The 142,564-nt window shown below is 36.9% G+C and overlaps 14 protein-coding genes across 15 annotated transcripts; 7 read left to right on the top strand and 7 right to left on the bottom strand.

The window, feature by feature from the left end:
* The first annotated feature begins 25,397 nt into the window (after positions 1-25,397).
* LOC137741133 (trans-cinnamate:CoA ligase, peroxisomal-like) lies at positions 25,398-27,524 on the top strand. The gene is made up of 2 exons (XM_068480937.1): positions 25,398-25,652; positions 25,819-27,524. Exons 1-2 carry the CDS (start codon positions 25,440-25,442, stop codon positions 27,328-27,330), a joined length of 1,725 nt encoding a protein of 574 aa, XP_068337038.1. The 5' UTR covers positions 25,398-25,439; the 3' UTR covers positions 27,331-27,524.
* A 7,598-nt stretch (positions 27,525-35,122) lies between these two features.
* Positions 35,123-42,227, bottom strand: LOC137740836 (polyamine oxidase 5-like). The gene is made up of 10 exons (XM_068480642.1): positions 41,713-42,227; positions 41,484-41,599; positions 41,239-41,327; positions 40,165-40,278; positions 39,700-39,787; positions 39,514-39,599; positions 39,316-39,418; positions 38,868-38,965; positions 36,312-36,741; positions 35,123-36,136 (listed from the first exon to the last, which is right to left on the bottom strand). The coding sequence occupies exons 1-10, from the start codon at positions 41,750-41,752 to the stop codon at positions 35,822-35,824; spliced, it is 1,479 nt and encodes a 492-aa protein (XP_068336743.1). The 5' UTR covers positions 41,753-42,227; the 3' UTR covers positions 35,123-35,821.
* A 4,161-nt stretch (positions 42,228-46,388) lies between these two features.
* Positions 46,389-50,515, top strand: LOC137741018 (sucrose synthase 5-like). Its single transcript, XM_068480827.1, has 14 exons — positions 46,389-46,622; positions 46,770-46,924; positions 47,094-47,286; positions 47,401-47,519; positions 47,599-47,815; positions 47,912-48,007; positions 48,097-48,270; positions 48,374-48,490; positions 48,577-48,743; positions 48,840-49,064; positions 49,159-49,725; positions 49,845-49,983; positions 50,088-50,170; positions 50,488-50,515. Exons 1-14 carry the CDS (start codon positions 46,389-46,391, stop codon positions 50,513-50,515), a joined length of 2,514 nt encoding a protein of 837 aa, XP_068336928.1.
* A 2,346-nt stretch (positions 50,516-52,861) lies between these two features.
* LOC137741017 (putative ALA-interacting subunit 4) lies at positions 52,862-56,573 on the top strand. Its single transcript, XM_068480825.1, has 8 exons — positions 52,862-53,024; positions 53,448-53,506; positions 53,612-53,686; positions 53,793-53,909; positions 54,026-54,096; positions 55,220-55,517; positions 55,619-55,908; positions 56,298-56,573. Exons 1-8 carry the CDS (start codon positions 52,958-52,960, stop codon positions 56,359-56,361), a joined length of 1,041 nt encoding a protein of 346 aa, XP_068336926.1. The 5' UTR covers positions 52,862-52,957; the 3' UTR covers positions 56,362-56,573.
* A 6,959-nt stretch (positions 56,574-63,532) lies between these two features.
* Positions 63,533-68,117, bottom strand: LOC137738706 (NAC domain-containing protein 54-like). The gene is made up of 6 exons (XM_068478180.1): positions 67,961-68,117; positions 65,925-66,208; positions 65,452-65,808; positions 64,730-65,191; positions 64,434-64,521; positions 63,533-64,316 (listed from the first exon to the last, which is right to left on the bottom strand). The coding sequence occupies exons 1-6, from the start codon at positions 68,115-68,117 to the stop codon at positions 63,580-63,582; spliced, it is 2,085 nt and encodes a 694-aa protein (XP_068334281.1). The 3' UTR covers positions 63,533-63,579.
* Positions 68,118-72,091: 3,974 nt separating this feature from the next.
* Positions 72,092-78,568, bottom strand: LOC137740772 (PH, RCC1 and FYVE domains-containing protein 1). Its single transcript, XM_068480581.1, has 9 exons — positions 78,518-78,568; positions 77,853-77,939; positions 77,069-77,158; positions 76,866-76,952; positions 76,569-76,763; positions 74,354-76,411; positions 73,941-74,087; positions 73,071-73,277; positions 72,092-72,223 (listed from the first exon to the last, which is right to left on the bottom strand). Exons 1-9 carry the CDS (start codon positions 78,566-78,568, stop codon positions 72,092-72,094), a joined length of 3,054 nt encoding a protein of 1,017 aa, XP_068336682.1.
* Positions 78,569-80,392: 1,824 nt separating this feature from the next.
* On the bottom strand, positions 80,393-81,398 carry LOC137738838 (probable glutathione S-transferase). The gene is made up of 2 exons (XM_068478309.1): positions 81,081-81,398; positions 80,393-80,737 (listed from the first exon to the last, which is right to left on the bottom strand). The coding sequence occupies exons 1-2, from the start codon at positions 81,396-81,398 to the stop codon at positions 80,393-80,395; spliced, it is 663 nt and encodes a 220-aa protein (XP_068334410.1).
* A 3,879-nt stretch (positions 81,399-85,277) lies between these two features.
* Positions 85,278-85,610, bottom strand: LOC137740771 (uncharacterized). The gene has a single exon (XM_068480580.1). The coding sequence runs from the start codon at positions 85,608-85,610 to the stop codon at positions 85,278-85,280; it is 333 nt and encodes a 110-aa protein (XP_068336681.1).
* A 1,461-nt stretch (positions 85,611-87,071) lies between these two features.
* Positions 87,072-88,666, top strand: LOC137739042 (protein ALTERED XYLOGLUCAN 9-like). Its single transcript, XM_068478516.1, has one exon. It carries the CDS (start codon positions 87,265-87,267, stop codon positions 88,372-88,374), a length of 1,110 nt encoding a protein of 369 aa, XP_068334617.1. The 5' UTR covers positions 87,072-87,264; the 3' UTR covers positions 88,375-88,666.
* A 1,809-nt stretch (positions 88,667-90,475) lies between these two features.
* Positions 90,476-92,845, bottom strand: LOC137739043 (expansin-A13-like). Its single transcript, XM_068478517.1, has 2 exons — positions 92,219-92,845; positions 90,476-91,216 (listed from the first exon to the last, which is right to left on the bottom strand). The coding sequence occupies exons 1-2, from the start codon at positions 92,704-92,706 to the stop codon at positions 90,907-90,909; spliced, it is 798 nt and encodes a 265-aa protein (XP_068334618.1). The 5' UTR covers positions 92,707-92,845; the 3' UTR covers positions 90,476-90,906.
* A 2,615-nt stretch (positions 92,846-95,460) lies between these two features.
* Positions 95,461-98,688, bottom strand: LOC137739041 (protein REVEILLE 1-like). Of its 2 annotated transcripts, XM_068478514.1 has the most exons (6): positions 98,252-98,688; positions 97,809-97,931; positions 97,461-97,572; positions 97,218-97,279; positions 96,647-97,045; positions 95,461-96,545 (listed from the first exon to the last, which is right to left on the bottom strand). In XM_068478514.1, exons 1-6 carry the CDS (start codon positions 98,276-98,278, stop codon positions 95,748-95,750), a joined length of 1,521 nt encoding a protein of 506 aa, XP_068334615.1. In that variant the 5' UTR covers positions 98,279-98,688; the 3' UTR covers positions 95,461-95,747. The 2 variants fall into 2 exon arrangements, with proteins under 2 accessions (XP_068334615.1, XP_068334616.1); XM_068478515.1 differs by lacking the exons at positions 97,809-97,931; positions 98,252-98,688 and having other exon boundaries at positions 97,154-97,279; positions 97,461-97,571.
* A 15,535-nt stretch (positions 98,689-114,223) lies between these two features.
* LOC137738814 (UTP--glucose-1-phosphate uridylyltransferase) lies at positions 114,224-120,330 on the top strand. The gene is made up of 21 exons (XM_068478286.1): positions 114,224-114,424; positions 114,526-114,573; positions 114,723-114,817; positions 114,920-115,010; positions 115,596-115,656; positions 115,781-115,858; positions 115,937-115,987; positions 116,101-116,174; positions 116,632-116,704; positions 116,793-116,850; positions 116,985-117,031; positions 117,112-117,177; positions 117,840-117,872; positions 118,070-118,122; positions 118,195-118,270; positions 118,340-118,396; positions 118,518-118,601; positions 118,684-118,782; positions 119,359-119,463; positions 119,942-120,013; positions 120,108-120,330. Exons 1-21 carry the CDS (start codon positions 114,357-114,359, stop codon positions 120,132-120,134), a joined length of 1,416 nt encoding a protein of 471 aa, XP_068334387.1. The 5' UTR covers positions 114,224-114,356; the 3' UTR covers positions 120,135-120,330.
* Positions 120,331-121,194: 864 nt separating this feature from the next.
* On the top strand, positions 121,195-124,051 carry LOC137740272 (transcription elongation factor SPT4 homolog 1-like). Its single transcript, XM_068480123.1, has 5 exons — positions 121,195-121,351; positions 121,460-121,551; positions 121,672-121,727; positions 122,064-122,125; positions 123,639-124,051. Exons 1-5 carry the CDS (start codon positions 121,253-121,255, stop codon positions 123,687-123,689), a joined length of 360 nt encoding a protein of 119 aa, XP_068336224.1. The 5' UTR covers positions 121,195-121,252; the 3' UTR covers positions 123,690-124,051.
* Positions 124,052-133,355: 9,304 nt separating this feature from the next.
* On the top strand, positions 133,356-135,046 carry LOC137740770 (uclacyanin 1-like). The gene is made up of 2 exons (XM_068480579.1): positions 133,356-133,557; positions 134,130-135,046. Exons 1-2 carry the CDS (start codon positions 133,356-133,358, stop codon positions 135,044-135,046), a joined length of 1,119 nt encoding a protein of 372 aa, XP_068336680.1.
* The last annotated feature ends 7,518 nt before the right edge of the window (positions 135,047-142,564 follow it).

Raw genomic sequence — 142,564 nt, 5'->3', positions numbered from 1 at the left:
CAACATTCATTTAAAAGAGAAAAATTGTACAAAACAAAAATTGTGTTAACAAATAATTTTTTACAAATCAACTTAATTAATGTTGCACAAATGATTAGCCGAATAAGCTGATTTAAGCAAGGAATTAACCATTCTAACAAAACGAATTATGACTCAACGGAATTGTTGAACAGTCTAACTAGAACTATTCTAACTTTCCTTCTCTTTTTTTTTTTTTGTTCAATAATCTAACTTTCCTAAGCTTATCAAATTCGGAAAGAATAATATTGTTCAAGTGGAGAAGTTGTTTCCCACCAACAAAGTTCCTGGAAAATTCTCATCCAAATTCCAAACTAAATACAACTACTACACTTTTTTTTTGGAAAGTTGAACAAAAGTTGGCGGAAAGTCCAACACTAGTTTCTTTCTTGGAAAGTCTCACGCATGTGTAAAAACTCAACACCCTATCTATTAGGATATTGAATTACATACAAACTAATTTCTACCAAACTACATGACCCTGAAAATATTCTCAGGTCATGACAGTATTAGTACTTAATTGGAATAAAACTATATTACCACTCAGACCATCTAAGTATCTTGCGATTCTTTTCCCAAGTGGCATAAACTAGCTTTTATTTTAAAAACAATTTAGCTAGGCAGAGTAACATGTCTAGATCGTAAACTGTCAAAACTAATTGGTTATAGTATTAGATGCTATGATTGACTTTTGGTTAGTGAGTTCAATACCTATTTGGTTGGTCTCATTCAATCGCTATGGCTTTTACTGTGAATTAAAAAACAATAATGCTATTTTTACCACAATTTTATACTATATTTCTTTATCATCTTAGATGGCAGATGAGTTGGACAACCACATCATCTAAATTAAATAGCATTTAATCAAAATATTAATCAATAATTAATAAAAAGATTGTTGATTAAATGATGATTGTGGTATACGAGGAGTCTCCATCTTCCACCTAAGATTATTTAAGTGTTTTAACTAATAAAAAGATTGAAATTAAATGATGTAGCTTGTCCAACTCATCTGCCACCTAAGATGGTAAAGAAATGTGGTATAAAATTGTGGTAAGAATAACATTACTCATTAAAAAAATTATACAGTTACAGTCTTACAGATACAATTTTATACCCTTACAAAATTGATGTTAAAAAAAAAAAGTTACATTTTAGAAGCGCCAATCAATTTCATTGAAATTTCGGGTTGTATTTTGCCGGTTGATTGCGCTTCTATAATGTCATGAGTCCACACTCCAGTGAGAACGGACCTAACCCACATCGACTGTGCTGTTTCTTTTTTCTTGTTTATTACTCCTCTTAACAACCTTAATTAATCATCTTAATAATCGTATTATCTGTTTCACCAAGACATACGGAAGGAACTGAATCCAAGTCAAGGTCAACGAGGCTTTATAAATGCAGGTCAATCTGTCTGTAACTGGGGACTTCTTTCAACAACCAAGCGTATGTCCTGTTTAGGTTAAATCCGCATGTGTTTCTCTGATCAGCTTCGTACTTGGCCATTTTATTTTTATAACAAGTGCTGCTAGTTGTTTTTTTTTCTTTTTGGTTCTTCAGCTGATGGTTGTTGTAGTCCTTTTTTAATATATATATATATATATATTAATGTGAAAAATAAGATTGCAAATAAATTCAAGGCGATCCATTGAAAGAGATTCCTTGAATTGAGTCTTTAATTAATGCGACACACGTTCATATATATAAGATTGGTATACTCTTTAGAAATTAGGCAAAGTGTGTTCCGACTTCCCACGTGATAGTTCAGTTTTTTGTTTTTCGAAAATGTTTGCTTTCAGTTAAAATATATGAATGCTAACATTAAAGAAGAGGAAAAAAAGAAAAAGAAAAAAGAAGATAATTATTAATTTGGTGGTATTTCGTTTTACTAGTGCTAGAGTAAGCATCATGTTCCCAATCATTCTCCCCTCGATCTGAAGGGAAAATGCAATAAATTTTTTAGGAGTGTAATAACCGCACACTATTTTTTACTTCTGACACACTTTTCTAATTTTCGGCCGTTGGATCAAGTGAATTGAAGAAGATCAGAGGGTATAAATTAACAAAGGATGTGTGAGAAGTAAAAAATGGTGTGTGAATAGCACACTCCATTTTTTAATGTGGTCGCTCTTTCGATTTGACGAGAAGAGTTTACATGATTTTGTTTGCTTTCTCGCTCTGTCGAGGAGATCGAGCCATTGTGGCATCTTTGACTTAGGGCTCAAACTGAGATCTTTGAGCAAAAACTGTCGATCAAACTGTGTTCCAATAATTCTCCCCTCGATCTGAAGGAAAAATGTAAAAAAAAAAAAAAAAAAAAAAAAAAATCTAATGTGGTCGATCTTTCGATTTGATGAGAAGATTCATTGTGGTTGTATTTGATGTCGCTCTGTCGAGGATATCGAGCCACTATAACATCTATAGCTTACGACTCAAATTGAGATCCTTGAAAGCAAAAACTGTTGTTCAAAGTTGAGGTGTTGATTTTTTGTGTTAACATGACAAATGACCAGCTATTAGGAGGAAGCTTGATATTTATTGAAGGTGTCTCATAATCGTACTTTTTCTGAGGTAGTTTTACAACCTACTGTTGAGTATCAATAAACGATAGCTCAACATTGATTAGTTAGTGAGGCTGCTATGTCATACTAAAATTGTTAAGTTGTTAAAAAGATTAGCTAGTCTCTTAGAAGTGTAAGAATGAAGCTTTAAGCTAGATACATGTGTGTATAAAAGCTCTGTAATTGTAAGGTTCAATTCATTAAGTCTGAAATACAATTCATGTAGTTTAATCTTTATCTTTCTCTAAATTGTTTCTCTCTCCAGTTCTTCATTTTCCTCCATCCTTTATTGTTCTTTGATTATTTCTCAATACTTACAAGGTTTATACGTCGTGAGTGTTATTGTTTTTGTTTTTAGATGTGGATTGTCTATATATTGCTGAGGAATTGTATTGTATTTTTTATGACCACTTGATTAGATTTGCCATGCTTGTTCTGTGTATGTTCTTGATTGTTCTTAATAAATTGTTATTTAAATTTTATTTTCAAAACAATCTACATATATAAATCATTTCTTCTTTTTTTTTCTTACAAATACAAAACTTTACTTGGTTGAATGTTATGGAGACATATATTAATATTTACTAGGAAAATACGTGTGTCCACTTACATGTCTACTTGCTTATAATTAACGTATTTTCACCGAAATAATTTTATAACCGAAGCCATTTATTCTCTTTATTTCCACCTATAAATTATCTCTACAAAACTCATTCAATTTGGAGACCATAATTAGCTGCCTATATGTGTTGAATAAATTGACAGTTCGGATTATAAGCACTGTTAGTATGACAAACTGCTAATTTATCTAAGGGTGAACTTCCAATTTAGTCTCTAAATTATCACCTTAGTGAAAATTAGGTCCCTAAACTATTATTATTATTATTATTTTTTAAGAAAAATCACTCCTTGAATTAAAAATCTGCCAATTACGTCCCTAATTATATTATATTCGAAGCTACTATATTCGATTTTTCATCAATTTAAGTCAAGTTACTTGCATGTGATACACATTGGAAGGTAGATTTGTAATTTTACATAAAGAAATAGTGTATGGAGTTAACTTTGGAGGGTAAAGTAGACGTTAGATTAGCAACCAATTTGAAATGTTAAGGGCTTATATGTGAGAAAAGAACAGTTTACACTCTAAAGTGTGTCAAGTGACTAAATTGAAAAAAATTTGGACAAATTAGCTTTGAATATAATAGTAGGGATGAAATTAGCAATTTTTAATGAATTTAGGGACTTATTTTACCCAAAAAAAAATAATTCAAGGACCTAATTTTCACTGAGGTGATAGTTCATAAACTAAATCGGCACTTCACCCTTTATCTAATGCATATAGCTTATAAATGGTCTCTCAACTGAATGACTTTTTATAGAGATGATCTTTAGATGATAAAAGAATAATTAGAACACATTTGGAGATGATGTTTATATAAGTCTCCATACTATATGTGTTGAATAAATCGACCTTTTTAATAATAAGTAGTGTTTTCACTATGAATTGTCAATTTATTTGATCCATATTGCTTATATAAAAGTCTCCAAACTGAATGGCTTTGTATTTTTTTAAATATGTATTTAAAAAACAAATAGTTATAATTATGATTTTGCAGAGTAAAAATATTTGTTAATCACAAATTGATAGACAAGTGTGTTCACCCATAAGGCGTACAAATTAAAAGTATTGTCCATAATGTTACTACCATTTTGAATGACTAGAAGTATTGTCCATAATGTTCACTTTATGCAAGAAATTAATATCAAAAGGGGCTTTGTGCTTGGTTGGTTACTTTCTAGTGAATTGGATGGGATTTCACACATCCCACTATCGACAACACACAACTACACAAGAGTGCCAGAAGAGGTGAAGAAAGCTTACAAAAGTTACTTCATGGATTATTTGGGATCTTGAAATCACTCAAACGTGATTGACTGGGATGGCTGCTCTTTGATCTGTTTTGTGATGTGACCAAAGCACTCAAACGTGATTGACTGGGATGGCTGCCCTTTTAACTGTTTTGTGATGTTAATAAGAGTCATCATGGTTGCTGGATGGCTGCTCTTCGATCTGTTTTGTGATGTTACTAAAGTAACTAAACCACTCGAACGTGATTGACTGGGATGGTGCTCTTTTATCTGTTTTGTGATGTTAATAAGAGCCATCATGGTCTTTCAAATGCGTGTTATTTCTTAATAAGGATAACGGTAATGCTAGGGAGATCAAATATGAAATAAGCACGTTAATTGACACTTAATTAATAGTCCAATCATCCATAAACACACATTTGGCTTTTGGTTTACACAATTTAGTTTAAAATTTTGGTCTCCCTAGCATTACCTAATAAATACAATACCATTATTTTAATTTACACAGTGGAAAATGGAGGATTTGACCTAGAGATCACAATTTAACCTGTCAAACCCGATCCTTGTAGGTAACCAATTCCAAACGATTCAATTCTGGGGATTGAATTTTTGAGTATTTTACAATTATGAATAAACGTCGGTTAAATTTTTCGGTTTCGAGTTCTGTTATTGGGAATCCGCCCCAAACACATACCCAAAACCGAACTATTTCATTTTTAATGAAAAAAAAATATAAATATTTATTGTATAAGAAACAAGTTATGAATACTCATGCATTATTAAATATGGAAGTCCATGCTATTAATTATATGCATTATATCATTGATAGTTAAATTATAGAGAAAATTAGTATCCAGTCCCTAGTTTCTAATGTTCAGTGACTAAGACCTTATTAGTTTTTAGATTTTGATCAAATGCTCTAACATTAATATGTTAATGAATTACATGGAAGTTACATAATTTTTATAATAAAAATTAGTAATTGATTTAATGTTTTAATACTCACACCCTTATCAAACTCCTAATTGATTTTCAATTTCCCGATAAATTTATAAAAAAAAAAATTCAATTTTTTAATCGTATATGTACCCATTCTTAAATATACTAATTTGTTATATGAAAAGTGTACCCTTTTTTTAATATAAAATGTACCCATTTTTTATATAAAATTTATTGAATCTTATGTCTAATCCATTTTTTAAACTCATATGGGTACATTCTATTTCGTTGATTTGAGAATGTATCAATGTCAAGTTTAATAGAATAAATTTAATAATGTTATTAAGCTTAATTTCTTTTTTTTTTTTTTTTTTTTTTTAGTGTTTTTGAAAAATGTACCCATGTTTTGGTGCAATAATTTTTTGGTTAGTTTTGATCAACGTACCCATGTACACACACACACACACACAATATATTGGAGAGTATGATTTATCTTTAATATTTTCAATCACATAAATTATGGGTTTTATTTATAATCTCATTATTATAAATAACAACAAATTTTATTTTTAATTTAAAAATATAATAACTTACATAGAAATACATTATTACATTAATGTTAGGGACTTTGATAAAAACCTAAAAACTACAAAGATTTCAGTAAAAAAAAACATTGGTAATTAGGGACCGCATCCAAAGTGTTATATGTTTATCAATTATGAATAATATAAATATTTATATTATGCTATCAATTATGAATAATATAAATATTTTTTTATAGGTAATTTTTATTGGCATTTCAAAAATCTCATTTTGCACTCCAAACTTTCTATAATTAGAAAGAAAAGTACATTTATGAGGAGTAAGAATAAGATTTTTGGGGTGCTAATAACAATTCTTTTTTAATAATATAAATATTTAATATTATTTATTATATGCAATGTATCAGTTTTATTAAAAATGCACTATTTAAATATCATTTTTCCTGTTTTTAATATTATTTATTATATACATTGTATCAGTTGCGTGCACTATTTAATATTTAATATGTGCATTGTATCAGTAATCTATTTAATCTCGTTTTTATTTAAAATCTACTTCTTAATTAATAATATAAATAAATGTAAAAATATATACATATCATAATGGGAAAAATCATTATCCAATGAGAAATCTATTATCTGATGAGTTCGATTACAAGGAAAATCTGTTCGAGGATTGTAACATCCCACATCACCTAGGGAAGTGGATCTTGTAAGCCTTATATGTATATTCCCGACTTCATCGTAGCACGATTCCCAGTGGGTCACCCATCATGGGATTGCTCTCGCGCGCTACTCGCTTAACTTCGGAGTTCCCATGGAACCCGAAGCCAGTGAGCTCCCAAAAGGCCTCGTTCTAGGTAGAGATGAGAATATACATATAAGGTTTACAAGATCCACTCCCCTGGGCGCTTAGGGGCCAGACGTCCTCGTCGGCACACTTCCGGCCAGGGATTGGCTCTGATACCAAATTATCAGATCCCAACCCAGGCCCCCACCACATCCCGAGTCCGACTCCACCATAGCACGTATTCTCCGCTTTGGGCCCCTACCACACCCTCATAGTTTTGTTTCTGAGAACTTACACAAGAACTTCCCGGTGGGTCACCCATCATGGGATTGCTCTCGCGCGCTACTCGCTTAACTTCGGAGTTCCCATGAAACTCAAAGCCAGTGAGCTCCCAAAAAGCCTTGTGCTAGGTAGAGATGGGAATATACATATAAGGCTTACAAAATCCACTCCCCTATGCGATGTGGGATGTTACAATGCCCAGGGGAGTGGATCTTGTAAGCCTTATATGTATATTCCCATCTCTACCTAGCACGGGAACTTCCCAGTGGATCACCCATCATGCGATTGCTCTCGCACGCTACTTGCTTAACTTCGGAGTTCCCATGGAACCCGAAGCCAGTGAGCTCCCAAAATTTCTCATGCTAGGTAGAGATGGGAATATGTATATAAGGCTTACAAGATCCACTCCCCTAGGCGATGTGGGATGTTACAAGGATTCTACAGTTTCGAGTTTGGGAAAAAAGAAAAGAAAAAAAGAGTTTAGTTATGAGGATGGCACATCCAACCCGATACATCCCATTGCCATCCCTAATTTGACCCTACGCCATAGTGGTGAAAGAAGATTCTAACCACCAAGACAATATACCATTTGTAAATATATATTTTTAATTTATGCTCTATAATTAAATATCATCTCTTCAAATGCTAATCTAAATTAAATAACTTTAATTTCATATCTAACTAGCATATGCCTACTTTGTGTGTGTGAACATTTTTTATTATTGTTTTTAAAATGGGAAGGGGGGAGAGAAAGAGAACGTGAGAGTAGGGAGAAATATTTTTGTTTTTTTATTTTTTTAATATTAAATATATGTTAAAATCACATGTAGGTGAGACTTAATAAAAAAAAACAAAATTTGATTTTGTGAAATTACATTACTGTCCATAATTTTTTTTTTCTGTGACTAAATAATCTTTTCACCTTCTTTTAATTGACAAATTTTTTTTGTTAATATTAAGTTTAAATTAAAAATAGCCAACATCGTAATATGCATCATAGTACCATGTACAAATCATGATCAGCACGTTTGTTTTCCGTTAAGGCAAGAGTAGGTACTTTTTTTATTTTTTATAAAAGACTGTTCAGAGTATGAATTCTATGTCAAGAAGGGAATAGTCTTAGGGGTGTGCTATCCACAATCTTTTTTTACTTTTCACATACCTCATATTAATTTTTGTCATTTGATTTTCTTTAATTCAGTCAATCTAGCAACCGTAAAATAAGAGAATGTGTATGAAGTAAAAAAAAGTATGTAAATATCATACTCCTAGACCTTATATACTTATTAGGAGTATGCTACAGTTTTTAACCTCAACTTTCTTCCAAGACTATTCCCATTTCAGACAAAGCCCACAGATCAAGAGCAAGATACAAAAGATGAGATTTTGGAAAAGAAGAATCAACCCTCATGCAAAGGTTGGTGTGCACGGTCAGTGCTACCCTGGCTAAACCGATAAGGAATAAAAATGTACGAAGGATTACAAAAGATAAACAAATAAAAATGATAAAAGAATTCATGCAAAGGTTGGTGTACACGGTCAGTACTCAGTGCTACCCTGGCTAAACCGATAAGGGAAAAAATCCAAGAAGGATTACAAAAGATAAACCAATATAAATGATAAAAGAATTCAAGAAAAGTTCTCATCTTTCCAATTTTACTTTTTAAGAAACCTCAACGGTGGTTTAATTACAAGGGAAATTTTATGGTTAGAGAATAAAAGTTACATTTGGTCAATGTGACATAAACCCCATTCCTCATGAAATTGTAAAATAATAAATAAAAGAAAAGACTAAGGGATATCGAGCCTAACCCCTCCCAGACAAAATCTAAAAGATATAAACTGCAAAGCATACACTGCAAAACAATAAAAGCAAATGATTCTGGAGAAAATGAAAATCACGCATCTCATGGGAGGAGAGACAAGTTTGTAGAACAGGATGCTCAAAAAATCCGACTGCAAAAATGAACGAATCCGTAAGGGCATGTATCATGCCAAACAATTGTTAGTGGAAATTAAATTAGGATGGAGTGTCTTTAACTTTTCATCTAATGCAACTCTTGTAACTCATCTTTGTTAATTTGTGTTTATTATCATTTTAACTAAGGGGTGACAATAAACATGTATTTAGTTGCATTTTCTTCATCATGCATCATTCCACTTCCTCCTACAATCTTCCTTTCCACTCCTTCATATTTTGTATTTTTCTTACCGGTCAAAGAAGGTGTTTGTGTGGTGGAGTTTTGGACTCTTTTTTTTTTGTTTTTTGTGTAGATAGATTTGAGTACACAACAATTTAGTTGAGCTTTTGTATTCTATAGTGGATATGTCAAGAGATATGCTGAAGGATCGGTTTATGGACTTTGTCCAACTGCAATGAGCTTGATTCTATTTAATTAATGAGAGCGAGAAATCTGCATCTCATTCTAATTGTCAATATACTTCTTAAAAGAATATTTATTTTATTGTAATTATTTTATATTTTCGTTCTAATTTTCCAAACATAAATAGTATTTATATAGAAAAATGATCTAAGGCCAACAACCACCATATTCAAGCCGTCAGTTTTGTTTTTGTTAAAGTTTTAATGTTATATGCATGGCTGTGAAACAAGTTGAAAGGAACAAAGAAGGCCCACAACCCCCGGTACGGCTGTTTTTTTTGTAGTGCCATAGTTGTCACGTTTTGTTATAGTAGGGATCCATGAAAAATCCTAAAGTCATATTTTGGCTACAATTTGTCAACCCTTAAATTTATAACTTATTTCGTACTCCTTGAGTTATGCATCTCTTATATATAAAGCTAGAGGCTCAATTATGGTGTCACCTGCTTCGACAAAAATAATTGGATCAAACTGGCTCTCAACCAAAAAAATTCAAAACCTGTCTAAAATAATATATCAAATTATGCAAGGGTAAGTTGGTAATTTGGTCATCATAAAATATAATATAAATATAAATGGGGAGAGAGAAAAGAATAAGAAAATGAAAAGGAAGAGAGAAAAGAATAAATAAATAACAAAGTTGATGGAGCCCACATGATGGGAAAGAAAAATATAATAAAAAATAAGAACAATCATAAATGTTGTGTTCAAAACATCTTAAAAGACGTGTAGTGCCGATAATAAAAAAAGCAAATAACGAAATAAAAAAATATTGAAGCAATTACGCATATAAATATATTTAAAATGCCTAAATCGAGCGTAGTGCATTGTGATTCAAAAAATGCCTTTTGCACGCAGTTGTTTATTAAATATTATTTCTCAATTTTTAATCACTTAAGAGGTACGTAGTGCCAATTATAAAAAAAGCTCTCGCACGCGCATAATAATGTGATTCAATTAGTTGTCAAATGATCATTTTTTTAACAAATGATGTTATTTACACTAAGGGGAGGGAGTGGACTTAGCCTCACAATGGGCTCGCAATCGGTTGTTTATTAAATTTTTTTTTTCTAATCTTAATGTAAATTAAATAAAATGTAGATGAAAATTGAAATATCGTTTTTTTAATATGGATTCAGCTGCTTTGATTAGTTAAAAAACCGCTTTTATTAAATGTATTTATTATTCATTTCCATCTACATTAATAAATTCATTTAAAACATGTAAATCATACATAGGACATCATGATTCAAAAAATATTTTCTACACATACGTGAACGCCTCCATAAAAACTAATCCTACTGAATTGACAGGTTCAGAACCTCTTAGATGTCACCAATATTCAGATGTGGACAACAACAAATAGTTTTAAGCTTTGCACTTGACTTGTAGCTAGACAGGGAGGACCCAGAAACAACAAAATACAATAGAAAACAATTTGTTAATAGCAAGCTGATAGCATTCAAAAATATTTTATTGGGAGAAACCTTAAACAACAAAATACAATAGAAAACAATTAGTTAATAAAAATTGCTAAGAAGATTCTCTTAAAAGTGAAAACTCTCTAAAGACTCTGTATTACATAATCTTTTTGGCACAATTTCTGTGCCAACATTGTAAAATAATGTGTCAAAAAATAAGGCGATAGAGAGTTTATAAAAAATCTCTCTTAGAGAGTCTATTTAGCATTTCTCGTTAATTAATAACAAGCTGATAGTATTCAAAATTTTCGTGGGAACTAAACTTGTGCAATCTTAACTTTTTGTATTTCTTTATTCATCTTGCTTACTTCTTTTTTTTTTCATAAATATATAATCCCGTTTTGTTAATAACAAGGAACAACGGATTATCAAAATTAAACAAAAACAACAACCAGAATTAAACTTAATTAAATAATGCGTTTTACAAGATTTCACACTCGTATTAAATTTTCACTCTCCTCTTTATATTTTGCCAATGGATTGTCAAAATCAAATGAAAACAACAACTATAATTAAATATGGGCATGTGAGAGACTAAAAATGGTGTATGTTTATTATTTCGCTATATAAAATAGATTTCTTTTCGAAAATAAAATTGCAAAGAAGTTCGTTTTATTTGAGAGAATAGCGTGAATAAGATAACTCATTAGATTTATTAAGAGTTGTTGAAAGAAAAAAAAATAAAAAACACATTCTAAATATAATTCGCCATATAATTCATTCGATAATGGATTAGTTATGAAGAAGCTCTCCCAGAAGAAACTTCTTAGAAAAGTACTCCCTTTTAATTGTAAAATGTAGAGCTTATGAGGAATATAACTTTCTTTCGTGACTACTTCATTTTCTACATTCAACTTGTCCTATATTTAATATTTTTCTTTCATGTGCTTTATACAATTATACCTTAAATATATAGTGAGTTACAATTATATATTTTGTCCAAAACCAATTCTCTTTATCAACCGCAGCTATGATGTAAGATTTATTTTGCTTCAGTTCATGTTCAGGCAAGAAAAAAAATACGGAATACAACACTATATCTATATGGGTCATCAGTCCTAGCATGTGAGTTGATTAGTCCTAGCAACCACTTCCCCATGACTGGTATTTCTGATTTAGTCCAAGCATGCCTTTTAGGACGAAATCGAGATTGTTGTTCAAGTTAAGCTCAAGTTGGATAGTTTTCTTTTCCTGCTTGCCAAATGAGAAAAACAAAAGAATTGTAATGTCAGGCTGCTTTTGGTTGCCTTTTTGGCTTTTAGGTGGTAATGCCTTAATTGGATGGGAATCTGGCATTTCTTGTATATTGACTGTTAGGTTGTACTTCCTTAATTGGATGGGAATCTGGCATATTCCCATTTCTTGTATGTTGACTGTTACGTTGTACTTCCTTAATTGGATGGGAATCTGGCATTTCTTGTATATTGAGGTTGTATGCATTTCTTCGCAGTTGGGGATTGGGTTGGCCTCTAATGGCCCCACATTTGTACTTTCTTTGTCAATGAAATTCGGTCTACCAAAAAGAAAAGACTGCGCCTTGCCAGTGGTGGTTTGCATGTTCAAATTGCTGTTAAAGTTTTCCACATACTGTTCAAGACAAATGGTTGTTACGTGTGAAAAGGAATGTATACTCTCAGTTTATGTGTTTATCATAATTTATTCTTTTATTTAGATAGGGGTGTGATATTTATATACATTTTTTTTTATTTCTCACATTTTTATAATTTTTTATCATCGGATCAGATGAATTGAAGAAGATTAATAGACAGAAATTAACAAATGGTGTGTGAGAAGTAAAAAGAATCCACACACCCCTTTACAAATCACTTTCAATTTTCAGTTTTTGGTGTTTAGTTTTTATGTTGTTGTAGATATTGATAGATAACAATTACTAAATAAGTTTTCAATTTAAAAAAAAAAAATGGAAACTAAAACTAAACAATAAAAGTAAAAAACTAAAATACATAATCAGATATCAATTATTTTCGGGTAATACTAGAAGACTAAATTTGTAGACTAAATTTGCAACTAAATAAATTGTCACCAACAAAAAACTAGCACGTTAATCAACACATAAATAATAATCATATTATCAACTTCCATGTCATTTAGTTTACAAATTCTCTAGCATTACCCATGATTTTCAAGTTTTATTTTTGCAGTTTATAATTTTTTTTTAATTTTTAAATTTTTTTGTTTGCAGTAGGTTGATAGATTTTTTAGTGCTTAAGACCAAATTATCAATTGTTTTACCATGTTAACTACATCTTGCCACTTAGTACTATGATCTAGTGGTATTCCTCTTCACTTGTAAAATGAGAAGTCTTAGGTTCGATTCTCACTAAATGTGAATTTAACCACATTATTGCTAGCCTATTATGAGGCTTAACCCACTCTCCCACCCATTTCGTATAGATAATATCTTTGTTAAAAAAATAAAAATAAATAAAAAAAACTGAATTGGTTTCTCAAATTTTACCTAATTGGTGATTTAATGCTTGAAATTGAAATCCGTAAATATTGGTTTCCAAATTATTTTACAACGTGGAGTAATGATCCATTTGGGTACATTGTTACAATTTTCATCCAAAATAAAGAGGCTTAACGGGCAAATAAGTGACAAAATTTTGACATAGTTTGTTGGCTCATTTTTAATATAAATTAAATTAATTATAATTGTCATTATTTGGTTGTTAGTGGAAAGTAAGTTTATTTGTCATTATTTGTGGTTAGTGGGAAAATAAGATGAAGTCTTTAGCCTTTCATCTTTCGTAACTTTTGTAACCTTTTTTTCTTTGTTAATTTGTGCTTATTACCCTAATCACTAAGAGAGTGAGATACCACGCCTCAACCTAATTGTTTACGTGCTTCTTAGAATAATATTACAATTTTCTTGTAATTTTCGCAACAATTTTAAGGAGATTCAAGTCATGGAGTCTATACCCGAGAAACCATTCGACAATGTTGGAGATCTCAACAAGCCATTCTGTTTCAAATGAGCTTAGTGAAAGAGGTGGAAGGGGAAAGTCCTTTTCTATCTCAATCTTCTCAAAATTGCCTACGTTCTCACTGATAAAAATCCAAACAAAGAGAGCATGAAGAACATGAATGACGATGAGCTCTATGACCATGAAGACAAAATCCAACAGTACGAAAAGATGAGTACAATTGCCAGTATTATTATATCTTGAATTGTCTTGCTAATCATTTTTATGATAATTATGATACTACTTACTCTTCTGCCAAAAAATATAGAAAGCTTTGCAAAGTAAATATGACACCAAGGAGGCAGATGCAAAGAAATATACAACAAGCCGTTTTTTCTGTTACTAAATGGTGGATGGGAAATCAGTTGCCGAGCAAGTCCAAGATTTCCAAATGATTGTAGCAGAAGTCACATCCGAATGTGTCAAAAATTGGTGATCCTTCTAATCTTTGGAGTGAAGCTGTTTTAACTAATTGTTAGGTGTTGGACAGGGTGCCACACAAGAAAAACATGAATTACACCTTTTGAGCTTTTTTTAATGGAGATTTAGATGATGAAATCTTTATGGACCAACCCAAAGGTTTTGTTGAATCTGCCAAGAGAACAAAGTAAGTAAGTTGACTAAATCTCTTTATGGTTAAACCAGGCACCTAAGCAGTGGCATGAAAAATTTGATTCATGCACGATTAAGAATGGTTATAAAACTAATGAGAGTGACAAGTGCATATATTAAACATCATGGAATGATTCACATGTTATTATTAGCCTTTATGTTGATGATTTATTAATTTTTGGCCCAAATATATTTGTGATTAATGAAACAAAAAATATGTTTAAGAGCCACCTCGACATGAAAGATCTTGGTGAGGCTAATTTTATTTTAGGCATGAAAATTACAAAAAAACATGTGATGCTATTGTTCTTGATCAATCGCATTATATGAGAAAAAATAATTTTATTGACTGCAAGCATGTTTTCACTCCTTTTGATTCAAGTGTTCACTTACTTCCAGTTGAAAAGGAAAATTATGGGATTAATCAAAAGAAATATGCTAGTGTAATTGGTAGTTTGAGATATGCGACTGATTGTTTTAGACCTGACATTGCATATATAGTTGGAGTGCTTAGCAGGTTTACTAGTAAGTCAGGTAAAGAGCATTGGCATGCCATAGAAAGAGTAATGAAATATTTACTTGGCACTAAGAATTATGGTTTTATTTTATATATAAAAAAAATCCTGCAATACTTGAAGGTTTCAATGATGCTGATTAGAACACTATGTCAAGTGATTCTCTTTATATTATTGGTTATACTTTTCCATTAGGTGATTGTATTTTTTGTTGGAAATCAAAGAAACAAACTATTATTGCTAATTCAACCATGGAGGTTGAACTTATTGCTTTGACATTAGCCACTCAAGAAGTAGAATGGTTGAGAGATTTTTTATATGACATCCCACTTTGGGAAAAACCAATAACACCTATTGTAATTCATTGTGATAGCATTGCTGTTATCGACATGGAGAAAAACCGTTATTATAACGGTAAATCCAGACCTATAAGAAGAAAACGTAGTGTTATGAGATCTCATTTGAGCAATGGTACCATTATAGTGAATTATACTAAATCTGGTGATAATCTTGGAGATCCATTGACCAAGGCCTTGGCAAGAGAAAAGGTTTGGAGTACATCAAGGGGATGAGATTAAAGCCCGTAAAATCATGAGCCATGAATGAGGACACCTAATCTGGTAATTAGAGATCCTAAGAACTAGGTTCAATGGGAAAAACGAATTATATGATGACCGTAAGAGATGCACTATTATTTTTACTCATCCCTATGGGGTAAGTGCATTTATCCTAGAATGTTTTTGGAGGTTGAGTTTATTTAAACTCTTAATGAAATATGTAGCTCGTTTTGAGTGAGATGTTATAATTACAGGAGCATCCTTGATAGATTTTACCTATATGAGTGTGAGAGTGGGGCCACTTTCTATGAGAATTGGGCTTGTTCTTAAATACATTTATGAAAACTGGGATTACCACAAGCCGTAACGTGCTAGCTATTAAAGCTCAAATTAACACCTGGATTATTAAGTGTGAGCAGTAATTCTTATTTTTCCTTAAGCGGTTGTAGTTCAAGTTTGAGACCACTATTAACTCTGGAGTAGGAATTATTGTTTCACAAATGGAGGTTCAATGCATAGTCACACCTTCACGATGCATAATGATTCGTCTTTGGCCATTATTATTTTTCTTCTTTTCCTCATATATAATTAATATTAAAAATGACTGGGGGAATGTTGGTTTATTTTTAATATTAAATAAATTAAACTAATTATAATTGTTATTATTTGGTTGTTAGTGGGAAAGTAAGTTTATTGTCATTATTGTGGTTAGCGGGTAATTAAGATGGAGTCTTTAACCCTTCATCTTATGTAACTCTTGTAATATTTTTTTTCTTTGTTAATTTGTGTTTCTTATAATTATTAATTAGCATGTTTCCATTGTGTTTTTATTTATGATCCCACTACTAATTTCCTAACAACTTCAATCTTTATTTCTCTATACTTTTTATCTTTTATTTATATTGGCCAAATAAGGGTAGAATGTGCTTTATTAGGAAATGGATGAAAATGAGAGCGGCAAAAGAAGAAGATCGAGTTAGCTCCCTCTGCCGAATACTTACTATTCTTTTTTTCTTTTCTTTTTTTCGTATGTAAGTTTGAAATAATTATTTTTTTTTAAAAGTAGTATTAATACTCCATTGTTTTTCCTTAACTTGCATGATAAGACAAGAGCTTTTAATCTATTGTTTTTCATGGAAACAAATAGCAACCGCCCCAAACTACCTATTTCATACAAAATGTTCCAAGCCTTGAATCCCAAGTCTGGCCGCCAATTGGAACATTTGTCCAACAAGCAAATCATTAAACAATCACTAATCGAATAGGCCATGCAGAATAGTATATGTGCTGCTCCTTTATATACGTATTATCTTTTGTTAATGTGTTCAAGTATATTGTTCAAGTATATTATCTTTTGTTAAACTTATTAAAATGACATATAATTATCGAAAAATTCTATTTTAATTCTTGTCTAAGATTACTTTTTTAATAAAACTTTGTCAAAGATTAAAAAATAGAGAAAATTAAAATCCCCCACTCTTTTTTCACATAATTTTTATTAAACATTTGTTTCTTTTAAAATTTTGATTAAGACGCTTTAACTAATATCCACCTAATCATTTTTAAATTTATTTTATTTACATGTCATTAGTTTATTTTTTAAAATAAAAATGCTATATGTTGATTTCCCACTTTATCCTTTTAGTTGATAAGGGGCATTTTTTTGGCTTGTCAGGATTTATACCTTTTTTTAGGGATATTATTAATGGCTATTAACTAAATCACCAATATTATCAATAAACTTTGAATTTTGAAATTTTTTTTTTGGTGTCAGGGTTTATACCCCTTTTGTTGGCTTGTTCACATCATAAAATTATTATTGAAATATAAAAGTTGTTGATAAAAAGGATGAGGTTGGAGTCTTTGGACTGAGATTAGTGCTATTCGGTATGAGATATATAAATGTGAATTTTAAATTGAAATCAACTTGAAATGTACTTAGGTCAATTTGAAATGTACCAATAACAACTTGAAACGTACCGATGCTAAATTGAAACGTACCCATTCTAACTTAAAATGTACCAATATATTGGTTTGAAATGTATACCAATGCTAAATCGAACCTACCCAATGCAAACTATCCTTTAAAAGAAATGTACCACTAAATTTTATTTCCCCAATGTACCATGATACATGAAAAAGATGGAAAGATAGGTAAAAAGTATGCTAAAACAAAAATCATACCCTTTGATATGGATACTCAGATCAAGAGGTGTGCATAAATTGAAATATGAAGGAAATGAATATGATCGACAAAGGAGAACGAAAGAGGGTTTGATCGGCCGATCGTGGAAAGCAATGACATGAAAAAACTGCTAATGGTTGTAGAAGAAGATAGCATGTTAGTTACTTGTATGGTGTGGAGTTAGGAATAAAATGCACGTTAGAAGCATAATTAGATCAAGTTTGATGTGTTAAGATTTTTAAAACTAATCTACTACATTTTAGGAGATTTGGGATATTAACATGATAATTATTAATTAATTAAAGGTACATCATATGGCAAATCATGTAATATGGCATTAAAAAGATGTCACCTATAAAATAAGTGGCACCTTAAATGTAAGAATAATGTTTAATCAAAATTTTAAAAGCAGATGTTTAATTCAAGAAATTAAAAAAATATGCGCCTATATCAAAACTCCTCTAAATTAAATAGGTGGTGATAATTATTGAGTTTTTTTTTTAATTTTTTTAATTTTTATTTTTATTTTTTGGGTAGGTTATATATTGATTCCCATAAATAATCAAAATATTATTTATCCTTGATAGTTATTATTCAGCGCGGTGCAGGTACACCGATGCACCATCTGCAGGCTAGGATCGCGTGCATGCGGGAACACAAATGCACCAACATGAGGCTGGGATCCAGTGCAACACGTGCATGTGGGACACCATAGTCCTCGGGCTAGTGTCACTTGTTGGGCCGCTTTAGGCGAGCCCAATTAAAAGAAAACAATTTTTTTTTTAGTCTGAGTCAATGCCAAGCCCAAAAACTGGCCTCAAGCTTAGACCAATAAGTCATAGTAGAGCTAAGGGGTTTTCGTCGGAAAAGATGACTGGTGTCGCCATTGCAGGTGGCCAAATCTTGGACGGGGAGACTCGGGGGTACCCTTTTTAGGTGTTTTCAACCATGGTTATGAACGAAGAATTGGAAATCTCAACGATTCAACCAAAAACCCTAGAAACTAAAATCGAGATTTCAAAAAATCCGATGAGATTCGAAGGAATCTCAGCTAATTGACGTCGGTGGACAATCTTTAGGTCGTTGGGGAGGGAGCCATGGTGGTGGGGCATGGCTGCAGGTCAAACGTCACGATGGTTCAAAGGGCGACGCCGTCTAGGCATCAAGTTTTAGGGTTTGGGCCTGGAGCCGTGGCTTCAGGTTTGGGTTCTTGGCTCAGGGAAGGAAGCCCATCGTCATGGATGGGTTTTCAACAAAACCCTAAAAATTATTATTATTTTTTAATTCCAGATTAATTCAATGCGTATTCATATAAATAATTTAATGCATGGATATATAATTTGATTCAATTCATTGGCAATATCAATTCACATAATTTGACAATTATGGATATAATGCATACGCAATTTATGTAGAATCTAAAATTCGAAAAATGTAAAGTTGGGTCATGCATTATGGTGAATGTTTGTCACATCCCGGCCCGAGGCGAATCACTTCCCCGGCCTGCTCCACCATCGTAGCACGATATTGTCCGCTTTGGGCTTACCATTCCCTCACGGTTTTGTTTTTGGGAACTCACGAGCAACTTCCCATTGGGTCACCTGTCATGGGATTGCTCAAGCCTCATTCTCGCTTAACTTCAGAGTTCCTACGGAACCCGAAGCCAGTGAACTCCCAAAAGGCCTCGTGCTAGGTAGGGATGGGAATATATATTTAAGGATCACTCCCCTGGGCGATGTGGGATGTCACAATCCACCCCTCTTAGGGGCCCGACGTCCTCGTCGGCACACCACGGCCAGGGTTAGGCTCTGATACCAAATGTCACATCCCGCCCCGGGGCGGATCACTTCCCGGGCCCGCTCCACCACTGTAGCACGATATTGTCCGCTTTGGGCTTACCATTCCCTCACGGTTTTGTTTTTGGGAACTCACGAGCAACTTCCCAGTGGGTCACCCATCATGGGATTACTCAAGCCTCCTTCTCGCTTAACTTCGGAGTTCCTACGACACCCGAAGCCAGTGAGCTCCCAAAAGGCCTCGTGCTAGGTAGGGATGAGAATATATATTTAAGGATCACTCCCCTGGGCGATGTGGGATGTCACAATGTTCATGCTATCAGGCTGCAAAAATATTGAGATATAAACCATTGTTTTGGAAGAACCTGATTGCGTGATGATATTGGTGAACTGGTTTGATGCGGAAAACTTCCACGTCAAATTTCTAAGTATAACATAGGAGTGTGCTGATAACGTGTTATGGCCTATATTAACCTGACAGTGGAAGGGGGCCGACGGCATAGAGAGAAAATATAGAGAGAGATATGTTTGTAGGGTTGTGTAGAGGATGTTGTTATTCCCCTTACACAGTGCCTTTATTTATAGTAATAAGAGAGAGAAGAAATCATTCTTCTCCAAGGAATACAAGTCTTAATAAGGAAGAATAACTAGAATCAAATCTAATATAGGATTTACACAATCACACTTAAACAAGAAGTTTATAACATTTAGGAGGTAAATAGGCAAGATAAGTAATTAAAGAAAGGATTTTACTTTACATGTCAATTTTTAAAGCTAAAATGAAGCATACATGTGATGAATTCTCTCTGTGGTGAGAGTCCTCCCTCCCAGTAAAGGGTTTTCTCTCTGTGGTGAGAGTCTTTCTTCCTTTCCTTTGCTGGCTTTATTGTCAACCAACCATCCTTTCACCAACCCTTGAAGCATTCACAGTGGAATCTCTCTCTCACCAAACCTTGAAGAATTTATGAAGGTCAAACCTCTTTCTCACCAAACCTTAAAACATTAATGAAGGTGTAATGGCAAAAGATAGCCTTCAGCTATCTGATGGGATGTCTACCCTGATGGAAACAGTATCTATCAGCAGTGCAGTTATTGCCAACCAAACCAGCATTTACTTCCCATATCAACCTAGGCAAACTACCGCGAATTGTTCTCTTAAGTCCTTGAGGTATCTTTTTCTTATATCTGCTCTTTGTGTTTGGATTATATTGGGTTACAAAACCTTTCACCATCTGGACAAGGTCAAAACCAACAGAGTATAAGTATTCATAAGGTCGAAACAAATCATATGGCCTGAAAACAAAATATTCTCATATTTCATTCAACCTCATATGTCTCAGCCAAAAATGGAAGACCTTGTCGTACGACTAGAGGAATCTCTCGACTTGTCAAGTATGGAGCAGATGGTGAAATTAATTGGAGCCGAGTTGAATGACAAACCTTTCAACAAGTGAGGGGGAGAGAGGGAGGTGAAAAACATCTTGCCTAGTTCCTGGCATGACTTCAGAGAAATAAAGGTGATTTGGGTCAAAGATAACATCTTTATCATTATCGTGAGGGATGAAGAGACAGCTAACAAGGTCCCTGACCAAGTTCTTTGGGAGTCATGAACTGGTGTTTCTCGGTGAAGAAATGGCCAGACAACTTAGCACTTGAAGATGTGATATCGGAGCTAGTTCCATTTTGGGTCCAGATGAAAGAAGTTCTGTTAAACCTTAATACTGAGACAGGTGTTAGGCGTCTAGTAAAGGATGTGGGGGAAGTTCTGGAAGTCGAAGATTTGGCACATGCTAGAGGGTTCCTAAGGATTAAGATTCTAGTTAACACCATAACCCTCTGGTAATGGGATGTTGGCTAGCACGAGCGGGAGATGTAGACTTATGGACTGAGTTCAAATATGAACGCCTTTAGGACTTCTGCTATTGATGTGGGAGAATTATGCATTCTAACATCAATTGCATAAAACAACCTAATCGCCGCGGTGCGGGTGGGTATGGCAAATGGACAAAAACTAGGCAACCTCGAGATCTGGCAGATACTTCTTGCCCAACGGCGGCCCTGCTCAGTGAGCGGTGGCCAACGAGGGCAACCAGAAAACGTAGTGGGTGGGAGGTCCCGGAAAGCAATGATCTAGCCGGTCTGGTAGTAAGGGTGATAGCTATGACATGGGTGTTTAAATGTGTTCCAAGACTCATTACCAAAAAACTTCTTTCCTACAACCCAATATGTTGGCAACGCTAGCATCAGAAGTCATTATGACTTTTACCAAGTCATCATTGGCAGACCCTTCTCTTTGGGGCTGCAGCAAGGAATGGGTAATTAGCCACCTAACCCGGGCCATAGTAGGGGGTAACTATTGAAGAATTTGAGGACTTGTTGCCTTATCTCTCTTTATTCCCCTTATTTTTCTCGTTCTTTCTACTTTGTTTGTTGGTTAGCCTGCGTTAGGCTCTCTGTTTTCCCCTGTGGCTTCTACCCTGGTTATGAATTATCCAGTTTCTCAAAAAAAAAAAAAAAAAAGGTAATTAAAGAAAGAAATTGACAAGAAAAATATTTCAAGAGGTAAATTGACAATATAGAGATAATTTAAGGGATACATGGCAGTTTAGACAAAACAAAAATGTCATTAAACAATATCCTAGTGTAGTTTCTGTAGAAGTAGTGAAATATTTTTCTTGTTGACACATGGGATAAAGAGAGCGAGGCATCAAACCTACGACTTCAAGTACAGGAGTAATTGCATACTCGTAATCACTTAAGCTCCAACTCCAATACAATAAAAGTGAAATTAGCCTTACATATATGTTAACGCTTAAAACTTGGAGGTCAACAAAGACAAGTACGGTCAACTCTTGGTGGGCTCAGGATTTATGACACGAAATTTAATCACCCTAAAAAGGGGCTATGTTCACTGCAGTGGTAGAATATATATATTTGACATGGATTCAAATAGCTCTCTAAACAAAGTGATGTAATTTCACTCTTCAAGGTCCAACCACTTACGAGGGGTAATCGGCCCCTTTATTTAGGCACTACGTGAGCCTAAAAGTCTTGGACTATTAATTCTACGACCTCCCTATCATTCAATGGGTTGAACACGTAAGCACAACTTGTAAGCTACTTCTCTATTGTTTTCTCAGGTCAACACATACCGATCACAACGCTTGTCCCAAAAGTGATTTAAAACCATTTTAGTCGAATGTTAGGCCTAACAACATTTACGTCCCTTTATAGACTTATGTTCTCGTCGATGGTAAACACGTGGTTCGGAGTAAATGTCTCAGCAAACCTGCCCTTGGAGCTCTGTGCCATAAAGTTATCAGGCTTGGTTGAAAAGTACTTTAAGTTATGTTATTGTCCCTTCTTGTTGACAGAAAACCCAAGGCTCAAAAGGGTCGTGTGGCGGTGGTCGTTTGCATTGTTGTGGTAGTGCTCTATCTACTGAGGTTTTTGGGCTGGCTTGAAGATGTAATGTATTAATCTTTCTTATCCTGTAGTGGGCTCTTTTCAAGCCAATTTGGCCTAACAGGGGCTTTTAGATGTTAGGGTTTTAATAAGATTGTTTTTAAATTTTAACCTGAATGATTTCAAAATCTAATATAAGTCCTTATTTTTAAAACTTACCATATTTAAGTAACTATAGCACATTTATTATTTATAAACTTACCATTCGAAATTCTTTACCCAACATCTCCTTCGCTGTTAATCTTTTAGCAAGATACAGCAATGCACCAACACGCAAACATTGGACTGGTGTTAAAGACATATTCCACTACCTTAAGAGTACTATGGATCTGGGCTTTTTCTATCCCTACGGATCCTCGAGTGATGCCGCACCCCCTTATCTCGAGTCGATTATCGCCTTGTTGGTTATGCCGACGCAGGATACTTATCTGATTCGCACAAGGCGCCGCAATCTCTTGGAGGTTAACTAAACAGACCTTAGTTGCCACTTCGTCTAACCATGCTAAAATTCTTGCCTTATAGAAGCAACTCGGGAATGCTTTTGGTTAAGAATAGTTATACGCTATATTCGAAGCTCCTGCGATGTTTACCCCGTCGTTGATGCCCCGACGACGATCTATGAAGACAACGCATCATGCGTTAAACAACTCAAGAAGGGTTACATCAAAGGAGACAACACCAAACACATTGCGTCGAAATTCTTCTTCTCATATCAACAACAAGAGCATTAGAAGATTGAAGTCATGAAAATCCATTCACAAGACAATTTGGCCAACCTCTTCACCAAATCACTATCGAAGGCAACGTTTCAGAAGCTTGTTTAAGGAATTGGTATGCGTAAATTTTTTGAGTTGTAACATTGCTAGTTCTCTTTGGAATTGCGTCAAACTCAGGAAGAGTATCCTGAAGTATACTTGTTTGATCGTAAAGTACTCTTTTTCTTTACGATTAAGAGTATTTTTCCCACTGGATTTTTACTACCTAAAGAGGTTTTTACGAGGCACCTACCTTGGGTTGATCATATCCCTGATGACATCCCGTAGACGTTTCATTTGGCTTTGCATTACTCACTCATTTTTCCTTAGACTATGGGTTTTGTCCCTACTCGGGTTTTTACCATAGCCATAGGGTTTTTTGTGAGATTTACTTCCTTATGCAAGTTCCTACCTTATTGAGAATAGAGTGTTCCGAGAATCAGTGCCGAGGAGTCGACTTCCTCAACCTCTACACGATGTCGAATCTACTTGAGTATTTGCACACTCAAGGGGGGGTATTATAAACTTCTTGTTTAAGTGTGATTGTGTAAATCCTAGATTAGATTTTATTCTAATTATTCTTCCCTATTAGGACTTGTATTCCTTGGAGGAGAAGGATTTCTTCTCTCTTATTACTATAAATAAAGGCACTGCGTAGAGGGAATAATAACATCCTCTATACAACCCTACAAACACATCTCTCTCTATATTTTCTCTCTGTGCCGCCCACCCCCCCTTCCCTTGTTAGTTAAATATAGGCCACAACACTAAAGTTATATTTAAACCAATTTTGTCCAGTGTATAAAAATTGACATCATTTAAAAGGCATATGAATCAGTATTGAGCAAATGAAGTTTCACTAATTGGGGGCTCCTTAATATTTGCCTCTTCAACTCTCTAAAGTGGTGGCAAATATATGTTGCTCTTCAATGTTCTCTTATGAAAGAGGTGAAAAGATGATTTTGTTCTTGAAAGTGAGTCACGTGCGACGTGCCTATCATACTACGCAAATTGTTAAAAAAAAAGAAAAAAAAAGGGATGAAATCGTCTAATTCCTGCTAAATTAACGGATAGATTGACAAGAAAAATTGTTAAGGGAGAGTTGAAGTGGTTAGCAACATTTTCCTCTTTCGTTTTCTATTTTATATATATATATATATATATATATATATATATTTTAAGAGAGAGAAAGTACATGCATGAGAAATATAGTTAAAAAAAAATGTCACCACGCAACATGGCAACTGTAGCGGACAAGTCAAGCAGCCGATGGAGTAATAGATAGCGTGGAAAGCCCTTAGTTTTTAGTTCCTGGAAATTCAGAAGACAAATCAAAAAGAAGAGGTCAATGAATTTCTTGTATTCAAACTAATGAAGTCTAGTTGTAATAACTTAGTAATTTCCACACAAGCATCAAGCAGCCTCGTGATCCGCTCCCACCATTCCCACGGCAAGTATCGTGGACCCTCCCACCCTGACAATTCACTATATATTGCACCATACATCCCCTCCCACTTACGTCCTTCACACAGACAGTTTCAACAATCCCATCTCTCTCTCTCTCTCTCTCTCTTTCTCCCACTTACGTCCTTCACACAGACAGTTTCAACAATCCCATCTCTCTCTCTCTCTCTCTCTCTCTCTCTCTCATTAACCAAATTAAGCAGCTTAGTATTACCCAAAAATCGACCGAAAAATGGCCCTTGAATCTATGAATATGCTTCCGAAATGTGATGCCAATTACGCAGCTCTCTCTCCCACAACCTTTCTCAAGAGAGCTGCTGCTTTTTATGCCGACCGTACCTCAGTCGTCTATGAAGGCACTCGCTTCACTTGGGCCCAAACCTACGACCGTTGCTGCCGTCTCGCTTCCTCCCTCGTTTCCCTCAACATCGTCAAACACGATGTGGTTAGTCTCGTTTATTCGCAATTAACGATATACACTCAAAAGTAGTTAAAAACATTTACTTATAGTGCATTATCGCAAGAGTTTTAATTAATTTATTTTCTCCAATATTGGTTGATTGATATTAAACAGTAAGATTAATTTTTGGTGCTTTTCTTTTCTGCGGCAGGTTTCAGTATTGGCTCCTAACATTCCGGCAATGTACGAAATGCATTTCGGAGTGCCCATGGCCGGGGCCGTGCTCAACACCGTCAACACCCGCCTGGACGCCAAAACCATAGCCTCCATTCTCCGGCACTCAGGAGCCAAAGTCTTCTTTGTCGACTACCAATTTGTCCCCCTGGCACGTGACATCCTGAGGATTCTCACCACCGGAACTGCCGGCACATCCATGCCGTTGGTCATCGTGATCGACGATATCGACTCCCCCACTGGTATTCGACTCGGCGAGTTGGAGTACGAGCAACTCATCAAAAGGGGCAATCCCGGATTTATCTCCGTTCCAGTCGATGACGAGTGGGACCCCGTCGCTTTGAATTACACCTCCGGAACGACATCGGAGCCCAAAGGCGTTGTGTACAGCCACAGAGGCGCATTCTTGAGCACCCTGAGCCTAATTTTGGGCTGGGAAATGGGGGGCGAGCCTGTTTATTTGTGGACCCTCCCCATGTTTCATTGCAACGGCTGGACCTTCACGTGGGGCGTCGCAGCACGCGGCGGCACCAACGTCTGCCTCCGCAACACCACTGCCTACGACATCTACCGCAACATTCACCGCCACAAGGTGACGCACATGTGCTGCGCCCCCATCATCTTCAACATCCTCCTCGAGGCCAAAACCCACGAGCGCTGCGAGATCTCAACGCCCGTCCAGATACTCACTGGCGGAGCCCCTCCTCCGGCCCCTCTCCTAAAGAAGATCGAGCCGCTAGGGTTTAAAGTAACCCACGCGTACGGCCTGACAGAGGCAACAGGCCCCGCTTTGGTCTGCGAATGGCAGGCCAAGTGGAACAAGCTGTCTCAGGATGGTCAGGCCAAACTCAAGGCAAGGCAAGGCATAAGCATATTGACTCTTGCTGACGTGGATGTAAAAAACAAGGACACAATGGAGAGTGTCCCCCATGACGGGAAGACCATGGGGGAGATTGTTTTGCGTGGGAGTAGCATCATGAAAGGGTATTTCAAGGATCCCAAGGCGACCAAGAAGGCGTTCCAGAACGGATGGTTCTGGACTGGAGACGTCGGGGTTGTACACCCAGACGGCTACATGGAGATAAAGGACAGGTCGAAAGATGTGATCATATCAGGAGGAGAAAATATTAGCAGTGTGGAAGTTGAAAATATGTTACATGGGCATCCAAAGGTGTTAGAGGCAGCAGTTGTGGCAATGCCACACTCTCGATGGGGAGAGAGCCCGTGTGCTTTTGTGGCTCTCCGAAGCAACGCCGAGGGGGCAGCCACCGAGTCCGAAATCATTGCTTACTGCCGCAAAAACTTGCCGCATTTTATGGTGCCCAAGAAGGTGGAGTTTCTGCCCCAGCTGCCCAGAAATCCAATGGGCAAGGTTCTCAAAAACGTTTTGAGGGATCAGGCAAAGACATTCATCTCATCGGAAAGTCAACAGACCGCCGTTGATTCCCACAGCAATGATCAGCAGATTCTTGCTTTGTCGCGTCTTTGAATGGTTTATCAATATTTAACCTCAAAACTCTTTTTTTTAATGTGTTATTATTTCAGGATTTAATTTACATGGAATAACCATTTGTACAGTGGATTTATATCCATGAGTTACAGAATCCAGTATGTTGTTTAATCTTTTCTGTGAGGTTGTGAGGTCGGCTGCAGCTTCATTTTTAATCACAATTGTTTTCACAAGTCCAATTTATTTAGTCACCCATTCTCTAATTAAATTATTTGCTTGTCACCTAGCCAATTCGTATAAAGACAGAAATGATTCCATTCTCATCACCGTCTAATTAAATCTCATACTGCAAGTAACCTTTTACGACAGTGGTAAAAAGATGTTAAGCATTGCATGACGGCGTAAGTTCAAACTCATAACTAATCTAAATATATAATCTGACAAAATCTATCATTTAACATAAATAAATAAATAAATAAATCACACACTAAAATTTATAACTAAGGGACAGCCTAGCAGAGAATCAAGCTTTTGGTGCAAATAGCAATCCTATGTACAACCTTCCAATAGCTCAGTGAAGCCAGAAGCTCTTCTCTTTTGGAAATAAAAATAGAGTGAACTTGACGTAAGTCCGAAGTTGAAGAGATTTTTCAGTGTGATCGGTACACTGGATGGTACATCACATGTCACTAAACAAATTGTGAGATATATGTGCTAAAAAGTTAATAACTTAAAAATAAAATTTCCCACCATTCTTATTAAAGCACGTGGTGTACCATTTATGTTCCCATTACAACTAAAAATTTCTCCCGATTTTGAGGGAAGATTTTTCAATGTGACAGGTACACGGGCTAATACACAATGTGTCACTATACAAATGGTGAGATATGTGTGCTAAAAAGTTAATAACTTAAAAAATAAAATTTCTCATCATTCCTACATGATGTACCATTTATGTTCCCGTCACAACTAAAAATTTCTGATTTTTGAGAGCAATTATCTGATATGGTCCAATCCTAATTATTGAGTTAAGTTCGCTGACTTATTGTCCACATCATCTTATTTTCATTTTCTTGTCAAATTTACTCCTTAATTAAGGATAAAACTTAGGCACGAATTCTTTTATATTTTGCCCAATAATATCCGAACACCTGTTTTTTATTGTTTTAAATAGTGTATGTGTTATTTTTGTGGGGCTTTAAAAAAAAAAAAAAATACACACGTATCATCCTTTAATTGGACAACAAAAAAAGTTTAGAATGTACGGTACTCATCCTCCTTTTTCTTCCATTTTTTTGTGTGTCTTCTTGTCCCTTTTCTTCCGGAGAATACTTAGGTACTGAACAGTCAGTATCCAAATTTTACTGACCACCTACATGGCCCAATAGTATTCTAACATCTGTCATATAACCCAGCAACCAAACACCCAGATTCATTCACGCCTCCATCGCTCTGACCTTCCGACTGCCCCTTTTCCACTGTCAACCCATCTCTCACGGATCCAGAGCAGCCCATCCTCTCACCGGCGACCCCCCTCCAATCCCTCTCATCTCCGGCGATCCCACTCCTAATTGTTCTCTTCTCCAGTGACCCACCCCGAATCCCTCCCTTATACTGCGAATTGGGTGCATGTACGCGAGGAAGATAACAAATTGGGTGAACGGAGCACCAAAATCCATCTTCCATATATTTTAATGACCCAATTAGGTGCACGTATGCTAGTATCCATTATCTATGATGTCTTTTCGAGATATTTCAGACTATTATCAACTTATTTTGTGGTGAGAAGTGGGGGATTGGGGTGGGGTCACCGGAGGTCCCGAAGAAGTGACTGGAGTGTTTTCGCACGCTACTTGCTTAACTTCGGAGTTTCCATGGAACCCGAAGCCAGTGAGCTCCTAAAAAGTCTCGTGCTAGGTAAGGATGGAAATATACATATAAGGATCACTTCCTTAGACGATGTGGAAGGATCACTTCCTTAGACGATATGGAATGTCACAATCCACCCCCCCTTAGGGGCCCAACGTCCTCGTCGGCACACACGAGACCAGGGTTAGGCTCTGATACCAAATTGTCACATTCCGGCCCAGGGCGGATCACTTCCCGGGCCCGCTCCACCACCGTAGCATGATATTGTCCGCTTTAGGCCCCGAGGCCCTCACGGTTTTGTTTTTGAGAACTCACGAGCAACTTCCTGGTGGGTCACCCATCATGGGAGTGCTCTCGCACGCTACTCGCTTAACTTCAGAGTTCCCATGTAACCCGAAGTCAGTGAGCTCTCAAAAGTCCTCGTGCTAGGTAGGGATGAAAATATACATATAAGGATCACTCCCCTGAACGATGTGGGATGTTACATTTAAGGAACAAAACGTACATACTAACAAATCAAATGAAATTGGACCTGATTTTACAGTAGGGGATTTTTTTTGTCTTAGATCAAAATGCCCCAATAAAATATAGGTTTAAATACATTTAACACTGTACAAGTTTAGTAGGATGTTCCTCGTCAAAATGGATCATCAAGTTTCAAAATGTAATTTTTATTGTAGGTTTAAATGTAAAAATGGTCTATGTGTTATAGCTTTGGCTAATTTAGTTTCTATGTTTTCATTTTGACCAATTTAGTAATCATGTTTATCTTTATTACCAACCATCCAATTTTTGTTAAAAAATTCATAAAAATATTATACCCTATTAAAGAAAAATTCAATTTTTTATTAGCAAAACAGTATTCCTTCAATCATGAAAATTTTGATTAAGTGCCATATATATGTAGCAAAATAGTATAAAAAATTCGAGCAAGTGAATATAGCCAATGTATAAGATGTTGGGTTTCTATCATGCATCCAGGGTCGAAAAGCCTCCATCCCTTAAATTACTGTAATAGATTCAAACGCTTTTGTTAACAATAATAATATTTTAAAAAATTTGCTTTAACTAAGTAAAAGAAACCAACCGCATTGAACTGTTCAAAACTTAATGTACTAATTAATTTCTTAGACGGCAAAAAGAAAATAGAAATTTAACACACGTTTTTAGTACTATTTTCCTATATTTATAATTATTTTCAATTTGCTAAAACTCATTTCTAGTACAAGGACTTTATATTTTCAATCATGAGATAACCTAACAGCGGGCCTTGCTGAGAAATTATACTGTGATATAGTACCACCAGCTAGCATTGCTGCCAGGGATAATACATTTCCACTCAAATTTCCCCATGTGTACAACTAATATACATATATAAGTTTATACCGTTAATTCTGTCGTTACAAACCAAAAACAAGATTAATCACTATGTGCCCGGCGCCAACCAAAAGCTTGACTGACGGACTAACGATGGCAATGATGGAAGCCAAGCCACTGCTTCAGTTTAAGGAAAACAGCCAGGATGCGCCTCCATTCATCGTTATTGTATCATTTTCCTGCACTTTCATTTTTATCCAATGTCATGCCACAGGAAGGAGGTGGTCAAATCTCGATGAGGCGACGACGTAGCCACAAAGATTAATAAAAGGGGAATTCTTTAACGTAGTGTTAGCTGCTAAACGACAGGATTTTAAGTTTGTTGATGATTTGTATTAGTAGTACAATGGAGAACTATAAGTGGAGATGTACTACCACTCAGCAATACCACCTAATAATTTCTCCTCAAGTTATTGCATTGTATTTTGTAGTTCAAGTTAATTAATTTAACAAAAACAGCTAGCAACTTTTTGTATTAACTTTGTATTTGAATCTTTCACTTTAATAAATGTCACGTATTATTTTTTACACAAAAAATAACATGTGGCATTTAATGCCTTTAAAATTATATTGTGTGTTTTTCATCTTTAATTTTTAGCCAAAATCATTAAAAGGTTTTCTTTCGTGCCTTTTCTTTCTCACTTATCAAATACTTGTATTATTTACATTAGAGTGCGAAGAATACGTGAAACAAGAAATAATATTTGGGTCAGAAGAAAAAAAATAAAAATAAATATAAGATTGAGTTTACAGCACATTGATAGAGGCTTCAGCGAAAAAAGAAGAAGCTATTTTGGATTAAAGTTTATCTTCAACGCACGCTAAAAGCTAAAGTTAAAAACAATTTCTAACTTTAAATTGACTCAATCTTTCTCCGACATATTAGAAAAGTAGAAGCCATATGTGACCTTAGAGTTAAGTGTAAAGTCATATTTGGTTTTGTATTCAACTCGAATAGTCATATATAACTAGGTATTTGAATTTAAACGCTATATTTGAATCTTATTTAATATGTATTGAGTATGATATTTAACATCGAGAATAGTTTTTTAAATTTAACTTTATAACTTTTAATTTTTAACTATTAGGTTGCAGCCTACAGAGAACGAATGAGTTGTTGATAGGACTTCTCCACTTGACTGGGGTTCATATCTTTGATTTTTCCCTGACTGATGGATTCTGAAACGTTTAAATTAACGACTTCGCACGTTTGTTCTTAACCGGCATCTGCTTCATTGGAAAAAAACAAAAAAAAAAAAAAAAAAAAAAAAAAAATTAGAATCGGACCAAAAACAATATCTAATCGACATGCATGGCATGCATGTGCAAATTAATTCAAAAGAGTGAGCAAAGATTAAAATTAAGTACTGAAAACCCTAGAAAATTCCACGTTTGAACTTTTGAAAGTAAGCACAATTAGTTTTATACATGGAGTTTATGTACCGGTGACGTAATCATGGTTTTTAAATAATTGGGGTGTAATATCAACAACAAAACTTCATTAGGCCATTTCGTGGTGCACTTAGCAGGTACTTGTCCTTTCCTGCCAACATATGCAGAAAACTTATGCCAACATATGTCAACAATTACTATTATTTGTAGATGCTTATCGAGGGTGGATACATGATATTGTGGAATAGTGTTGCAGACTGTCAAGGCTTGTCAACAAGGTATTTTATCGAGCACATGCTGCACATGGTAGAATCGTACACAAGAAGGGAGAAAATGAGGACAAATATGATAGAAGAAAATAAAAATAGGATGAAGTTGTAATTTAGTCTGCCTTAATTTTTTATAGAGATCAAATACAATACACAAACAAATATACATAAGGTTCTTAAAATTGTTGGAATCAAGGGCAACCAATAACCCATGCTGACTCCGCCACCATTATGCATGCATATTATGTTTATTATTATTTGATGGTTTCTTCAATAATAATATCTTTTTTTTTGTTTTTTTGGTGAAATAATAATTTCATTTTGAATGGTGAAAGGTTGATAGAAGAGACGTGAAAGCAATTCATATGGGATTTATATAAAGAATAAATAAAAGTGTTGTTTAACTTTCAAGTTTTCGTTTCATGCATTGTCCATTTATTTCTCGTCTAACGCCCTCATGACTCTTTACATCTCGGCAAACTCTGCTCTCTGTTTACTGTTTTCCTTCCTCGTCAATATTGTCGGATCGGCGCATCGATAGGCGACTAGATTTAGCGACATATGGGTGGGGTTTTGCACATTCAGTGGTTGGGCTAAGTAGATCGCCTTGATTGCACGTAGCGGTGCATGCCCATAGACGCCAAGCTATAACAACATCCCCATAGTCGTTGTCGGAGTTTTTATATTAGGTTCAGTGTCTCTAGACGCCGGTTAAATGAACTTAGTTTTTGACCAAGTTTTCTTGTTACGTGACTTTGGCGGCTGAATCAGGATTTTCTCATGTTTGTTTTGAGTACAATTTTCTATATTCTGTACAAATATTTCTCTACTAGTCATTGTACATTTCGTTCAAGATAGGACAGTGATATTTTATTTTAGGTTAAGATTCAAAGCTCAATTAATAGTTTAACAGTTAGTCTTCACGTAAATCACTGTTCGAATCAAAAGTTATTGTTGTCGGTTCAATGGTTCTGACTACAGAAGGGGACAAGTGAGTGAAGTTCTAAGAAATCAATCAAAGACAGTTTCATGTTCTTTCTCTGTTGTTAACGTGGAATCAAAGATCTACTAAGACTTCGACATTTAAAATAGAAATATTCATTGCCAGGAAGGCGTAAATTCAACAACGGCATCGCGCCGCTATTTGATTCACAGGCCAAAATCTTTAAGCCCCTGTTGAATTTAATCTAGGATAGTAATTTTTACACGTCTCTTTTTACCTTTCACACAGTAAAAAACATTATAGCAATGAATATCAGGATGATACTAGGAAATATGGTCCGAAAGTGGAGGCTTTTGATCCTTTTGTTCCAGGGGTAATAGCCCCTCACTATTTTCTATTAATTTTCTTCAATTTATTTCATCGATGGCCGAAAATTGAGAGTAAGTGAGAAGTAAAAATGATTTTGGAGATAGCACCACCCCTTAATCTACTTCTTATTTTTAACCTTTAGATTCTATAACATCTAAGGGTCCTGATTACGATTGATGTGGAGAATTTCAATCTATAAATGACATGGATTATAAATACCCGATAAAATAAAATTGAGACTTGGAAAGATTAAAATAAATAAATAAATCTAACGTAAAATCTGGAAGTGTGGGAGTGAACGTGAGAGGGAGGCACATAGGCTTGTTTCTTTACAGTTTTCACAACATGACTACCTTTTGGTTTAAAGTTCTCATGCCATCAGAACCTACTGCCCTTTTCGATCAATTGATATAAATATCAACAGAAACGAATATAAATGATATATTGCAAATTCAAAGGTAATAAGTGCTGGAATCTTATATATTCTAATCTATCACAAAATGATACGAAATAACGAAAATTATATTTTGGCAGAAAATTGAGGGTTTAGCGAATCAAAGTTTAAGAAAATTTGGAGTTTAGTGATGTGGAGGCTTTCAAACAAGATTTTAACGAAATTTTAGAGAACCGAAGTTTTGCACTCCAAAGATGTGAAGAATGAACATTTAGGGTTTACAGTTTTGTTTTGTTTACTTATTGAAGATTTAAAAGGCTGATAACTTGATTAATTGTTGTGAATTTTGGAAGATTGTGATTGACTGATTCTGTACAATATATACTACTATAAATAGCTATGTGTTTACAACCAATTCCTACTAACTAGGTACTTATTTACAGCACATAATACAAGTTAGGACTGTAATCAATTACAATATATATTGTCCTGATATCGTTGATTGATTCATAATATATCTTGGTGATTATCCTTGACTTTCTCAACAATTGTTGCGTGTCGAAGTTTTATATGAAGAAATTTTTTAAAGAGATTGTCTCAAAAGTTTGACTATTTATAAATTCTCCATCATTTTATATTTTTGACATAATATTTAATAATGTTAATACGAAAATTGCCTTTAGGTTACGAGGAAGCAGAGAGTAAGAATAGAATCATCATGAAGTTGCTGCTTTGTCAATTCATTCACATTCTCGATTGGTATTGTTTTAAGAAACTGCTTTGATTTCGTAAGAGAATGGTTGAAGGGCACATTGCCATGATTTTCATTGGCTATGGGTTGAGGTGGATAAAGGGTGGGATGTGTTTCCCCCCTCCCAGACGACTACGGATTGTTTTTTTTTAATATTCTTCTACTTTTATTTTATTTCAGTTTTATTCTTTATTGGCTTTCTTATTAATTAATTGTAATTTCATATTGATACCATGTCATCTATTAATTAATTGTAACTTCGCAACTATTAGTTATTGTCTATTATGTAATTGATAGTGTAGTATTCCTAGTTTATTAAAGGACTTGGTTTTAAGGGGAACATCTACAGTGAAGGGTTACGTAGGGGTTCGATTTTATCGCAAACAGCTAGGCTCCGTTTGGTAGGCCGGATAAGATAGGTTGTGGTCAATTAAAATGGACTTGAGTTCAAACCGTTGTTTATTGTGTCAAAATATGAGATGGACAAGACTATACATAATAGGTTATAAATTCACAATAAAGTGGGTTATCTAATCTATTCTTATACATAAATTACAAGTCCTATCTTACAAGTCTCTACCTATTCAATCATATCCTGAAAGTACAATCTCATCTAACCTACCAAACGACCACAATGATGCAAACAATTGCTAACGACGATATTTGACATTAGTGTATTTGTATTGAATATTAATGTCATATCAACAATATCTACAAAATATCAACGCCAGCACAATTGTGGTTCAACGTTGACCTTGTAAACCGCTCTTTGTCCTCCACCACCCGAACCTTCACATCCATTGAAACAATAACGCCAAAACACACAATACTAAACAATTAACCACAAACTCATTAATCACGATCGGAATGAGCTGCCCCTTCTTAATTTGCTTCAATTTGTCGAACTTGTACTCGCACTTCCATGGGATGTCAAACTCGACATGCATGGGTTTGTTGAGAGTTGCTGGAACAAAGGTTATAGAGAAAGGAGGAGAAAAGGTAGAGGAAGAGGCTCAGGCCTTCGAGTTTTCTTTGCCACAGTTGTAACATAAAGGTGTTTTCTCAAAACATTGCTAATGAGGGTTCCTTGATAAATCTAAAAGATTAAATTAGATCAACAACTTTGAAATTGTAAATCCTATCATTCATTCATGTACCAGAATGATTCACATCCTTGAGATTTGGATGGGAACTGTTCCTTCAAGCACTTCATCCCTAAAGTAAGCGTGCTGAAGGGTCTCCAAATTTCCGAGTTTCTGTAACAGATGCCGCTGACAGTTCTCAGCAGCCATAACTCCTGCGGAGTAAGCTCCGTGTACAGATCCTTGGTGGTCCATGCTAACAGCCTCCCCACCAAAAAAAAGATTACCCAAAGGTGCCCGAAGCCTCTCGTATATATCTCCTGGCTTTCCAACCAAATCCAACGCGTAACATCCAAGGGAATTCACATCTGTTCCCCATCGTGATACCAGATATTGAACCTGTAACAGAGAGACCAACCAAAGTTAAGTCCACAGTTTTTGTATCCATCGACTCCTGAACACCTACTTGAGACGAAAATTTTATCCAATTGGTTGATAGTATCAGGACCTTGTCACTATTTTAGTTACTGAGATTGACTGAAAACTGAGAAACATCTGGAAATAATGAACTTACTGGTTCAGTGGCATCAGACATCATCTTCTTAAGCTGCAACATCACAAAATTAACAGCAGCGTCATCTGTTAGGCTTTCAAGGTCATATGCAAACCTTCCAGCAGCCATATATATGAGGACCGGATGGCCTGTGACCTTGTGAAGATTGAGAAAATAACCACATCCATAAGAATTTGGCGCAACAATACCCAAGAGCTCTACATTTGGCCAGAAAACTTTCTCAAATCGCAAGGCAATTTTGTTTTCATTGCCCACACCAAGATCAGAAATTGCAGCAACCTTCCACTCAGGCAACTGAGGTTCGAACTCAATCAAATTGGCTTTAAGAATCCCATGGGGTACTGTTATTATAGCCGCATCAGCAATGAATTTTCTTCCGTCTTCAATTGTGACCATCACCTTATTAGACCCATGCAATATCTTCGTCACCCTGCTTATCAGGAATCACAAAAATTTAAAATGTATCCTAACCAAAGAATGTGAGAATTTCATAACTTCATTATCTTACTTTTGGGAACTCAAAAAGCATAAGTTTTTGTAAGAGGTTGCACCCTAAGTCACAAAAAGGATACGTTCACAAAAGGATTGGTAATACTGACTAGAAGAAATCTGAATTTGTCTTTAAATAAACCATTACAATAATCAAAGTAGTCTCGAACTCATTAAAAACTTAATCCAAGCGAAGATAATTTCATAGATTATTTACGGTGTGAAGGAAACTGTCAGCTCAACCAAAGCTGATATAAAGTTCATATATATTACAGCACAGCTATGGATAACTGAGTACAAATAATAACTTCAAAATTTAGCCAAAATGTATAATCATCCTTGTCATCATAGGTTTTGTCTTAATGCGTGCCATGTGATGAAAATGTTGTTAATCATACCCTAGTCTTTTGCACGCGACACTCACATGTAGGGGCGAAAAATACACATTAAGTGACCTTTTGGACCATGAAATGACATTTTTTTTTAACCAAGCGTGTTAGCCCAATATGCACATGGATATAAATTAACACAGCTTGAGACAACCCTGTGACCACATGGAAGATCTGTGCAATTCTGCCTTACAACTTTGCTTCTTAGCAAACCATTTTTAATATCATGACCCATCTGGCTACCTCCTACCACCTCTCTCTCTCTCTCTCTCTCACACACACACACACACACACACAAAAACTAATACCTAATAGTTATAATCCATTAATATATATAACACTACTAATGTATTATCAATTATCACACAAGTTTAAAACCAAACTAGAAACTTAATTACACAATGTAACCAAAGCATTGATAATTTGAGATAATAAAGAGCAGATTCCAACAGTGGGCCATAATATATGCAAAAGGGTAGTGCTATTCACACACACCTCTTTACCTCCCACCAAGTACGGACAATAGCAGAAGTGATGTTTCGAATGGAGAATGTATTAGGAATTGCATGCGGCATGAGTCCTTGCTTGATAAACAAACCAAGTGTTATTGGTTTCTAACTGTTAAAATCTAATGGTTCAGCCAGAGATGCTTCTTTGCCCTTTGAGGGCACTCTTGGTTCGGTTTGGGTAGTTGAGGCTTGAGTGTATGAATGTGAGGTTGATAGGCATGTGGTTTTGTCAAGGTAAGCCAAATTGGGGAGATTGTTAGTCTAGGACTTATAAATTGGCTTACTTGACTATAAAACCACACAACTTCACTTGTAATTGTCACTTAGAATAAGCAGTGACAATTCAAGTTCAAGTGAAGAGAGAAGAAAGTACAACCTTTCGTGTTATACATCCACCCAGACCTAAAACTGTCATAACCAACATAGACACCATCTGAGCCTTGAGGATGAGGCACTCATACTGATATGCCATAGGCTTTTGTTTCGACTGTTTTAAAAGAGACTTGTACCAGCTCTCTTCTTAGAGATTCGAGTTGTATTTATCATGATTGGTTGAATAAAAAAATCTAAGAAACTGTCTTACATAGAGGACTCTAGTGTCAAATATCTCTTTGGAGAGCCAATACTGTAATAATATAGATTGCATATTTCAAAATTATATCCTATCATTAAAAGTCAAATTTAGGATTAGATATATGAATCTGTTAGGACTGAAGATGGAGTAGAATTTTGCAAAACCAGTAAGCCAGCCACCATATTCCAGTTATCACCCAGTAAATATGAACAAAGTAAAAGTACAACCCAAACTCGAAGAGGCCCCCATTGTTTGGAACTTGCAGGCCCTAACGAAACTATATTCAAAATCTAATATAAACAAGCTCGATCCCACTTAGAGGGATAAGGCTTTGTTGTTGTAAAATAAACAAGCTGATCCATGCAACAAAGCTTGTCAAGGACTGAACAAACTAAATTTATAATTTGAGGGAATCACAGCAAAGATGTAAGCTCAGAATCGGATTTAATGTCTTTGACCTCAACAAAATGTATATATGTTGCTAGCACAAGGGAATTATGTCAATTTTTTGTTTGCGTAGCTCACAAATCACAATACACCCACACCACACCAACTTAAGCAAAAGCATTTGTCAATTATGGTATGAGACACATACCTGTGATTCAAGTGTACATCAATATCTTTTGCAAGAGCCCTTATTATTGGGTCATAGCCTTGCACCATAAGTCCATGACCACCAGATAGAACATGCTCCTGTATAACAAGTACCCTCAACTTGTAAGCCTTCATTAATAGATAACTCAAAGGTAGCTAGACTAAAATGCATCCAAGCATCAATTATCTGGCTCAATACAATTCATTCCCAATTAGAGAACTCTCTCCCAATTCCCAAGGTATTTAACAAAGAGGAAACAATTGTAAGGAGACAAGCCCAAAAGAGTGAAAATTCGTGTAAAAGTTGGTAATTCTACTTTCAAATAGAGTCGTTAGTTCCGCAGCTCTGTTATAGAATTCCATAATTCAATTTAAGATCGAGTCAAGGGGGAATTGCGCCTATGGTTTTTGGCCCGCAATAAAGCTAAAAGTTTAGGTATTGAACTAACCTGATCCCAGTTTTTTAGCGATATTACATCTGCATCAGCAGCAAACCATGCTTCCATTCGACATATGTACCATTGTAACACTTCGTGAGCAAGTCCTTTTTGTCTAGATAAGGTGGGAGTTAAATCAGTTAGACTAACAGATCAAAGAATGAAGCATAATACAATAAAAGGTGTCCTAATTTACTTTGTTTCTAATACCTTAATTCAGGATGCCTATCCATCACTACAGAAATTGCTTGACAGACAGACATGTCATCAGAATTCTCAATCCTTACTTTCTCAGTCTAGAGAAATAAAATAAGAAAAGTTAGTTTGCAGATTGCAGCAGAGCTGGATTCATAATTACCCAAAAAAATCAAAGAACCCAGATTGCAGTCTTCTTACCCCTTTGAGAATCTTCTTGAAAGTATCACCAACTTCAACAACCATCTTTTGAGGAACTTGACGGCCATCCATATCAAAAAGTGCAAAGCTGGAAAGTAAAAACAATAGTTCAGACCGAATACTGATTACAAATAAAAATGTCACTACTTCAAAATTTGAAGAATGCAAAAGTTAAGGCCTGAATTCAATATGTTCTGCTACCTCAATGATGAAAATTGTAAAATATAATAAATACATATGGAACTTAATGGGGTTATGTGAAGCAGTGAAAGTGATACTAATCTCACTTCCAATGACATTAAATGGAACATTCCCAGTAAATAAGACATCCCAAGATTAAATTAATTTATATCAATTAGATAAAAGGAAGACATGTCTACCTTTTCAAACTTGTGCTCAACACATTTAGGAGTATAAATCTCAAGTCCATTCAGAAGAAAAGTAAATAATCAAGGATGTGCTTACCTTTCCAAATCATGGTCATACAAGACAGAGTCGTCACCACTTGTACGGTATAAAGTAAGTCCTAGTCGGCGTATCAGTGGAGCCAAAGGATTCTCATTGCAAACACCATGCAGCCTGAAATAAAATTGAAACAATATTGGACCATTAGTTAATAAGCCATCAACCTAATTTAAACTGCTTCGGTTCTTCAACTAGAAGTGACGGCAGCTTTTGAAAACCTCTAGTTTAACTTTTAGTAGAACGGATTTCATTCAACAATAAGACAAGCGTACATACTCCAAGACCCAATTTATAATAAAAGAAGCAGAGTTCATGTTGACGAATAAAATAGACGAGAGAAGAAAACAAACATAAAATTTTGATAAATCGCATTTGGCTATCGAAATCATCAAAGTCATTTCATTTTCTGTAATCACATCTACAATTTACAGTTTCTTGCCTTTGTGATTGCTTGCGAGTGTGCATGCAGATTCTTGAATGCATTTGCAAGTAAATAGTCAATAGGATTCAAATACAGAACATAGAGCATACTTGTTAACATATCCAAAAAATGTTCTACTTTTATATAATAGTGGCTAGGATTTTATCTTATGGGTGGCTCAGCAAGCAAATCCAAATTTTTCTACTTGCTTCCATATAATAGTGGCTAGAGAAAGAATGGTTCTTTCTTTGTTTAGTCCACATTGAACAAGCTTCTATGTTTAAAGAGTAAGCGATGGCTTGGGGTAATGACCAGTTGTAGGCTATATGGAACAAGTAGAACATAGGACAGAAGAACTGTGGCAAGCACAGGGTATCATCACCTAGGAATTTCCAAGAGTAACGCTCATAACCTAGGAAATTCACATTAATGAAATTCTTTTATTTCTTAACGTTTTCATGTTTACATGAATCTATGTAATGAGACAGGGGTTCATCTTAATCAAGCAGCAGCATGGATAGATCAAACAAAAAGAATAAGATAGATCACACAAATTAAACAAAGAATAGATCAATGCCACGGGAACCAAAGCACTGCGTACGTGCAAAAAAATGAGGTATTAAATTCCCCAAAGTTCAAAAGAGTGAATTTACCATGATGCTCCCATATCGACTGGACAACCAAATGAGTAGTCGGTATGAATCCGGCCACCAAGTCTGTCCCGTGATTCGAGCAAAACCACCTGACAAAATTATGACAATAACGTTAAGGCATTGCTGAAATCAAGCAAGATACAATTTTTCGATAATTTTTTAGGGGTCTAAACATATTCACACACACACACACACACACACACATATACATAGAGGGATAATACTAATTGTTGCCGACCACTGACCTTAAAAGATGCATCATGGAGAATACGGGCAGCAGCAATCCCTGATATACCGCCACCAATAACAATAACAGAAGGGCATACATTCTGTTGCCTCTCAATGTGAGACAAAACAGAGCCTACTCAACACAAATATCACAATTGTCAGACCAAAAAGCAACAAACTTTATAAAAATAACCACCACCCAAATTTGAAATGCAGCTTCAAATTATTCAAAGGCAGAAAACATACCATCAAATAAATCAGCAGATAATGGATCCTTCGGGTCCATTGGAACTTCCAAGAAAATGGGGATTTGAAAAGAATTGAATTGAATTGAATGATTAATTCAAATAAAATTTGGAATTCTGAATGGTGGGTTTTTATTTTTCAGGGTGTATAGGAATCTTGGAGATTAACTGGAAAGAATGATAAAGAATGAAGATTAAAAGGCCTGCAATTATGCGGCTGAGATTGGAAGAAGAACAACAACAACGCAGCTTCTCATACCAACTCATGTCATTTATCATGTCACATATGCTCTCTCTCCTCTCCCTCTCTACCACAAATCGAAACGGAAAGAAGAAGAAGAATCCTCTCTGTCTCTCTCTCTCTCTCTTCTCTGCAACAATGGCAAGTAAAATTTTTCAGAATTCCCTTTTGGGTCGGGGGGCAATGAAGGCGACGAAAGAAGACAACCCAGATCGCCGACGGCCAACTGGGGGAATATTTTAGGAATCTTCGAGCTCGGATCCAGCAGTGTACAACTTGGACGCAAACTGTTCAACGTTTATCAGCCGCAAGGATTCTAAATTTGTTATTAATTTCTTCTTTATTAAATTATTAATTTTTTTTCTGTCCGGTTTTTCTTAAATTATAAGTAACGGCCCGCTCACTGCGCTCCACTCGTGAAACTCGTTTCCTCATGGAATTTTTTTTCTTCTTTTTTTGCCCTTTTTGCGGGAAACATATTGGCCAAGGCCGCCAAAATTGTAGTACAAGTTGGTTGGAAGAGAAAAAGGAGGGAGGAGATATTAAAAGTAGGCAAACAGATAGTTAGGTTTGATTGATGACAATATTGATTTTGATATCATATGATGTTTTATTATAATGACAGAAAATAATCATGTTTATATATAATTTGATAATTTAAATTGTATGGTTAATAAATAATGTGTTTATACCGTATTACTTAATACTCATTTATTTTAATTTCCAACCATAATTTTCTCACATTACTCATGGTCTCAAGTCAAACCATCTTGTCATATCAATGCATTTTTGCTCATGGTACATCACTTTAATGATGGTGGCAACAATTATGACATTAATTGTGAAGGTGACAAATAGGATTTGCAAATCTAAACAATTTAGGTTGCTACTCCGTAAACCGATAAATCTTTATTAATTAATAAAATATTTTTTGTCAATTAAAAGATGGTGAAAAGATTACTTAGTCTTATATCACACAAAAAAAATTGATGGGCAATAATATAATTTCACAAGTCTAAATTTTACTGTTTTTTATTGAAGCCTCACTTACATATGATATTAAAATACCTTCAATATTTATATAATAAAAAATAAGAAAAAAACAAAAACAAAAACCTCTCACTCCCCCCACTTTCTCTCTCTCTCCCTTTCTCATTCTTATTTTCTAAAAAATGTGTTCATACACACAAAGTGTATAGACAAATGCTAGTATGAATTCAAATAACACGTTTCAACATTTGAATCTCAAATCCTCCCAAAACATACAAAATAAGAGAGAAAACAATAAGAATGCGTTTGTGGCACCAAAATATCTCGAATTAGACTAACTTTTAGGGACTAAGTTGAGTTGGTTTGACATGGATTAAGCAATACTAGAATTGTTAAATGTTTAGTACAGTGCTATACTAGCTAAGACTAAATTTTTTTTTTAATTAAAAAAACTTCCACTTTCTTGTCTAGAAAATCAAAATGCAGTCTATAAATGAAAATTGTAATGAGAAATTAATCCTTTCTTTTTCAGAATTTATAAGTGTGAAAAAAAAAGATTGAAATAGTTATTTGCTGTTTTTTGCATTCTGCTGTACCTCCATCTTTTGTCCTGGTTTGCAGACGAGCTTGAGCCTTGAGAGGGAAATATTTCCATGGTTTGGGGAACTTTGTAACTTGCTGTTGATGTAATATGCTGGACATAAATTTTGTTGTTGCTGCTTAATTTGTTGTTTCTGCTGTTATTTTGTTGGTGTAATTTGCTGGAGCAGCTGGACATAAAAAAAAAATGGCAAAGCTAATTTTGTTGGTTTAACTTGCTGGAGCAGCTATTTTGTTGGTGCTGCTGAACAACAATTTCAGAAAAAAAAAAAAAAAAAAAAAAAAAAAAAAAAAAAAAAACCGTCAACCCGTAAGAATCGGCTTGTTAAAATGAATCGGGGTTAGGTCCGGTTTTATTTTTAAAAGAAAAGGACCCACCCGTCCCATTTCATTTGCAAAAGGGTTCAATCCGGTCCCTCTAATTTTGAGCCCGATATGGCCCGCACCCACCCCTTTGATAATCTATATCGAAATATGGGATGAGTATTCAAACATGAGACCTCAAGTACAAAGATAAATATTTTTAATAATCTGATCTATAAGCAACTTGCCGTAGAAATTTACCCATACTTGGCTCTAAGAATTTGAGGGCTTTAGACCAGCCTTTGTAGTGGACCCTACATGAAAAATATATTTCTACATTAAATATCATTAAAAATTAATATCAGAGGAGTGAAGATAAACACATTACTTTAATATTACACGTCTCGCATTTTAAGATGCAAATGTACAAATTGAGAAACAAACAAAAAATCGAATTCCACCCATTACACTATGTGAAATATTAATATAAGCAAATTAAGCAGAAGCAATCAGGCAAGCGATCAAATATTCAGATTCATCAAAATAAAGAATCAAACCACGTTAACCAACCTATTCATGGTGTTTTTATGGTTCCTTTTGTAAAACATCAAGATAATTAATCTGCGAATGGATGATGACATCGATAATCATGGGATTTTTTATTGTTTCGTTTTAATAATATTGAAAGCAAACTTTACACACACTCTATGGGGGTGTATTCAATTGAAATTTTAAGGGATTTTAATTCTTTTAATGAATTTAAGGGTATTCAATCAGGATTTTAAGTGATTCTCTGAAATTTAAGGTGTATTCAATTAGAATTTTAAGATAGTTTATTAAAATACTTAGAAATCCGGATGTATTCAATTAGGATTTTAAAGGAGTTTATAACATTTCAGGTGTATTCAATTAGAAATTGATTTTAAAGAATTTAAGAAAGTTGAGGAATTAGATGGACTTGGAGAGATTTTATAGTGTATTTAAAGCATCCACAAATCTCACATTTCCCCATGAGATTTTGAGGGAATTGAATCAAAATTTTATATGAAATCTCTATAAATCAATTAAACTTCATAAAAATCCATGGATTTATAAATCCATTAAAGTCTATAAAATTCTCAATTGAATACACCCCTTAAAATTCTCAATTTACATCCTCACATATGTATTTTTTTTTCTAATTATAGAAAGTTTAAATTGCAAAATAAGATTTTTAGACTACCAATAACAATTCCCTATTTTAAAAGCAAATCAAACTCAGTATGTTTCTCAGGATTGTGCTGCCTTGCAGGCTTTTCTTTGCTCCTTTTTTTATCTAAAAAAATTGTAGTATGTTTCATTTGTCTGTCATGGTGGAAGATATTTTAGCCGTTAGATTTGATTTTCACAACTATTTTGTATCTTCTATTTTCAATCTCAGTCATTCTCCCTTTATTTTGTATGTCATATTTAAAAAGTCCGCCAGTCAATCATTATTAGTATGACATATATCCATAATTTATTTTGTAAATTTGTAATGTTAAATTTGAAAAAGTCATTGGTCAGTCATTACAAACTAGTACGGCACTCGCTGCATAAGATTTGAATCTTAAACCTTCCCTCATTTTATGCCCGACATTTCACAAGTTAATTTAGGAGAGGTTATGTGTTACAAGCCTGTTTATTTCCACGTACAGTTTTGACATCCTTGACATATTGTAGTCTTCGTGATTCCAACCAAATCAAACCCCATCAAAAAGTACAACCGCGTGAAGATTAACGTGCATATTTCTTATTAATGACACATCATTTGGTTTGTAAATTTGATTTAATAATTTATCCCTAACATTATTCATATGTTAATGTAGGAGAATCCAGTTAGAATTTTGTTTGACTAAATTTTTTTAAAATTTATATGCGCCTAGGTTTACTTGTACTCCAAGTCAAAAGATTAATATATATTTGTATCAATACAATTACAACTCCACATGGTATCAAGGCGTGAATAAAAAGATGCTACCAAAGTATTATCCTTTTACAAATACTACACACAGACTAACAAATTTTATTAGTTATATATCGTGAAGATACCATCTTTCGATATTCTTTCTTATGCCAACCAATGCAACAAGACAGAAAGAGGGAAAGAAGGTTACCAGTAACTTGGGTTAGAAAGAAACACCTACTTTAAACACCAGAATATTTTCACTTACAGTGATCACATTCTTTTTTTTTGGTTCTTTCCTTTATATATATTGTAATGAATTTTGAAGTGAATAATTCTTTTCTTTTCCTTCTCCTCACTTGGTGGTGAATCTTTCTTCTTCCACTCTTCTTTTTGGACACATTTCATCACCAAAACAAGCTCACATTTCTAAAGCTCTTGACGAAACCAAAAGCAATCTGCAACATAAGCAAGTCAGCCGCATCACAGACATTGTACATAATGGAGTCCGAAAGCCACCTATAAATGAAGAAATATAAGCTGAGAAACCTCGAACTGCTTCATCTTTTAAGCATTTGAAACCTTTGTCTCTTTAAAAAGAAAAATATTTACACAAAAAATGGCTTCTGGAGCAGCTATCAAACGCTCCGAGTCCATAGCTGATAACATGCCGGACGCCCTGAGGCAGAGCCGGTACCACATGAAGAGGTGCTTCGCTAAGTACATCGAGAAAGGAAGAAGGATAATAAAGCTTCACCATTTGTTGAGTGAAATGGAGACAGTCATAGATGACAAAGCTGAAAGAACCCAAGTTTTGGAGGGTGTTCTTGGCTATATATTATGTTCAACTCAGGTTTCTAATTCAACACTTCTTTTTTATATATATGTTCTTCCTTTTTGGGCGACTGACTAAAATTTTGAACCGTTAGACCATTATATGACTAGAATCTAACGGGTTTACTTCTGACTAAATGAGATGTTTACCTAATATAATCCACAGGAAGCTGTTGTTATTCCTCCACATGTTGTCTTTTCAATAAGACCAAATCCAGGATATTGGGAATTTGTTAAGGTCAGCTCTGAGGACCTCTCGGTTGAGGGCATCACTCTCAGAGACTTCTTGAAATACAAAGAAACTTTATATGATGAGAACTGGTAAATCTTTTTTACTTTTTTTTTTTATTTTTTTTAAGTTTTTCTTTTTTGGACATAGTGATATTCTAAACTACTCAAATCTATGGGATGGGGATTTGGGTGCAAGCGATGAGCACACTGCCATGGCCAACCGCCAACTGGCCTAACCCACATATGCTTTCCATTGCAGGTCAAATGATGAAAATGCACTGGAGGTAGATTTTAGAGCAATTGATTTCTCTACTCCTCACTTAACTCTATCTTCCTCGATCGGAAATGGAATCAATTATGTTACCAAGTTCGCCACTTCAAGGCTAGCTGGAAAACTGGAGAATGCACAACCCCTTGTGGATTACTTACTTTCACTAAATCATCAAGGAGAAGTAAGGGAATCACAGTAATTTAATTCTACAAAAAATAAAATTTGATGCAGACGATTCAAATTTCATTCTAAAGATAAGGTCTCAAACATAGTTTATGTGATTTTGAATTTACAGCAACTTATTCTAAATGAGACCCTCAACACAGCTTCAAAGCTTCAGGCGACACTGATTGTAACAGAAGTGTACCTCTCAGCGCTTCCTAAGGACACACCATTCCAAAATTTTGAACTAAGGTGACTCTTCCTCTCATTTTCTATCCGTCGGCAGATCCTGTAATGTAACTTTCAATCTGAAACCGAACGTCATTTACAGGTTTAAGGAGTGGGGCTTTGAGAAGGGTTGGGGAGACACTGCAGAAAGAACAAAGGAGACAATGAGAATACTTTCGGAAGTACTACAGGCTCCAGACCCGTTGATCATGGACAGATTTTTCAGTAGGCTTCCCACAATATTCAATGTTGTAATATTCTCTCCTCATGGCTACTTTGGTCAAGCAGATGTTCTTGGCTTGCCAGACACTGGTGGGCAGGTAAAAGTTTAAATACTGTATCTGTTAAGCTAAGTCTCCACGCAATTGGCATTAGCTGGTGAGCCGAATGTTTGTGAACTCTACTGTTGAAAACAGGTAGTTTACATTCTTGATCAAGTGAAAGCTTTGGAGGAAGAATTGCTTGTGAGAATTAAGCAACAAGGACTTACTGTGAAGCCTCAAATTCTTGTGGTGAGTTTCATCGACAACTATGGACGATTTGCTTGTTAAGGTAGTTTGGTTATTTAGAATTATCTAACTACAATTGTTCACTACAATAGGTGACACGACTCATACCAGAAGCAAGGGGAACTAAGTGCAACCAGGAGTTGGAACCAATCAACGGCACAAAATACTCTAAGATTCTTAGGGTGCCATTTAGGACAGAGAAGGGAATCCTACGCCGTTGGGTTTCTCGTTTTGACATCTATCCCTATCTTGAATTGTTTACACAGGCATGTTTTTGTTGCTTTTTAAATCCATGCTTGAGAGTGTTCACTAATTGATTTTTGTGCTTTATGTTCTTAATAATTTGTTGCATCTCTTTCAAACTACTAGGATGCTACTGCCAAAATCCTCGACCTGATGGAAGGAAAGCCAGATCTTATTATTGGAAACTACACAGATGGGAATTTGGTGGCGTCTCTCATGGCTAATAAACTTGGGATAACTCAGGTCACTGTTCATTTATCTCATAAATACAACCATAACACATTTTTCTCCCACTTCATATTTACTAACCCATAGCGCACTAAAACCAGGCAACTATTGCTCATGCATTGGAGAAGACCAAGTACGAAGATTCAGACATCAACTGGAAGGAGTTAGATCCTAAGTATCACTTCTCATGCCAATTTCTTGCTGACACAATATCCATGAATGCTACAGATTTTGTCATTGCAAGCACATACCAGGAAATTGCAGGAAGGTTACCAAAATTAATCAGCATACATATATACGAAACCCTTACCAAATGATTGCATTACAGTTTACACCATAATGTACTTGGATGTTGTCTTTGCAGCAAAGACAGACCGGGACAATATGAAAGCCACACGGCGTTTACGCTTCCGGGGCTCTGCAGAGTTGTTTCAGGCATCAGTGTATTTGATCCCAAATTCAACATTGCCGCTCCTGGGGCTGATCAGTCTGTCTATTTCCCCTACGCAGAGAAGCAGAAACGGCTCACTTCATTCCATCCTGCCATTGAAGAACTACTGTTTAGTAAAGAGGATAACAATGAACATATGTAAGTTCTGGACTAGCAAATCATTCTTTTGGAATTCAAATGCTGATTACTATTCACTAGTAGTCTAACATCAACCCAAACTGTTTTTGAACAGCGGATTTCTAGAGGACAGAAGGAAACCTATCATCTTCTCAATGGCAAGGCTGGACATAGTTAAAAACATTACTGGGTTGGTTGAGTGGTATGGGAAGAACAAGAGGCTGAGAAATTTGGTTAACCTTGTTGTAGTTGGGGGCTTCTTTGACCCTTCCAAATCAAAAGACAGAGAAGAAATTGCAGAAATAAAAAAGATGCATACACTGATAGAGAAGTACCAACTTAGGGATCAGATCAGATGGATAGCAGCGCAGACTGATAGGAACCGAAATGGAGAGCTCTACCGTTGTATTGCTGACACAAGGGGAGCTTTTGTGCAACCTGCTTTGTATGAAGCTTTCGGCCTGACTGTCATAGAGGCAATGAACTGTGGATTGCCCACCTTTGCAACCAACCAAGGAGGCCCGGCTGAAATCATTGTTGATGGGATCTCTGGTTTCCATATTGATCCCAACAATGGTGACGAAGCAAGCAACAAAATCGCTGATTTCTTCGAGAAGTCTAAGACTGATGCTGCATACTGGGACAGATTTTCAAAAGCAGGCTTGCAGCGCATATACGAATGGTAAGTACACGACCTCTAAATCCCTGCTTGTTTTCTTAAAGTTCATTCTCATTCTAACAAAGTTACAAAACCAACATCTTCTCACGTGGAATATAAAACAAGTTATTGGAATTTTGTAGCTACACTTGGAAGATATATGCAAACAAGGTGTTGAACATGGGGAGCACTTATACTTTCTGGAGGCAGTTGAACAAAGAGCAGAAACAGGCGAAGCAAAGATACATTCATATGTTCTTCAATCTCCAATATAGAAACTTGGTATGTTATAAATTATTCTTATATAATTGAATGCATCCCTTACTTTATTGTCATTTTAATTAAGTTCGAGATTTAGACGCTGATTTTCATCGGCTTTGTTGCAGGTGAAGAATGTGCCTATCCCAAGTGATGAACCTGAACAACCAGTAGTGCCAAAGCCAACTGCCAAACCAAAGACCACATTAAGGCATGTTCAGCTAAGTTAGCAATTTTCTGAGTTGATAACAATAAGTTTGTCCTCATGGATAAGAATTGAAAATTTAAATAAGAGGTGTCAAATCCATGATTATACTTTCCTAGTGTTATGCAGAATTTATGATCAATCTCAACATATTTTATTCGAACAAACTGAGCGATGAAGTTTATAAACACATGTCAAATGCATACATATCGTTGTAAAACTCACATAATATATCATTCTGCATTTGTTAATATAACCTCTCTTATTTCTCTAATCACATTGTATCATTCATTCAAAACTAATAACAAATCATTGATGTGCAGCACAAGACGCTCACAGCCTCGAGTATAAAGGTAAAGAATAAGATCCCCCACAAACGGCTTGTTTTCAATCCTTCCACTAAAGCCAACAAAACAACTGAAAATTTCTTCCCTGTATAATTTCAGGTTGTTTGGAGCCTAAGTTGAGGTCATATAAAGGGAGCTTGATTGAGGATTGCCATTTGAGCTTCCAACTGCAATGCTACCTCTTCTGTTTCCTAAACATCAATTCCCTATTAATCATTTGCAAAGAAGAACTGTTGTTGTGTAAACATTGAAGCATGAGAGTTTGTTTCTGTGCAATAAAATTATACCAAATTTACAGCTTGTACTGTTTTCAATTCAATATTTTCAATCTAAAGGTTTGGTGTTTGGTTCAATGGCACTTAGAATTTTATGCACGATAAACTCTGTAACATTTTCTTTTTTGACAAGATGATATTCTCTACTATATACTTTAATTTAGGGGAAGGGGGATTTGAACTTGGGTGTATAGAATGAACACCTTGCTCTACCTAACTAGCATAACCGACGTATGCGATGAACTCAACAATATTACTTGGTAATTAAACTTTCTAACTAAATTATTATACCCTTTTCAGTTCTTCAATTCATCTTCCATAACAAATTAATCCAATTCAACCGACTACGAATTTTAAATCCACAGCAACCCTAAATAAATAAACCAACTAGAAGAAGAAACTCACCAATAGAAAATAGTGGAACAGTGACTTGCCTAATCGGCATTTTCCACCCTCTTTATTTACTTTTTATCCAAGAGAAGAAGGAAAATGTCTTTCCCTCCTGCAACTCATCTTCTTTCCTGTGAAAGGATCTCCCATTGGTTTAAAATTGTGTTCTCTGTCAAGAGACTCAAACTGTATTAACAAAGTTGGGAATTAGAACAATTTTGATTTTAAATATTAAAATTTGTAATTAAAGATATATTTTTACAATGTTACTTGGAACACCGTTGAATTATTCAATCAAATGGATAGAAACTCTACTTGACTGTGGTCACGAGTAGGGTGAAATTCCCCATAACCTTTTCGGGCCCGAAATGAGTAAATAACTGTGGCTTATCACTAGTTGTTCCCCTTTTGTGAAGCAAGAAATCATATGGCTACAAACAATCACATAAGTACAAAGAGATTAAAAAAAAGTGTGTGACAATAATGATTTTTTCGCCATTAGGTAACCAATGAGTGTATGGTTACATAACATTTGATTTGATATCAAGAGTAGACACTAAACAATGAGTAAACATATAAATCCTCTGTTACTTAGTTTTGTGAAGAACAATATTATTCTAATATTTATTTTCGAGTATTTATTATATTTTAAAAATTTTATTTGATTTTGTTTAAATTTCATAATTTGTGGGACATCAAATGCATAAATGCATGAGTTAAATATCTTAAATAATGTTAAAGACCTCGATCAAAATATTTAAACAAATAAAGTTTCAATCTAACAATTAAGTTGATTAGGGACCAAAATCAAAATGACCCTTAAAAAGAATAGGATAAAAAGAAGAAAGAAAAAGACATAAACGTCTCCATGCAGTTCGATGAAAAGGTAGATAGAGTGCTTAAGAATAAGGTTCTAAAAGGCACTAGGCGCTAGTCCAACAGCGGCATGGGATCTAGCGCCTAGGCGGACTAGGCTCACCTGTCTAGACGGATTTAAGTAAACTTATTGTATTTCATGTAAATAAGTGTTTGTTTATACTTAAAATATATATAGTTTCATCATAAACTAGAAAATAGAATGACATATATATTATGAAGTATTGGAACGTAATTAAATTTATGATGTGTGTTTATTTAAGTCTTCAATAAGTCTCTTACAATTTATTGGAAACAATAAAATGCAACAGGAAAGTTATCTATTTTTTACTTGAGTGAGTTGCAACCTAAGCAGGTGTTTAGGTGGGTTTGGGCAGGTTAGATGGGTGCCTAGGCAGGTCTAGGTGCCCTTTCTTAATTTTCAAACGCCTAGGTATTAATCGAGACAGTGACCAGTCGCCTAGCGCCTAGGTAGAGATTTTTAGAACCGTGCTTAAAGAAACATATATGACTGGTGGGGCGACTAGTTCGAGATTTAGGAGCTACAAGACCGGTGTTGCGTTCATGCAAAATCAAACAAAGACCAACCAAAACGCAACACAACACCCACATCATATCCTTCGTTCCATTGTTTTTCCCTAACAACCTTCCACACCAAATCACCAATCAACTTCCCAAAAAAAGCAACAAAAACTAACAAATGCAAAAAAATTTAAAAACAAGGGTGAGTTGGAATATCAGATTAACGAACAAAGGGCAAAAGTTTTGTTCTTCCATGCTTCCGAATTTGCAGTAGAACAAAGAAAGTTACCAAATTTTCAAAAGGGTTGATTCCAATTTGCTTAATCGATCAAAGATTTTGTGTGTTTACTAGTGGTATTGTAGAGAGAGAGGGGATAGTGGAGATGGATGCAAAAGATGGAGCCTCGGATTTAACTTCCTCAACCAAAAAGAAGTCCAGAAGACCCAAATGTTCGTTCATACCTTTCTAACTTCCCTTTTGTTTCATTTTTCCTCTGTGTTGCATAAATGCATGTGTCTTATAATATGAATATTTTCAAACGTAAGCCTGAAGTTCCGTGAATTCGTCACGCACTCTTTCTGTGTACAAATCCTCCATAATCTTGTGGAGTCAAGCATGTCTTCTCTTCAAATTTCATTGCTCTTTTTGTGTTAACATTTATTTGGACGCTTGATTGTGTAATTTATTTGATTTGTGGAGGAACCCCAACCCGACCAACATATTTTCTATATATTTATAAAACAGATAAAAATAGATGCAGTTGGATTGTCATTGTGCATTATGAATTGTTCAATCCACTCCTTTTCGGATGGAGTTTAAGCGTTATTCTAACGAAAGTAATATGCTTGGTGCATTGTTATGATGCATTACAGATTCCCAGTTCACACAGCAAGAGCTTCCAGCTTGCAAACCAATTTTAACACCAGCATGGGTATAGGTTACCCTACATCTTGTAGAATTTTTCTTTTCAGTTGCAGGTTTTGCTTCAGTTTTGTGTGTTTTGGTTTCTAAAATATGTTTCCTTTCTGGATTTCAGGTCATATTAATATTTGTCGCAATCGGCATTGTCTTTTTACCCATTGGATTTGCTTCCTTATTTGCATCAGAGCACGTAATATATCTTCATATCCTTTATGTATTGCTTATCGTGAAGTTTGGTCAGTGGCGGCTGATTATTGTGGAGCCTGAAACCAAACTTTGCCTTGTTTAACATGCAGGTGGTGGAAATCGTCGACCACTATGATAGAGATTGCGTTCCTCCTAATTATGTGGATAATAAGCTTGCATATATTCAGAGTAGTAAAACTAACAAGACATGTATTAGGAGAGTGACTGTAAGTGCAATCCTCTGCCAATGTTAAGTTTAGGCTAATTTTGCAACGTCTTTCTCTGCTTTTCTAGGCTGATGATACATGCTACTAAAAATGTGCATTTACCGGTGGTTTTTCAGATTCCGAAGCAAATGAAATCTCCCGTTTACATTTACTACCAGCTTGATCACTTCTATCAGAATCATCGCCGGTATGTAAAATGTTTCTTGTCAAGTATCAAGTCAAGTATCATTTTTCATGGAATATGTGGCATGGACATGGAAATGACTGTTTGATATAAAATTTTCGTGGAAGAGGCCTAGTTTCTGTTTGCTAACATGGTCAAAGAGAAACTGCGAGCTTTAAATTGTGCTCAGCGTAAGCTGGGGAACCTTAGATTTTTTATGATTTTCAGAAATCTGAGTGCCTAGATATTCCGTAAGTATTTGAAATAAAGTATCTACATATTAATTTGGAAGTGTCTCCGCCAGCGACAAGTTATCCAAGAGAACAAAACACCAATGAAAGCTTAAGGGTAAAGCCAACAATACTTTCCAACTAATAAAATCCAAATTCCAAACAAGTACTTCAATGGTTTCAATTTTGATGGAACCTTTAAGTGCTTCAAATCGTTTCACCATCTGAATAAGTCTTACAGAGTAAGGTTCCTGGAGGTAAAAGATTGTGGAGGGTGAGAGCATCTGGAAAATACTATTGTGGATGAGAAAAGAGAAGAACGAGATCAGGATTGTTCTAGTACATTAAGATCACTCATGGAGTTGCATATGTAATATCCCGACTTTGGCTAGAAGTATTTAAGGTAGGAAAATTCATGAAACCCGTGTTTCTTTTTGCCAGTACTGTGCACCAAACATCTGAAAATAAACATAAGGTCCCCATACGGACACACTCAATTTCTGTAGGTACTCAAATTTCCTGCAATACGTGGATACATACCCATAAATGCGAGTAATGAACTGTAATTGTTATCTGAAACTAAAAGGAATCCAAAACATAGCATGGGGGATAGTGTAGGTTATTCTAGAGGGGTATGTTCAACAAGTTAAAACCCTCACTTGCCACCTGATTCGAAATAATGCTCTGTCTAATCAGACTATATGGACAGATGATGCCACCTCATTGACAATTGAAAAGTGGAAACATATGTAAATATACATATTGTGCACTAGATTGGCACCTCATCTTGATTTCCTTCTCCATTAACCCTTTACTGCCTACATCTGTGTAGCATTTTCCCCCATCCCTCTTGTAATTCTGCATTTCTGAATACTATGACTCTGTTTCTTTTGTGGCATGTGAAATATTGTATCCAGATATGTTAAAAGTAGAAGTGACGGTCAGTTGCGGAGCAAGTCCAATGAAAAGAAAACAGATACGTGTGCTCCTGAACGTTATACAGCAAATGGTGCAATTGTTCCGTGTGGTCTTGTTGCATGGAGTTTGTTTAACGACACATACAAGTTTTCAGTGAATAACAAACAACTAGGGGTCAGCAAAAAAGACATCACATGGAAAAGTGACCCTAAGAAAAAATTTGGCTCGGACGTCTATCCCAAGAATTTTCAGAGCGGGGGTTTGATTGGAGGAGCAAAACTGAATTCTAGCATACCTGTAAATCTTCGCACCTACTTTCTGTCTTATGTTCCCCTTGTTTTCTATCCTTGTTATATTTCTTTGAATTAATATTATTTTCTTGTTGTGCAATCAACCAGCTGAGTGAACAAGAAGATCTTATGGTTTGGATGCGAACTTCAGCATTGCCAACTTTCAGAAAACTATATGGGAAAATAGAAGCGGACCTTGAAGCCGATGACATAGTAACTGTGACAATAGAGAATAATTATAACACCTACATCTTTGGTGGCAATAAGAAGCTGGTACTTTCAACCGCAAGTTGGATTGGCGGAAAGAATTGTCTACTAGGCATAGCATACCTTACTGTTGGTGGACTGTGTTTGTTCTTGGCTATAAGCTTCTTACTTCTCTATCTCTTCAAGCCAAGGTATGTGAATGGGTTAGTAGGTCTTACAGTTTGCAATGATCAACTAAAACTTTGTTGTCTTCGACAAGGTCCGATAATACAATAACAATAAAAAAAAAATTTTAAAAGTTCGTCTAGAATTTGTATGTGCCGAAGTTTATGGAAAATTATGTTTTTAAATTTGGGGATCAGATGAAAAATGTTGTAGGAATCATTCGTCTTGCTTCGCTTCTGTTTAGGCTGAAAACTACAATAAGTTTACACTGGTCTTTTTGCTAAAATGGATGAATACCTCTAAGCAACCAGTATTTAAAAATGGGAAATAGAAAGTATATATGCTGCAAATGGTTCAGTTGTATCTTTGTTCAAGCGAGATGTCATTGAAAAAAATATTCGCCCGTTTTGTGCAGGCCTCTTGGGGATACATCGTACTTGTCTTGGAACAGAAGTGCACCAGGAGGACACATATACTAGAAGTCTGTCTATGCATCTTAGTATCCGCTTCAAGCATTTTTTGGAGAATCCATTTTGCCATTAGGCTGGCCAGATCGAGATTTATATATGCTTTTCTTTGATTTTTTTTTTAATTTGTTTTTCTATTTATAGATCTTCAAAACAACCAATTGGTTTAAATATTGTATTGCAGTTGTGTATAATATGAATTTTCAAGCAATGGCATTGCACAGATTTTGCGTTTTGAACTAATTGCTAAACTTTGTTTCGGATTACAGACTTGCAGGTTTTCTATTTTTGGGACTTTAAAGCTTGACTACCCATACTAAAAAAGTTAGGAATTAACTTGGCTGCTGAAATGAACATTTCAGCAGCCATTCCTACTTACAACCAATCCCGTGTGGAGTCCACACGGAATTGGGTGTAAGTGGGAGTAGCTTCTGAAATTTCAGCAGCCAAGTCTTGTTCAAAAAGTTAACAATAAGCTCAGACTTTAAAACTTTTAGGTCAATTTCGTGAAAGTTTGATTACGTAACTTTTTTTTTTCTAGGTAAATTTCATTAAAATTTGATTATGTAACTTGCACCATCCAATTTTTAAGATGAAAGTTGTCGATTTACAACAATAATGAAAAGTGAAAACAAAAACGATCTTTTTTCCGTTATTAGCTTTTTTATATTATGATTATCACGAACGATTGGATCAGCCAAAAAAGAAGTTGGTTAATCATCAATCTTGAAAGAAATTACAAAAGATGTGGTAAAGGTTACGATTAGAACAAAAAATGATACCTTACTTTTTTGTTTGGAATGGCCTCCAACATTTGCTATGGGCAGGCAATGGTGGAATTTTCGGAGGCGTCTTATGCGTATGAAAAAGTTGGCTTGTGCATATCATGTGAAAGTAACATCCTCAAAAGTCAGCCTAAAAAAAGCTGGCTCGGCCATAGCACATGATTAAATTTAACGAAATTGTGGATAAAATTGAACTTAAGTTGCTTTTTCTATATTATTTTAAATATGGGTGGTTAACTTTGCTTAATTATAGTTTGGGTTGCAAATGCATAAAAGTGAAAAATTAAGGTGCCATTTGTGCAAATTTCCCTTTAGAAAATGGAGATTTTGAGATAATAATCAATGGAGAGTCTTAAGAAACTTAATAATCCATTTTAATTGTCCATGACAATATTTAAAAAGTAATAACAATAGTGTCACTTGGGCCGTTGGCCCATGTTACAATAAGAAATTTAACAATGATATTTCAAAAAAATTTAACCCTTGTATACCTTTGAACTTCAAAAACAATTTACTTACCAAAGCAATGGATTGATGGAGCAGAAGAATGTTAAAAAACTTGTAGAAGGAAAACTTCCACGGCCACTAATTGAAATAGAGAAATGCAACAACCACTTTATTGTTATGCACAAGCTGGTATCGTAGGCTCCATGCAGATGATATATCCCTATTAGTATCACACATTTCAGAAGTTATGTTCACAACTCCTTCATCCTGCATGTTTAGATGCCAATTATGCACAATAATAATCCATTAAAATATAAAGCAAAACAGTAAAGTTACTAGATTAATCTTAATCTTGGTTTAACAGACGGAATTCAACTCCATCGCGTAACGTCTTATTTTTTTATGTACGCTAAGTAAGTGCAACGAGGCTGTGTACTTAAAGGAGTGAAATTAAATCTTGTAGTACTTACACAGTAACCTTACATTGCTAAACACTCAATTTCTGTTGGTATACTTGTGTCCTTTATTGTCCTTCTCAATGTCGCTTTCATTGCTTGAGTCATCGCTGCTTTCTTTAACCAAGGAGTTCCGCTGAGTTGGTGGTTGGCACCTGAGGTCAATAGGTAATGCATCTAATTCAATTTTAGGGACACATTCCATCTCGAATGGTGGTTCAACGATGTGGTTGCTCCGTACTCCGAGAAGGTTTTGTGACACGCCCTAACCCCGACATCCCCAAATATTAGGGTAAGCACGTGCTGGCCGACACCTGAGGGTGACAAAGCCATTTTAGACATGCATACAAATAAAATATATGCAATTAGGACGATTATACTAAAGCATGAACGTGCTCAAAGCATACAACTAACTAAGAATAATATGAAAGAACTACTAGGAAAAGATACAAACAAGGGAATGATACCTACACTGAGAAGACTTGAGGATACCTATGCTAAAATGCCTTGACGCCAGGATCATGTGCCTAGATCCTAACTCCTGAGGGGGCGCAAAAACCAAAAAAGTGAGTGGACCAAAGTTTATAATAATACTAATAATAGGAAAACATTTTTTTATGAACATAATAACCCCCTGTTTTGAAAACATATATAATACTACATATAGGTTTTATGAAAAATGCTAGCATGCCATGAAAAACATTTGTGAAACATCGTAAATCGTATCCATGTTGTACTCAATTAGGGGTATCATAGTCGCCCAATGGCAGTACTTGTCCATCACCCGAAGGTGAAGCTGTATAAAATAGCATACATCCACACTGACACTAGCCGTGGCTAGTGAAGCTGTCCGACACTGCTTTTGGCAGTGAAGCTGGGGGTATATAATTTATCATATATCACTCTTCCTCATCATATGTGTCCTATGGCCATAGACATCTATACCCATGGTGTGCGGATGTGCCATATGATAACCCTCTAGATAAGTACCAAAAACATGTCTCAAAAACTCATATTTAAGTCTCGGAGTTCAAATGTTCAAAGCATCATCTCATAAAATCATATAACTTTCTAGCTCAAACCATCTTCATAATCATAATAAATCCAATAATTCATATCCATAGAAATGCATATATGCAAACCCATAATTCATCACCTTTAGTGGAATGTAGTTCGATAAATAATAAGCGTTGGTAAAAGTAATTTAAATAATTCTTAATTTTCTCTTAAACTATAAATATAGAAATCTATAAAGGCATAATATATATCATATTCAAATCATGAAATATGCCATGCATGCTAGGCTAGTATTTTATAAAAATATATAGGTTTAGAACGGGTCCACTCACAAGTTTTCCATTGCCCAGAAGCCACTCAAACTATTGAGAATGTGATCACTTCCACCGATGCACCTAAACACAATTAAAAGCCGTTTAATAAAGGGGTGTGCTATCCACACACCCCTTTTTACTTCTCACACACCCCTGTTAATTTATGTCCATTGATTTTCTTCAATTCATCCGATCCAATGGCCAAAAACCAAAAAGATGTGGGAGAAGTAAAAAAAGGTGTGTGGATATCACACCCCTTAATAAAACTCTACGAAAACGTTGGAATTTGGGAAAATGGATGGCGGATTCGGATTCGGCACATCGAGAAACCTAAAGAGGGACCTCGGGTTTTCCCCCACACGCCGCTGCACGTGGCAGCCGGCCACCCCCGACTCTTTGGAAAATCGAACAACTCCAAAAATTCCCAAATTTTACAGAAATAAAGATATCAATGAGTAGAGCAAGTTTTATACATGTGGCCAAGTCTAATTTGGCCGGGAAAGGCCCCAAATTGGCTCGCACCCATCGAACACCTTAGAATTGGTGAGCTTCAATTGTCCTTCCTCGGTGTTCCGACGCCCCTACAACTAGTTGGGTCTTGTTCCTGGGTCCTAGGGGAGTTGATTAAGGGTGGTGGTAGGTGGTGCAACTCGCCAAAACGGTGAGATCGCCGCCGAGTACCTCCGATGCTTCGGTGAAGTTCCTCGTGAATTTGGACCTAAAACCCTTCAATCTTGGGCGGGAATGGTAGAGGGGGAGGTTGTGAATTGGTTTCCAGGTGGTGGATCGAAGCAATTCGTCAAAAAAACGGACGAAAATCGCCAAAATTAGCTACCCAAAATCGGGTTGCCATCGAGTCAGAACCAGGTCATTTGGGATTCGATGATCCTCACTTCTCTCCCTTCCCTCCTTTCTTCTCCTCCTCATTGGTTCACTCTCTTAACTCCATTTTTCTGATTGGGCATCACTCTCCTCATTTCTCTCATTTTTCTCCTCTCTCATCCGTCCATCTCCCTCCTTTCTCTTCTTTCCTTTCCATCCCAGACACCCACGTGGCACCAGATTAATGCTCCACAAAATTTGGAGCCTTTTAGAAATGAAGGTTAAATTTACTAAAATACCCCCGACTTTAAACATTAATAACTCATTCGTTATAGCTCCAAATTATGTTCTATTTGCACTCACGCTCTTGTAATGACGAGTACAATCTAAATATGTCAAGAAAATGGATCTTACGTGACACGACATGGTGGTCCACAAAAGTCAACGTATTTGCCTCGAAGGGCATTTTCATAATTTCACATTTTACAATTATACAAATCATAATAATTGGAGACGGATCATTACATTTCGGATGATTGCAGAAGAAACTTGGTGAACATTTTGGTCATTGTCGGTATCCTCATTGTCATCCTACATAGATAAGTTCCAAATATTTCTATGAAATATGAATTGTACTTCTTTCCAACCACCCCTGATGTTAGTACAGAAAAATCTTCACAACCAAGGTACCATTCGCTCAGCTTCCTTCAATAATTTATCGTACTTCTCATGGTCTGTGGACAACTCTTCGTCCATATTGAGTAAAGCATTAGGGAAAGCATCATTCAATAGGTCCACAACTTGGTCGTCATTAACATGGAAAGATGTAGAATGTTCATGCCAAACTTTCCAACTCCCGAAAGATGTTGACGCTGTAATTGGTGATTCTCCATGATAAGTCCAATTGGAGTAAGTGTGTACCATCCCATTTGAATACAAGTGAAATTGGACTTCGTCCACTGTCATCTAAACACAATTATTATATTTCACGCAAGGACACCTAATATGATTCTAAGCACCGACATGGTTGCTTGCAAATTGAATAAAATTGACGATTCCATCCAAATATTAACTTCTATTTTGCAAACTGATCAAATCCTTGTCCATTGAGCCTATATTTAGATAATTTAGTCATCGTAATGATTTCAAATACACTTCATTGCCGCCTTTTGCCTTTGGCAATGATCATGTCCCGTTTGAAAGTCCACTTTCTGTGTTGTAGTTTGCAAATCTCTCGACTATTTTCAGTCGTAAAAAAATTAGTAGCATCTCCCCAGGGTTCTCAAGTGCACGACGTATATATTATAGACAAATATCTAGTATGCACTTGAACATTAGGGCGATACGAATTTTCCACAAACAAAACTTAGGCTCATCACAAACCCAAAACACATAGTGCACTCTTGAACTGTCTGAGTTGGACAATTCAAGATTCAGTTAGATCGTGGAGTCACATACGGCATCTACACACACGTCCAACAAAATCTCAAACAGGCCTAAGGTGCTTTTCGAATTTATTATACGAATTTAATCAACATAATTAACTTCGTGTAAACGATTATGAAATTTTACCAAATTTCACGCACAAATAAATAAAACGAACTCAAAATTGCACATCATACACAATTGCAGCATATATGAATATCAGAATTAAATAAATTCAAACTTATTATTATAATTAAGAGAAGTATATACTTCTATTTTAATTTACTTCCAATCCAATCACAAAGCCACACAAATCAAAATTAATTAATCACACATTCGAATAACAAATTAATCAACAAATAAAAATCAACTAACCTTCAATTAATTGGGAGAGGGAGAGATGGAGGAGAGTGTGTGTTTGTGTTTAAGAGAGAGAGGGGCAGGGAGAAGCAGCGGTCGGGAGGGAAGAGTCGTCAGACAATTTATATACCGCCGTCGAGTAACAACGTTTACGTGTCTTTTTAAACACGTCAGTGTGGTACTTAAAACGACGCAATGAAAGCTTTAGTCGACGGAAGAATGCGTCGGGCAACTCCGCTTAGCCGACGGAACATGGTTTCATCCCACAAGCCTGAACAAATTTGGTGCCAAGTTTCTTCTTGGCGCCAAAAACTTGCCCAACGGAATTTTTCTTGCCTTACTACAATCTTCCGTCTCCTAAAGATTTCCAAATGTTATCAATGTTAGCCTTACTAACTAAAGTAAAACCTAACTAGCTAGCCAGCTTAGTAGTAGTATAATATATTTTAATGAATCCTAAATCTCTCCTCTTTCTTCTGTTTCAATTTTCAACCCATCTGGTGACTCCTTGTCGTTCACTTCTCTAAGCCATCTGGTAACGTGGAGTGTTTTTGTATAAAAGTATTTAGTTATGGGGTGTTCTAACTTGTTTCTCATATCTTTTTCACACATTTTGCCCTACGAATTTTATCCGTCAAAATGGGGTTGTCGCCTAAAGATTCTAAGAAAAAACAAAATGTTGGCCATGTTTGCCCGACCAAGTGTTTTATTATGTCGGGCTAATGAACTTTGCCCGACGGAGTTAGTTTCCATCGTGCAAAGTTTAGTCGGGCAAACTGTTAATTCTAGTAGTGTTATTGTAATAGTGGAATTCATGACAAGGACCGTTAAGAGAAAGGATGAGTGTTTTATAATTTATAACTCCCACAATTGACTTCAATTATAAAATAAAGGAAATGGATTAACTACAAGGGTAATGCTAGGTAGACCAAAATTTGCAAATAAAATGATGTGTCACCAATATGAAATAAGCACGTTAATCAACACTTAAGTAATAATTTAATCATTAACAACCATATCATTTGATTTACAAAATTTAGTTTATAAATTTAGTCCCTAGTATTACCCTAACTAGAAACATAATGGGTTGTAAAGTTCTCACAACTAGCACATTTGAGGGGATCAAATAACTTGCCAAAGTAATTGAAATGAAAACAAATGGCTACACATATTTGTATCCCAGTCTCCACTATGGGGATATTATAGGTAATTTTAGTGGTTTTAGCGTCAATCTAAAAAAAACATATATAATAACAAATAAGGAAACTAGCAATTTCCCACATTATGCTTGTAAGGAGAAAAACTTGTGTAGAGCTTAGCTTGCCACTAAACTTTGTTGAGTAATACTACAATCAAATAAAAATTTGCCATGTATTATAATTACATGGTCAGAAAGTATGCTCCCTTCTGGCATGATTAAGAAAGTATAATGAAAACAAGGAAATCTCTTTTAGAATAAATCAATATCAACTCTTACATGATTTTATGTCAATTTAAAATACAAATTGTGAAGATATATCTGAACTTACAACTATGGGTTAGGCTGAACTATCCCCTCTCCCAAACAGACAATCTATTGTTAGAACCGAAATAAAATGGTAGAGTTCAAGAGGGAATTATATTGTGGTTAGCCCACATGGTACCAAGAGCCAAAGAAACTGTGAGGAAAATCCCCATCTTCTTCAGAAACACACTACAAGTATTCCCACCTCTTATATTAACCAAGCAAACCTTTTCTTTTTTATTGCTCCACTTAATTAATCCAAGTCCTTCCTTCTTGCTAATGTTAGAATTTCCTTTTTCTTCCACAATCGTTGCAGTTGTAGTTGTGGTGAAGGCATCCATCAATTTCTCACCTTCCATATGTTGCCCAAGATAGATGATTATGTGCATCAATATAAGTGTAACTGCACAAACAAGAGTGCTTGCAATTTTCCTCCATGGTTTTGTTGATTTGGCAATTCCGTCAAACTTTTCCATCACAAGTTCCTTGAACCTCTCAAAGAAAGAACCTCTACCCTCGGACTTTGTTTGTGTAACAACTCTCTCTACCAAAAGGTTCTGGCCGAACACTGGGTTTAGATGGACCTTAACTGTTTGTGAAGGCACTAACTGGTGAAAGAATGTTTCAGCCACCTGCCGAGTTGAAACAAACATGCCGTGATTTACTTGAACTTCTTCGATGACTTCGAAGCTTGGAGAAGTTGAATAATCATCCATGTTTCCATCATGGAGGAAGTTCTCGTTCGGGTCTTCATTGATGAAACTAAGCGAGAAATCATCATCGTTTGCCTCATTATCATTGAGTTCCTTGATTATGCCACTACGATGCCCAGGTCCTCCTGTAATCGTATCTTTAATTTGTTAGCCGAAAATAAAGAAGAAATGCAATAACCTAAGCGCAAATTAACCTCGGAGAAGAAAGATAAGAAATACAACTCTTGTATATATATATACACCTTGAGCCTCATAATGTTGCTCTTCTTCTTCCCCACGAAAAGATGAAATGTTTTCTATTGGAATTATCTTGTGTTCCTCCGTGAAGCTCTATCCAATATCAGAAAAGGAGAATGTATATTAATATCAAGAAATAACAAATAAAAGTAACGCATTTCAATGGAAATCTAGCATTAGGGTTAGCAAGAGATCATTGACTTTTAGTCAAACTGCACTTTCAAGAAGCTGGTTTTATATTTTTATGCAAGCCAAGTATGATGGATGGTAAGTTGATAAGTTAAATTGTAAATTAATGTACCTTCTCCAGATCTTTGTCGGACATTCCTATCCATCTTAGGTTCTCAGCTGTATTCTCCATCCTAAAATCATCCTTCAGGTCTCCAATCTCGATTGACCGTGTATACGAATTTCCCCATGTTTTTTTATCCACATATCTCATAGAATTCAAGTGATCAGTAATCTGATTATAATGAGCATCTCGGTCAACCATAAAGCTAAAGTCATTGGCTGGGGGAGCATAGTTTCCACCCCATGTCTGATCCACAAGATTACTGGATTGATTGACCATTTCTTGAGAAACATGTGCAACTGAAAGAATTTCCTGCAAAGCATCAGTTTCAGTACTTGTGGTGTCAAGTGCAGGATTTGAGTATTGCATCGTTTTGAAGTCGGTGAGTCCAACTTGAGGGAAATCCTCCACTTCTAATGGAGGAAGTGAGAGTCGATGTTGCAGCCTTGCACACTCCAATGCTATGTCAACCTGCAAATAGGATGCATGGTATGTTGTTAAATATACATACAATTCTTATTTGAATTTTTTTACGGTTTAAATTAGTAATTTTTTTTTAAACTATTACAATAATTTAGGAAATGAGAGTTACGAGCCCAGGACGCATGGATAAAAATCTAACACCCTATTCACTAAGATATTGGACCACTTCTTTTATAATAACATGTCGAAATTTGTAGTACGTAATTTCTCTATAGAACTTTATATATTGATATAAAAATTAGTAATACCTTAGATGGAGGGTGTGAAACGTTTTCATGATTGGGAAATGGAGAAAATGAGGACGAGCAATTAAATGCCTCTTTCGATAAGAACTGTGTCCATTTTCCATCTCTTTTTCTACCCATGTCATCAAGTGAATTTTTATGAACAAAGTTTGGTGATGAAGAGCATGCATTATGCATTTGCATCGGATAACTTGAGCTCTCGAAATCTTCACATCTTCCTCCATCAGAATATAGTTCATTAACGCTGGATGAGTGGTCACTGGTCAGCTGGTAATTGGTAGTACTTGTGCTACCGTAATGCTCTCCTATCTTTGGCCCCGTTGCAGTCTTCTTAAAAATACGACATAGCGCATACGCGTCCTGTACATGCATATATATGTTTAAAAATAAATATAATTAATTTGCACGAGGGTTTTATTACCATGAAATTTAATTCAAATTAATTGTGAATTTTGAGAAAGAATTAGAAAAAGAACCTGAACCTGCAAGCCTTGTGCAGTTTCACACTCCCTCTCGTCGAGGCGATATTCATGCATAACCCAATCGGTTCGAATGCCATGGGGTGCTCTTCCCCTGTAATAAACTAGGGTTTTCTTCATGCCTACCGCACGCGTCTGTGAGTTTACCTTGCGGTCCTTTCCCGTTGCCTTCCAGTATCCAGCTTTAGTAGCACGATTGGTCCTCGATCCGTTAGGGTACTTTCGATCTCGTGGACTGAAGAAATACCACTCCAGATCTTTGCTGGGCAATAATGACTTTCCTGTATATTTGTTAATATTTCAGTTTGGTTGCTTTTCTTTCGGTCGGAATAGTAGATGATTTATTAAAAACACCATAACATTGTACAATGACAGCATTGCCAATGCATTTTGTATGAGCAAGTTCAAGCAGAGAAAGAAATTATCGGGAGACCGCATGCATCATCTGCTAATCAGATAATTTAATTATTGATGTGATACAAAAATGTCATGAAAACGTAGTACAAAATTATGATCTCCTCAGCGTTACTCCCTTAAAAATAACAAAAAAAAAAATTAATCATACCAATGACATAAGAAAATATTAATAAAAACACACTCATTTGGAAGAGAAATTCTCACCAAGACATAGTCCCATTGACAACATCTATATATCTAAAAGATGTTTTATCACGTGTTTATAAAATGAACCATTTATCTAATGAATTGCTGACAAAAGAATATGTCACCGTTAGAAGAGCAACCGGAATAAACATACAAGCAGGCTAGCAGCATAAAATTCTTGAATTTAAGCCCATGTTGCATGGCTTAGTTATTAACTATTACCAATAATTAAGAACATTCCTTGTGGAAAAGGCTGTGAAGGAAGAAGTGCATGGAAACTTGGAAAGCATTGCTTGGAACCCATACCAGTCGCACACAAAAAGCAACCCATACCAGTCGCACACAAAAAGCAATCCTTTTCTTTTTCCATGCTAGCTTTTTGACTTGGTTCTTTCTCTGTAAACTATAAAACTTGGTGTTCACAACAGGAACCCTAAAGATCGAGGGACCATGTGTCGGTGGTTTGAAGTTTCTTTACACTCTATTATTATTATTTAATAAGCACTAATGGATATTTAAAGGTTAAAAGTTCAGCATATTTGACTCATAAGTAAGGAAGTATTTCATCATTAGTTACCAAAATAACATGTACTTAATTCATTGTTAAGTAATTGCGATATGCATGTAGTTCAATATCCTGGTTGATAGATTTTTTTTTTTAAAGGACCAGCTGATGGCTTCACCACGGCAGTCCACCCTTCCGGAGGTCGGAAGACTCACAGAGGCATTTCAGCCTCTCCTAATTCATCAGCGTCATAAATCGAACCCAACACGTGTCGTGTGAAATACGGGCCTGGAATTCGTCCCCAACCACTAGGCCACCCCATGATGGTTCTCGTGGATAGGGTGTTGGGTTTCTACCCATACGTCCTGGGTTCAAAACACACCCCCCCCCCCCCCTCTTTTTCCCCTTCATAACCCCCACCCTCATAACTTTGAACTCTCCCTCCTTCCCTTAATAATAGTTATTTTAAATAAATAAAAAATATTCGATATGAATATAGTTGAATACAAATAAAGGATAAGCATGCCTAAAGGAGGCAAAAGATCAAATTCCTTTATACATAACACATCGCCCTTAATCCATTTTGAAGTCCCCGTCTTCATTTTAATTAATATTTTGGCACTGGACTTCTATATGTAAACAAATTTATAAATAAGGAATTGTAGGGGAAGTAAACAGTTTTAAAGACTCAGGCCAAGTTGAAATTATTCTGCTTTTAATCAATTATTCAATTATGGAGTCATATCTTCATGTTAGTAATTGTTATTTCAACTCAATTAATCATTTCCAAAAATTTGAGCCTAAAACATTAGCTGAGGTACTTGAACAATTAACAAGCTAAGTAGTTAATAAAACAATGAGAAAAAAGGGAAAGAAATACACTACTAGAAAAACCATTTATAAAGACAGTTCAGAGAGGGAGTACCTGGTAAGTCCCATGGCTCACACTTGTAGAGATCAACCTCAGCTATGACCTCTAATTCGATCTTACGGCCATTAATCTTTCTTTTGAGGTAGTAAGCAACTAATTCCTCATCTGTGGGATGGAACCTAAAACCAGGAGGCAATGAAACAGGAGCCATGTATACAGATGGACCTTCTTCTTGTTCTTCCACTTGATGATAATAAAAGGGCACAAATGTTAATAGCTAGCTAACTTGGATGACAAGTCTCCTCAATAAAAATCAAGAATCGCACCACAACACCCTGCAACAATCAATTAGCCACAAAACCCTAGTTATTAGAGAATTTATGATTAATAAATCATACGTAATACACATAATATTATTGTACGTACAATTAAACACGCAAAAACCAACCTTAGCTAGCTAGGAGAGGAAGAAGAAGATGAAGATCCAAAGCTGGGAACTGAATGAGAAAGAGACTGGAAAACTTGGGAGGGAGAGAGGTTGGAATGTGGGGGTTGCTTGGGGTTTTGTAAATAAGAGAACAAAAAGGCAACGATGGAAAAAGCAAGCAAATAAAGATGGGGAAGCTGCCACCCCACCCCCACCTGATATTTCCTCTCTAGGCTACTTTAACTTTACACATTTCTTTTTCCTCAACCAATCAACATGATCATGATTCCTCCCATCTTTATTAACAAGCTTAATCCATCTCTCTCTCTCTCTCTCTCTCCATTGATCCCATGCTTCGATCTTGTCCTTTCTTGGAACATATTGTCCACGTTTGGAGTCTTATTGGAGGCATTACTGACCTTTTCTGCAAGCATCTATCTTTTCTTAACGAGAAATCGCGGAAACGAATTTCGGCGGCGTTCTAACTCAAGACTGTCATTTTCACATGCTCATCCCCAACATTCCTTCCTCTCTTTTTGTTCCTAATTAGAACCGATTGGAAAACTAATCAGTATCTTCCTTTCGTCTTTTCTAGTCATTGGTATAAGCTAGCTACCCAACCCAACTAACAGTTTTTCCATTTTATTTTTCTCTTCTTTTTGCTACATATCAAATTTGTGGGTTCTAGTATAATTAATCCCACCGCTATTACTTAACGAGGTGGCCTAAGTTTATTAGCAAAAGTATGTAATTCCGCCTATTCTCCGTTATTCATACACGTATGTTCATTTGATGTCCTCAGTCAGTATGGCTGCTAGGGTTAAGTGTTCAACAAAATGCCTCAAAGAGGGTAAGGCCAAGGAATGATACGAAACCAAGGGCAAGTCGGGATGGCATGCGAGATTCTTGCCTTTTGGCATGAAGAAGAAAATTTCTTGGACCCACCACTACATAGAACATGTTTATAGAAACTTATACCACACCCCCCCCCCCCCGGCGACCACCCCAAAAAAAAAAAAAAAAAAAAAATTAGGGGCTGTTAAAGGTACACCAAAAATGTCATCATGCACTCCTATCAAATATATTTCCTCTCTTGTAAGTATTTCTATATGTTTGAAGTGTAGGATGACTTCTTTGAAGTGTTGTTAACATTTCCCAAAATTTATCTCGATTAATAAACCTATTAGAGACATATTTTCAAATTGACTCCTACACTCGTATGGATAGAGGATTATATGATCACATGGGCAACATTGATCATGAAAGTGTTGAGAGTTGTCCCACATCAAAAAAGAAAGTTTTGTCTAAATGGTTAAGATAATTTTGACCCACCCCTCTTACTTTTAATTGGTTTTAGGTTAAATGCTCACATTCTAATATGTTATTGGCACATGTTATTTTTGGGCATCACCATACATGTAGTTCACGAAATGTTGAAAAAATATATATGGTTCACATGTTTCGCTTAAACGACCCCCACACATGAGATGGCGTGTTAAGGTTGTCCAACAATGAAAAATGAAGGGAAATTTGGAAAAGTAACCGTATTTTAGATCCTATATAGAATTATAGCCACCATTTTATTTTTATGATAATTCTAACCAAAGCTTTATGTAAAAGTATTAATATACCCTTATATTAGGGTTTCTCACAACAAAAACAAAACATTTTTTAAACTATCTCGCAACCTTCTGGTTTCTCACCTTAAACTAGAAGAGCACTCTTTGCCGATTTTGCATAATTAAGCAATAGGGATGTTCTGACCATAAAAAAAGGCAACAGGACGTAGCAACCTTTTCAAATTGTCCAATAAACAATGGTATAGTTGGTCAATTGTAGCTTCCAATTCCTAAACCAACTTTTTGATATTTCATATCATGATTTTAATCAAAACTTTAATGATTTTCATGTTCCAATGTGGGTGAATATATTATGAATCCTTCGACAAATCAACAAGTTGATTTAAGAGATAGAAGCTCCAATAAAGCAACCATATCAATGTTTCTTCGGCACTTTGCATAAGCAGGTTAGTTATATGTACTAATTAATTTTTCTCTAAAACTTTTTCCTAATTTTAATATATTTGCAAGTTAGTTAGATGCGCTAATTAATTTTATTTTCCTTCAAAATATGACTCAATTTGTGACCGTGGTCCACTACGGATGGAGGAGGGTTGATAGCCAATACATAGATCGTCAAGCGAAAGCAATGGTAGTGTCAACCAAAGTTACTCATCAAGATCTTATACATGGTATATATAAACGTCTTCGTGTTAGTCAGAGTGAATTTAGAATCTCAGTACATTATCAATGCATGAGCAACTTAGGAATGCAAAATACGATGTGACTAGTTGGGTATGTGAAAGTCTTTTTGCAAAACCGAACAAGATTCCATTATATGTTACAGCATATCCTCTAAATGAATCTGAAGATGAACACCCAATTGCATGCAGTTCCCCATCACCAACAGTGGCAATTCAAGAGAATGATGACATTTTGGGTGATGAACAACCAAGTCAAGTTCTTCAAGACAATGCCCAGATTAGTAAGACTTCAATAGATGTGAGTTTTGAGTTTACTGATGACTATCATGACAATACCAATTTTGATAATGTGCAGACTTATATCATATAGTTGATCTAAATGCCAAGTCATGCACATGTAGGAGTTTGATCTCAACCAACTTCCATGTATCTATGCAACTGCTGCATGTCGAATTCACAACACATCAGTGTACAATATGTGCTCCAAATTCTACACAGCCAATGCAATTGTGTTAGCGTATACGAAGCCCATTTGGGCGGTTGGAAACAAGAGTGAATGGAGTGTGCCGGAAGAGGTGCAAAATAGAGTTGTGTTACCTCCAATTAGACAAGTTGTATCTCGAAGACGCAAGACAAACAGAATCTCATCTTAGGGGGAGGAAAGGATAGTGAAGAAGTGCAATCGCTATGGTGGGACAGGCCACAATCGCCAAACTTGCAAGAATCCAATTAGACTCCATTCCAGCACATGATGTAAATATTTTTGTTTGGGATTTATTACATTATTGGCTTTTATATTATTCGAGATTTATCACATTATTGGCTTTTATGTTTTCAATCACCAATTTAGCAGAAAAACCTCACACAGATTTTAGCTTAAAAGAGTTTTTGCTCCTCTATTTTTATATTCAAATTTTGCTTTGGAGATTCAGTTCTTGATTAATTTTTATGTTTAGTTTACTTGGTTATCTTCAATTCTCACGTTCTCTAATTACATTTGAATATCTATATCTACTATATATATTGATAAAAATAAAATAAGAAGTGTAGGAAATGGAGGGGTTCGAGAGTAGGGGTATTGGGTAGTATTCAAGAGGCCACCTCTTTTATACTTCAAGATCTCAACTAATTGTTGTTTTTTCATGGTTAAGAGTAATGAGGAAATTTTTTGTCATTAAGGGTATATTAGTACTTTTACATCAAGTTTTGATTAGAATCATCATAAAACTAAAATAATGACTATAATTCTATATGGGGTCTAAAATATGGTTACTTTTCCAAATTTCCCAAAAATGAACTATTTCCTTAGCGATTTAATTAACATAGATCTCTCACTTCTATTATCATTTGGTTTTAGTTTAGAGAATTATTATTAGCATTCCAAAAATCACATTCTACACTCCTCACAAGTGTATTTTTCTTTCTAATTATAGAAAGTTTGGAGTGCCAAATGATTTTTTTAAAGTGCTAATAACAATTTTCTTAGTTTATATGCTCACGCTCTAACAGAAAATCCCTTAGACGCATATAGAAGGCCGGGCTCCCAGAAGAAAATGCCAACAATTACAAGGGTCCATGGTTTTGCACTGAGATTTACAGGCCCAACCACATACTGAAAAATGGCACCCTGCAAAACTCAGCAATGTGGAAAATTTAACAGTTAAAACTTACAGATTTCTCTGAGTTCCAGTTGTTTTGGCTATGAGAGCTTTATCCTTTAGGGTGCCACATATTGTCAATGAAGACTAGGGTTTCACTACCTGTACATGGGGATTACACATGCAGGATACTTCATATGGACGGCAGCCAATGCATAAACACAATAAATTTCTTCCCTACAACGTTAATCTACGTAAAAATCTGCCTGCCAATTGACCGTAGATGTACACACGTCCAAATACAAAGGGCAAGTAATTAAAGATCAGCCCTTAAAAGTTAATCTTCTGTAGAGTTCTCATATCCTTCAATGCCATAATTCTGGTATATCAAGCCTTGATTTACCTCCCACCATCTTTCTACATCTTTGTCAGCGAACTTTTTCTGGCTGCTAAACACAACGCCAAGTAGCAACGATAGTCCAGTTTAAATTGATAAGATTATAACACCAACATATATACAGTGTTCTTGGATAATAAGGTAACAAACAGGACAACAACTAAGCATTTTTTGCTTTGAAGAAAAGAGATGAATACGGATTTTAATCTAGAGGATGGAAATGCTCGTAAACAAACTAAACCTAATAATTGATAAGAAGAAGATATGTCCCAAACTTATATTGGTTACCTTCCATTCATTAATTCTAACATACATCATTAATGCGTAAGTATAGCCAGTAAGATCATTTTCAAAATAGTGATAACCTAGACATGGAATAATTCAGATAGAAAATACCTAAAATTCACTCGCTTTAACCCCCTTTGTCCATTTGGCAACACAACAAGCGTGAGATGCACTCCAGGTTCAAATTGTTCTACCCATTCAAGCTTTGCCGATTTAGTGTCCCTACCATGGGGTTCTGACTTCGGCATATCAGACAACACAGCAGGCGAATCCGATACACTATCTACTTCAGGAAGTGGTGTATTTGTATTTAGTGGCGTGAGTTGAGGAAGTTTTGTATCTATTCCATTGTTTGGTTGCTTTCCAGCAGACGCCTTTTCTGAAATAGTTTTAGTTTTAAGCTGCACAAAATAAATTATATGTACTTTCAGATCTTGTAAATTGAATATTTTGGTTTTTTCAATCATTTGAAGAAATGCAAGGTAGATGCATGATAAGTTTCCAATTTAGTGACTAGAAAGCCTACAAAGAAGGGGGAGTGAGAATCTAAGACTCTCATTAGCTGTATTTAAGGTAAGTTTATGTTTAAAACTTTAAAACCATGTGAAGCAACTCTCGTTGTTATGTATCAGGAAAGCATTTCAGAAAAGTTATATAAAGGATGGATAGAGGGGGAGTTACAAGATCCATATAGAAAGATTAATTATTTTGGGAAAATTCATCGACCAGAAAAAGATCCAAGGAAAGAAGCAAAATGGCTTCTCGAAGAGATTGAAAGTAGGATTATGAGTGTGCATAAACAAGGTAGAATTGTAAAAGTACAGATAATAAGAAGGGCCAGATATGAATAATATCGAATGATAAGGCAGCAAGTACAATTTCTACAAGTTCCATGCCATAGAAAAGTGTGTGACAACTGTAAAACATGGAACAAAAATGAAAATCAAGTCGTAAAAAGCAGGCATGAACTTCCTTCAAAAGCAAAATGGAAAGTCAGAGAGTGAAAAACGACAGCATTTTTATAAACATAACCCCCTAATTTTTAGGAGAAGCAACACATTTACCCTTAATGCCAAAGCTTTAATAACCTCCTTTGTTGCCTTACATGTAGCCGCTTCATCCCTTGCCAGAGACCATGTTTCCTCAGTCTTCTGCTCACATTCATGAATCTTCTGGCTTCCAATTTTGCATTTCCTTTCAAGGTTGTGTGCCTACTATGAGCAAAGTGAATGACAGATGCAAAAGATTATAAAAATATATTTTTATACAACTAGTTGAAAGAGTACAAACATCAGTTTAAGAAAAAGTTTATATAAAGTAGTAAAACTTGCCAAACCTTCCTAATTGCCTAAATGGTGACTGTAAGTTCAAAACTAGGAACCAAACACTGACAAGTTTTCATGTGTGTGCATACACCAAAGAATAAGAATAAAAATGGATACGAACATAAGCAACAAAATTAATAAGACAGAATCACCTCAACTGTCAGCCGCTGAATTTCTTCAATAAGCATCTCATCTGACATGGATATGCATTTCTCTGCATTAGTGGCACCGGACATTGTGGATTCTGAATGCACTGGGACGACGGAAGATAAATGATCTTTTGACAGAGAGTTAAGTGCTGTATAATTTTCTCTATAATACGGTTTAAATAGATCAGGGCATGAGACTTGGCCCCATCGTGGCTCTTCGCTCAAGGATGAAGAAGCCGGTTCTAGATGCTGCTGGTTTCCTTCTTGGTTTTTCATGGTGGTGGTCCTCACACGAGACTGGCGTTTCTTGTAACAAGCCTGTTTGATAGATAATAGATGACCGTACTTAGGTGTTTCTCCAGCCTTTTCTTCTTTCCCATCTGGGACTGACTTTTCTTCTGTCAATAGCTTCATGCTACTATGATTTTCTTGCTTGAATGATCTACACGAATGTGTAAGTTTCTGCAGATTGCTAAAGCATGAATCACAGACTCGAAAAGCCTTGCCTTTCTTGGGTGCCAGCAAAGAATCCATAGCCCTCTTACTGCTACAAGAATGGCAGAATAGAAGACCGCAATTGTAGCAGTTGTGCTTCTTCCTAGTAAACCCAAAAGGCAGGTTGCATCGATAACAAGCTGACTGGTCGCTGACAGAAATAGATTTGTGAAAGCAGATTGCAGCTGTTGAATTTGATCCACAAACAACACTTTCTACCTGCCTGTCTCTCAAAGCCTCCACAAAAGTTGGTGTGCTATGATCGTTGATATCACCTAATCCCAACTGTCCATTAGTCCCCTTTCCCCAGGTATAAACATTTCCTCTGGCTGTCAAAACAGCTATATGATATGAACCGGATGCTATTTCTCTAACAGACTCTTCTTTAAGCTTCCCTTCGACCAATGTGATTGATTTATCCTTGGCTTGAGCATTCCCTAACTGCCCATGTACTGAACTTCCAATTGTATAAACTGCACCTTTATTGGTAAGCCCAACAGTCAACATTCTTCCACAACAAACTTGAACAAAATCATGATCCACAAGCTGCCCAACGCAAGTTGGTAAAAGCTTCTTCTCATGATCCACATGTCCTAGCCTCCCTTTATCCCCATCACCCCATGTAAACAACTTCCCACCAATTGAATTGGACCTGAGACAATCAACCATGATTTCAACTACAGCAGCCATGTGCCATGAACCACACGAAGCAGATTTTACCCATAAACCCTTGAGAGATTCTACTTGCTTTGGTTGATAAACACTATCAAGATTTCCATGCCCCAGTACCCCAAAGGTTCCGTCTCCATATGTAAATAAATTCCCAGAAGTGGACACCATAGCTGTATGCCATTCCCCACAAGCGACATATGATACATTTATTTTATTCAACGGAACAGAAAGTTTATGCGGTAACCACTGACTGAAACTCTTCTCCTCGGCCTCTAAACTGGCACCGCAACTTGTGTCTCCCCATGTATAGAGCTCACCACAATGTGTCAGAGCGCATGTTTGATATTCACCACACGAAACAGATTTCACCTGGATCCCATTAAGGGAGTCAACAGGTTTAGGGTTGCTCACATCCATATTGATTTTGTGCCCTAGTCTTCCCCCATTAGCGTGACCCCAGCAGAACACTTCCCCCTGCTTCGTAACTACTGCAGCATGCTTCCCTCCTAAAGATATATTCTGTACATCCATCGTCATAGTTGTTTCTAATAACTTAGGCAGTAAAGAATCTGCTTGCAATCCACTTACATTCCCTCCAATACTTTCACCCCAGATCATGACATCTTTCAAAATATTGTCCTTTTCAATTCTTGAGGTTCCATAGGCATAGGAAACAAACCTGGGAGGTTCACAGTCGGCATCAGAATATATTCGCTTCCTCTTGAGATAATCTGATCCAATATATGGAGAATCTGGAACTGAGATGTCCATTACATTTTGCATATTTGATAGGACTGATTCCGACGAAAAAAAGCTATCAGAAGAAAAAGATATGCCATCAGAAATACACCTCTCAGAAGGTGTTAAAGTAGGACTCCTGCATACGCTTCTCACCTTCAAAAAAATCAATAGACGAAAAATTGAATGATGGTTAAAAATGCATCTCCTAACATGGTCTAACTAAATTAAAACTAAACTCAGATATTGATATGCTACTTATTGAACAATAGAATAGTTGGAGAAACGAGAAAAATGTAAAAGGTATAAAAACCTGGGAGAACTCGTTGCCATCATCCACTATTCCAAGAGTTTGCCTTCTCCTAAAAAGACCTGCCGGACTATTTAGACAACTTTGCACCTGTCTGAAACTCCCCAAATTATTAAGTGGTCTAGGATGGCGATGCAGGGATATTAAAGCCCTCAACCCTAAAATCCAAAGATCACATTGGATTTCATCTTTGCACATCTATATAAAATGAACAATAAAGATTAATGAGATACAATGAGCAAAGGAACTACTGATCGTAAGGCATTGAAGAAATAGACTTAAATCGAGACATCAGATTACCAGATCAAGTGAACATTCACTGTGTGCATAGACAATTGAAAATGATTGACCCTTCCTTTCTGGTTCCAGTTTCCCCTGTAAACTAACCTGTCATAAGTGGAACCGCCTATGATATAGAGCAAAGAAGCATATTGCTAAACAATGTGTGATGTTAAGAGTTAAATAAAACAAGTTAAAATCTGACGTCAATCTGAATTACATACTGTCCACTGCCCGGGTATAATTTTTGTGACTGAGCTCAATTTCAATTGCCTTTCCTTCTTTCTGGAACACCATATCAAAAACTTCTCATCCTGACATCCAGAAAAAAGTGAAACTCAGGTATCCATCATTACTCTGCTTGGTAGCAATAAAGGGACTAAAACTAGTAACTGGATCAACGTTTGTACTGCTATCAAGGGGATATGAACCAATTGATTGTCAGATTCCAATTCTAACTTCAAAAAAGAGTAGCAATGCAAGTAGCACGAAAGTTGAATACTGATTAATAGATCATACAGATTTGGTAAATAGGACATCAGCATGTATAATAGTTCCTCTTCATGCTGGATTTTAATGAACATGTTCAAAACAATTGCCGAGAAATACGTTTTCCAAGCTGGCAATATTGTAGACTATAAATCTTACAGCACCCTCCTGGTAATCAATCACCACATCGCAAATGTGTAAAAGTTAAGCTATAACAAAGGTTTTGCGGTTGGCCAAGAAAATGTTACACAGTGTAGAAAGGTTAAGCAAGTTGTTTGATAATATGCCATAGAAAATGGTCTAAAATCTTAAATTAACCCCATGAGAGTCAGTCCCATGGGATTTTTTCTGGGCTGAGGATACCTTTGTTACCAACCAAAAGACAATTGTAATAATACATTTAAGTAGTGTTCTGCAGAAACAGACAGCTCAATCAAATTTCATGAGCATTGATCCAGAGCTACAAGAAGATTGTACATATTGAAATCATTGATACCAAGTTACAGTACAGAAGTCTACCGTGGAAAGCCGGAAAGGGCAGAACTTGGGCTTCCCTCTTCGTCCATATTTCAGCAGATAAGCACCCCTCTTCATAGAGACAACTGCCTGTTCAAACATCAAAATGGAATTTTTTACCGGACATAAAGCGAAAATCAGAAGAGAAGGAGAGCTTGGGAAAATGGGAAGAGAAGACTCAAAGACTTCGGTCTATTTCTTACTCAACTTGCTTAAAATTCACAATATTATCAAAATAACGGTAAACATGCGACTAGAATCTTAAAATTATTATATTATTCTAACAAGTAGATGGTTCCCCACACAACTTTTGGTTCTATGGATTCATATCAACTGGCAACCTGTTTATGTCTTCAAAGAAAATAATTTTTGACTTAAAGAACTGCAATTAAAATATGATTATTTTATTAAACAAAAGCGATATATGGTTAAACAACTGAAAAGAGATATCTTCAAATCAGTTGTATCTCCAGACTTCAGTGATATATGGTTAAACAACTGAAAAGAAACGTGAATTGTAACACAAGAAAAATTCTGAAGTACCAATAAACAATACTAAATCCCATAAATATTAAAAGAAAATTGATGTAAAAGAATGCAGAATTTAAATACATTGATGGATATGATGAGGATGGAAAAAGGAAAAAAGAAGGGTAAGCAGAGGAAACCTGTTGTACTGCTCTGTCAAATGCAACAGTTGACAAAGAATGTTCGTCCATTTCTGTTTTTTGGAGAGAGAAAGAGAGGAGAAGAAGAAGAAGAAGAAAGGCTTGAATTTCCCCACAGAATCAGAGAACGTGTGAGAAGAAAGAATGCAGTGATGGGTCAGTCAGTCTGACCACTTTAAACTTTTTTTTTTAAAAAAAGCAATAATAATGATAATAGAGGCAAAAATGAGTGACAGATTATGTTTCCTTTATGGTGTTTTTTTCCTTTTGTTTTATATTTTGTGGGACTGCATTGGTTGTTATATGATTAAGATAAGCGAGAGGAACTACACATGAATGTTATATTTTTCTAATGTATTAAAAGATTAAACGAGTTAAATTACACATGAATGTTTGGTACTGGGGTGATTATGCAACCTATCATTTTCCCTTACTTAGAGCAATTGAAAATAACATAATCATTTTTTTTTTGTGAGTACATCGATATTTTTAGGGAATGGGGAGTTCAGCTAAGTCACACAATATGCAGTCTAATTTGATATAAAATTCGTCATCCATAAGATTCGAACCTAAAACCTCTCACTTCCAAGTAAAGAGGAATACCACCAAACCATAGTACTGAGTGGTCATAATCTTGTTTTTTAAATATGGATTTGATAAAATTTGATTCTGTAACGCCATATTTTAGTGCTTTCCTAATGGGAAGAGGTTAGAGTTTAGGGATGCATAATTATAGGAGCACAGTTAGGGATGAATCAGCACAAAATTAAGGGTACCTTAAAGAATGAAATCAAATTTGTATTTTGACTCCTTAATCTGCCCCCGAAGACAAAATTGATTTTGACTTTTTATACATGGATATCCTGTTAGTAATCTTAACCAAATCTTCTATTTACATCAATTTGTATAAGGGAGCACCCGCATGCCCTTCAGATAGCACAGAAGTTGAAGTTGGAGGGGTGAAATTTGATGGGAATCTTGCTACTTGCGGTTTGGCTCTCTATTTATATTGCTTGTAACTCATAATTAGAAATTACAGATAACGTATATATACCATATAAATTTCATAATCATAACCGTTCAATTTCTTAATCTTCATTTGAAGATCATATTTACAAAGAATCATTCGGATCATATATGTGTATGCATCCAAATGGAGCTCTCCCCTTATCTCAATTGGATAATTCACATATCCCACCCCTTGAAAAAGTTTGGCATTGAGACCTTCAACGATTAAGCAATGAAAGCCTCGACAGTCTCAGCGTCGGAAAGGAGAGAGAACTATTTGGAGAGAAGGAGGTAGGTTGGGTTTGAGGAAGAGGGAGGATGAGCCTAAGAGGTGGTTTGAGTGAGAGTGAGTAATGCAAAATAAAGGGAGAACAAAAGTATTGAGTTAGGGTTTAGCAGGTTAAAAGAAAAATACAGAAAGACACCAAACTCATCTAAAACCAAAAGAAACAGAAAAATACCGCAAATTCATCTAACTTCAAACATTATAGTACATTAAAGAAAAATACATAAGACACTACTACAACAATTTTCTTGAATGCAAGCGATATTCTACAAAACACTGCCACAATTTTCTTAAATGCAAGCGATATTCTACAAACACTGCAACTTTACTTAAAGAGAGAGACCAAAATTACAAAATCATAACATGTCACAAAGTTCCATTTATTTCGCTGAAAACAAAAGTTTTCAAACTGTCCCCCTTGAGAAGACTCATTTTCCTATTCTCATACGTTACAGCAACTGATCAAGAAGGAAAATGATTATTTGTTCCTTATTTTGCAAAGTATTAGAACAGAAATTAAGAAATCAAATACACAAAGTACTAGTAAATCCGATCATCAACGAAGTAAGGATTTTCGATATCTATTCAAAACCCATCATCTTTTTGAGATTGATGACGAATTCATAGACTTTTTCTGGGTCTGGAATGACTTTGGCTACTGTCTTTCTCTGCATGCACCTATTAATCCAAGCTGACAACTTTGGTGCGTGGTCTTCAACCTTGAAGTTTCCAAATATTTCATATGCAGAGAACCAGCTCGTTATACCGATCGTTATGATGTCAACGAAACCAAAGCTATCTCCACCGAAGAAATCTTTGTCCCCAAGAAATTTCTCTAGCTGCTTTAAGACTTCTATGAAGTCTTTTACAGCTACCTCTTGTGCTTCTCCTTTGGTCCTCCATATACTGCTTCCTGCATCGAACAGCTTCATGTATACAGTCATGAAGTTAGACCTATGTATACAAACATGCTGCTTACTATTGGGTCATCAAGGTTTGGTTACCCAATGATATGACAGTAATACTGTGTCACTTGTTAAAAATGTAAGTTCATATTTGCATGATTAAAAAGCTCATTTTTGTTCACCATTAGTGTATCCTCATGTCACTAATTGATAGAAATAAATAAGATTCAAAGTGATCAAACGTAGATTTTGAATACTTAAAAATCCGAACATTTAGTAAACGAATTTGATAACAAAAAAGAAACATCGACCGAAGAGAGGACCTAATCAAATCTCAAATCGTATATAAAAGAAACCAATTAACCTTTTTGTCAATGTAGTCGGCCTGGAACTTGGCCTGAGCACGAGCATAAGGGGAAGATGGGAGCAATGGTGGAGAAGCCCAGGTCTCATCAACGTATCCGACGATGATGCTTGACTCACACACTGGTTTTCCCTTGTGAACCAGCACGGGCACCTTGGTGTAAATCGGGTTGGATGTGAGCAGCAGCTCACTCTTGCCTCCAAATAGATCTTCAGCTCTCTCTTCATATTGGATGCCCTTTTCCTCCAACGCAATTTTCACCCTCATGCAGAAAGGGCTAACCCAGCAGTCCAAAAGAACAACATCTTCCGCCGACATCTTTATCGATTCTCTCCTGTGTATATGATTTTCTTGAGTTTGTGGTATATAACACAATGAGGAAGATGTGGAGGACTTTATAGGGGGTGTGTGCTCTTAATTAAATTGCTTAATTAGGAGATGGAATTTTCGATGTTTTATGAGGTGTTCTTGTTTTGCCCTCCAAAGAGGATAAACTCTTGTAAGTTTGTTAATTTAATACATGTTAACTAGCGTTAAGTGTTTGTCAGTTGGAGCTAACTATGCTTCACGAAAGGTTTTGTCTTAAGAGTATGGAGTATATATCTAGCTAGAAAGCCGGCTCACAAGAAGTTTCAGGTTTTGATCGACAGGTATATCTCTTGATTATTTGTTGGTATCTCTTTGTTAGTCTGCAGAGAAACCATAATATAAATTACAAAATAAGAACAAACCAGCTGCTCTGAAGTTAAGTTGCTTGTCCACCATTTTGTGATTGCCGTAGTTTTTGTAACCATTCATCCTATTTATCATTAGCTAAAACATAATCTCCACACAATACGGTTGCATTTCATCAAGTCACCTATACCCACAAATGTAACAATTTTGATAACAATTAACATTTTCACATCATCTTCCTAGGTGTTCCTCTACCCCTTTGGCCCTGAACTTCTGTCTCGTAATCGCATCTTCTAACCAGAGCGTCTATAGACCTTCATTTCACATGTCCAAACCACCTTAACCAATTTTCTCTTATCTTTCCTTCAATCTCGGCTACTCCTACTTTACCTCAGATATCCTCATTCCTAATCCTATCCTTTCTCGTGTGCCCACAAATCCAACGAAGTATTCTCATCTCCGCTACACTCATTTTATGTACGTGTTGATGCTTCACCGCCGAACATTCCGTGCCATAAAGCATTGATGGCCTTATTGCCGTCCTATAAAATTTCCCTTGAGCTTTAGTGGCATACGACAGTCGCACAACACACCTGATGCACTCTTATACTGTGACATCCCGTCCCGGGATTATTAAACGCACGTGTGAAATTACCTTTTTGCCCTTAGTTCGTTTTTTTGTCACGTTGTGGGTTGTTTTGTGTGGTGTGGCATGAGTTGGACCACACACACACACTCACACACACAGTCACTCTTCCCCTCCCTCTGTCTCTCTCCCCCGTGTCTCTCTCTCTCCCTTCTTTCTTCTTCTCCCTTCTGTGAGTGTACGGACACACACCAAGAACCTTCAAACCGTCACAGATCGAGGAAACCAAGGGTGCAGTCGTGATCGTGAGGTCAAGGGAAGCACGAATATATCATTTTCAGGTAGGAACCTCAACGTTTTCACGTCGAATTCACAAGCTCCGATTTATGTACTGTTCATGCAAAATTTTTACATTGAGTTTTTGGGATTTCTAAGCTCATAGGTAGCTTGGTGGTGTCCCAAGGAGCCCCGGAGTGCTTCGTTGGACGAAATTGGACGTCGGGATCGTCCTACTCGAAGTTGGCCGGTTTTGGTTGTTTGCACAGGTAAGATTTTGTAATTTTTAGCCTTTAAAAGTGGTCCAACGTGATTCTACTAGTCTAGGGTTTTCTTTTGGTCCAAGAATCATAGAAAATGGTTGAGAAATGAAGGAGATTAGTAAGTTTAAACTTTTCCCAGTTTTCCGGCGACCGGAGTCCGGCGAGGGTCGACCGGAGAAGAAACCGGAATATTCCGTTAAGTTTAACGGAATATTCCTAACGGAGGTAACGGTATCCGGTTAGATTTGACGGAATATTCCGTCAGTTTAACGGAATATTCCTGACGGCGTCTGTTGACACCGTCAGTGTGCCTGGCACGTGGCCGCGCGTGGGGGGCGCGTAGGTCCGTGCCTGTGCGGGCGCGTGGGGGCGCGTGCGGGGTCCAAAAATTATTTTAAGAATATGGTTGTGATCCTGAGGTTGTGTAGAGCACGTTGGTATATTCATTTGTCCATTTTGAGCAATGTATGAGAAGTTATTACGAGAAACGGGTTATGTGCTTTAAAGTTAACGTTTTTATAGTTGTTTCGCATTTAGGTGACACGTACCCAGAGGACGAGCGTGCACACGCGAGACAGGGGGGCTACGACCCTTCTACATACCAGTGAGTGGGCTTTTGTTTTCCGTATATACCTATATACATTTATATTCCCAGAAATTGATTTAAAAGGGTTATTTGCCTTATGCCATGCATGTTATTATTAACGTTTATGCATCATCACATTCATTAGTAGTGGCATGCATATACATATTTATATGTGGGTGCTGTGGAGGCATAGGTAAGTGCCAGGTAAGCGTTAATTAACGATTGCATTAATTAGTAGTTAGAGATGCTTAGAGAGCTCATAACCTGCACCCCCGGTGTTAGTGCTCCCGCCCAGAGTAGGGCACAGTCCTTCACGTGTTGTTCACCTCCCGCACCATACGCTCAGCTTGGATCCAAGCTAGGTGCATAGGCCTGTCGTACAGACCACAATAGGTGGTTCCGACTCGTAGCTGACCCGCGATTATTCGCACAGCCTTCACGTGATCGTAGCACTAGAGCGTATATATATGTTACACCCAGGCTTGTCGTACAGACCACTTTAGGTGGTTCCGACTCGTGGGCAGGTTTAGATATCGAGAGTGAGATTTGAGCTCTAGATGTAGCCGTACAGGTCACGTAGGTGACTCCGGCTGCCTGATTACATGATATTGATTATGATTATACCTGGGCACTAGCATATCACTTTGAGATTTTGGCATGGCATATCTTGAGCATGATTGGTATACCCTTGAGCATGTTTTGCATGTTTACACATACGTATATATGTTTATTTTCTGGGAAGTATACAGGTTTTACGGCGAGGGGTTAGAAAGTATTTTATAAATGGTTTTAGAAAGATTTGTTTTTGCCCACTCACGCTTTTGTTTTGCGCCCCTCCAGGTTCTAGTTGCTTAGCCGTTGCGGAGGTTTCCCTTGTGAGCTTTTCGGCGTTCTGACAGACACTCCACATTGTAGGGTCGCCTTCGGGCGTACTACTGTTGTCGTTTTATTTGGACTGCTATAGACCTGCTCTGAATTTGTATCGCACTAACTAGCACTTATTCTAGTACTTGTATGCTAGTTTTTAATTATTCGTACTTTGATTTTACTACTTTATTAGCTTCCGCACGTGCACATGGCTACGTTACCTTTGTGTGACGGCCAGCACGCTCCGATCTCGGTCGGGGTGTGTCATATACTCAAGGCCATCTCTGAGATTTTGGTGGCCCTATATAAAATTTATAAAGGGGCCATTTTTTAAGATAATTTAAAAAAAAAAAAAACACATAGGACAATGTATTCGTGCTAGAAAGCAATAATTTAAATCAAAACAAACTTTAAGACTCACCGATTGTAAGTTTACAAATGTCACATAAATAATAGGTAAAATAAAGTTACAAACATAACCTTTACTAAATAATAAATAGAATAAAAAAAAACAGTTTAATCTTAAGCAACCAAATAAGAAATAAAAGCTTAAAAAAAACTCTTAATTTTGAAGTTTGACTTGAATATATAGCATTATTATATAATAAAATTGAAAAGAAAAATCGTTTTTAAGGAGTTATTATTGGCACTCCAAATATTTCATTATGCACTTCAAATTTTCATATTTAGAAAGAAAAAAATTACACTTATAAGAAGTGCACAATGAGATTTCAATGTGCTAACAAAATTCTTTCTAAAATTTACACTTATAAGAAGTGCACAATGAGATTTTCATGTACTAACAAAAGTAATTTTTTTTAATATATAAAATTATTACATATAAAAATAAGGTAACAAAATTTTTTAGAAGCCCTTCAAATTTAGGGGCTCTGTGCGATTGCACCTTTTGCGCCCCCTCAATGCCGCCTCTACTTATACTTCACCTATCCAGCTTGTATTCTATGGTTGAGGTCTCCATCAAACTCTCTATTCTTTTGCAAGATAGATCCTAGGTGGCGAAAGTTGTCGCTCTTTGGTACTTCCTGATCTCCAATCCTCACCCCCAACTCATTTAAACCTCCGTTCGCACTGAACTTGCACTCCAAATATTCTGTCTTTGACCAACTTAGATGAAGACCTTTAGATTCCAACACTTCTCTCCAAAGGTTAAGCTTCGCATTGACTCCTTCCTGAATTTCATCTATTAACACTATATCGTCTGCAAAAAGTATACACCAAGGAATATCTTCTTGAATATGTCCCATTAACTCATCCATTACCAATGCAAAAAGGTAAGGACTTAAGGATGAGCCTTGATGTAACCCTATAGTTATGGGAAAGTTTTCGGTTTGTCCTTTGTGAGTTCTTACTACAGTCTTTGTTCCATCATACATATCCTTTATAGCTTGGATATATGCTACTCATACTCATTTCTTCTCTAAAATCCGCAAAGAATGTCTCTTGGGACCCTATTATACATTTTTTCCAAATCTTTAAATACCATGTGCAAATCCTTTTTCATATCTCTATATTTTTCCATAGATCTTCGTAAGAGATAGATTACCTCTATGGTTGAGCGTCTTGGTATGAACCCTAATTGATTGTCCGAGACCCGTGTCTCTTGCCTCAGTCTATGCTCGGTTACTTTCTCCCAAAGCTTCATTGTATGTCTTATTAACTTAATACCCCTATAGTCAGGGGCGGAGCCACATGGAGGCCAGGGTAGGCCTAAGCCTATCCTGAAATTTTAAATAAATAAATAAATAAATATATATATATATATATATATATATATAGTGTATTTTGACAATCCCATCATCACATGGGTTCGAAACTCATTGACATCAACAACATTTTGCTTTTTTTAGTTTAAACTAAACTTATATTTAGGTTTTTGGTTTACAATATATAACAACTAATTTCAAATTAGAGGAAAATCCAATTATGTTGAAAGTAAAATCTTATGGTGATAGTTTTGAATTATGACCTTAAATTTTTGTTTGAATTTTTTTTTATTTTTTTTTATTGAAGCTCGTAAATAAGTGTTGTTCTTATAATATAATCATCCCAAATATTTCATAATAATTTAAAACCCCATTACTCTTGTTTGATAAATTTTATGTGCCAATAAAAAAAAATTTAAATTTTCTCAAAGTAATTATACTACTATATTTAATCTAATTTCTTTTATGTGTCTCAAATGCCCCTCCTAAGAAAAATTTTTGGCTCTGTCATTGCCTATAGTTCATGCAATTTTGTACATCACCATTATTCTTGTAGTTAGGCATCAAAGCAAGATGAGAAAAAATCAGTTAAGATGGTTTGAACATATGAAAAGACAAAAAAAATCTCATATGAAGAATGCATATTGAAGCCACCGTCGGGCCACCATAAAAATCAGGCAACCACGCCCTAGCCTTCATGATGAACACCACAAGCCTGGTCCAATAGTCGCCACCCAAAGAGTTACTGGAACGAAACTTTGATGCTGAAGAAACCACTACCCATATTGCGATGAAAGGTAGCGGCACAAGGACCATACAGTTTTGCGTTCGAGGTCATTATCCCCATGTTGGTTTATATGGGCTCTATTGTCATAAACTATAGTTTATAACTTTATTGGGCTTAGTCTGCATTTTGCTTTGTTATTGGGCTCCGCTAATGTGAGTGGATGTTATCAAAACAAAGTTGACCACACCCAACACCCACTCTCCTCCTCCTCCTTCTCTTCCGCCCCCGCCTCCGCTTCCTCCTCCTCCTCCTCCTTCCTCTGTTTTGTCGTCGTTGGAACATTCCTTTCACAGTCGGTCAATGAAAATACAGTCAATTTTGTACAGAAATACAATATTTGATTTATTCGCAACGCACCGAAAATTCAAATACTTTCTTGTCCGATCAGATGTTTGATATGATGAGAAGAGTAACACTAGCATGATAGGAGCTGTGCCATTCGGGTTGCTGGCTGCGTGCGTCGTCGTTTTGGTCCCAATGGCCATGGCCGGATACCATCTCAGCCGCAAAAAGATGCTTTTCTTCAGCGGCGCTCTCTTCATCACTCTCGCCATCGGCGTCCACCTCACCCCTTACTTCCCCTCCGTCAACGACTTCGTCACCACCGTCTCCTCCGTCGTCGTCTTCGAGAACCGCCGCGACTCTTGCCTCTCCCACCTCCACGACGTTGTTTGGGAGGTTACCCCTTCCCCCAATTTCAACGCCCTCGACAACAACACCGTCAATTACGACAAGTCCTGGGCTTGGCCTTCTTCCTTCGCCGTTTCTGCATGTGGATTTCAGAAGCTGGGTCGTTTCGACGCCTCCGATCTGCTCAACGGCTCCTGGGTCGTGGTGGCCGGAGACTCTCAGGCGAGGCTGGTGGCGCTTTCGCTGCTCAGCCTGGTTCTGGATTCTGGGCCGCTGGAGAAGGTTAACAAGGATCTGTTCAAGAGGCACAGTGATTATCAGATTGTGGTGGGCGAGATTGGGATGCGATTGGATTTCATCTGGGCTCCTTATACTGTGAATTTGACCAATCTGGTGTCGAAGTTCAAGCGAAATCGGAACTTCCCGGATGTGTTGGTGATGGGTTCTGGGCTATGGCACATGCTGCACTTCACCAACGCTTCAGATTTCCGTGTTCAACTGCAATCACTCAGGAGATCTGCGGCGTCCTTGTTGCCAGTTTCGCCGGAGACTGGCTCTGAAAAGCCGGAAACCATCTCGGCTTCAGGCTCTGGTTCGGCCCGGACGCCACACTTGTTCTGGGTTGGCATGCCCACGTTGATAAACTCGATGTTGAATACGGAGGAGAAGAGGGAGAAGATGACTGATGTAATGCGGGGTGAGTACGATAAGGAGCTTCAAAAGAGTAAGCTTTTGCGGAAGTCGGGCGGTCCGCTTTGGTTACTGGACATTGAGTCCCTGAGTTGGAATTGCGGGGTTAGATGTACGGTTGATGGAATGCATTATGATATGCGTGTTTACGAAGCAGTGCTGCACATCATGCTAAATGCATTGCTCATCGAGTCTCACCAGAAGCTTTGATTTGATTCTTTTTGTTTTCTCTTGGTATATGTCCTGCTCCGGCTCGCTGGTTCGATTTCATATGGAGTGAGCTTTTGATTCGTCTGAGAGGTTGGTTGGCTCCTTTGCTTCCTCCTCTTATCTTGCATCTTCGGTTTCTGCCAGGTTTCTCTCTTGGCCTCGGAAAACTCGGTATAGTTTATGTGAGATAGCAGTTGAGATTGAAATTCATTTGTATCTGATTTGCATTAATCTGAATATTGAATATACTTACTTGTATTGTGTAGTCTATACTCAAGGCAATTCACAAAGAGCTTCCTGGATAGAAAGTACATGTCCCTTTTTTTTTTCACACTTTCGTAGATCACAGCAGACACGAAAAGTTTTTTTGTTTCAATTCTATCGTGCTTTCTTTGCTAGCTTTAACTCCGCAGCGAGTTTTATGGTTTTGCACCATGTTTTTTGAAGTTATGTTCTGTTTTCGTTCGTAAGAAATCCAGTGCACATGAAGCTTGCAGCTTTTACCTGTTTTTAAGGTTTATGGACTAAGTATCCATAAAAGTAGCTGCTCTCTTTAGGAAAAGTTGTTAAAGTTGACTCATAAATTGTGTTCTCATTAGGAAATTGTAGATGAGAGCTAAACAAGTATAACCTTGCTATGTATAGAATACTAGTGACACCTTCCAAAATACTACAACGTGACCAAGCTGGCTGCATTGGCATCATATTGTTTGCCTCCAGGTATGAACGTATACTTGGAACTTGTATATTTATCGGATGGGAAAACGTCATTAATTTCTGTTTGAAGGATGATGCTTGTGAAGATAGTAAAATAGTCTTGGCTTTAAGTTCATCCTGTCTGGAAGCTGAATTCAAATACAGTTCCTTGGCTTTTTTAGTAATGAGATACAAAGAGGAAGAGAAGACAAATGGGGAGAAACTATCCATTCAGAAGAATAAATTTTTGGATCGAAACCTTGTTGATGGACTCGACGTTTTTCTGGGATTGAGAATGGGTCGGGGAGGGTTAATCCAAAGATGTTTGTATTTAGGGTCGTATTCTTTAAACTGACGAGGGAAAACAGTAATAAATGATTAGGTATCAAAGAAATTAAAGTTTTCTGGCTTGCCGTAGAACCCTGATTATGCAAGGACAGTTAACAAGCGGGTTGTAATGGAAGGTACTAGCTCCGTATTTGCTCTTAATATGCAGTGGTGTTTCAAGGTTCCTACCCAATGGTTTGTATTTTGGAATTGGGATTTTGGGGAATGCCAGGAGACGCAGAAGAGGGTGCCCAAACCTTTGAATATGCTGTGGGATCAATCATGGGATGTTGTTTCATGTGGTCTGTACTACAGCTACACAGCAACTCCCAAAAAGTTTTTTTTATGGCTTTTATCGTGCTGTACGTGACACTGTTTATAACTTTCATTTATGTTTTCATTGTAAGGGAAGCCTAGAACTCATAGTTGTTATCAGTCTTCTATGCTTTATTGAAATGTGAAAACCATGAAGTAAAGTGTGTTATGATTGAGGAGTCCAAAAGTCATAGAACCCTAGGTTCATTACGAACTCTTATCTCTAGCAAGTATAAGCTTCTCTCAAGGATTGTGGTGCAATCTAACTGTAGGTGCGATTCCTAGAATCCCCGCTAGTCTGATGCTAGTGTTCTCTACCTTTTCGCTATGGTTGCTTGTCCTACATCATTGTGTTTTTGCCTAGCAAATTTCGTGGTGTTTCTTGGTTTGCACGTACCATGTATCGTATGTGCTACAGTACTGAATATGATGGTCAAATCTGGCTGAACAGTTTAGTAAAGTATGGTTATGTAGCAGTTTAGTGCAATGGTTGTTTTGGCATGCAGCTGTGCACACGTTGGATGCAACTTAAGTTGTGCAGTTGATGGAATTTGCTTTTCTCTTTCTGAAATGGGAATGACTCCTCTCCGCACCACTCTCATTCCAGGTTAGTAAACATATCGTTAGGTTTGTGGGAGTTATCGGGACTTTTGTGCGAATACCGCACGATGTGGTGAAAGACATGATAATCAGTAACGGAAATTTATCGCTCTCCATTGTGAGCAGCAAGCACAATTGCAAACATGCCAAACAAAACTATATGTAACCTAAAGAAGCAATAAATTTGATATCCAATCAGGAACTTTCAATCAACACAACCACCACCCCAGAAGCAGAACCAAGCAATTTATCAGTACTTACAAACTACACTCCGCCATTACACCCTCTCATCATCAGACCGCTGTGCAGCTCCAGAGACCCCCCCAGCTACCGTGGCAACAGAGCAGTTCTATCTCAATCCCTTGCGATTCTACCACCGTGCACCCCTGAGGCACCAGCATACTCCGCAACCTGTACCTCAATATCAGTTTACATTCCGGGTCCCTTTAATAGTTAAGCTTCGGCATAGGTCTTTGTACAACATCATCCGCAATCTAACTGTACTTCATTACCAAAAGAAAAATAGAACAAGCAACAAAAAGGGAAGATATACAAAACTGGTCTCTCTTGCACTATTTCGTTGAAACAGTGCTTTTAAGAATCAAACTGCTTCCCTTCAAAAGTCTGCCCAAAGTTCCAAGCCTTGGGAGCAACGTTGTAAGATGTAACTGTGCGCCCATCGCTGCTTGTGACCTCGAAAGAAAGAGGTTGGTTCAGTAAATCGGCGCTTGCATGCCAGTTTTGGCCCCAATTCCGTCCCATTGGAAGCCAGCCGGTTCTTGAACCCTTGATCTTCACCGCAACAATGTCTCCAGCACCAGCCACATTGCTGATGAGCACTGAGATAAAGATATTAGAACCATCTATGGTGAAACGAATTCCTCCTTCCTTTCTACACTTGATCCTGTTTCAAGCACAATGAACAAAAATAAGAGGAAAATATATCAGGATGACAGTAGGCATCGGGATGCTGTTAAACACATCTTATTTTGTCGTGATGTCTTACGTATTATTCTTTCTTTTCCATTAGAAAAAACCACAAAAAGGGGATTTTGCACTCCAGACTAACATTTTCATAGTTCAAAAAAATGAAACTCCGGACAATGTTTTCTCATTTTCTTGAAAATATGAGGTGAGATGCCTCATTTGTCTGGTGACTGGTGAGTGAGCTCCCATGCCTCAGCATATGCCAAGGTGCCACCAATTTCTGACATGGTGTGTGTGAATCTTGAAAATCGAACACTGTTCCATCAAATATGCAACCAGAAAACCTTCTTTGACCTTTATATTCCTTTAAGATTGCCGTACTCGGCTCAGGTTCTTATTTGACTAAAACCACCTTGGTATCCTATAAGCTAATTCCAAATTTGTAATTAACACTCCCCATACATCTTCAAATTCAACCCTAAAATGCTGTCGTGCACAGCCACACTCTCACAGCTTTTCTGAGCAACCTCAATTTATTAGTAATTAAGCAAAATCACTTGCCAAATTGCAACTACCATACGCCATACTAAGCATTGAAAATCGATCTCTAAAGCCTATATATTGAAAGATCTTGTTCAAATACCAGACCACCTTTTCGAAGGAATTCCTCATATCTACAGCAGTTTATCACATGCTACATTAGGCGACGTGAAGGGTTTGAACCCAGGACACAATCCCATTAGACAACAATATTAATGGTACCATTTTCAATACTGTAGACATCGAAATTTCGTTGTTCACGTGCTCTTGTGTTATTCGTTGCAGGAATTTTTGTGTTTACACATACATCATTTTCAATAATAATTCACATTTAAGACAACAAAATTATATTTTAAGCAGAGAAAGAAGGTAAAAAAGGAAAATGAAGATAGGAAAGAGTAAAGTAGAGGGCAACAAAATTGGAAGTCCAATGACCAACCTACGATACTGGACGGGCATATTGCCAGCCTTCCAAATAGCGATCTTCTCAAACGCCTCGATGGGAAGCACCAAATGCTTGTTCGGCGCGTTGCAGTGGCCCCCGCCTTCCGCCGTGAACCCGTAATTCGGCGGGCAGAAGTTGGTCGCCGTCACGATAATCGACGTCCCAGGAATGCACCACCGCATGTCCTCCACGCACCGGACCTCGAAGCACGCGCCGCAGATCTGGCCCCGCTCGAACAGCGCCTCGCTCAGCCCCACCGTCGCCAGCCCATACCCGGCCTTCTCGAGGTCGCCGTACCCGCACGCGCCCCCAACCTTGTCGCGGGGGTCGGCGGCGGCGTAGTAGGTGGCACGTGCGGAGGTCCAGTCGTAGAGGGAGGGGGAGGCGGTGGGGAAGGAGGAGGAGGAGTGGAAGTGGGAGAGGGCGGTGGAGGCGAGCGCGAGTGGGAGGAGGAGGAGCAGGGCGAGAGCTGGCGGCGACATTTCCGCCGTTCTTTGTTTAAACGCCGTCGGCTTTTTGTCGTCGGCGTTATTAATTTGCTTTCTCGTTCGAGGAAGGATTAGTGTGAATGAGTGAGTGAGAGATCGATCCAGAGAGACAGAGTACAGGTGAAGACGGAAAGAGAAAACATTTTGCATTTTATTTATTTATTTAAATGGTGTTTTTCGCTTTTTAGGCTCATGGGACGGACGCTGTCACTCACGTTGCGGCCCGCACCACTAATTGTCTTCTAATTGTCTTAATTATTAATCAATTTTCTAATGCAATGATATTATAATAGACAATCTGATATCAAATGAGTAATTTGTGAGAGTTCAACTTAAAATCTCATTTTGATAATCACGGACAGGTGGTCTAGTGGTAAAAGATGGATTATAAGGTTTTTTTCAAATAAAAAATTGAAGATCTCAGGTTTGAAATTCGTTGATGGTATGGAAGCCAGATTTATGGTCAAGGAAGGCTGAAATGCCTCTGTGAGTTTTCCCGACTCTTGAAATGGTAGATAATCGTGGTTTGTCACTAGTTGTCGCCTTTTAAAAAAACAAAAGGAAAATAAAAATCTCATTTTGATATTAAAATAGACAATTTGAACAACATTATTGTTAGTCCAATTTTTTTTTTTTAACAAACAATATTATTTACACTAAGGGGTGGGGGAGTTAGTTAAGCCTCATAATGAGCTAGCAATAATGTGGTTCAAATTCGTTTTTAGCTATAATCGAATCTAAGATCTCTTACTTAATAATGAAAAAAAATATCACAAGACTGTAGTACTTAGTGATTTGCTAGTCCAAATTTAAAATATCATTTTTACATGAAAAGAAATGCCATTAACGTAGTATTCCATGTATTCTATCATCAATACGAACGAGTCTTCTCCTTTCCGATTGTAGTCGAGCTTTCTCCTTCGTTATGTTCGTTATACGATATTGAAATGGGATGTGCTATCTACGCACCATTTTTTATTACTTACACATTTCTTATTAATTTATGTATGTTGATATTTTTCAATTCATCCAATCTAACAGTTAAAAATTAAAAAAGTGTTTGAAAAGTAAAAAGTGGTGTGTTAATATCACACCCCTATTGAAATAAGTAATGTGACTAATTGGGATAGGGATTGAAATTTAATTAAATAGCTTAATTAATTGTCACGGTGCTTAAAATGGGCTTCGAAATAATTCCGGACTCTTCACTTGGAAAGTGAGAGGTTTTTTGTTCGAATCTCGTAGATGGTGAATTCGATATCAAATTAGACTGTTATTTGTGTGGTTTAACTGAACTCCTCATCTCCTTAGTGTAAAAATATAGATGTGCTCTAAAAATAAAAATAATAAATAAAAATCAGACTCATTGAACTCGGACGAGCCCAAACCCACTTGGTGTGTGAGGAATGAGGATCCTCTTCGGATTCTTTTTATGAGGATCTTCAAGATCCTCAAATCTTGTCTGTTCATCGTATATAGCGCGGTCAGTTTTCATTAGATACCATTCATATTTATTTTTAAATAAAAGTATTTAAAAAAATTTATAACCGTACGATATACAATAAATGAACACAATTTAAAAATTCTCAGAATCTTCACAAAGAAAATCCAGAGAGAATCCTCGTTCGTGTGAGTGACTCAAAATGATTTAAGACTCAAAAGGGCGCAAGAAGGGCCACTGACCTGCTTTTTAGAGAGCCCCAGGGATGTGTAATGACACAGGTTTTCAAACACAAAACCGACACTGGAACCAAGAAAGAGAAAAGGTCGGTTAAACCTTGTGGCATGGTATGAGCCAAGTGCTCTCGCATAAATCCAACAGCTCGAATTACTTGGTTTACGAATGATTACATTCTCATGGTCGAAGATGATTCATTAAAGCAAACGTGACGTCCGTAATTGACTGATTTAAGAGTTATTAGCTAGCTTGTCTAAGTTAATTAGACATTTGATTTTGAGATGATACTTGACAATTTATTGCCCTAACTTATTTTAATCCGAAATGAAATAAAACAAAAAAACAAATTTCTGATCAACAAGTTAACTAACCGGATTGTTATCAGATCATTCATTAAATAATAGATCAGAATAAGTTTACCTGCAGATAACCCGGTAAAAAAAATGTTAGTTTGATAATTTTGAACTACTAAAAAAACCAACCACAATAGCATAGGATCTAATCTCATATAAGTGAGATTAAATCCTTACCGTTGGATTCTAATACCCTTTCACTCTATGTCTTTCCCAGACTCTCAGTACCAACTCGACTGCATTTGTCTTCTCTCTATGTCGACGCTCGCTCTCTCTCTCCCATCGCCATCTCTATGTCTCATTTTGTCGTCCAAGCCACTACCATAATCACGGGCTCATTTCATCTTTTATGTTTTGAAGTAATATTTATGTGATAATGTGGTATGTCGATATAGCATGTTTAATAATTTAGTATGATGTTTATTTATCGAAATAAAATATATTTTCTTTAACGAGTAAAATGGGTTGAGTCATATTACCCATTAAATTAACAAGTCAAGTCATATTACCCATCGATTTTAAAGCGGTTGACACAACACAATCCGTTAAGATATTGGATATTGTCATGTAGACATGTAGATAACACAAACACAACACAATCTGTTAAGATATCGGGTATATCATAACACGACACGATCGCCATTTAAAGTGTTGGGTCTTGCCCAGTGAGTGTTGCCACTTGAGTAGGCTAGAAGTCCAAGCCCATCAGTTCATTAGTTTACCAATGCCCCAATTAGTATGGCGAAAATATGGTGTTGCAGCATCCCAGGATCATCATCAAAGGCTTGTCCACACAAACATGGAGAACAATTGTTTGTTCACTTTGTGCTCATTAGTGTTAACATTAACAGTACCGAGTCTATAAGTAAGAAACTCACAGTTACAAACAAGTAAAAAAAAAGAAGTAACAATACGAAGGCTGTAGTACCAGCAGCTCAAAAATGATAAACGTCCTCTTCAACTATTCGTCTTCAACTATACGGTTACGGTACCCGACCAAGTTCCTAACTTGTTCTGTGAAATAAGGGCAGGGCCTCTTGAGTCTTGACTAACACAGGAGGACGCCATAACGAAAGGCAGATTCTCTTCCCATCCCCGTCTTCACTTGCCACTGTGGAGGACTTGGCATCTCTCTCGGCCATACACCTTTTATACGGTACAAATCCTTTTCTATACTTTCCAGTGCTTGCTCTTATTTTCGAGAAGGCTGAGTTTGCGCTCGCCTTAAACTGAAGAACTGAGTTTGGTTCTCCGTCTTTATCAGAAACCTGTTGATAATGATCGCCCTGCGTCTCATCGTCTTTGTCACGATTTTCCTCATCACTGGCTGATCCGGCATCTGAACCGGTACAAGAACCTTCCCCATCAACTTTCTTAGAATCAACATGTTCATTCACTGGCTGCTGCTGCTGCTTATGGAATGGAATAAAAGGCGGACAAACGGTCCACCACGGTACAGGATAAGCATTAGTACCAGATTCTACTGCATCTGAGTTTTGATTCTGAAATTGCATGATGTAGATGCCTTGATGTCCTCCATAGGGAAAATTATCCCAAACATGTTCTACATTCCCGGATGCAGATTCCATATCCATAAAGTTAAATGGTAATGATGTCTGTACAGGTTTCTCCTCCTGCACATCAGAAGGCAGTGATTGAGAAGTTCCTGCAGCTCGAGAAGACGGTCTGTGGGAGTCTGTGACTAATACAGTCCTTCCGAAGAGCTTAAGGCTTCGGGCAAATGCCTCCTTGGCTGAACCTCCACTAGCATCAACATCATCCGTGGGAAACAACTCGAGCTTCTGGATGTAATCAGCACACACAACCAGTAGAGTATCAATATCAAATAAAAGGCTTATTCGTTTTGAAAATTTGAAAGATATGCCAACAAACAAGCATATACCATTGTTAATTGCTTGTTAGGAAGTGAACAATTGTTTATTGGAGATCCGCTTTCCTCAAGTAATGGGTTGGGCTCAGAATGAATTAAGTTCTCACTATTGACACCAGCAGCAGATGAATCGGGGGATAAACCATCACTGGGTGTATTTGAATCAGTTGAACCCAGTGCATCTGAACCAATAACTGATAATACTGATGTGGGAGATTGGTTTTCTTGCTCCGAAACAGATAAATTTGGAGACGGGGACCTTGTTGGCTGCTCTCCAATTGAGGTCTCTTTATCAAGAGGGTGTACAAGTTTTCGGGGATAAGGACGCATTGGCTTCTTTTTTGGTCGCGGAGGAGGGATGTCGATAGGCTCTTCCGAGGTTGCATTTCCACCATTCGGGTAACGAGCAACCTACAAGAAAGAAAGACTTCAGGACTCGGAACAAAACATCAAGCAAGAAAGCATGAACCCTCCTCCCCGAATGGTTTACATGCCTTGATTCAATAAAGTTTAACTTACATTAACAGATGGGGATATAGATATTATGGTTGAAAATGGGGGTACTGAAATAAGACTGGTCAACCTTAGAAAAGAATTTTTGAGCATGGCTTCGAATCTGAACCGCAGTCTTCGTGCCAATATGCTCTGTCATTCGAACAGAATATTTCAGTAAACGTAAGACGGATGCTATTAATTAACATCTTAAGCTTTAAAACCAGAAATCGAATCTGTTAATCTCAGCCAGCTTTTTACATCTGAGATATCATTACAACAACTCTAAACAAATCAATATGCTGCTTTTTTATGCTTTTAATGCAAAACTTACCTTCTATCTTTCGCCAGGCTCGACCGTAGAGCTTTAAAGCTTCAAGGAACTTCTTATGCTCTTCCTCTGTCCACCTCTCTCTCTCTTTCTTGATTGTGTACGGTTTTCTCACCTGATAAAATCGAAACGGAGGGCAGGTGAACGAAGGTTGCACGTTACAACAATTAATCATAATTTTGATCAACAAAATAAAATGCAGATGTGGGTCGTTAGACCGGTTTGTTAGCCCTCGAAAGAGTTTGAATCTCCCTCCCCGTAGATTAGATTCGAGTAGTCTAGAATATCGCTTTGTCAAAAAGTAAATGAACAAAGTAAAATTGAAATTATTAGAATGCAAAAGATTGAAACCTTGGGAGTAAAGTCGTTTCCACTAGAGAACTGATCATCCTTAAACTGGACCCCACCAGCACTCGGTGAGATCCCAGTGCCAGCTGAATCAACACCATTTGATCCACTACTACCAAATTGCTCCTACATAACAACAATACAAAATTAAAAATCTAACACTAAATTTTCTAACTTTTTAAAGAATTGTACAGATTCAGAAAAAGGGTTCTTTCAATTCATCCTCCTCTTCAAAGAAATACCAGAAATTGTCCAAATTCAAATAAATTCATAAAGTAGAAAGTATCAAGAGTCATTTAAAAAAGTTTATAAATCGTTTGTAATAAATAAATAAAAAAAGTAAATCACAACAGAAATGAAATTTTCAGTGATCCATAAAAAAATTCAATAAAACAGAGTATGCAGGTTATATTATAAGATAAGTTAAGTAATTTGTGGATGCATACTTGAGCAGCCATGTCTGAAGATCCCATTAATCCACCCACCAAGCAAAGTTGACCTCTTCCTCAGCTCTCCCCGTTACGATACCGTTTCTCCTCACCCCTTCGGCTTGTAAGAACCGCAGCAAATCCTTGTCTCTGTCTTCCCCACGCTCATACAGCAAGAAAATAATCATAAATTTACACTCTTTCGATTCAACCAACCGGTGCTGTACGCTCCCCGACCCATTTTCTTATCACTGTCCCAATCTCAACCCCTCCGTATTTTCTTTCAGCTCTCCGGTCCTCCAAAATTGGAGTCGATTTCTTGCTTCCGAAAAACAAACAAGAAACTGGGTTTCACTTGGATGCCAGAAATAGCAAAAACCCAAGTGAATAAAAAAGTACAGAAAAAATGAAGAAGAAAGCAAAGAAGGAGGAGAGAGAAAAGCAAATGAGGAAGAGACAGAGACAGTTGAATAGGTGTAGGGTTTGTGGCCGTTGTTTTTTTTTTTTTTTTGTTTTTTTCCTTGATGAACTGGATACATGATCCCGTGCTGAAAGAGTACTTGGAAAATAATAATTCTAGAAAAATTAAATTTGTAAATTAAATTTATAAATTAAATAATATGTTATTAAAGAAAAATAAGTATGTTTATTAATATTTAAGTAATAATTCACTTATAACTTCTATGTCATTTAATTTACAAAATTAATTTACTAATTAATCCTTCTAGCATTACTATTTAAAAAATAGCCCCAATCGTAAAAAATTTATTGACGCTATTGTTAGTCATTCAAAGGTAACTAAATTATATATTTTAACGAATTTTACCATATTAATTTTTCATGGACTTCTTTTATTATTTTTGTTTTGTGAGAAAATAGAAAGGTTGAGAATTGGATGGAATCATGTGGCTTACGACCAAGGAGGCCATCGACGCGTGGCGGACGTCTGTCTTGTCCCACCCCCCCTCTTGGGCGTCGCTTGTGATGAAAATTCAGTCGAAATTGGCTAAATATGCGCAAAAGCTGTACTCGCAACGAAAATCATTACAAGAGCGTAGTCGTGCTTGAATGGCTCACACATCACGTTCTTCATCAACCAACTCACTTCTATCTCCAAAAGTTGGATAATTTGGAGAAAGAGAATTTCCAAATCTTCTTCTTCTTCTATTTTATTTATTTACTAAAAGTGATATTCTACACTATTATGAAGATAATTTATTAATTACAACTTTCTTGTATTCAAGAAAGTATGTCTCAACCCCATAGTTGTTTTGTCATACTAAGCTTGGAGCGCAACATAATAACTTCTTACATGTCTGAGTGAAATAACTTTTTCTTCTTTCAAAGATTTGATATTAAAAATGAAGAATAAATAAATATTTGTTGAATTTTTTAGTCCCAACTCTTGATATTAAATCCAATAAGAATATGACACACCCCGACCGAGATCGGAGCGTGCTGGCCGTCACACAAAGGTGACGTAGCCATGTGCACGTGCGGAAGCTAATAAGTAGTAATATAAAAGTACAAATAATTAAAAACTAGCATACAAGTACTAGAATAAGTGCTAGTTAGTGCGATACAAATTCAGAGCAGGTCTATAGCAGTCCAAATAGAACAACAACAGTAGTACGCCCGAAGGCGACCCTACAATGGGGAGTGTCTGTCAGAACGCCGAAAAGCTCTCAAGGGAAACCACCGCAATGGCTAAGCAACTAGAACCTGGAGGGGCGCAAAACAAAAGTGTGAGTGGACAAAAACAAAGCTCTTTTAAAACCATTTAGCAAAATACAATCTAACCCCTCGCCGTAAAACTTGTATACTTCCCAGAAAATAAACATATATACGTATGTATAGATATGCCAGTCATGCTCAAGGGTATATCATTCATGCTCAATATATGCCATGTCAAAATCTCATAATGATATGCAAGTGCTCAGGTATGAGTCATCTCAATCACACAATCCTCTGGCAGCCGGAGTCACCTAACGTGACCTGTACGGCTGCATATAGAGCTCAAATCTCAACTCAATATCTAAACCTGCCCACGAGTCGGAACCACCTAAAGGGGTCTGTACGACAGGCCTGGGTGTAACAAGTATATACGCTCTAGTGCTACGATCACGTGAGGGCTGTGCGAATAATCGCGGGTCACCGACGAGTCGGAACCACCTACTGTGGTCTGTACGACAAGCCTATGCACCTAGCTTGGATCCAAGCTGAGCGTATGGTGCGGGAGGTGAACAACACGTGAAGGACTGTGCCCTACTCTGGGCGGGAGCACTAACACCGGGGGTGCAGGTTATGAGCTCTCTAAGCATCTCTATCCACTATTTAATGCAATCGTTAATTAACGCTTACCTGGCACTTACCTATGCCTCCACAGCACCCACATATAAATATATATGACATATGCATATGTATATGTATGCCACAAATAACGCATGCAATGATGCATAAACGATAATGATAAAGTGCATGGCATAATGTAAATAACCTTTTTTAATCAAATTCTGGGAATATAAATGTATATAGGTATATACGGAAAACAAAAGCCCACTCACTGGTATGTAGAAGGGTCGTAGCCCCCCTGTCTCGCATGTGCACGCTCGTCCTCTGGGTACGTGTCACCTAGATGCGAAACAACTATAAAAACGTTAACTTTAAAGCACATAACCCGTTTCTCGTAATAACTTCTCATACATTGCTCAAAATAGACAAATGAATATACCCACGTGCTCTACACAACCTCAGGGTCACAACCATATTTTTAGAAAAAAATTTTGACCCCGCACGCGCCCCCACGCGCCAGCACAGGCACGGACCTACGCGCCCCCCACGCGCGGCCACATGCCAGGCACACTGACGGTGTCAACAGACGCCGTCAGGAATATTCCGTTAAAACCCCGGAATATTCCGTTAAAACTAACTGGTTCCGTTAACGGCGTTAGGAATATTCCGTCAGAATTGACGGAATATTCCGTCGCCTTCTTCCTTCGATCGCCGGCAACGTCGCCGGCGCCGGAACCTGGGAAAACCTGCAACTCAGGTTTTCTCACTCATTTTTCAACCGTTTTTCGTGATTTTTGGACCAAATGAAAGCCCTAGACTAGTAGAACAAGTCCCAACAAGTTTTAAGGGCTAAAACTAAGAGATTATACCTGTGCAATTTCTCCAAAACCGGCCAACTTAGAACAGGACGATCCCGACGTCCAATTTTGTCCAACGAAGCACTCCGAGGCTCCTTGGGACCTCACCAACACATCTACAAGCTCAGAAAACCCAAAAACTTAATGTACAAACTTTGCATGAACAGTACACAATTCGGACCACTTCGAAACAACGTGAAAACTAAATGTTTCTCACCTGAAATTGCTACGGTTGTGTTCCCCTCGACCTCACGAGCTTAAATATGTCCTTGGTTCCCTCGATCTGTTAGTGTTTAGGGTGGTTGTGGGTTTGTCCGTACGTTTTCGAAAAGGAGGAAAGGGAATGGGGCTCGGGGAACTCACAAAGAGAGAGAGAGACAGAGAGAGACAGTGAGACAGTGTGTGTGTGTGGCCCTCAGCTTGCCAACACCACACAAAACAACCAAAACCAAATAACGAAACGAACTAGGGGCTAAAATGTCATTTCACTAGTACGTTTTTAAAAATCCCGGGACGGGATGTCACAACCTTCCCACCTTAATAGAATTTCGTCCCGAAATTCAAAACAACCAAACAGCAGCCCCTAGTGGCCAAAGAACAAACGAGGGTACAAATCCCTCATTCGATCTTCTGTCTCCGACATGGCTTCCTCAACGGAATGATTCCTCCACAAAACCTTCACTAAATTCACTGTCTTGTTCCTCAGGACCTTTTCTTTCCAATCTAGTATCGTCACCGGCTCCTCGTCGTACGTCAAATCTGGGTTAATCTCAAGCGGTTGAGGAGGTATCACATGAGATGGATCAGCAACGTAGTGTCGGAGCATAGACACGTGAAAAACATTATGCACTCTAGCCAACTCCGGAGGCAACTCCAACCTGTAAGCTACCTCACCAACTCGTTCTGTGACCGCGTATGGTCCGATGTACCTAGGACTCAGTTTCCCCTTCTTTCCGAACCGCACAACACCTCTCCACGGTGAAAGCTTCAGAAATACCCAATCTCCGACCTCATATGTTCTGTCCGTAGCACGCCGATCCGCTAGACTCTTCTGCCTGTCCTGAGCTGCTTTCAGGTTAGACTTAATCACCTGAACATTCTGAGTAGTCTCCTCGACAATCTCTGGACCCACTAAAAGTCTTTCTCCAACCTCTGACCAACATAACGGTGTGCGACAAGCTCTGCCATACAAGGCCTCAAATGGCGCCATGCCAATGCTCGAATGAAAACTGTTGTTGTAAGCAAATTCCATCAAATCCAACCTTTGGTGCCAAGCGTCACCAAACTGCAACACCGAAGCTCGCAGCATATCCTCCAAGGTCTGAATAGTTCTCTCTGACTGTCCGTCTGTCTGTGGATGATACGCCGTGCTGTAAAGTAATCTCGTGCCCAAAGCTTCCTGGAAAGCTACCCAAAACTTCGACGTAAATCGTGGATCTCGATCCGAAACAATACTCACTGGGACACCGTGGTACTTCACAACCTTCGAAATGAACAGCTCCGCTAAACGGCTCAGAGAATACTTCTCTCTCACAGGAATAAAATGAGCCGACTTAGTGAGTCGATCGACGATCACCCAAATGCCGTCAAAGCCATTATGTGTACGCGGGAGCTTGTACACAAAATCCATGGTGATATTTTCCCATTTCCACTCTGGAACGGGAAGCGGCTGCAACAACCCAAACGGCTTCTTCCTTTCTGCTTTAACTTGCTGACAAACAGCACATCTGCTCACATACTCGGCTATCTCCCTCTTCATACCCGGCCAATAATAAAATGGTCGAATGGTATGATACATTTTCGTAGCTCCTGGATGCATGGCATAAGCCGAGATATGTGCTTCATCGAGAATTTCTTTCTTCAACTCCACACTCTTAGGCACGAACATTCTACCTTCGAGCATCAACATGCCATCCGAATCACGAACTCTGAGGTCTCGCCTCCTTCCTTGCTCTCGAGCTTGAATAAGTTCTTGAGTCTCCTGATCAGCTACTTGGGCTTCAAGCACCCGATCAACAAGTATCGGCCTAACTTGGAAATTAGCAAGTAATGCCACATCTCGATCTTCGGCTTCTAGCCTTACCCCCGTAGTACGCAAGTCCACCAAAAGAGGAGCACGACTAGCGTACAACGCATTAATACGGCCCTGTGACTTCCTGCTAAGTGCATCAGCCACTACGTTCGCACGACCAGGATGATAATCAATCGTGCAATCGTAATCGCTGAGCAACTCCAACCACCTCCGCTGACGAAGATTGAGTTCCTTCTGAGTAAAGAGATACTGGAGACTCTTGTGATCCGTAAAGATCCTGCACTTTTCTCCGTAAAGATAGTGCCTCCACAACTTCAACGCAAAAATGATAGCAGCCAACTCCAAATCATGTGTAGGGTAATTCATCTCATGAGGTTTCAACTGCCGCGAAGCATAAGCAATCACCCTACCATGCTGCATCAATACACATCCTAAACCATTCAAGGAAGCATCGCTATAAACCTCGAAATCACCGCTATCGTCTGGGAGTGCCAAAACAGGTGCATGAGTGAGACAATGCTTCAACCGTTGGAAACTTAGCTCACACCTATCATCCCACTCAAATTTAACATCCTTCCTCGTTAACCTCGTCAACGGCAAGGCAATCACCGAAAAATCCTTAACGAACCTCCGATAATACCCTGCCAAACCAAGGAAACTTCTCACTTCGGTGACGGTTCGCGGTTGCTCCCAACTCTCTACCGCTGCAACCTTCTGAGGGTCAACCAAAATACCCTGAGCAGAAATGACGTGCCCCAAGAACGCAACTTGGTCTAACCAGAACTGGCACTTGCTAAACTTAGCATATAACTGGTGTTCCCTCAACCTTTTCAACACCAAAGTAAGATGTCGAACATGCTCCGCTTTCGACTTAGAATACACCAGAATATCGTCAATGAAGACAATGACGAATCTATCCAAGTAAGGCTGGAATACTCGATTCATCAAATCCATAAAGGCGGCTGGTGCATTCGTCAACCCAAATGGCATAACCAGAAACTCGTAATGACCGTAACGAGTCCTGAACGCCGTCTTAGGGACATCATCCCTACTGATCTTCAGCTGATAGTAACCAGACCTTAAGTCTATCTTAGAGAACACGCAAGCACCTCTCAGTTGATCAAACAAATCATCGATACGAGGCAAGGGATAACGGTTTTTAATCGTCACCCGATTGAGTTGCCTGTAGTCGATGCACAGCCTCAAAGTTCCATCCTTCTTCCTCACAAACAACACTGGAGCACCCCAAGGCGAAGTACTAGGCTGGATAAATCCCTTATCTACTAACTCTTGCAGCTGAACTTTCAATTCCCTTAACTCCGCAGGAGCCATACGATAAGGAGTTAAAGAAATAGGATTGGTACCTGGAATCAACTCAATGGTGAACTCTACGTCTCGATCTGGGGGTAACCCAGGTAAATCCTCAGGAAATACATCAGGGAAGTGTCTGACCACTCTCACATCCTCTATTCTGCTAGTAACAACCTCATCCAGCACCACATGAGCCAGATACCCCTGACAACCCTTAGTTAACAACTTTTTCGCTCGTAGCGCCGAAATAACGCCATATCTCACCCCACTCTGCTCACCCACGAAGGTAACCACAGGTAGTCCAGGTCGGTGAAACGTAACCACTTTCCCATAACAGTCAATGTTGGCACGATAGAAGTGCAACCAATCCGTGCCCAGAATCACATCAAAGTCCACAATATCTAACGGGATAAGATCGGCTGACAAAGCAACACCCTCTACGATCACTGGACACCCCGGGTACACACAATCTACAACGCAACTCTCTCCCCTAGGCATAACAAACTCTAAATCATACCCTAGGGGTGTGGGGCGAGGTTGCGTCGCTTGAGCAAATGTATGAGAAATTACGGAATGTGTAGCTCCACAATCAATTAAGACTCTAGCAAAACAACCAAGAATGTTCAACGTACCCATAATCAAGTCTGGGTTGTTCTGAGCGTCCTGCAGAGAAATATTGTGAAGACGCCCCTGTCCCTGCTGACGCCCGCCGCGGCCTCTGCCCGCCTGAACGCCGCGTCCCTGAGCACCACGCCCCTGACTGGGCTGGCCTGCCTGTCTCGAAGATCCTGCACTGCTAGTGGCAATCTCTCCTTGCTGATACTGTCCTCCCTGATACCACTGAGAACCACCCGCTGGAGCTGGAGGATACGACATATAGCCGCCTGAATACTAGGGATAGCCACCCTGGGGATAGGGATCCTGAGGGTACTGATACTGCCCAGGAGCATAAGGGACAGCATCACCCTGATAGTGGTAAGCACCACCTCGACCCGTCTGGCCGTAGCTACTAGTACCCTGAATCTGCTGGAGCGGTGCAGGTGGTGGCATAAAGGTCTGCTGCGGTTTCTGCTGCTGCTGACCCTGGGGACAATTTTCCGCTCTATGTCCCACCTGTCCACATGTGAAACAACCGTTGCTACCACGTCTACACTCACCGAAATGTCGGTTGTTACACCTGCGGTAAATAGGGGCTCTGCCTCGCCCACCATCGCCCTGCCTCTGGCCTCTAGCGCCACCAGAAAATCTACCTCCACGACCCTGCCCAGTGGCACTGAAGCCACCACTCGAAGAACTAGAACTAGCTCCACCTCTCTTGAAGTTCTGAGTCTGTCGGGGCCCGAGCGATGCCTGACCTTTGCCTTTGTCATCTTTCTTCTGGTTGCCGTCCTTCTCTTCATCCGTATCGCTCGACATATTCTCGGAGTCCTCGATCCTCAACAGTATCTCATAGAAGTCCCGATAAGTCTCGCTGTGGACCGTAGACGCCATAGAACGCCACTTCTTCCTGGTGCCCAGACGGAAAAGACGGAGCATCTCCGCCGGATTACCAGCGACATCAGGGTGATAACGGGACAAGTCCGTAAACTTACGGTAGTACTCATTCGCTGACATCTTCCGCTGTTTCAGTTCGGAAAACTCCTGTTTCTTACGGTCAATGTACTCAGGGGGCACATATCTTCTCCTAAACAACCCCGTAAACACGTTCCAATCAATCCTCTGATCCGGAGTCAACCTACGAAGCTCCTGCTCCCACCAAGCTGCCGACTCCGTATCCAGAAACCAAGCGGACGTCTCGACCCACCTCTCCATAGGCAAGTTCCCCTGATTATGTAGCACCCGGAAAGTCTTCTCTATGTGTTCTAGCCAGCGCTCTGCGCTCTCGGGTCCCTCACTGCCCTTAAACTTATCCAGCTTCAAGTTGTACATAGTCTCCAGAGGAGTCCTCTGGGGAGGGCGCATTACTGCCTGAAGGGCTGTAGCAAAAGCTTCCCCCAACTGAGTAATATCGGGGAACATAGGCTCAGAAGAGCGACGGGGTTCCCGACGAGGCGGCATAGTTCTGACAGAAGACACCAAAATTATTAGAATACTCACAAGAACACATGACTGCCAAACCTAGGCTCTGATACCAACCTGACACACCCCGACCGAGATCGGAGCGTGCTGGCCGTCACACAAAGGTGACGTAGCCATGTGCACGTGCGGAAGCTAATAAGTAGTAATATAAAAGTACAAATAATTAAAAACTAGCATACAAGTACTAGAATAAGTGCTAGTTAGTGCGATACAAATTCAGAGCAGGTCTATAGCAGTCCAAATAGAACAACAACAGTAGTACGCCCGAAGGCGACCCTACAATGGGGAGTGTCTGTCAGAACGCCGAAAAGCTCTCAAGGGAAACCACCGCAATGGCTAAGCAACTAGAACCTGGAGGGGCGCAAAACAAAAGTGTGAGTGGACAAAAACAAAGCTCTTTTAAAACCATTTAGCAAAATACAATCTAACCCCTCGCCGTAAAACTTGTATACTTCCCAGAAAATAAACATATATACGTATGTATAGATATGCCAGTCATGCTCAAGGGTATATCATTCATGCTCAATATATGCCATGTCAAAATCTCATAATGATATGCAAGTGCTCAGGTATGAGTCATCTCAATCACACAATCCTCTGGCAGCCGGAGTCACCTAACGTGACCTGTACGGCTGCATATAGAGCTCAAATCTCAACTCAATATCTAAACCTGCCCACGAGTCGGAACCACCTAAAGGGGTCTGTACGACAGGCCTGGGTGTAACAAGTATATACGCTCTAGTGCTACGATCACGTGAGGGCTGTGCGAATAATCGCGGGTCACCGACGAGTCGGAACCACCTACTGTGGTCTGTACGACAAGCCTATGCACCTAGCTTGGATCCAAGCTGAGCGTATGGTGCGGGAGGTGAACAACACGTGAAGGACTGTGCCCTACTCTGGGCGGGAGCACTAACACCGGGGGTGCAGGTTATGAGCTCTCTAAGCATCTCTATCCACTATTTAATGCAATCGTTAATTAACGCTTACCTGGCACTTACCTATGCCTCCACAGCACCCACATATAAATATATATGACATATGCATATGTATATGTATGCCACAAATAACGCATGCAATGATGCATAAACGATAATGATAAAGTGCATGGCATAATGTAAATAACCTTTTTTAATCAAATTCTGGGAATATAAATGTATATAGGTATATACGGAAAACAAAAGCCCACTCACTGGTATGTAGAAGGGTCGTAGCCCCCCTGTCTCGCATGTGCACGCTCGTCCTCTGGGTACGTGTCACCTAGATGCGAAACAACTATAAAAACGTTAACTTTAAAGCACATAACCCGTTTCTCGTAATAACTTCTCATACATTGCTCAAAATAGACAAATGAATATACCCACGTGCTCTACACAACCTCAGGGTCACAACCATATTTTTAGAAAAAAATTTTGACCCCGCACGCGCCCCCACGCGCCAGCACAGGCACGGACCTACGCGCCCCCCACGCGCGGCCACATGCCAGGCACACTGACGGTGTCAACAGACGCCGTCAGGAATATTCCGTTAAAACCCCGGAATATTCCGTTAAAACTAACTGGTTCCGTTAACGGCGTTAGGAATATTCCGTCAGAATTGACGGAATATTCCGTCGCCTTCTTCCTTCGATCGCCGGCAACGTCGCCGGCGCCGGAACCTGGGAAAACCTGCAACTCAGGTTTTCTCACTCATTTTTCAACCGTTTTTCGTGATTTTTGGACCAAATGAAAGCCCTAGACTAGTAGAACAAGTCCCAACAAGTTTTAAGGGCTAAAACTAAGAGATTATACCTGTGCAATTTCTCCAAAACCGGCCAACTTAGAACAGGACGATCCCGACGTCCAATTTTGTCCAACGAAGCACTCCGAGGCTCCTTGGGACCTCACCAACACATCTACAAGCTCAGAAAACCCAAAAACTTAATGTACAAACTTTGCATGAACAGTACACAATTCGGACCACTTCGAAACAACGTGAAAACTAAATGTTTCTCACCTGAAATTGCTACGGTTGTGTTCCCCTCGACCTCACGAGCTTAAATATGTCCTTGGTTCCCTCGATCTGTTAGTGTTTAGGGTGGTTGTGGGTTTGTCCGTACGTTTTCGAAAAGGAGGAAAGGGAATGGGGCTCGGGGAACTCACAAAGAGAGAGAGAGACAGAGAGAGACAGTGAGACAGTGTGTGTGTGTGGCCCTCAGCTTGCCAACACCACACAAAACAACCAAAACCAAATAACGAAACGAACTAGGGGCTAAAATGTCATTTCACTAGTACGTTTTTAAAAATCCCGGGACGGGATGTCACAAATATATCTTCAGTCACTAAGTAATCAAGAGAACAAGACTCATTTTGTTTGTCACAATTTTTGAACTAATATCTAATCTCGTTAGCACTACATAGCTCTTTACAAATTTAACCATTATTTGTCAAATATTAAGAGTAGAGACAATTAACTATAGTTTTGAAAGTGCATTCATTCAATTTATTGTATTTCAGATTCAAATTATCTCCCTCTTTTTAATATTTTATATCGCTTGGAAATTAAAGAGCATTTGAAAAAAAAAATACGGTCATGCTTTCTTTTAGAAAATACATATATTAGTTCGAAAGCTGCTGAGCGAAAATTTTAAAATCAAAAATAAAAATAAAAAGTTAATTCCAAATGTGAAATTGCATGAAGCGAGTACACTACGTCACCACACGCACAAGAACCTAAACAAAAACAAATTGAAAAATGCTCCGGAGTCCGGATGATATTTTGTGGTGTAGATAAAAAGCTAAAATATCTGGCAGCCTATAAAGTAAGAAAGAATTTCTTTTCAGATCTTTTCTTTTTAATTTATAAAATTTAAAAATTCGAATCGTTAAAATTTGATTCAACAATTACAAATAAAACTTTTATGCCTTTCCCATAAAATAGCTTGCAAGGAGGACAGAGAAACAAAAGGTAGGCCAGGAGTTGTGGATTACATAAAAAAAAAATCCCAAATAAAAAAAAAAAAATCCCAAATAAAAAAAAAAAAAAAAAAAGAGGAAAAAAGGATGTGCGGTTGAAAGTTGGAGATTGAGCTCAGCAGGTGCACTTTCTCTTTTCTTTCCTGCGCTTTTCTCCACGTCATCGCCACTGACCGCCAAAAGTTCCATTGTCCGCCGCCACGTGTCCAGGAAACGAACGATGCTTCTAGGCCTCTGTGTCTGAGCTGAGCCGCACCCCATGGGTATAATAATAGTAAGCCGGTAAATCGTTTCTGTCCACAAGTTTTAGAAGGGTGTTTTGGTAATAATAGAGGTTGCCAGGTGTCGCAGGACTGGAATGCTCCAGTCATAATTCCAACAAGAGGCTCAAGATCTCGGAGACAGATTTTGTGCCCTTTCCATTTCTCATTCACTTCCATCTTTTTTTTTTTTTTTTTTGGTATGGTTACGATTAAGTCACGTTAATATTTTATATTATTATGATTTTTTATTTTATTATCTTTATAAAAAAATTAATATAAAATATTAACATATCTTAACCGCAATCGCATAAACAGAAAGAGAATTTGAGTTTATGAGAAATAGAATATGAGTTTATGAGAAGTGTGAGGACAGAGAATTTGGCTCCAAAGATCTTTGATTAGATATTCGCCTTTATGTCTGAAACTGGTGACCTCCTTTTTCTTAACCTTTTTTCACATTGCCTTCCACCCCAGCAGCTGACATTGTCATTGGATCTTGGCTCAATTTTTAGCACAAAGGCCATTCTGGTTGAATTCAAGAGATACTCTATGATCTCTTTCATCAAATTTATAAATTTGGACTTTTAAAATTTAATCCAACAATTAAAAACAAAGGTTCATTTAAAAGTTATAATAACTTTAACCGTTAAAATTTCAAGGTCCGACTTTATGAATTTGGTGTAAGAGATCTGAAGATGATCCCCTTCCTTGTGTGAATTCTCCAAACACCCATATATTAATTTGTTGAAAGATGAATGTTTCACTCTGATTTAGACTTACAGTCGCATCTCAAATGGTTTTTCATGGGCCCAAGCCCTTGGTTGAAATACTTAATTTTTAAAATTTTAGTTCATCATATTTTCGTGTGATTCACACACTTATTTTTATTTTTTTATACATATTTTTTTAATTTTCGACCGTCAGATCGAATGAATCGAAAAAGTTCGATAACTAAAGATTAACAAGAATGTGTGAGAAATAAAATAGATGTGTGAACAAACACTTTTATTTGATCAATCTGTTCTATGATGTTAAGTTCAGTTGTTGACGTAAATGTTTTAGCAATATGTCTTTACTATTTGATTTTAATAAGTTCAACAAATGAGATGCGAAACGACTAATGCAATGAATTTTAAAGTAATGTTCAACCTCAGTCCTCCTCCAACCTTTGATTAGGGCATCCTTCAAGGCTTGATCTTCAGCATTGGGGACATATGCTAAGAAAGCAAGATCATTTGGAAGAGAGTCAGTTGACAACAATCGAGGCTAAGGCCCTTTTCCACACACAAGTATAAAAACACACAACACTCTTACCCTCCTTCAGTGACATGCGTTCTCGTGATCTCACCTTTGAGTCTGAGGCCCTCTGTTGGGCGTCCATTGATCCAACCCACGCTCTCACGGCAGTCCAACAACAGCCGCAGCAAGAAGAGGACCCTCCAGCGAGCAAAGTATGAAAGGAGCGAAGGAAAGAGGATGAAAATAGGAGAAGAGAGACCAATGCTCGCTCATTCAAGGATGATTAAGAACTCCTACTCAAAAGTTCAAAACTCTTCGTGTTCGAATTACAAAGTTTTGTTTTTATGATCAGAAATGTTCATATTATATGCTAAACTATCTTTGCAAAAAATAAAAAATAAAAAAAATAAAATAAGGTCGTTTAGTCAATCTATTGTACCAAATGAATTAAAAGTATTATAAACCATTTATGTATTTGCTAAACAATGTTATTTTGATTAATTTTTTTTCCCATAGATCTTTCATAATATGAATAGTTTTGATCATAAGAACAAAACTATGTGATGAGAATACAAAGAATTTTGAGCAGGACTTCTAACTCATCCTTAAATAGCCAAGTGACGTGTTTACGTAAGGAGAATGTAACGAGATGAATGAAAATTGCACTCATTCCAAGTGATTCGAATTTTTACCACCACTCTAGGAATCAATAAACAAGCGGGATTCATTCGAAATCAGGAATCCCAACCCTGAAAATCCCATAATTGAGTTCTTGATACAGAGATAAAAATTGGATTCCTAAGATTGGTTACTATCCAGAGTCCAGCTTCAGCACTGAAACCAACATTAATTAGAACAAGACATTGTTCACTCAAGTCCTTTTCATTCTATTTTATCTATTTTTCCTGAGTTAATAACTAATATTCATGTGGCAAAACATAGATGATTAACATGTCTTTGATGGTCATTTAAAAGAATAAATTTGTTAATAAAATCTTTATTCTAAATCGGGTGAAAAATAGAGATGCTAGGTGAGTATAACAGCACTCAAATTAAAATAGCGTTGAACCTTTTGATTTCATTAAATTCGTTCATGAGACAAAAAGAAAAATTCTAATCAATACATTTTTTTTAGGGAGTTTTAACGAAAAGCCCATTGTACTGTTCACTTTAACGAAAAACCATATTTTAATACTAAAAAATCAATCTTGGTCCTATTCATTTTATCCTTTATTTTGTCCTTATCATTAAAACTCAAAGTTTTCAAGCCATTTTCATTAGTTTTTATTTATTTATTTATGTTTAAGTTATGAAGCATATAATCACTTAGTACTATGATCTAATGATATTCCTCTTCACTTGTAAGTGAAAGGTCTTAGGTTCTCTCTTGACAAATGTAAATTTGAACCACATTATTGTTGGCCATTGTGAGGCTAAGCCTGCCCCTTTTCTTTTAGTGTAGATAATACTGATTGTTCCAAAAAAAAAAAAAAAAGAGTTGAGCAACATATAAACTTCGGAAAGAGATCATCTCCGGATTTTTTCTACAAAGGCCATCGGATCAAGTGATCCAGACCCTTAAAATTTGATCTAACGGTTAAAGTTATTATAACTTTTAAAGGGGCTCCTGTTTTTAGCCATTGAATCAAATTTTAAGGATTTAGATCACTTAATCCAATGATTTTGGTAGAAAAGATCCGGAGAGGATGTCTTTCCCATCACTTTGGGGAAATAGTATGTGCCTTGACTTTTAGAACAACAAAAAATTGTGCGCGTTGGACTCTTGGGCCGCTAAACAATTGGGCTTCCAATACAGTTGTTTGGTCGAAAACCTCCTAATACACTTGTGGGTCCTTCTTCGTTGAAGCCTTGGAAGGGAACTGCTGGGCCCCATGGTCATCTCATCCCGTTGGGTGTGTATAATAAAGTAGATGGGCCAAGATACCATGAAGTTAGATGAGTTTATCATTTTCCCTACAACCATATCTGAATCTGACAAATTGACAGCCCCAGATAAAAAACAAAACTTAGAAAAAACACCCCGATTAACAAAATAAAAGAAAAACAAAAGAAAAGCCTTAAAACTTTAGACGTGGCAAAATTGTTTCGGAAGTTATATCTTCATAAGATAATGAGAATCGTAGTTCCGTCATACTTCTGTTTTCTTCAATCTTCATCGCCTACCGAATAAAGATTCATCACTAATTTCAATTTTGATATTAAATTCAAAAGTTATTGATCCCAAAGATTAAGAGAATAATTTCTAACTATTATAAATACGTCGATCATAACATATGATTTTGCATATTAATATCATATGAAAGATTTATTTTATAACAATATCATAAATATAATACTTCATCTTGGCCAAATTTAAAATCTCTACAACTAAACAATATTATTAGTTAACCACACAAGTGGCCCAGTGGGAAAGCCATAGATTGTGGCTCTCCAATAAACTAAGAAATATGTGAGGTCTTGAGTTTGATACTTCAAGCTGGTGAGTCTGCTTGATCGTGGTCACAAGTAGGGTAAAATCCCCATAGCCTCTTTGGGCACGGAAGAGATGAATAACCATGATTTTTCATTAGTTGTAAAACAATAGTATTAGTTAAATCATATTACATAACATAAATTTATAACGCTACTTAAGTAACGTAAGAATGTGTTTATCACTGTAACAGATTTTAGAAGAGTTAAGAATTTGCAACTGCTTTCGGACAGTTAGTTTAGATGCGGATTAGACGTCAACCGAAAACTCGCGGGGGAAGGGAATTGAGGTGAGGTGTCCCCTTCCTTTCCCCTTGCGTGAAAGGGGCGCTACTATTTTGCGAAATTGGGCGAAGCTGGACCAAATCGTATTATTCGCCTGCATATTCCTCTCACCGTTCCAAAAATACCACCTAGTTATTATTTATTTAATTATTTAATTAGTTTTTGGCCAAATCTCACTTATTAATACACCACCCCAAATACAAATACTTTGTCCAAATTTCCCAAATTTCAGAGTCACTCTCATTCCTCAACGTTCGCACAGCTCATATCACCTTCATCTCTCCCTCTCTAGAACTTTGAAGCTCTCGCGCTGCTTCACCAATGGCTGCGGTCGCTACCGGTAACGTCGACAAGCTCAAATCTGACGTCGCTTCTCTGAGCCAGATCAGGTAATGGCGGTCGAGTTTCCCGTTGGATCCATTTTTCTGGAATTCCATGATTTCTGTGTGATCTGAGCCTGATTGATTGATCTATCTCTTATTTCTTGCAGCGAGAATGAGAAGAACGGATTCATCAACCTCGTCTCTCGCTACGTCAGGTAAGCTGAATTGAATCGAATTTTCTTGTTTTTTATTTTTCTGTTTGGTTGATGAGAAAATGATGAGAAATTTGGTACTCAAATCTGTGTGAATTTGTGCATCTTGATTGACTTTTTGATGGAATGTGATCTGACTATGCATGTTTCAGTGGAGAAGAAGCACAGCATGTGGAGTGGAGTAAGATCCAGACTCCTACTGACGAGGTAGTCGTTCCTTATGACGGCTTGGCACCTACTCCTGAAGGTAATTTTAATCTTAATTGTGATTTATTTTCAATTCTCGATTTCGAATGTTTAATTGTAAGTTGTGTATGGTTATGATTTATTGGATTCTTGATCGATGCAGATCCTGAGGAGATCAAGAAGCTTTTGGACAAACTTGTTGTGCTTAAGCTTAATGGAGGTTTGGGAACAACAATGGGTTGCACTGGCCCCAAGTATGCATTTAATTGTCGTCGTTTTCTTTTTGTATTATATGACCGGATTTGCTTTGTTGTTCTATTGCTTAAGTATTGCAGTGGTTCATCTTGTTAGCAATGCATTGAATAATTCAAATTCCTAGATGAACTGTTCTGATGGTGGAAAATGGGGCTGTTAATGCTGCATGTCAAAAGATTTAAATCCATCCTGATTATAGTTGGATTAAAATATATAGTATCCTGATGTCAAATTTTAATTTGTTTCTCATGATTCAATTAGAATTTGATCAAACTAAACTAACTTTTGTAATTTAACTTAGACCAGAACTATCCTGTAAGGTTTGATAATATAAAGTGAAACGTTTGTTTTGCCTTTAATGAAAAGCTACTATTTATATCAGATCATAGATGAAAAAGTGTATTTGTTATTTGTATTCTGAATTAATCTTGGATTCTGAAATTTTTTCTTTTTTTTTTGGGTTCAATGTTAGTATTTGAATATGTTTTTAATGAAGACAGATACATACAATGTAATAAACCGCTGACTGTCCATATCGTTTCAATAACATCAATGATTTAAGGTCCATTTTTATTGTCATGTAGGTCTGTCATTGAAGTTCGAAATGGGTTGACATTTCTGGACTTGATTGTCATCCAGATTGAGGTTATCTTCTTGTCTTCTTCTTCTTCTTCTTCTTCTTCTTCTCTCTCTCTCTCTCTCTCTCTCTCTCTCTCTCTATGTGTGTGTGTTTGTGTTTATACCACTTACCCTGTTAATTCTGTCACAGAATCTCAATAACAAATATGGTAGCAGTGTTCCCTTGCTTTTGATGAACTCATTCAACACTCATGATGATACTCAAAAGGTTTGAGAATGTACTGCTGTAGTCTTTGTTTTTGTCCTTAAATTTTACCTTGAACTAACTAGGTCTTGTCTCCATTAGATTGTAGAGAAGTATTCCAAGTCAAATGTTCAGATTCATACTTTTAACCAGGTCTGTGGCATCTGTCTTGAATCTTGATCACCTTGTTTACTTCATATGTGTGCATATTAAATGCTTAAAGCAATGAACTTATACCTTTTACTATATGTTTTTTGGGTGTACAGAGTCAGTATCCTCGTCTGGTTGTTGAAGATTTTTCGCCACTGCCATCCAAAGGACAGACTGGCAAGGATGGATGGTATAACTTATACCTTTTCTCTTCCTTTGATATTACTTGTTTTTCTTTATGATTTAGTGCTATGACTATGGAGACTGCAGGACTTTTTATAGGTGTACACTATACAGATATACATTTGAAATAGATGAGACATATACGTACAGACATACAATTTTAGGTGTACATTTTTTATTGGTCTCCTTTAATTTGTATCTGCTATTGTTCAAATGGTTGTGTTTAAATTTAGCTTTTTTTTATGTGTTTTTGTACACTTAATTGACATCCTACTTGTATGATTTAATCTTTTTTCTTTACCATTCTATAAGGCATGGGAGTGACTGTTGGCTTGGCACTCTGGTTTAGAGGTCTAGATAAAAAACGCCTAAGCCCTGTACTTCATAGGAATACAATTTTTATCTAGTGAAATTTCATGCAAATTCCATTGCTTTCTACTCATGATTATTTTATGCACATGAAGGTATCCTCCTGGCCACGGTGATGTGTTTCCATCCCTTAAGAACAGTGGAAAACTTGATCTGTTATTGTCACAGGTTTGTCTCTTGATGCTTTTTGTGGTCATTTAATTATTTTCTCATAGCCCAGGTATAATTCTTTCCTGCATTTGTGTCTATTTTGCAGGGTAAGGAGTACGTGTTTATTGCTAACTCGGACAACTTGGGTGCTGTTGTTGACTTGAGTATCCTATTTTTTGTTCTGATTGGCACATTTCTAGATTATAGTTATTTACTTTTTATGATATATTATTGCTTCATTCACAGTTTTAGAAAAGAAGTCCTTTTGGATGTTGTTATCCCTGACTGGTTACAATAGAAATTCTACACCATTTGATCCAGAAAAAGAATGAATACTGTATGGAGGTATATAAAAGGTTACTAGTATTGGTTAGTTACCTTATCTCTTTTAAACTCGTTTCTACATATGTTTTTTATTTGTGCAGGTGACACCGAAAACATTGGCCGATGTGAAGGGCGGCACTCTTATTTCTTATGAGGGCAGGGTTCAGGTATGGAATTTCTATCCATTGCTAGTACTTTTTTTGTGTGTGTCAATTAGAAGGTTAAGATATATTGAAAACTTTCTAGGTTTTGTAAACTTTGGTGGGCACTCCACATCTCTATAATGTGTACTTTATCAACCCACTTATTTTAGGAAGTGTTGTTTTATCTTGGACAACTATATCTGTGGTTGGTTGTGGTTATGATTTTTAATTTGTGTTTTATTGTCTTCTTTTTAAATTAGCCGTTGTTTTCAAATAAGAAGTTTAGTCTTCTTAGTAAAGTCATATCTTTTTAAGTAGTTGGTTGAAATAAAGAGGTAGTATGAAATTGTAAATGATCTTATATTTCACATATAGGGTTTGGTTTCAAACTTACCACCCAAAAACAATGTCAATTTGCAAGACACTAGTCGAATTGGCTGGATAGCTAGTTGACCTAGTTCAAGGTTGAATAAGCCAGTTCCCCTGTTTTGTCCCCTTTTCTTTGAGTAAGTGAATGTCAAAGAAAAACCAAATAGGCCACCAAGCTCATTCTTCTGGTTAATCTATTTTTTCTTTACAATGGAATGAATTCAATGTTAAAGCACCTCCTTTCCCGTACGAAGCAAAATCCTTGAAAACTTTTTCTATGCATGACCTTTTTTCTTTTACCTGATGTTCTTGTGCAGCTCCTGGAAATTGCTCAAGTCCCTGATCAACACGTAAGTCCTGTTTCTATTCTTTCACTCCCCCTATCTCCTCCTTTAATATTTAACCTGTCATCTTGTTCTCACTGCTGATAGCAGCTATGTAAATTATAGCTAGAATCCCCAGATTGCAGATACAAGTACATTCTGTTTATGATAATTACATTTGCACAGTTTGTTGTTGATGATATGCGGTGCTTTCGTTGAAACAGGTCAATGAATTCAAGTCAATAGAGAAGTTCAAAATTTTCAACACAAATAATTTGTAAGTAATATTAACCCAAATCTTGTAGAACATTCATGGAATACGATTGTGTGCTAACAAAGTACCATTCAGGTGGGTGAACTTGAAAGCAATTAAAAGGCTAGTAGAAGCTGATGCACTGAAGATGGAAATTATCCCAAACCCAAAGGTATATTTTTTTATATGAAGCCTGGTTGTTCCAAGATTCTGGTTTTCTGATGCGTAAATTTGTTTATAGGAAGTGGATGGGGTCAAAGTTCTTCAACTAGAAACCGCAGCTGGTGCAGCAATCAGGGTACATCTTTAAAAATCATCTTAGGATGTTATCAAAAGTTAAAGCTTGAAGTTCTATTTCTATAGAAATTGATCTTTTAGTAATTTAATTACCAATTTTACTCATCCGTACCTATGACCAGTTCTTTAATAATGCTATTGGCATCAATGTACCGAGATCTCGATTCCTTCCTGTGAAGGCAACTTCCGATTTGCTTCTTGTCCAGGTAGCCTCCTTTTCCCACCACTAGATTTTGAATCTTTAATAATGACTTGAGGCTTGTCTAATGCATTTATCTTCTTTTGCAGTCTGACCTTTATACATTACAAGATGGTTTTGTTACCCGGAACAGTGCGAGAAAAAATCCAGAAAATCCTACTATTGAATTGGGGCCTGAATTTAAGAAGGTGAATATTTCGTACAGTTAAACATCTATAAATTAATAGCCATGGAACCAAGGAAATCTATTACTTTCGCGGAATATTAAATAATCGATAAATTAGTAATTTATTAATTTCAATTAATTAAAAACTTGCTTAAATCAGCAAGGTATTCCTTATTTTATTCAATATTGTACATTGTATTTAGTTTCTCGTTTTATGAACTAACAATTCTATGTATTTGTTAAACCAAGTAAAGTTCATGAATCTACTTATTTTTCCCAAAAATAGATTGTACATTGTTCAATGTACTACATAATTCCATTTTGTGAACATTTAACCAAACAAACATAAACCATAGCAATAGGAAATATTAATTCACATATTACGTCGGACCTATATGATTATTTTATATATTTTTTTTCATTTGATTATTTTATAATTTATTATATTATAAGTTTTACGAATTATTAGTTTAGCACATTAACCCCAAGTCGGACTGGCTAGCTGAGGTTATTAATTTATTGGGTATTAAATTAGCTAATTCCTTTTTTTATGGTTCCAACTACCTGATGATAATTGTGATAATTTCTTTCCTTATAGGTTGGCAGTTACTTGAGTCGATTCAAGTCAATCCCCAGCATCCTTGAGCTTGATAGCCTTAAGGTTTCTGGTGATGTCTGGTTCGGTGCTGGTGTTGTTCTCAAGGTACGCACTTGCAGCCAAACTTTTTTGCATCATTTGTCTTTTTCATGGTAAAGAATTTGACGTCGGTGTGAGATTGATATCTGAATCTTAGTTAAGTTGCAATAGATTGGATGGGGAGATTAAAAAAGGAAAATACTATTTGTTTACTTTGATATAAATTCATGTTGGTTGGCTCGTTTGTGGGCTGAAATTAATCTCGTCTTATGTCCCTTTCTACAAGACTGCAACATAGATTATTAGCTATCCGTGCACGTTCTTTATCTCTTTTCATTTGTTCTGGAAAACCTTTAAAATCCCGTTGTAAGTTTCACCAAACACATTCCCCTTCACATAGACAGCAAATTACAATGGCAAGCACGAAGGATTATTTCGGTCTATGCCCGACGTCGACCTTGATTATTCATTTCGCATCTTTTTTTCATACTATCGTGCTGTTAAGTCTAGTAATTTTGTCTGCCATATTTTTTATTCAATGAAGGGGAAAGTAACTATCACAGCAAAATCTGGGGTGAAGTTAGAAATTCCTGACAACGCCGTGATTGCAAACAAGGTAAAAACACAAATCAATCTACACCATCATATGTTACAAATTATGTTGATATTCGTCGCTGTTTTACACGTGCTAATTGTACTTTTTTGTGCAGGATATCAATGGTCCTGAAGATCTCTAAGTTTCTTGTCCTGAAATGTATCGGAGAGTGTACTCGGGTTGAATACGAGGGCCCCTATGGTTGTGCCGTGCTTGTTTACTGTGATAGGGAAATAAAAGCTTTTTGTATTTTTGCTGCATGAGTTTGGTGAAGTTTGCAGGTTCCATGTTAAAACCTAATGTTTGTGAATGAAAGTTTGCATAAACTTTTAGTTTTACGCTTTTGGTTCTTCGTGGTTCGACTGTATTTCTTTGTTCTTTTAATCCATGTCATGGCAATCTTCTGTGTTTTATTTGTCGCCAAAGGTTATTTTAATTGTTTGTCAAGTTAGGTTTGTGGATACCACCGCTCTTATTAAATAATTTAAAATTATCCCCTAAATAAAGATGGTGAGCAAACATATTTTCATAAAATAATTACAATAATAGTATATAAAAAGGAAATTCCACGTAGACCTTGAAATATTCACTTTTGTGCATTTTACTCCCAGATTAAGAAGTTTTACAATTAAGTTCCACTCCAAGCTTTGAACCGTTTTGAATATGGTACTTCCCTCCAATTTCCACCCCAGATTTAGTCACTTATGTTGGAGAAATTTATGAGTAATGGTGACATCGTTATATGATGTTATTAATCTGAGCGTTGTAATATGAGTGCACGATAAATTTAATATTTTCTCTTAAGGTATATTAATAAAATAAGAGTTTTGTTCTACTAGACTCCATAGTCCAAGAAAATTATGATCATCAACCGTTTGATTTTAATCAACAATAAAGAGAAATTGTAACAGCAAAAGTTAAATAACCACCTACTATTGGATTCAGATTCTACAGTGAATGACCACAACTCCCTTAAACCACAAGGTCTAGGACGCTTATAAAGGGGCCATCATGTAATTTTAATGGAATTGTGGATGGAAATTGGAAAGTAAAGGGAGGTGTCATTTAGTAAAATAGTTCGAATTATATGTGGTTAATTCAAAACAATATTTAATGTGAAGGATTAATGCACAAAAATAAAAAACTTCAGGCTTTTTTGTGCAAATTCCTTTAAATACATTTATATAAATACGGATTTTTTATTTGGGTCGGGAAAAAATAAAAGAGTACACTGGTGGTTGTTATTTTTGCTGAAAGAAGATGAGGAACGCGCAATCGGAACCAGCCCAGATTCCGACGAGCTTCGGCCACGAACTTAGGGCTTGCCTCCGTTGCCGCCTCGTCAAGACCTACGATCAGGTTAGGGTTTTACATCTCGTTTTCCTTTATTTTTTTATTTTTTTATTTTGTTTTAAATTTCAGAGGTTTTAGGGTTTTTGCTGAGTAAACATTCAAATGCAAATGCAGTTCAGAGAACATGGATGCGAGAACTGCCCTTTCTTCGAGATGAACGACGACAACGAGCGCATCGCCGATTGCACCACTCCTAATTTCAACGGGTTGGTCTTCTTTACTCTCGTTCTCTGAGACGATTTTGATTTTTCTTTAATTTTTGATATTTTTGTTTTGATTTTTTTTGTTTATTGGAAATTGCATAATTTGCATTGCTTGTATTTTAGGATCATCTCAGTAATGGATCCGAGTAGGAGTTGGGCTGCGCGGTGGCTCCGAATTGGTATGTATTGGTTCATACAAATTTTGTGTATTCCAAGATTTTTCTTTGACTGAATGATGCATTGATTTTCGATAACCATTTTCAATTTTAATTTTTGTAATTTGTGCAATTTCAGTTTTCTTTAGGAATTTGTCCACTTGAAATTCGGTGTTTGAGTCGCCTATGCATTCTTTTAACACTTGATAATATAGTGGCTTGCTCTCAATTGTCTCAAAGGCATCTGCTTGAATTGTTTACTTTTCGGACTTTTACATGCTTTACGTTATGGGTACTACAATCTGGCATTGATTTCAAATTGGCTGTGAAATTTTAACATGTATTTTGATATTTTGGCAGCAAAATTTGTCCCTGGTTGTTACACACTTGCTGTTTCAGAGGCTCTTTCGGAGGATATGAAGGTAACACTATGTTTCTTTTTTATATTTTCTTGTTATACAATTTCCAATAAATTTGGTTAGTGGCCACACTGGCCAGTCTTTTGTTTTATAGTTATTTGGTCGAATATGTTAACTGTACCATTTGAACCGTGATTGTTTTTTATTGGGATGGTTTTCGAATAGCCAGTTTTACCACCATATATTTCAAACAAATTTGCAAGTAACTTGAGAGTATGCCCTAATTGACATTAGGAGTAAAAAAATTGCAGCTTGTGGAGTGTGTTTAATGGTCCACTCAGATATGGATGGCCTATGTGTGTAGTGTATGCATGGTTGAACTTGAAGTAGATTGTCATATTAGCACATCCTTAGAAGAGAGAATCCTCGGATCCAATGTTGTTGTTGGAACACGTTCCTTCTTTAATTTGCCAATTCCTGAGTCATGCAAGCCAACTCATTTAATTTCAATTTTCTTATTGATTAAAACACTTAAATAAGGAAAATTGTAGACTTCAAGATCTTCCTCTGGCGTTAGTAACTTAATTGGGTATGAACCCTAATCCGATAGACAAATTTGATTTTGACTCCTGATTCGCATGAAAGCTAATAGGTGTTACTTAATGAAATAATCAGATGAAATCCTTCTTTTAAACAACAAAAAATTGTTTTTTGAAAAGAAAAAAAAAAAAAAAAAAAAAATCACAAGATGAACACCATGGAATACCAATGAAGATTGGAGACAGAAATACTTGAAGGGGAATGAGGATTGGGGCTACGGGGAATGAGTCTGGAGATAGAAATCAATGGTGATTGTGCTATATGAGTAAATTCTATAAAGCTTGACCATAATCATGAAAATCAACGGAAATCAATAAAAAAACTGTCTTGAAAAAGAAAGGAGAAGGAAGAAGAAGCAGAATGGAATGGGAAGGAAGAAGGAGACTCCTCGTATACCACAATCATCATTTAATTAGCAATCTTTTTATTAATTATTGATTAACATTTTGAAATTAAATGCTAATTAATTTAGATGATGTGGCTGTCCACATCATATGCCACCTAAGGTGGTATACAATTGTGGTAAAAAAATATGGTAAGAATAGCATTAACGGATTAAATGGTTTAGGCTCGCCATCTTCTTTTCCTTCTCATAAGGTGTAAATTAGTGCGTTAATCAAAATTGAAAAGTCTTGGTATATGATCTATTCCATAGTGACCTGTTCAAAACTCTTGGTATATCATGAAAAGCTGCTGCTTTTTTTTTTTTTTCGTGTTCCATTTCCGAGGATCAATTCTGTGGTAGGATAATTAAATCAATGCCAAACTTGTTTCTTCCCATTACATTATTGTTCACTTTGGAGCTTAAATTGGGTGTAGAGGTACTCATGGACGATTTCCTTGTGCTTTGTTTACTCTTTTGCACTTTTCAAATCCGTAGAGGTTGCTTGTATTGGGATGTTTAGATGTTCTTGCACTTTTTTTTCTCCACTGTTTTTCTTTGGTGAATTTACTTATTTGGTTCATATATTTGCAGAACATATGCGAAGATGCTCAGATGCAATATGTACCGCCAAAGCGTATATGAGCGACCTGATGATCGGACCAAAAAAAGAACAAAACCCTGTCAGAAAACGTTTGAAGCAAATGCTTTATTTTTTTGTTTAATGAAAACAGTTGGTTGTTGAAACTTGGAAGTGAAGGAACTTTCTGCTAACGTGGTTAGAATAGCAGCTTGTGATGCACTTAGACCTTCCGCAGTAGGTCGGACAAATTGAGTGTGATTAATATGCTGAACTTGTATAGGAATCACACTTACAGTGGGCCGAAATTTTGTTTGTGATTCCAATTTATTGAACTCATGAGTTTAACGTATCAAACTCATGAATGTGCTATCAATGTATTGAACTCACACTAGTCTAGTTGTAGTGTTATAGAAATCAAACTTATAATGCTTGATTTCTATATATAGGTATTAGATTCACTTGAAGGTCTTATTAAGAATAGAATCCTCTTTATTTTGGGAAAGTACCTCCTTTGGGCTTTTAGCACAAAATGGTAACAAAATTTAGCGAGCTGATTTATTGGAATAAATTCACATAGTAAAAGTCGAAGGGGCATATTTTGATATGTTTATGAGAGGGCCAAATATATATATATTTTTTTAATAGTACGAGAGAGATATTTGATCTTGGGTGCAGATGGTTGAGAACACAGTTCTAGTTGACTTGACTAAATTCAAGTCAACAAACCTAAATCACTTCTAGAGTGTTTAGCAAATAAGAGATCTATCATATTATTTATTTTTAAGATAAAAAAGTAAGTTGAACTCTAGTTACATAGAACTAAAAAAATCATCACATGACATCACTATGTTATTCATGAATTGAGATCCTCTCCATATCTCTTTAGATTGGAACCGACAGACAGAGTAATCCGAAGCATTCAATTCAAATGACCTCTATTAGTTCATTCTACTAGTTTATCTCACAAAACCTAAGGTTTTGGACCTTTCTCTTCCTCTTAAACGATCTTATTTGTAATCTGTCGACGTTGGACTGCGAGATCTGAAAGAATTTGAATTCCTTATCCATTTAGCAAAAATGGGCCCACCAAAGTGTCAAACGAAAAAATAGCATGTAACTTGGGAGTTGGATTACAAAGGGGTCAATGATGTAGTGATTTGTGACTTCGAAAAATCTTAGTAAAAGAGAATAGCCAAACTGTTATAGCTCCCAAGTCATATGAGGTGCAAAGCATGATACAATTAGCCTTACTTCCAAATAAAAGGGTTTAATACTAGTTGAGAATTCTATTGGTCAAAAGGAATAAAATATTTTCCTTTGGTAATATTGTGTGTACCAACACAAGTAAGATCGTAATTCTAACACGAGAACACAATAATGTATCACGATTTATCTGAAGTTGGGTTTCACTCTGATATAGTTTCATTATGTGATTGGGTTGATTTTATCGGACAAGAGGCAATAGTGTCTTTTAAAGAATAAAGGTGGTGATAGTGAGGAAGCCTTAGGGTTAAATTGGAGAATGACCCCTAAATGAGGGTGAGGTTGTGAGGCCCAAATATAATATCAGCATGGTGTAAGGTTATTAAATCATCTTCAACCTTGACTTAAGACTTAAAAATATTTAGCCCAAAAAATTTAGATTTTAGTTCAGAAATAGCTTTTCTACTCCAACCCTTCTAACCTAAAATTTTAGCCCAAGATTATCAAATAATGAATTTAGGCTAATTTTTTTTTTAAATTAACTTTAAAAAAAAATTATATAGATTATCATAAATTAATTTTATGAACATTTTAACCTAAAAATATTTAAATTCCGATAAATTAAAAAAAATACTAAATCGATAAATGAAAATCATGATAAACCACATAAACTTAATACAAACGACATTTAATAAACCACATAAATTTAGTACAAATGACAATTAATAAACCACATAAACTTAATACAAACGATATTTAATAAACCACATAAACTTAATACAAATGACAATTAATAAACCACATAAACTTAATACAATCGAAAACTCATAAACTACATAAACTTAATAATGATATCCACCATCTTGACTTGGTGATGGACTTGAGATGAATCATCATCTTGAAATATACTCCTTGTGGCATTCTTTCTTAAAATGTCTTTTTGCTTACCACGTCAGTATTTCTTCCTCTCTGGAGTGTATTTGTCGAGGTCCTCATCATCAAATAATTTCAAACTTTTCTTGCTTCCTATCCCCTTCTTCCTTCATGGCCAAGCACATTTGGGCCAATTCTTCTTGGCGAGAGATATGGTTTTCGTTCATTCTTGCAAATCCGCTAGCAAGTTGTGCACTTATCGGATCTTGGGACTTCCCTTTTCTCTTTGCTTCCTTTTGCTTATCTCTACCTAGGGGCCTTGCAAAAGAAGAAGTTGGGGTCATTTGTTTGACACCTTCATTGTCGGAAAAATTCACACCTTTATTGACATCATTTGGGGGTGGGGCTTCACTATGAAATAATCTTCCTCATTGTTGGTCCGCATCGGTTCCCCACCTCGGACAATCCTTAAGGATGTTCCAAGCATGATGCAACTTAAAAGCTCGATTTTTTGGTGTAGTTTTTGTCTTGTCACCCTATGAAACAAATACATAAAAACAATTAGTTGCAAAATACTATTATGTACGTGACAACTAAAATATCAACAAAGAAACTCACAATTTCTGTGGTGCCCCTTCCACTAGTCATGTCAACCATGACTCTCTCCAAGCTTCCCTTACACAAAGTGCACACTTTGTTGATAATGTTCCACCGATCATAAACACCACCAACTTCCCTTCGACCGTCGTTGGAGTTTTCATGGAACTTATCAACGATTTTACCCCACAAAACCTTTCTATTTTGATTTGTGCCGACGACACCATCTTCGCTAACAGAAATCCATGCCAAACATAAAGCAATATCTTCATCAAAGGTCTAATTACGACCTCTAACACGCTCTTTTGCCATCTTGAAAAATTTGGAAATGAGAAGAAATGGTAGAAAGAAAAATTGGAAGAATTGTAGGAGAAAAGTGAGCTTTGTGTGTATGTTTGAACAAATACATAGGTATTTATAGAGTTTTTGGTTGAATTTTAAATTAAATAATTTTTTTTAAAATTATTTTAGCTGTTAAATTTAAATTTGGACCGTTAGATCTTTTTTTTTTTTTACTTTTAGATTTGATTATATTTAATCTAAGCTGCTAGATTCAATAAATATATAAATATAAAACTAAAAAAAAAATAATTTGAACCTGGACCATTGGATTAACCAATAGGCCCTTTAAATCTAGCCGTTGAATGAAGAAAAGTAGCCGTTGGGCTACATAAATGTCTGACAAACAAGTAAATAAACAAATTACTTGTATTGTACTCACAAAATATCACAACACACACTTTCAAGGACACACTTTAGAAGCTATAACACTCTCGCACTTTTTAGAGACACACTCTAGACCACTCACACTCCTACAAGACTACTCTTACTTCTCACTCTCATTTGGTTGCCTACTTGCTTGATTACTTGGTTTCTTTATTCTTAATTGATTTATTGTTGATACAAATGGTGTGGATGCCTTCTCCTTTTATAGGCATGGATGGAACCTTGGAGAAGCATGGAAGCATCATGCTAGAGATATCAAGATAATTCCACTAACTTCCTAAGTTAGAATTATCTACACTAATCTTGCATGTTGGTGGAAACCTCACCATTCTTCTAGACTCTTCCACCAACTTAAGAAACAACATTCTAGTCCTTTCTACAAAGGACTACTTTAACTTGGATAATCTAGCTAACCAACTTTAGTGAATGTTCTAGAATTCTTTATTCTAGATTTGTGTAGGTCTTTCAATGAGATGGGGTTGATTTCTTTAACTCTCCCCCTCAACACCATCTCATTCTTCTCTCTACGCTGGGTTGACAACGTTTCATCTTGAACACCCATTTGTATGAGATGGGTTTCACATTTCTTGGCCTTGCCACTGGATCCCAAGTTTGATATTTCTTTAATGCGTCGAGCTCTTCTCTTAGCTTTACACCATTCAGAATTATGTGATGCTTCTTTATGCATCTGAGCTTCAACTGCTTCTTCTACTTTGGCTGCATTGACGTATTTGGGATTTGGCTTCGGTATTCTCGTTGACCTCATTAGTTGTGATCATAGAGCTGATACTTCTAGGACTTTCTTCTTCTGGTTGTTGATACACACCAGTTTGCCAAGGACTCTTAGGCACTTCTTGCTCGACATTGTCTCTAGCAAGCAAATCTTCAGGCTCATATGAGCTCGATTGGACTTGGGTAGCTTGGTCTCCTAGTTTCCCCTACAACGTATCTTCAAACTCTTTCGGGTTGGGCAACGCCTCACTTTCTGAGCACCAACAAGATGATGCTTCTGCATCCCATTCTTCCTCCACATCTAGAGACACAATGACATCCAAATCATCTTCAATTTTCTTTTCTGAGTTGGCGACGTTACTCACTGCATGCCTTTTGAACCAGCAATCCTTCGCCATATGGCCCTTTTTCTACAATTGTAGCACTTGCCCTCAAATTTTTTATTATTTTAGGACTGACCACAGTTACCGTGATACTTCGGAGCTCCCCCTGGTCGAGAATTCCCTCATCCTTGATGACATTTTCCCTTGTCACCATTTCTTTTAGATCCACCACCGGCATGCTGCTTGAAGCTGCCTTTACTTTTGGTGTAGAGCACTTCCTCCTCACCTTTTGACAAGACCCCTCCCATTTGCTTTGCCAAAGTTTCTTGATCGGTAATCAAATTCTCAAACTCAACAAGTGATGGTTGGATCGGCCATCTTTGTACAGCAGCAACGAAGCCTCGATATTCAGGTCTCAATCCATGGATAATTATTCTTTTTATCCTGGATTCTACAATGGCAGCACTATGATCTAATTCAGAAATTTCACGGCAAATAGACTTTACCTTGTGGAAATATTCGGCAATCGTCATATCTCGTTGGGTCACCGATAACAACTCGTTCTCGAGAAGCTGCAGTCTTGTATTGTTCCTCTTTGAAAATAGTGTGGCGAAGGTGTCCCACGTTTCTTTTGGTGTCTTGGCCTTCCGTATGTGCTTTAACATATCATCTTCAACTGTGGTTTTTAAGGTAAACATAGCCTTACCTGCCTTGATCTGCCATTTTCGCAAAGTGTCGCTGGTGTCTTCTTCCTACTGCGTAACTTCATTACTGCCGAAGATATCCCAAAGATCTTGTCCTTGTAGGTAAGACTCCATACACGTTGTCCGTGTGTTGTAATTTTTGTTGTTCAATTTCTTGATTCCTCCAACAACTTGAAGATCTCCCATCGTGTTGGCAGAACTTCGATAAGCCGAACAAGACTAGTCAACAATCTTGCGAAGTACTAAACTATGCACAACTCTAACACAAGTGTTGGAGAGACAACACAAGTAAACAAATTACTTGTATTACATACACAAAATATTACAACACTCAAAACTCTCAAAGACACTTTAGAAGCAATGACACTTACTCACTTTCTAGAGACAAACTCTAGACCACTTACACTCCTACAAGACTACTTTTACTTCTCACTCCTACTTAGCTCTCTCTTGATTCTTACTTTTTCTTTGATTGGTTGATTATTGATACAAATGGTATGGATGCCTTCTCCTTTTATAGGCATGGATGGAACCTTGGAGAAGCATGGAAGCATCATGCTAGAGATATCTAGATAATTTCACTAACTTCCTGAGCTAGAATTATCTATACTAATCTTGCATGTTGGTGGAAACCTTACCATTCTTCTAGACTCTTCCACCAACTTAAGAAACAACATTCTCGTCCTTTCTACAAATGACTACTTTAACTTGGATAATCTAGCTAATCAACTTTAGTGAATGTTCTAGAATTCTTTATTCTAGATTTGTGTAGGTCTTTCAATGGGATGGGGTTGATTTCTTTAACACACTAGTGTGAGGAGTTGAAGAATATTCGTTTCTTCAAAACCCTTAAGCCAGGTCCATGGTTGAGGATTTCAAAAGCAATGAGGCAATGTTTGGGCCTAAAATACAAAGTTTGGGTCGAGAAAGGATAACTGACATGCCCGACCCTGATATTCTCCAAACACCAGGGTAAGCACGTGTTAGTCAACACCCTAAAGGCGACGAAACCATACTAACATGCATGAGAACTATGAACAATTAACCGACATAAATAAAAACTCTTAAATTTAACTATAATGAATGTGCATGTATGGAACATGTTTAGAGCATACAACTAATCTAAGACACAAATAAAGGATAATATAAAATTGAATGAACAAAGGGATGGGTCCTACACTGAGAGGACTTGAAGATGTCGATGCAAAAGTGCTTTGACTCTAGGATTGTACGTCTTGATTCTAAGTCTTGAGGGGGCATAAAACAAAACATGAGTGGACCAAGTTGATAAATAAGTAATACTAAAATAGTTAATCTTTAATGTACTAACCCCCAAGTTTGGAAAACTTGTATAACATAATAAGTAATAGGTTTTTCCGAAAACCCTAGCATGCCATACAACCTTTCATAAATCATATATCATATATAATGTACTTAGTACTGTTATCATAATCGACCGAAGCCACTACATCACCTAGCCGAAGCAAATATAAATATTTTCCGACCGAAGCCACTATATCTCTCGACCGAAGCCAATATAAATATCTTCCGGCCAAAGCCACCTACACACGTTCGGTTGAAGCCAATATAAGTATCTTCACCCATAGGCAGTATTATTCGCCCGTAGGCCCTACATCACCTGACCGAAGCCAATTAATGATTTCATTCGCCCGTAGGCAGGACATTCGATAACCACTAAATAAGCACATAAAAACATTAACATAATATTTCTAATATATATATATCTCAAATTGGAGCTCAGTAACTAAAACATCATATCGTAAAACCACGTTCATAAGTAGGTATATAGTCATCAATCGTATATAGTCATCAGTCATATATACCACAAAGAATGTAAAGTCGATAAAGCATAATATATCATAAAGTGTGAATCTAATTTACTCATAAATATTTCATAAAACGTAGCCATTAAATCATGCTTTTCATGTATGCATTTCTAATAGTAAAACATGCATTTTGGAAGGGGTCCATTCACCTTACACCGTTGGTGAAGAGCCGTGCAAACAGGGGTGGACGGAAGTGCCACTAACAAACACACAAGTGAGATGTCGAGAGGTGGCCGAAAAGTGGCCTGGAAGCCACAAGTATTTGCCGGAATCTGGGAAAACTCTTCGAGGTGGTTTCCTCCGTCGTGACTCGTCGAGGAAGATAATGAGCAGTACCTTAGTCATTGTTGGGGTACATAGCTTCAAGCCTGGGGTTCTCGAGGTCCTTACGAAACTTTGAAGGGTTGTTGTTGTTGTTGTTAAGCTCAAGGATGAGGAGGAGGATGAGTTGCAGATGAGAAAGAGGGTTCGGGAAGTGCTTGAGAGAAAGTGATGGGTAGAGAGAGTGAGGGAGAGTTTCACACAGGAATGAGGAACAAGAAAGGCAAGTGGGCCGAGGGGACAAAACCAAAGCAAGTGGGCCTTACCAGGCACACACAATAAAACCCAAAAGCAACTTAATTCAAAATATCTAATCCAACCCCAATAAATTTACCAAAATGCCCTTCAGTTCTAAAATTCGTAAAATTATTCGGGACGGATTATTACAATAACCCTACTTGAAATGTCAAGATTCTCAGCCCAATAGTGATTCCTTAGACTAGTTGGCTCCTAGCTCATAAGAGCATTGATTAGATGAAGTCCTAATGGAAGTAAGATTGTTAAGTTATCAGGTTCATGCGTGGCTTGGTCCAATCCTAGTTGAATTAAGATTGGTAAGAATCAAGATGAGTTTTGATAAGATTTGCATTATTCTAAGGATCAGGACCTATGTTTGATCAGATATAAATAAATTAAGTGGACAAAGGGGCTAAGTTCAGAATCCTAGTTTAAGTAAAAAAAGTCGAGACCAGATAAAAATTGGGTTTTGACTAAAGAAGGGATTAAAGGGATAAAGAGAGGATATCTAGGTGAATGTCGTGTAAGCATAGTCCTATCAGAACTCTACCTTGGTAGACTCGGTTATCACAAAACCCATTCTTATAATAGAAGGGTTCTGCAACTTGAAGACCCTTTTCTGCTCAAGAAACAACTCAAAACGCTTTATGCAAAAACTTGTGCTCTACGCGAAACCAGTCTCGCAACCTTGAGAAAAATACTAATTATCCTAACCCTCTCGTCAGCACACCTTCAGTTTGGATAAATAACATTGTGTTGACAATCAACAATATCTTCAATTTGGATTAACAACACTGAAGTCATAAAATCATGCAATTTAGGAGCACCTTCAGTTTGGATTAATGATATATCTAGTTAGTTATCTATCCAAATCTTATGGGCGAAGAGTTTTCAATTTTTTCGCCCAAAGAGGTCACTTCATTAGCTTCCCAGCTAGGTGAGGTGTTCTATGATTGGTTAATTCCAGGTGCACTTCATAGTTCGACATTCAGACAGCCTAACCATGTTCACCATAAAGACACTAATTTTCTTTAAGTATTTTTGCCCATACAACATGATACTAATTCAACATAGTTATGTTTTTACGAATGTAGTTGAAGTTGTTGAACTTGATGTAGAAGATTATGAACTTCGTAGTGAGTAGAGCAACCTTGTCTTCAAGTTCTAGAGCTCTAGGCTGAGAGGTGTTCCTTCCTCAGTCATAGTCACTCAGGTGTAGAAGTTAGCAAAGCATTCGATACTACCATCACCACATCTATTCTACTTGCCCGACTATGCTCGGTCATGAGTTGGCACGCTCGCTTTCGCAAGAAAAACATAGTTTGCTCAAATAGTTGTTTGGGGTCTATTGAAACACATTTAATTGTTAACTATTCTCCTTCATGAAAACTAAAATTTTATAATAGTGGCACTTTCTATGATACTTCATACTTCGAATATTTTAACCGTTAGATTTTTAAAATACAAAAATTAAAATTTAATGATTAAAGAAGGTTTAGGTGATGATTGGTAAATGCTTTGGTCTTGTTGCTCTTCGGCGGATTTCCTAAACAGAATTCTAACAAGAAATGCTGTGCCACTCTCTCTCTCTCTCTCTACCTACCTTCTCTCTCTAACTACCTTCTTTCTATAAAACCAAAAGGTGGCTGCTGCTGCGGAAGAGCGGAGTATATACACTACTCGAACTGCGCTTAGCTAACTTCTCCGATCCATTCCATTCCACCAATTCGTTGTTTCAATTCGCTCCTCCATTATTCCACCACTTTCTCCTCTCATTCATTACACAGATTTCTCGTCTTCGTCCTCGATCAATCGTCTTCATTTCGATCTTCTTCTTACTAACTCAAGAAATCAAGAACTGCAAGTAAGTACGTATTAATTTTAATCACACACACACACACACACATGTTTGTAGATAATTAATCTGCTACGTACTTCCTTTTGACTTGCATTGACCTTGGATCGCTGTTTGTTCTTGCTAATTTCGTGTTTCTTTCCTTTCATGATCGTGTGTTTACCTAGTGTTTGTGCATTTTCCCGAGAAAATGGCAGAAATTTTCTCGTCGTCCTTTCTTGAATTTTGGAAAATTTTGATGTATCAAATCTTTGATCGATTAACTAATTAGAAAATGCATGCATGCATGCTGGTTTTTCAAGATCGCAAAATGCAGGCAATGAAGGCGATCATTGTGGTGGCGGTGATGCTCACATCAATGTTTTTCCGCTGCGGCGTCTCTGCTAGTACTGCGGCGATGGCTGCTGCAACCAACACCAACCACTCTGTTGGCGGAGCCTCCGGTTGGGATCTCTCCTCCAACCTCCGAGCATGGGCTACTCGCACCGCTTTCCGTGTGGGCGACTCTCTTGGTATGACATTTGATTATCCTTTCTGTTAATTAGCTTCAATTCATCCATTAATTGGTGATGGATTTGTCCGTCTTTCTTAATTGATTTGATTAACCCAATCTTGTATTATGCATTTGGTAACAGTTTAGTAGAAATCCATGAATAGGACTGCTGGGCATAGGTTGATCAGTGCAATGATATTACTTAATTAACTATAGATGAACAATTAATTAGGTTTTTCTTTTCTTTTTCTCTATAACTTTCTTTAATTTTAGCCTCTGTTTTAAGCCTGAACGGATCAGTTGAGACAGGGCATATAGCCTGTATGATTGATAGGGGTAAGGTGGATTAAGACCAATTTAATCAAAATAAGAAAATGCGGCGCTGCAACTAAAAAAAAAAAAATGAAGCTTAGCATACAAGCAAATCTGTTATTGGCTAATACTGAGAGGTTGACCAATGGATTATAGGGCTGTTCGTGAATTTGTTTGGTCAAATGGGTGTCTGGATGGATATTGGAAATAATTAAGTTGTGAACTAATCTACATATTTGAAATAATTAATGTTTGATCATGTGGTGGTGATGTGGGCAGTATTCAGGTACACTCCGGTGCACGATGTAATGGAAGTGAGGAAGACGGACTATGATTTGTGTCACACAGTAGACCCACTGGAGATGCACAACGATGGGGAGACGGTGATTCCATTGAGGGAAGCAGGAAACAGGTACTTCATATGTGGGAGGCTGGGCCATTGTGCCATGGGACTCAAGCTCCATGTGCTTGTCCTCCCTGCACTGCAGATGAGTACCAATGTTAATGCAACCTCACCCAGCAGCCCCTTGATCACTAGTCCTCCGCCAAATGCTACTAGTCCTATTTCCAACAACAACAGCAGCAGACACGGTCCAGATGATCAAGTAGTGGGAAATGATCATGTGCAGCCTTCCCCATCGCCATTGCCATCTGCTTCCAGTTACTCAATTAATTCTACAGATGATGCACCTCCTGATCATGCTACAGGAAATACTACTACTGATGATGCACACTTAACTTCTGACAGCCCTCGGATTCTGCCATTGGTTACAGTGATCAGGCAGATCCTCATGTTGGCCATTTTTTTATTTCCGAGTTGGATTGCCGCCTGGCCCGCCTCCATAGCTCCGTTTGTTCCCTTCACTCATGCTGCTCTGATTCTTCTTGTCGCTATTATCACTGTTGTTGCTGTTGAGTTACTTCTCACTACTAGGCCAACTTCCGACAACAACAGCAGACATGGTCCCGATTATGTGCTGCCTTCTCCTCCACCAGCTGCTTCCAATTACTCTATTCATTCTACAGATGATGCACCTCTTGATCATGCTACAGGCAATACAACTACTTCTGATGCCCAATTAACTGCGAAGATCCCTTGGATTCGGCCATTGGTAAGAGTAGTTGCAGTACTCATGATCGCACATATCTTCATGTATCCTCTTCTTCATTTACTAGTTGGATCACCGCCTCCATAGCTGCGTTTGTTCTCTTCGCTCATGCTGCTCTGTTTCTTATCGTCACTAGCATCACTGTCGTTACTGCTGAGTTTCTTCACATCACTTATGCCAACTGTGAATAGTTTCATGTTTAGGACCATTGTTGCTAATGATGCGCTTCTGCTCTTCACTTGTGCTGCTGCATTTCTTGTCGTGGTTGATAATAACGATGTTAATTCTTACCGTTCGAGTAGTTGTATCTGAGCAGACGTATGGCGTTGATACTTAATGTTGCCGTTGTCGCTGCGGGGAATTCGAGGCTTAAGATTGAAATTTTGATTTTATGTTTTTGAGTTTTTCGTTTCTTCTTCAATTTCTTGTAGAAAACTTGATTAACATCCTTGGAAAAGATCCAATTCTCATAAATGTCGGGGTTAAGATTGAAATTTGATTAGTCTTTTGACTTTAAAGAGTCAACTAATTACAATAATTGTCTTTGTTTGTTCCTAAATTGCCCTTTACCACAATTTAGCTAATGATTATTGACTATTAGGATTTTGGTGGTAGTTGTATTTTGAAATACTTACACAATTAGAGGCTTCATTTATGAGTGCTAAACCTTAGCAAAGTATAACATTCTTTTTACTTTGTCCTGCACGTAAACTCAATTTCAGCATGAGCTTTTTCTAGGCTACTAGGCTTGGTCCTGTTTAGTTACAAGTCAACACTACTAGGATCGGGGTTTTGAAATTCTTTCTTATTAATGTGTTGATGAATTTTTTTTTTCTTTTTAATTTAGGATGGTATCATGAACATATTAATTAACAATGGTAAATCCAAATTTTAAATCATGAAAGCATGAAATCCAATACAATATTCATCCAGAAAACTCACATCTGCAAGGATTAATTTAATAATTTGACAGAATCGTAACAGAGAACAGTCCAAAATATAAGCAAACTAATTATTTTTTTTTTTTTAGAGGCTAGATTTTGCAACACAATAAGCGGAAGTGTAAATTCTCAACTCAATCAATTTTGAGATGGAGAAATAAAGGTTGATTGCCCAGAATCAACATCATCTTTATCTAATTCTCAATTTAGTTGGAACCAAAAGCTTAATTTTAACTCAACCAAATTAGGTAGATTAAATTGCACGATTTCATACCTTTCCGGAGAGAATTCTTACCGAATAACACCGAATAGATCCAAAAGGCCGCTATTGAGGAGTTTTGCAAGAGAGCCAAAGTCTTCACACGCAAGAGAGAAGACCCCGTACTGTTTCAACGCCCTATCTCACCCTTTTTTTTTTTTTTTAATAATGATAATGAAATAGAATTATCGCAACTAAATCGATAATAAGCGGATTATATAATAAACCCAAATATCATCCAACATTAGGTTTGGTCAAACGCCATCAAAACCTGCACGTAGTTTACAAAATTTCATGCAATTAAAAAAGAAACCATGTCATATTGCGATTCAAAAAGAAGTTTTCTTTTAACGGTGAAGTACTAGAACAATAGTGACTTTGATTATATATATAAATATATACTTTTATTTTTCCGTAAAATATAAACATAATAAACTTACAAAAATTTAATTGATACAGAATTCAGAATCGCGGAAGCATGTGAACTGATTTCATAGGATAGAATGATAGAAATCAGCCAACCAAAACAATATTCTGTAATCAAATAATTACCTTTAATCTGAACCCTAAGCTTGTTGTGTGGCTTTGATACCACATGTAAAATATATTCTGAAATCATAAGAGCAACAACAAGACATTAGGATCATGGTTATGAAGATGAAGCCATTGACATGAAAAGGAAATAAACTTATCTGTAGAATTCGGAGACATGGTTATGAAGATGAAGCCATTGATGAACTCTAAGTTGTCTTCTCCATCCAATACTCCAAAATATCCCACTACTGCAGACGAAGACATGATGGAATGGAAGAGAAGGAAGTCTTCTACTCTCAGTACACAATATGTTCTTTACTAAGGAATAGGGTTTGGTGTTTCAGAATTTAAAATATGAGAGCAGGGACATTCCCCTTTATATGTGATTTGAATATTCCATTGTGTCCTATTATTGGAAGGAATATCAATATAATCACAACCATATCAATATATTACCATGATATCAATCTATGTTTACCGTAATAGGGCTTTGCCATAAGTTAGTTGCATTAGGGTTTAAGACTTCACGATTCTTACTCTATTGGGGCTACTACAAGATTACTTGTCAACCAAGTAATCTCATTGACATTCACAATATGATCTCACTGATTACTCAACGAGATCTTACATCTCCGTCATCTCTTATTTTTGGCACAATGTTTTATAACGTTGTTATGAGAATTGTGCAAAAACATGAGTTGACGGAAAGTCCTTGAAGAGTCCCTAATGAACTACACCAAGTAAAACCCAAAACTGAAAATCAAGTCTGCGATAATCGAGGGGCCTCTTGTACTTGTTCGAATCAAAATACCAAATATGCAAAGGGAGCTTTTAGTTTAAATACTGAATAAAAATAAATTTTAATTGAAATGCTATATTTGTTTTATACAATAATACATTTACATTAAAAGGTGGAGAAATAAATTGGTATCAACTTCCTCATTTACTAGAATTTAACCAAAGATCTTTCAATTATAAGTGAGGAAAACTATAGTACTAAGTGACAAAACAATACCATTTTTTGGCATCATGCTGGTTAAAATGACAAAATACCTAATCCAACCATCTTGTTGGAACAAAATATGCGCACCACTGCAGACGTAGAAAGGTGTGCGAGTCCCGCTACTCGTAAGAAAACAAACAATTGCAGTCAACCCGAGGTATTAGTGTGGTACAGGTCAAAAGCTCTCCAATAGTCAAGTTAGTGAGACTCAAGTAGTAGGTGAGGGAATAATGCATGCATTACGGAAGCGTTACCAAGGACATGCCCTAAATGAGAGTATTTATACTAGTTGGGGGATAGACCTATTAGACCATCTCCAATGTGACCTAAAACCTAAAAATATTTAGCCCAGAAACAGCTTTTCTGCTCCAACCCTTCTAGCCTAAAATTTTAGCCCGAAATTATCAAAGAATGAATTAAGGCTAATTTCTTTTTAAAATTAACTTTTAAAAAAAATTATGTAGACTATCCTAAATTAATTATATGAACATTTTAACCTAAAAATATTTAAATTCCGATAAATTTTGAAAAATTACTAAATCAGTACATGAAAATTATGATAAACCACATAAACTTAATACAAACGACATTTAACAAACTACATAAACTTAGATCTTTTTTTTTTACCGTTAGATTTGATTATATTTGATCTAAACCGTTGGATCCAATAAATATATAAATATAAAACTAAAAAAAAAAAATACTTTGAACCTGGACCGTTAGATTAACCAACGACCTATTTAAATGGAACTGCTGGATGAAGAAAAGTAGCCTAACGGCTACTTGATGGTCTGACAGTGGGGGAACAGCCCCATGTGGATTGGTACAAAATTTTAAGAAAGCCTAGCACGTGCAGCGCGTAAGCGAGTAGGGAGTGGGCAGTGGGCTTCACAGCCCTAGTTTCAGTCTCAGTTGGTGGGGCCTATTTTGCTTTGTGGCCTAAAATTGGGCCGGTATTTGCCCTCCATTTGGGTTTTAGGTTTTAGGTTAATTTTAGGTCATGGGTTGGAGTGGATTTTGGGGGGAAAAAAGGGAAATTTTAAGTTTTAGCCCACCATTGGAGATGGTCTTAGGTTATAGAATCCAAATCGAGAGAATTTAAAAGGATATATGGGATTAGACATTGTGTTCTCCTAAGAGTGTGATTACTTCCAGCGCACGTCAATCCATAGATTGTAGGAATATCTAAGGATACAAGTCAGATCAGGCATCCGTGTCTTGCGGAACAAGAATGGTCAATCTTAGCGAAGTTAGCAAACTTCGCCTAATTTTATGGAGTACAACAAGATGTGGTCTATTTGAGCATCTCAATCCGATCAGAGCTATTGAGTCTATGATTAGACTTCTGAAGTATGCGTATTTCAATCTGCTGTATTCTAGCCCTGAAAATCATGGTCCCACACATCACAAGGGCATATAAGTCATTAAACTTCTAATAAGTTGTGACTAACATGCATATGTAATATTTTTTTGGGTTAATCTAAGTTTACTATCATAAAATTTCTTCGTTTTCAACATTTAGTATATGAAGTTTTTTTTGTCCCAGTCTGGTACCTAAAGTCATAATTATGGCACATTTTCATATATCCGTTAAGTTTTCCATAAGAACCTTTGTTAACTAATGATGTGGCGCACTACGTGGACAATGACTGGGCGCTATGTGTCAATATGGGCCCACATGGATATTAAATAATTAAAAATTTTAAATTTTAAATTAAAAAAATAAAAAAAAATGAAAATTTTGGACCAACCCGTCTCCTCACCACCCTCATCCCCTCCATTTTCTCATCTGCAACCCATACCCACCTACTCCCCACATACCCATCTTTCCTACCTCACCTTACCTTCACTCCCTCCCTGCTCTCCTCTGCACCTGCTTAACCCTCTATACACAACCCACCTCCACCATCTTCACCTCCAATCCCTTCTATCTCCTCCACATTTTCACCTCCACCCTTTGCAAAAACCCTAATCCCCAAAATCTAAAGAATGCAAATCCAAAATATGATTTGGAGCAACTCCAGTTCGCGAGCCACCGGATGAGAGAAAAGAACCGAAGCACCAAATCAGGGGAGACACCACATGCACGTGCCGCTGCCGGAATCTAGTGAGGTGACGGCGGGGGCTAGAAATGCTCAAGAATTGGTGAGGGTGCGAATTTATCCAATTCAGGGATTTTAGTCAACCGGGATTTTTGATAAATTTCAGAAATTGGAACGGTTTCTTGTTGAATTTGGATTCTTTTGGGTGGGATTTTTTTGGGCTGGGTGTGCGGGAGGGTGGGTGCGGGTTGTAGATGAGAGAATGGAGGGAGGGGGTGGAGGGGGTGAGGTAGGAGACAGGTGGGTCCAAATTTTTTTTTTAATTTTTTTATTTTTCAACATCCACATGGGCCTCATATTGACGCGTGACACCCAGTCATTGTCCACGTGGGCGCCATGCCATCAGTTAATGGAGATTCTAACGGAAAACTTAACAAATATATGAAAGTGTCCCAGAATTATGACTTCAAGTACCAGACTAGAACGAAGAAAACTGCAGGATAATAAACTAAGGTTAACCCTTTTTTTTGTTTGTTATTTTCCTCCTTATAAGGTGTAAATTAGTGCATTAATCAAAATTCAAAACTCTTGGTATATGAGCTACCTGATAGAAAACGTTTGCAAGACTAATTCTAATGTACTCTTTGTATATAGCAACCTCAAGGCTAGTTTGAGATTGTTGCACTTTAAAAAATAAAATAAAAATAAAAAAAATTACTTCTGTTGTACTTTAAGAATAATCAGATGTAAAATAAAGTAGTTGAGGATTCAAAAGGTTTAATTAGTGTTGGAGAATTCTATTGGTCAAAAGGAAGAAAGTATTTTTCTTTGGTAATATTGTCTGTTGATGCTAAATGTTGGACCAACACAAATGAGATAGTAAATCACATAAAATAAAAACACAATGATGTAGCTAGGTCATTCAAAGTTGGATTTCACATTAGTGTAGTTTCGGTTTCATTATATAACGGATTGATTTTAAAGAAAACTAATGAAAAAGGTTTGAAAACTTTGAGTTTTAACGATAAGGACAAAATAAAGGGTAAAATGAATAGTACTAGGATTGACTTTTTAGTGTAAAATGTGGTTTTTCGTTAAAGTGAACAGTATCATGAGCTTTTCGTTAAAGTTAGGCATAACTATCTTTGAGAGAGTAAAGTTGATAGTGAAGAAAAATTAGGGTTGAATTAAAGAGTGATTCTAAATGTGGAAGTTGCATTTTTATAGGCCGAAGACAAAGCCTCTCACTTTAAATGTATCTATGGACTAAGTGAGGCCCATTGGGAGGCCCAAATATAACATCAACATCATGATTAGGGTTACTAGGAACTTGTCATTCCTTTGCCTATAAATATTGGACTTTGAAAGCAAAGAGAGGAAGACATATCTATGACCGTCGCTGAAGAGCAAAAATATTTCTCTTCAAATCTTCATCTCCAATTAGTTTTTATTTTTATTTTTATCATGGATCAAGGTATGTCTGTTTTATATTCAATTGATTTCCACTTGTATTGTTGGGAAAATTAAAAAACTCGAGATCTCGAATTTCTGCTTTAAATGTGGTTTCAGAGTCATAGTTAAAACTTTCATGATTTCTATGATGTTGATTTAGCGTTGTTATGAATTTGATTAAATCATATCTATTATGTTTTTTTTTTCATGATTTGATTTGGTATTTGTTTATATGCCGAGTTGAAAAACGACAGAATATTAATTGGCGGTTTGAATGGGTAAATATATGATTATATTTTGTTTTGCATCTATTTTTATCTATTTCAATTCCAAAATTTCTAAAGAAACAGAGATTAATTTTTTTTTCTTTTTTGGGTCAAAATTAAGATTAAATCTTTTACTAAGGCAATGAAAACGAGTTTTTTAATGGACACTCAGAACAATTGGATTTTCACACAAAAGTGGAACTCTCTTGGGCATCTCTCTTATAATTCGGTTGCATTTCTCTTATGAATTGGTTGTGAAAGTGTTGATCCTTCAATTGATCATCGGTTATACTATTTGTATATAAATTTTAAATGGGGTCCCACTCACTGTTATGAATTAGGATTCCGGATATTAGTTATGTCGTACATGAGATTTTTAAGGATAAATGTAGAATAAGTGTTACTATGATCCTAATCGTACTTTTACTCATGTTTCGGCTTAATTATGTAAGCATGATCTATGTTTACTAGGGTTGATAACTCAAAGTGTTACTTCAAGATCGGTGATCACGGATGTTTCATATAACTTCGTAAAAGAGAGAGTTTGCATAGCAATCCCGACCTTGGAGGCTTCCATCTGTATGTATGATTGTTCACATGCATGACGAATACTCGAAGGTAAGTTCGTCTCTTTAACCATATAACTAGATCTACATGTTAAGTAGTGCTGAGTATATGCTTGTCAAGCAAATGGGAAAAGGCCTATTGATTGCGATTTCTTATTTGTTTGTGTAAATTGCTTTGTTTTATGCACTTTGGATGTAACAACTCAACCCGGTTTTATTGGAACAAAGGGGCTATTTTCATGAAACTTCATCTTGGGCTAGATCTTTTTCTTTTAAAAATGGTTTTTGGGTCTTAATTGGCGAGCCCAAAGGGCCCACCCCCTGATTTGTGTCTCACGGCCTCTCTCTCTCTTCTCCCTCACTCTCCCTTATCTCTCCCTCTCGACTCCTTGCAACTTGCTTCTTCCCTCTTCCCCGAAAACACACACACAACAACCATCACCACCACACCTGGACTGTGATCTCGAAACCCCTAAGCAAGGGAGTGCTCCACCGTGGCAGTCACGGTGCTTAATTCCCTGACGAACTCCGGTGACTTTTGA

This window comes from Pyrus communis, chromosome 7, assembly GCF_963583255.1.
Source record: "Pyrus communis chromosome 7, drPyrComm1.1, whole genome shotgun sequence".
NCBI lineage: Eukaryota > Viridiplantae > Streptophyta > Magnoliopsida > Rosales > Rosaceae > Pyrus > Pyrus communis.
This window is presented reverse-complemented; position numbering and strand designations above follow the sequence as displayed.

Excerpts from the sequence above, each read along its gene's own strand:
- LOC137741133 (XM_068480937.1), top strand. The coding sequence starts at position 25,440 with ATGGCCCTTGAATCTATGAATATGCTTCCGAAATGTGATGCCAATTAC. Across the intron at positions 25,653-25,818 it reads ACATCGTCAAACACGATGTG|GTTTCAGTATTGGCTCCTAA; the intron begins GTTAGTCTCGTT and ends TTTCTGCGGCAG.
- LOC137740836 (XM_068480642.1), bottom strand. The coding sequence starts at position 41,752 with ATGGACCCGAAGGATCCATTATCTGCTGATTTATTTGATG. Across the intron at positions 40,279-41,238 it reads GTCGATATGGGAGCATCATG|GCTGCATGGTGTTTGCAATG; the intron begins GTAAATTCACTC and ends ATTTTATTTCAG. Across the intron at positions 39,419-39,513 it reads GATAGGCATCCTGAATTAAG|ACAAAAAGGACTTGCTCACG; the intron begins GTATTAGAAACA and ends CACCTTATCTAG.
- LOC137741018 (XM_068480827.1), top strand. The coding sequence starts at position 46,389 with ATGGCTTCTGGAGCAGCTATCAAACGCTCCGAGTCCATAGCTGATAAC. Across the intron at positions 46,623-46,769 it reads ATATATTATGTTCAACTCAG|GAAGCTGTTGTTATTCCTCC; the intron begins GTTTCTAATTCA and ends TATAATCCACAG. Across the intron at positions 47,816-47,911 it reads TGCCAGACACTGGTGGGCAG|GTAGTTTACATTCTTGATCA; the intron begins GTAAAAGTTTAA and ends TGTTGAAAACAG.
- LOC137741017 (XM_068480825.1), top strand. The coding sequence starts at position 52,958 with ATGGATGCAAAAGATGGAGCCTCGGATTTAACTTCCTCAACCAAAAAG. Across the intron at positions 53,687-53,792 it reads CCTTATTTGCATCAGAGCAC|GTGGTGGAAATCGTCGACCA; the intron begins GTAATATATCTT and ends TTTAACATGCAG. Across the intron at positions 54,097-55,219 it reads TTCTATCAGAATCATCGCCG|ATATGTTAAAAGTAGAAGTG; the intron begins GTATGTAAAATG and ends TATTGTATCCAG.
- LOC137738706 (XM_068478180.1), bottom strand. The coding sequence starts at position 68,117 with ATGGCTCCTGTTTCATTGCCTCCTGGTTTTAGGTTCCATCCCACAGAT. Across the intron at positions 65,809-65,924 it reads CACAAGGCTTGCAGGTTCAG|GACGCGTATGCGCTATGTCG; the intron begins GTTCTTTTTCTA and ends ATGCATGTACAG. Across the intron at positions 64,522-64,729 it reads CCGACAAAGATCTGGAGAAG|AGCTTCACGGAGGAACACAA; the intron begins GTACATTAATTT and ends GATATTGGATAG.
- LOC137740772 (XM_068480581.1), bottom strand. The coding sequence starts at position 78,568 with ATGGACGAACATTCTTTGTCAACTGTTGCATTTGACAGAGCAGTACAA. Across the intron at positions 76,953-77,068 it reads TTATACCCGGGCAGTGGACA|GTTAGTTTACAGGGGAAACT; the intron begins GTATGTAATTCA and ends CACTTATGACAG. Across the intron at positions 72,224-73,070 it reads AATCGGCAAAGCTTGAATGG|GGTGCCATTTTTCAGTATGT; the intron begins GTAGAACAATTT and ends TGAGTTTTGCAG.
- LOC137738838 (XM_068478309.1), bottom strand. The coding sequence starts at position 81,398 with ATGTCGGCGGAAGATGTTGTTCTTTTGGACTGCTGGGTTAGCCCTTTC. Across the intron at positions 80,738-81,080 it reads CCGACTACATTGACAAAAAG|CTGTTCGATGCAGGAAGCAG; the intron begins GTTAATTGGTTT and ends GTATACATGAAG.
- LOC137740771 (XM_068480580.1), bottom strand. The coding sequence starts at position 85,610 with ATGGATGAGTTAATGGGACATATTCAAGAAGATATTCCTTGGTGTATA.
- LOC137739042 (XM_068478516.1), top strand. The coding sequence starts at position 87,265 with ATGATAGGAGCTGTGCCATTCGGGTTGCTGGCTGCGTGCGTCGTCGTT.
- LOC137739043 (XM_068478517.1), bottom strand. The coding sequence starts at position 92,706 with ATGTCGCCGCCAGCTCTCGCCCTGCTCCTCCTCCTCCCACTCGCGCTC. Across the intron at positions 91,217-92,218 it reads ATGCCCGTCCAGTATCGTAG|GATCAAGTGTAGAAAGGAAG; the intron begins GTTGGTCATTGG and ends TGCTTGAAACAG.
- LOC137739041 (XM_068478514.1), bottom strand. The coding sequence starts at position 98,278 with ATGGGATCTTCAGACATGGCTGCTCAA. Across the intron at positions 97,573-97,808 it reads GAAACGACTTTACTCCCAAG|GTGAGAAAACCGTACACAAT; the intron begins GTTTCAATCTTT and ends CGATTTTATCAG. Across the intron at positions 97,046-97,217 it reads CTCAAAAATTCTTTTCTAAG|GTTGCTCGTTACCCGAATGG; the intron begins GTTGACCAGTCT and ends TCTTTCTTGTAG.
- LOC137738814 (XM_068478286.1), top strand. The coding sequence starts at position 114,357 with ATGGCTGCGGTCGCTACCGGTAACGTCGACAAGCTCAAATCTGACGTC. Across the intron at positions 116,705-116,792 it reads TTGATCTGTTATTGTCACAG|GGTAAGGAGTACGTGTTTAT; the intron begins GTTTGTCTCTTG and ends TCTATTTTGCAG. Across the intron at positions 117,032-117,111 it reads AGAATGAATACTGTATGGAG|GTGACACCGAAAACATTGGC; the intron begins GTATATAAAAGG and ends TTATTTGTGCAG.
- LOC137740272 (XM_068480123.1), top strand. The coding sequence starts at position 121,253 with ATGAGGAACGCGCAATCGGAACCAGCCCAGATTCCGACGAGCTTCGGC. Across the intron at positions 121,352-121,459 it reads TCGTCAAGACCTACGATCAG|TTCAGAGAACATGGATGCGA; the intron begins GTTAGGGTTTTA and ends ATGCAAATGCAG. Across the intron at positions 121,552-121,671 it reads ACCACTCCTAATTTCAACGG|GATCATCTCAGTAATGGATC; the intron begins GTTGGTCTTCTT and ends CTTGTATTTTAG.
- LOC137740770 (XM_068480579.1), top strand. The coding sequence starts at position 133,356 with ATGCAGGCAATGAAGGCGATCATTGTGGTGGCGGTGATGCTCACATCA. Across the intron at positions 133,558-134,129 it reads CCGTGTGGGCGACTCTCTTG|TATTCAGGTACACTCCGGTG; the intron begins GTATGACATTTG and ends TGATGTGGGCAG.